At 39.6% G+C, this 144,179-nt stretch overlaps 5 protein-coding genes across 6 annotated transcripts in view; 3 read left to right on the top strand and 2 right to left on the bottom strand.

Annotated features, from left to right (window-relative positions):
• Positions 1–32,773, top strand: part of SLC35F1 (solute carrier family 35 member F1) — a 137,217-nt gene extending 104,444 nt beyond the window's left edge. The window contains exons 3-8 of the mRNA XM_053458934.1: positions 6,700–6,827; positions 13,977–14,136; positions 14,239–14,407; positions 21,682–21,734; positions 25,598–25,752; positions 32,306–32,773. Coding sequence (XP_053314909.1) covers positions 6,700–6,827; positions 13,977–14,136; positions 14,239–14,407; positions 21,682–21,734; positions 25,598–25,752; positions 32,306–32,530 — 890 coding nt within the window. The 3' untranslated portion in view covers positions 32,531–32,773. The remainder of the gene's footprint in view (positions 1–6,699; positions 6,828–13,976; positions 14,137–14,238; positions 14,408–21,681; positions 21,735–25,597; positions 25,753–32,305) is intronic.
• An 8,634-nt stretch (positions 32,774–41,407) lies between these two features.
• On the top strand, positions 41,408–47,534 carry LOC128483967 (uncharacterized). Its single transcript, XM_053460287.1, has 8 exons — positions 41,408–41,687; positions 42,370–42,643; positions 44,016–44,153; positions 45,053–45,310; positions 46,057–46,148; positions 46,419–46,600; positions 46,827–46,996; positions 47,359–47,534. Exons 1-8 carry the CDS (start codon positions 41,409–41,411, stop codon positions 47,532–47,534), a joined length of 1,569 nt encoding a protein of 522 aa, XP_053316262.1. The 5' UTR covers position 41,408.
• A 12,408-nt stretch (positions 47,535–59,942) lies between these two features.
• Positions 59,943–108,227, bottom strand: CEP85L (centrosomal protein 85 like). Its single transcript, XM_053458933.1, has 11 exons — positions 107,776–108,227; positions 82,197–82,318; positions 72,304–72,421; positions 71,404–71,589; positions 69,851–70,003; positions 69,519–69,673; positions 69,050–69,167; positions 68,710–68,760; positions 67,888–67,995; positions 61,260–61,473; positions 59,943–60,628 (listed from the first exon to the last, which is right to left on the bottom strand). Exons 1-11 carry the CDS (start codon positions 108,193–108,195, stop codon positions 60,465–60,467), a joined length of 1,809 nt encoding a protein of 602 aa, XP_053314908.1. The 5' UTR covers positions 108,196–108,227; the 3' UTR covers positions 59,943–60,464.
• On the top strand, positions 95,844–103,684 carry PLN (phospholamban). Of its 2 annotated transcripts, none has more exons than XR_008351029.1 (2): positions 95,844–95,992; positions 103,094–103,684. XR_008351029.1 is itself a non-coding variant. In XM_053458938.1 (2 exons), exon 2 carries the CDS (start codon positions 99,383–99,385, stop codon positions 99,539–99,541), a length of 159 nt encoding a protein of 52 aa, XP_053314913.1. In that variant the 5' UTR covers positions 95,844–95,992; positions 99,257–99,382; the 3' UTR covers positions 99,542–100,023. The 2 variants fall into 2 exon arrangements, 1 of the variants encoding a protein (XP_053314913.1); XM_053458938.1 differs by lacking the exon at positions 103,094–103,684 and adding an exon at positions 99,257–100,023.
• Positions 108,228–108,244: 17 nt separating the features above from the next.
• Positions 108,245–133,677, bottom strand: LOC128483966 (centrosomal protein of 85 kDa-like). The gene is made up of 4 exons (XM_053460286.1): positions 133,359–133,677; positions 122,641–122,802; positions 108,305–108,515; positions 108,245–108,263 (listed from the first exon to the last, which is right to left on the bottom strand). The coding sequence occupies exons 1-4, from the start codon at positions 133,558–133,560 to the stop codon at positions 108,245–108,247; spliced, it is 594 nt and encodes a 197-aa protein (XP_053316261.1). The 5' UTR covers positions 133,561–133,677.
• Positions 133,678–144,179: the final 10,502 nt, after the last annotated feature.

Here is a 144,179-nt window from a genome sequence, read left to right as displayed (position 1 = left end):
AAAAGTGGTCAGTGGAGAATGTAAGAAGACATTGAGAGAGCGTGTGAGTATGAAAGCATTAGAGGGTGAATTTGTCAATCATGACATAATGGATGTGGGTGTGGTTTTGGCCAGCGTGGTTGTGGTGGGGGGCTGCATTTCATATTTGGAACCAGGCAGCACAATGTCTTGAGCCGGCCCTGGCAGAGAGCCATGCAGTTTCCACTGACTGGGACATTTTTACTGACTTCCGCGAGGTGAACTGTCCCAAAAACATTAAAAAAAAGAATGTATTACAAGGTATAAAAGGCGGACAGTCATTTTTAACATAAGTGTGTTAGTAAGAAAAACAAACATAACACATTTGGACGACATAAATCTACTCTGTCCAACACTGTTTAAAAACATGTATAGGAGTTGAATACATAAAAATGCCATAAAAAGAGCACAGAAACGGTCCAGCCAAATTTCCCTAAAGTTCTTGTTACTCTAGATCCCCTGGTGGGACAAAAATAAAAACTAAAGACATTAGAGAGACCTAGGGGGCAGTAACTCTGCCCTTTGCCAGTGATCCCCTGATCTGTAGGTAAGTTTGGATATATTTTAAAACAAAACAAAAGTATAAACTATGGGTACTAAAATAATGATGTGATGTGCCGTGTAGGCGTCAGTTAACAGTACTAAAAAGTCCAATGTTGAATATTTTTAATGCAAGCATTAAATGGTGTGTAACGTGCAGAGGTGTAGCATGGCACCAACGAAATATGTGATTTGCTTCTTACTGCTACATTAACCCCTTGACTACTTACGATCAGGAGATATTTTTTTTCCCAGTGGGAAACCAAGATCATTTTTACAGTTTACATTAGATTTGGTTGACAGCCTCAGAAACAGCTTACTTTTTAAATAGGAAAAAAACAATATATATTTACCAGGACAACCCACCGTTTTCAAAATTCATTTAAGGCAAACCTTTCACATCACACATATGATGGTAGAAATTAACATAATGTGTTCCCCATTCTATCCTTATATATGCCAGACTGAATAGTAAACGTTCTAAAAAAAATGTTTCTTAAAATTCCCCAGCTCCTTTTTTATGGGAGGATGGAAGGGTTTAGAGTTGGGGGCTATGTGACATCATAGTTACTGAACACTGCAGACTCAGAGTAGCACTAAAGATGGTGGTCGGCAACATGTAAAAATTAGATGCCTCCTGGGGACAATGGCTGATAAGGCAAATATAGAAGGGTGTATGTGTACCTTTCTTTGGTGCTTTACATTTCTTTTGATATGTCTTGGATTCAAGACAAGGTTTTTTTTATGGTCTCAAATGTATTCATTTTAATTGCCCTAATAGCATGTGTACACCATTGTATTGCTTGTCAGACATTGTTTTCCTTTGATTACAGTGTAGCTTATTCATTTCTGTGTAGTTTCAGAAACATTCATTGAATTGACCCCTCAATACCTTTGTAAGTGGAAGGCTTTAACATACCTCAAAACTCCAATGGCCAGCTCAAAAGAGGAACACGTTTGTTTAGAAACTTGGCTATGTGGCAAGGTTTTACCAATACTTTTTTGACTTGTTGACAGCAATTTATGTACTGAGTATGGTATTTAGAAGAAAAAAACATCGTAATGAATTAATGTGATTCTATACACTTTGAGGGTTGTAGAACATTGTCATACACTTATCACCAATAAACATCCTGGTCTCCTAGAAAAAAGGCATCAGGGAAGGTAGGAGAGCCATATGGATTTGGGGCTGTACCTCTTAAAAAAGGAAGCTTGGAAGGAGTGATTGTATTTTTATTATATAGGTGTTACCAATAATACAAATAAAAATGTAATGGGAGCTTCACTTTAATTAGTAAAATAATTATCTCTCTTCCTATTTGTCCCCAGGGCTGGTCTTAGTGCCAGGCAATTCAGGCAGTTGTCTGGGGTGCCTGCACTAGGAGTGGTGCTGACAGTCACCCCAGAAATAGCTCCTAATGTGGAGAAGTCGGTCTTGTTCCTGACAAGGGTTAAATGGAAGTCATTAAAATTGGCCTCCATAGCTTAATAGAAGCCTCCACCCCACATGGGACAGGCACAAGTGATCTATACCTACTTTGGCATTTAAAAAATATTTTTTTAAAATAACTAAAACATGTACTGGTGTACTTGTGACAGTTTGGTCTAGGGATGACTTTGTTCGCCCGTGTCTCAAACATACACTTAGTCTGAGGGGAAAGTGAGAAACATCAGCTTTTTTCCACTTGCAAGTGTACACCTGGGAAAATCTTAATCTTAAAAAAATGTTAATGGTTTGGGACAACAATATTCAGAGTGTGTGTATTTTATCTCAAAGTTACATAGTAAGAATGAAAGCTAAGTGTTTGCATGTAGAAACGTTTACTTTGCCATGTGGTATAACTGCAGCAGATGATGCTGTCATCTGAATGAGGTTCTGAGCACAGTGCTGTGTGACAATCACTGACATGGAAGAAAGTACAGTGTGTGGCGGGGTATGCCTGAGGACTTGCGCCACTTGTATACCATTGTGGCATTAAAGCACAACAGAAGGCGCCAGCTTCAATAGCTTAAGGCTGACTGAAGATTCACGAGAATGGATGGACTTTACTGTGTAAAAACCAAGCAGAATGACCAGACAAGAAAGTCCCACTGAACTGCTCAGTAACCCAGTAAATGAAATTCTGCAAGCTTTGTAGGCAGCAACAGTTACAATAAATTTCCCTTTGTGAAAAAATGAACGGGCAAAGCACTGCTTTATGTTCTGTGTTTTCTTATGTAAGGTTATAAAGAGTACTTTAAGAAGCCGATGATGTTTCCAAAGTCATCAAAAGAAGTGAGCTAAGTGGCCTATAATGTAATTATGATTAGCTTATTACCTTCTTGGTTACTTCACACCAGCAAAAAAACATTATTTCCTAAAATCACGTAACATACTTAAATATATAACATAGAAACATAGAATTTGGCTGCCAATAAGAACTATTCAGCACATCTAGAATGCTCATTTTTCCTGTTGTAGAGACTCAGAGGTTAATCAGACCTTGCTCTTATCTTAGGACCTCACTTTTTGCTCCTTCGTTTAGGCTAAAACTCTGAAGATGCTACTTTTTTATTTTAGTGTTTTTTTTCTACAAGTCAACCTTATATAGGAATGTACAATAGTTCCTTGGATACAAACCATAATATTGAATTACTATTAAAAGTCTTAAACACAGTTTAAAAACTAAGAACAAAGAGTGCTTTTACATAAAAAGGTTTTTATATCCTAATATAATTTGTAGTTTATTGGCTATTAGGCTGGGGAGGGCTGGCGCTTTCTGGCCGGGGGCACATAAAGCCAAGTGGCCCAACATACACCCTGACACACACATGTGCACACATTTACACAAACTTAGACACTCACACTAACACATGCTTACACATACATTTACTCATACTCGCTAACACACTCATAACTCCCTCTCACACCACTTACATTTATGTGCACACACTTACACATATATGCTAACAAACACTTATACATACATGTCCATGCTAATACACAATTGCTTAATATATACATCTGTGTTAACACACAAATACTTACACACACACACACACATCTATGCTAACAAACACTTATACACATTCATGCTCTCACACACCAACACTTACATGTACACATCCACATCCATGCTAACACACAAAACCTTACACGTTTATGCTTACACACACACAAACATATGTTCATGCTTATAAGCGCTTACGCTTGCACATACACATTTATGTTAAAACACACTTATACATACATTCTCATTCTAAAATACATACAAATATACATTCACACAGACCCTGACAAGCTTGTATTTTTCCTTTCAGTTAATATAATTGACTAATGATTTTGAAATATTAAGCTTAAACATATCAGACTATACCACCTCAAAGAAGCTAAGATTAGTATAATAGGTAAGAACACTAGCGTGTCTGCTAAATTTCCTGTCCTGAGGTTATCTCACTTGTAGTGTAACAGTAGTGTATCTCCCAAATAGTCCTTTTTAGGGTGTGCAGTATTTCTTTGGCACACCAGTCCCCCTTTCCAACTTTGCTCTTAGAATACTTGTTTAGTATTTATAGGTTAAATAGTAAAAATGCCTTATTGAAATGCAATTATAGTGTTTTTATTTTGTAAAACACTACCGTAAGATAGCTATTTGTATTACATGTAAGTTAGATTCCCAATAAATGTATTTTGCTAATCTAAATCCTCACTGAAGTGAAATCATTTCAACATCTTACATGTGTTTCTATTCTACCCATGGTTTGAGAAAGTTTTCAGAAGTGATCATATTTTGGGGATTGTCCTCTTTTCTCTGGGTAGGCAATTAACATTTATCATTTTTTACTGTACTTTCAGTAATTTTAGCCAGTATGGGCTATATGCAGAGGCCTGACCCAGGGTAGGACACCCTGCCCTAGATCTGTCATTTTCCTGTTATCTCCATTTGTTAAAGGCCTGATATATGATCTCATAGCCCGATGTTCCACATTATGTGGAGCTGAAGAGCTCTGTAGTATTGAAAAAAGTAAAAAAACATAATATATTTTATTGTATATTATACGTGTTTTACATGTTATACTTATCTTTGAGATTAAGCAAAACAACCTTGATGTAATGTGTAGATAACATGAAGTACTAAGCTAACAGTTTTAGATTTTTTCCATCTTCTGTTTTTGCCTCTCTTTGTAAATCAGCTAGAAGTTGCCAAGAGGCCCACATGTCGTAGCGTGTAATGTATGCATAAAGAAATTAGATTGCTCCTGTCAAATGGAAACACATCACTTTGCTGTCATCTTTTTTGCACTTTTTAATTTTTCCCGTATGCATTCAAACATGTTATATTTTGAGACAGTTTTGTTGACAGTTTGCATGAACGGTGAAAATGGAGTGGCACATGCAAAATGAAAAGGGTTTTGCATATTATTAAAGGAAAGAAATATATTCTTCTCCCAAATGTCTTAGTCATCTGAAGAAGAGACTTCCTAAAAGCTTGCATCACGCTAAATGTCTTGGTTCTTGGCCCCCAAAAAGGATCAACCTTGACTCAAAGTCACATAAATTGTCTTTATAAAGCCTCACCCCACCTCTAACCCAAAAAAGTATTCATCTTTCGTCATTTCAAATACTGGAAGATGATCTCTGATTATGATTAATCGGTTGATGACGGACATACCTGGTAACTTGCATGTTCTCTTCTGGAATCTCTGGATGATACTCAGGATTGGCTCAATTTCTTCAGTCATACATAGTAACATAGTTAATTAGGCTGAAAAAAGGACTTATAGTCCATCAAGTTCTACCATTACACAAACCCATATTAGTTGATCCAGAAGAAGACAAAATTAATGAATTAATGTCATGTCAAAGGGAAAGAAAATCCTTCTTGACTCAAAGGCAGACTCACAAAACACACAAGGCAACAAAGGAGTGGCTCAAGAAGAAGCACATTAAGGTCCTGGAGTGGCCTAGCCAGTCTCCAGACCTTAATGCCACAGAAGATTTGTGTAGGGAGCTGAAGGTTTGAGTTGCCAAACATCAGCCTCAAAACATCAATGACTTGGAGAGGATCTGCAAAGAGGAGTGGGACAAAATCTCTCCTGAGATGTGTGCAAAGCTGGTGTCCAACTACAAGAAATGTCTGACCTCTGTGATTTCCAACAAGGGTTTTGCCACCAAGTACTACGTCAGGTTTTGTAAAGGGGTCAAATACTTATTTCACAGCGTAAAATGCAAATCAATTTATAAAACTTATTGGAAATGCGTTATCCTGGATTTTGTTGTTGTTATCCTGTCTCTCACAGTTTAAATAAACCATTAGAATTATAGACTAATCATGTCTTTGTCAGTGGGCAAACATACTAAATCAGCAGGGGATCAAATATTTTTTCTTCCTTCACTGTAGCTATTTCCATTATTTTTTTTGTCCAAAACCGCACAGCATATTCTAGATGCGGTCTTACCAAAGATTTATAAAGAGGCACAATTATGTTCTAATCCACAGCCTCACATTCTATTGTCAATAAGAACCCCCCAAATCCTTTTCCCATAGAGGATTTACAAAAAAAAAAAAACAAAAAAAAAAACAATTTATAGTATAATTAGCATTTTTGTTTTACTTACCCAAGTACATAATTTTTGTATTTATCTACATTATTCAAGTGTAAAGGTAGGGGAGAGGCATTTGGTCACACTGATCCACCCACTTCCTGCCTACTTTCCACCCACTAAAGCCCAACTAGGGCTTCCCCTGTTCCTATGTACAGTAAGCCCCTCTCATACTATCTTACAACGATTTGAAATTATTATTGTCATGTTTGACCAACACATGAATACATTTTATCCGCGAGTATTTACTTTCCATTAGTTGTACTGTTTAAAAAAATCTACATTGGACCACACACTTCCCAGATAAAACAGAAATAATAATTATTGACATCATTGTGCTGGTTATAGCATTAATGTAATATTTTACATACCACATAGAATATAATGCCCATGTAGAATATAATTGTCCTGAGATGGAAGCCTTCACCTTTTTACACACAGATTATTTACAGATATACTTATCAAGAATTATTTTTTGCTTTATCTGGCCCTAAAGGTTAATGAAGATCTGTACATCCGTACAGACTTTACATATTAAATTTCTATTTTTTTTTCAGGGGAGGAAAATTTGTTGGCGATTTTGAAAAGGAGATGGTGGAAGTACATGTTCCTAGGGATCATAGACATAGAAGCAGCATACTTAGTGGTCAAGTCACATCAGTATACCACCTTTATTAGCATACAGGTAAGTGTTCTGCTTTTTTTTCATTGTTTTAGAGACAGAGAGAAAAAGATTAAACTCTCTGTGATGTTAACATTTGGCCTGTCTGATCTATGGTACCTCAAGGAAAAAAGGAACCATTAAAGTAATAGCAATAGGAACAACCTCAGGGACACAATGCCAATTTTAGTAAACAAATGCAAGATAAAGAAGAGGGCAATGTTTAGCTTATGTAAAGCCAGTTATTTTCCACTGAAAGCAAGGCTTTACGAAGATTGGGTGATTTCATTAGGTTGTAAGGTCTAACAACCAGGGCCCTCCACACCTTCTGTATGTGTTTACATTTGTCATTTTATGTTCTGTATGACACGGTAGAATCTGTTGGCATCAAAAAGCTCAAGAAAAATAATGGAGATTCCTGGAATAAAGCAAGTGTATATTGCTGGTGTTGGTACACAACTTGAACATGGCTGTATGTGCAAATGTTATGGTGGTGAAAACCTTTACAACGTCACACGCTTAACCTGAAGTCTCCAGGTGAAGCTTTGCTACCCATGGTCTCCATGTCAGTCTCTTCTTTCCCCAAGCAGGAGTGTGGTGTTTGTCATGCCTATACCCTGCCAACATACTTCCCCTCCCACAGCCTGCCTATTTAATGCTTTCTGTAGCTACCACTACCTCCACGCCAGCTTTGTGCTACCTCCCTTTGCCAAGATAACAGCTCTGGGTCTTCATATCATGCCTGGCGAGGCTGAGGAATACATGGCACTGAATCTAAGACCATTCCTCCATACAGAATCCCTCCAGATCCTTCAAATGTCAATGTTGTCTCTGGTGGGGTGTCCTCTTCAGTTCACCCCACAGGTTTTCTATGGGGTTCAAGTCAGGTGACAGTGATGGCCCTGGTAGGACATTGATTTCTTGGTCAGTAAACCATTTTTGTGTTGATTTTGATGTATGTTTTGGATCATTTTCCTGCTGGAAGATCCAACCACGGCCCATTTTAAGCATTCTTCAGAGACAGTCAGGTGTTCATTTAATATCTGTTGTTATTTAATAGAGTCCATGAATCTATGTATCCTAACAAAGTGTTCAGGTCCTCTGGCAGAAAAACAGCCCCAAAACATTAAAGCGCCACCACCATATTTAACCATGGGCATGAGATATTTTTCCATATGGCTACCTTTCTGTGTGTGCCAAACCCGCATCTTGTGTTTATTGCCAAAAAGATCTCTTTTGGTATCATCTGACCATAGAACCCTATCCCATTCCAGTAGTTCCAATTGTGTCTGGCAAACTGAAGATGGTTGGGTTTGTTTTTTTCATGAAACCCTTTTAAACAACTTGTGGTGATGGCAGTTCTCCAGCTGTGATCCTTGGAGGTTTTTTGGCCACTTGAACCATCCCCTTTACAGTGTGTTGAGGCAACCGCTTCCAGGTTGATTCATACTTCTTTGCTCATATTTACTAAGGGTGCCAATATCTGTGGATGGCACTGTAGACACATGGTCAACAAATACCGTATTTCCCCAAGTATAAGATGCTCCCATGTATAAGACGCATCTTAATTTTTGGGCCCGAAATTTGAAAAAAAATATATTACATAAAGTCATTGAACTGGCTGCCTGGGCATGATATGAGTTTATGTTAGCTGCTAGCAATTGTTAGCAATCACACTGCTATCATGCTCAGACAGCCAGTACATGCACATCACTTTCAGACTCCTTGTGCCCCCTCCCTGTGCCCCCTGCACACAAATCCATGATATCACACACACATATATATATTCGTTCACTTAACTGAACTGCAGATCTTCTGGTGCGGCTCGCGGACTTCCGTGGGGTCCGCTGTTTCCCTCTGCGTTGCTTGAACAGGAACTGAGCGGAGTCATGTGATGTACATTCACGTTACTCCACTGGGTTCCTGTGTCGCCGCAACAGATCAAGAGACGCTGCTGAACAACACAGAGGTAAGCAGCAGGTCCCCTTTCCAGGGGGGGAAAAATCTACCACCACTGTATAAGACGCACCCAGTTTTTAGACCCCTAATTTTTCTAAAAATACGGTGCATATAAAGCACCTGGGGCATTGCACAATTGGCCCCACCCACTGACATAATCAGTTTACTCGAAGAGGGGGGGCTCTGGATAGCGCTAAGGGTGGAGGCTGTGGTGGGGCAGCTGAAGGGGGCTGCCTTAGGTCAAATCAAGGGCAGTAGCGAAGATACATGCTTCAAACGTAATACACCTTACCGATTTAAATGTTCCTAAAATGGTTAAAATTAAAAGAAGCCTAGTAGATGGACCTTTATATCCCTGTTTCAGGATAATGAAACTTGCAAATGCTGGTTTAGCTGACAAGCAATCCTCTGTGTGCCCATGAATTTGACCACCAGATATAACATAAAATGTATTTATAGATAGCAGCAGACAGGCTAATAAAGCTGGTGCTATGAGATCCTTCCTGGGTTAGCATGGACTCTGGTCACAAAATATATCATAATGGCCAATTATCTGTGGCATTCTATCCACTTTTATCACCCATCACTTGGGAAAGCTGGTGCTGCAGTTATTATGAAGCTTCTGATGTTGACTGGAAACATTTGTTTCAAGCTGCACAACAAAGATTTTGTTCGGTTTTAACTGAATTCATAAATTCAAAGGTAAATACTTGATGAAAAAAGGTATTTGTTATTCATTGTGTTTAAAACCACGGAGACATTGTCATATGAATTAATTATACTTCTAAGTTAACAAGTAAAAACCCTGACCCACTTAGACTCTGTATGGTGTAACTTTCCACCAAATAATTAATCACAAAAAACACTGTTGCAATTGGTCTTGTGATAGCAGAAAAGTTCCATAAAAGATATTAAATGTTTGCTTTGTTGATGATATAATCTTCTTTTAGGTATGCAACTGAATACTTAGAGATTGTATGCCCTCCAGGAATTAAACGAACAGCCATGTGTAACTGTTGTTAATGTACTTTTTATCTATTTAAATATTGAATATTGTTCCTATGAGAATCCCCAATCCCTCTGCTTTAGTCTCCTTAGCGTTTGCTGGTGCTGTTACCACAACAAGTCCAACAGACTTCTGTGCCAATTTACCTTGGGCACTGTTCTAGGCCTGACCCAGGGCATAAACTCCAGCCGCCCTTCCACGGCTGCCATTCTCACTGCAGAGTTTCGGGATATGATATTGTGTGCCAATGCAGATTTGGGGTGCAAGGACTCCTGGCTCCTTAGGCTTAAAGCTAGTCAGTCTAGGCCAGAATACGTTGCTGCCAAATGTGCTTACCAGACATACTGGGTCCAACTTAGCTGTAAGATAAAGTACACAGGGAGTGTGTATTAGCGCTTGTCAGCAGCCACAGCATTAGTTTCAAGATGCCGTGCCACCTATAACGCTCAGTTAACACTTTTGCAACTAAATGCAATCATGTGACGCAATAACAGTCGCTTTTTAAACTAAAAAATAAAAGCTCCGTGGAAGATACAGTATATTGTATCATACCCCAGTCTCCCCATACTCAGCAGAGTGTATCTGTGTGACATATGCTGCTGAGCTGCTTAGCTACATCAATAGTGACTTGAAAATGACATTCAGAATGTGTGTAATGGAACGAAAGCCAAGTTCTGGTTAGAACAGTATTAAATATACTTAAGTGAAAGGTTGCGATTCCTAAATTTAAGCTTTCATTCTGTCAGTGATTGATTTTCATGTTTGTACTTCCTTTTAGGAAATTATCCTAGCAGGTGTGTCCAAATCTGCTGAAAGTTGTACCGGGGTATTGATGTTGCCAGCTCTTTTGTGTGCTTCAGAGGCACTGCAGGAAGCATCTGGCTTGGAAGCTAATAAAAGAATATCCTTAGGCTTCTGATTTACTAGTCAATTAGCAGCTCACCTGCAGCCGAACTGCCATACTGGCTGCCTATATTGATCTAGTCACTTTATGTTCTCTTTTCCCAGGTCACTTGTGGTAGCCGCATGTTGTGCTTTAATTCTTTCTTTTGGATTTCCATACTTTGCTCTGCAGGCTGTGGTTTCCTTTGCATTTGTGTTTGCTCTCCTATCTGTGCTGATTCTGTCAGTCCTAGCCCTTTGCTTATAAATAGTCTGGGATTCTGCTATATTTTGTATGTCAGCCCTGTTTCATCTGTAATACTAGGTGTCTTTACTACAATTCTGTATATCACCCACCTGCCCTTACTTTGCTGGTGTCCATCTGCCTGCCAACTGTTCTGAACTTTGAAATTTTTGATTTTTGTATATTCTTGTTGCGTTTTATTAGCTTTCCATTTTGTCACTTTGTTACTTTGATCACCCCTTGTCAGAACACAAACATTTGCTGCTAGCCTGCTGCTGCCCTTAAAAAAAATATTCCACTCTTCTATGGTAACCACTGCAAAATATTTTCGATGTCTAGACTCCAAGGTCTTGTTTCAATAACCTGTGTTTGCTAAAAAAGAATGTGTGGAAAAATTAGACTTGCAGTAAGAAATTCAACTGCGGAGCGAAAAAAAAAATTGCCAGCTGCTCAATTACACATACATATTTATCAAGCATTTCTCATAATCACAGCCCAACATGCACTGTTCCCACATCTAAACCACTGCATATCTAATAGACCAAACCTAATCTAATTGATGTTAGAGCAGCAGAAGCTCATTCCAGCCAAAGTGGTCACACCAGCAGCGTGAGTACTTTAACATTCACTGATGTTTGTATCAATGTCTGTTTACCTGTTTCTTAAATGAATATACAGTCCATCGCTGTTTCTCAAAAAGTTAGTTTAAATGGGCCATTCACACTATGCACACTAAAATAGTCTAGCTACATCCCTCTAACACTATAGAGTGTGGGTGCGTGTATCTAGTGGGTAGCTGTACCCACATGATTAACCGGCCGCTGGCCTTCAAGTGCCTGGATATCCCCAATATGTTCTTATCTACACATGTGGGGTTCACTAACTATAAGGCCCATTCAATTTCATGCAGAATGTAATGTATGACTTAGTTTTAAACCCTGCAGCCCCATTACTAGTGGGGAGTGATCATCAGCCCCCTTTGGTAAATAGGATTTCATTAAACTATGTAGTTACTTATTGTATTGCAGGGGAGGGTGAAGAACATTTTCATGAATTTCAAGGGAGGCTATGCATGATTTCATTGAACTCTTATGCCCTTACCAGCAACTAATAATATTTAAAGTTGCATATGTTCATGCAGGTATGAACCTAGGGGTTCCTGGTTGCAGTATTTAATTGGCACCCACCCTATAACGAAAACACATGCACATACTAACATGCACATGTATCTCCCTCTTCTCCCTCACTACACCAATAATAGGCTTACACCTGACATCATATGTTGACACACAATCTCACTAACATCATACACACATTAATCCTAACACCCACCCTTGTATGCCATGCAAACAACTCACATATCAGTCACTATGCAACTTGTTTTGCAAGTGTTAGCATGAGAGTCTCACTTGAGTCTGTAAGTTATTATAATCATGTTAATATTATTTACCGGTAAGAGTGCTACCATCTAGAGTTTTATTAATAGAGTGCACATTTTATGTGTTAAGTAGTACCATGTGTGGCTGTCATTAAAATGTTGAACACTTTTCAATTTCTCCCTTTCATCTCTTCCCATCTCTCTTTTCTATTGTGCCCTCTCTTTCTTCTTTGTCTGTGACTTCTCTAACTCCCTTGCTCTTCTCCTCTCCTTTCTTTCTCCTCTCCTTTTTGCCCTCTATGTCTACTCTCCCATCTTCGTGTTCTCTCTTCCTTTCTTTTCTCTCTCTCCCGCCTTCCCTTTTCCTCTTTTTCTTTCATCTGCCTCTTTCTTTCTTCCCTCTTCTTTTTTCTGCCTTCCCCCTTCCTCAACACAAGTAAGTTTCCAGGAGCCCTTCGCTCCCATACAAAACACTCCAGAAGCCCCTGGCCCCTCTCTTTGTATATACAAAACAATTTAGCAGCCCCTCACCCCACAACACACATTAACCAACATCCCCTATATGGCTGTCCCCAACAGTATGCCAAAGCTCTGTCCTTCTGCCTACAGCATCTTAACCGCCACAGATCACTGTAAGTTCTGGCAGCCCTTTTCCTATCTTCACACAACTCTATTAACAAAAGAAACTACATTTCGGGTGAAAAAAACACTTCAGAAAAAGAGACATGAGCAGCGACGTATTCTGGCATAGGCCGACTTGGCCTAAGGAAGCAGAACCCCTGCCACAATTTGCCCTCTTGGGCAATCTGCCACTCCTGTGCTGCTCTTGTTACCAACCATTGTTATCCCTACAGATATTAGGAGACTCCTTATTATAATTTTTGCTGGACATAGGCACATATTTTTTTCAAACAGGGACAGAATCAGTAACTTTCAGATAAAAACCGGTGTAATCGTGAGTTAGAGCCATAGAGTTATAACAGAACTGAAGAAACTTTAGTCCTACTGTAAACAGACAGATGAGCAGCAGTGTATTCTGGCCTAGGCCAACTTGGCCTAAGGCGGTACGCTCAGGGGGGCTGCAATCCCCTGATGCAAAACCGTGGAAAAGATTTCCCTCCACTGTGCTGTTACTCAATGGGCCAGTTACAAGGGAGATCTCTAATCTCCCCAATTGGCCCATTTACACGACACATAACAGGCACAGCCTCCATGGAATGCATTACAGCGAGCTTAGCGCGTTTAGGACATGGAGCACCAGGCTGTGATGTCCTTTTCCGGTGCTCCACAGGGAAGATGGAGAGGGCGGGTCAGGCCCAGGGCTACACCCAAGGTAAATACATCCCTGGACATGAGACCATGGATAAACATACATAGTGCTGTCTTTCAATCTAAACTGGCTATTTATGGGAAATATATTTTAGGTGGTACATGGGCAATTCACACTTCATGTTGTGGTTTATAGCAACTAGAAGTTTATTTGTCATAGTTGTATGCAGTTTCCGTTTTGCATACTGAAACATTGTGTGCCAAATTTAAAAGCTATGTCCCCTTTAAGCTATTTGAGCATACGTGAAAGTGATCTTTATATTATCTTTCTGATGTAAGCTTTTAACTTTTCTTTTTTTAAAACCTAAATTTCTCACATGATCATCAAAAGCATTTAAACCATAAATAATTATTTTTTTCTTTTTATCATTACAGTTATTAAATTGCTTTGTGTTTCCTGTGGTCATATTACTGTCCTGGTTTTTCTTGCTGGTACGATATAAAGTACTTCACTTTATTGGAGCTGTGGCCTGTATCCTAGGCATCGGCTGCATGGCAGGGGCTGATGTGCTTATGGGGAGACAACAAAAAGAAAGTAAGTCTTCTTCAGAGTCACCAAATTGTTGAAGTAATCTAGCATTTGTACAAGTTGTATTTTGTTACATTGTCTTATGTCTTAATTGTTTTTTTTATCCAGGCTTCTACCCAGGAGACAGTAAGCTGATTGGGGACATCTTAGTCCTTGGAGGTGCCACTCTTTATGGTATTTCCAGTGTGTGCCAGGAGTACATTGTGAGAAATCTCAGCCGAATAGAGTTACTTGGGATGATTGGACTTTTTGGATCATTTTTTAGTGGGATTCAGCTGTAAGTACATGGGCATTATCCCATATGTTAAATATATTACCGTATTTGCTCGATTATAAGACGAGGTTTTTTTCAGAGCAAATGCTCTGAAAAATACCCCTCGTCTTATAATCGGGGTCGTCTTCTAATCAGACCTCAAATAGAGGTCTGATTAGGAGACTAAGATCCAGATCCCCCGCACCGCTGCAGGGGACCTGGATCCTCCTATCGTCGCCCCCCCCCCGCACGCACGCACGCACGCACTTACCGGTGCTTCCGGAGGTGAAGTTGGCAGCGGGGGTTTGTATGTGTCCGTCGCAAATACCTTCCCCGACTGTCAGAGATCATTGTTCCAGAGTTCCTGATCGCTGACAGCCGGGGAAGGTATTTGCGACGGACGCATACAAACCCCCGCTGCCAACTCCACCTCCTCCCGGCTGCCGCGGAATGAGACGTCAACCCGCTGCCCCGGCAATGCAGCAGGAAATTGGAAGCACCGGTAAGTAAGTGTGTGTGTGTGTGTGTGTGTGTGTGTGTGTGTGTAGGGCATTTCTGGAATGCCTTACACCCCTATATGCCACTCTGGCACTTAGGGGGTTAAAAGGCATATTATGGGGCAGAGTGGCATATAGGGAGGTATAAGGCATTTCAGGAGGCAGAGTGGCGTTAAGGGGGCATTTAATAGAGCACTCTGCCTCCTGAAATGCCTTATACCTCCCTATATGCCACTCTGCCCCATAATATGCCTTTTAACCCCCTAAATGCCAGAGTGGCATATAGGGGTATAAGGCATTTCTGGAGGCAGAGTGCTCTATATAATGCCTTTTAACTCCCTTAATGCCACTCTGCCTCCTGGAATGCCTTATACCTCCCTATATGCCACTCTGCCCCATAATATGCATTTTAACCCCCTAAATGCCAGAATGGGATATAGGGGTATAAGGCATTTCTGGAGGCAGAGTGGCACATAGGGGGTCAAAAGGCATACCATGGGGCACAGTGGCATATAGAGGGTTAAAAGGCATATCATGGGCCACAGTGCCATATTGGTGTGGCAAGCCTGGGGGCAGATGTGCGTAACTGGGGGCAGGTTGGAAAATACAAGGAAATAAAAACAAAAAAAATATTTTTCTCAATCATAGCTTTTATTAAAAAAAATAGTTTACATGAATTAACATTTACTGGTAAAACTTTTTTCCTTTAGGGTCGTCTTATATTCAGGCTTTTTCTTTTTTTCCTAAGTTAATATTCAGATTTTGGGGGGTCGTCTTATAATCAGGGTCGTCTTATAATCGAGCAAATACGGTATTCTTTTTTCCTGTAAATTATACCTTGTTTTTCATATCTGCTTTAATTAACTGAATGATCCTTAGATTTCCCAAAGGCTATGTAGTATTATCTTAATCTTCATTTATTTAGTTAAGAAATATAATTATGTATGCTATAGAATATGTACAAATGTAAAATTTCTAGAGGTCTAAGAGGCAGAATGGCATCTAAGAGACATATTTGGTGATCAGATGTTTTTAGCCCATTAAGTATAGCTTTTCTTAATCTATAAAACTGTTTTGCTCACAGTCACATTAAACATGATGTAGAACGTCTAGTGTATCTCTAAAGCATATACTTTGCTTCAAATCAGTGGTAACCTTTTGGTTCTTTTATTTTCATATGTTTAGAAGCAGAACACTAGACAAACAAACCTACCTAATGCAATAATCAATTACTTTTATACATAATTGTAGGGATTGGCATTTATAAAACCAATTACCTTATATATTATACATAAAAAATACAGCTTTGTTTAACACCTTAATGACCAATGACGTGCCAGGCGTGTCATGCAAAAACAGTCACTTAACGACCAATGACGTGCCTGACATGTCTTGGCATTAAACAAGCTTAGAAAGCGATCTACGATCTATGATCTTAAATGGGCTTGAACTGACCGGCTTCAAAGATGTCCCAAATAGGATATGATGGCAGAAGGACCGGATGTCAAAGTTCCAAGTTAAAAAATGCACACTTTTTAAAATGTTGCGTTTTACCTCCCAAACAACCCGAGAAACCCATGCATAGGGGTATCATTGTACTCGGGAGATGTATTGAACACGTAAGGGTTCTTGGCAGTGATACATACCAGGAGCTGTCAATTAAAATATGTGGTGGGGGCAGAAATGAAGACCCTGGGGTGTCTAGTTTTGAAACATATATGGTTTGATGGGGGTAAATTTAACCAACCGGCTTCAGAGATGTCCCAAAAAGGACATCGGGCAAGATGACCAGATTTGTAGAAAAAAAAAAAAGGTTTTCAACAGCAGTTTGGTGCTTGTGCTTACTGCCTTATAACTTAAAAGAAACAAAGATTCGGTATTTCTAAACTCAGGACAAATATTAGAATATGTTTAGTAGTTTTATTCATTAGCGTTTGTAGGGGAGTAAAAGATTTTTCAATATACTTACTAGGAGCTATAAATTCATACCTGAAGTACAATGTATGTGTGTTGGAGGGGAACACAAAAAACACTACAGCAAACTTTGCATTTAAAATACCCTTGTGTATAGGTTTAAAAAATGATTTGATGAGGTAAATTGAAGTGACCGGCTAAAATCAAAGATTATAATCAAAGATTTCCCAAATAACACATGGGGACAGGATGGCCGCATGTCAAAATTCCAATTTTAAAAATGTCCACCTCCCAAATGTGACCTTTTAGCCCCCAAACAACCCTAGAAACTCATGCATGTCTGGTATCACTGTATTCAGAAGATGTTGCTGAGCACATATTGGGGTTCTTGGCAGTGATACATACCAGGAGCTGTAAATTAAAATATGTGGGGGGGTACTAGCATTTGAAAGACCCTGGGGTGTATAGTTTTCAAGCATACATAGTTTGATGGGGTAAATTGCATTAGCCGGCAACAAAGGTGGCCCACTTAGGACATGAGGGCAGTAGGGCCAGGTGTTATAGTTCCAAGTTGAAAAATGTGCACTTCCCAAATGTGGCATTTTACCTCCCAAACAACCCAACAAACCCCAGCCATGGAGGGGTGTCACTGTACTCGGGAGATCGTTCTGAACACATATTGGGTTATTGTGTGACAGTGATGTATACCAGGAGCTGTTCATACCTGAAGTACATTTTGTGTGATAAAAAAAAAACCACAAAATAAATTACTACCACAAACTTTGACAAAGGGTGGTAGTAGAATTAGTGCATGGAATGTGTTAAAATACCAGGATTTGAAATACCTTGTGGTGTCTAGTTTTCAAAAATTTATGGTTTGATGGGGTAAATTGCATTGGCCGGCTTCAAATGTGTCCCAAATAGCACATGAGGACAGAATGACCAGATTTGAAAAAAAACTGGTTTTGAAATAGGAAAACGGTATTTCTAAACTCAGGACAAATAGAATCTTTTTAGCAGTTTGTTTCATTAGCTTTTGTAAATGATTAAAATATTTTTCAAATAAGAGTGAGAAAAAGTCATTTTTTTAAATGTTTCATTATATTTCTTTTTTTTAAATGAAATTAGATGATATGATCAATAAAATCTCAAGAAGCCCTTTATGTCCTAAAAAAACAATTAAAACGAGTGTGAGTACACTAAATATAATAGAAAATTACATCTAAACACTAGCACTGCAAAAGTATTCAAATACCCTTGGTCATGAATACCCTTGGTCATGAAGGGTACAAAAATAAAAAACAGCATGGTCCTTAACCCCTTAATGACAACGGGTTGTCCTTAAACCCATTCAGGACAATGCATTGAGAGCCCGTACATGTATAGGCTTTGTCGTGAAGACGTTAAGGGGTTAACCTTTTGATGTTTTCTTGAAAAAAAAGACAATATAGACACACGTCCTCTTCCTTGTCGATTTATAACAATTCCAGTTGACTGGAACTTCTTAATTATTGCCCTGATGGTGGAAATTGGCATTTCCCGTGAAACAGGAAGTCATGGTTGAACAATTTCCTGTTGCTAGTCACTATTACAAAAATGTAAAATATCAATGGGAATATACTTCAAATATACTTTTCTCATATGAATTCATAAGAGTGCTAATAATTGTGCCACACATATATTTAACTTTTTTGGGGGGATAAACTTGCAATTGTTTGACACCCATGATAGCAGAGTATTTTTTTAAAGAAAACTTGGCATGAAAAGTGTTAAATCACCCCTGCTGTACTGTGATTTAACCATATCCTCCTTGTGTAGCCTCCATAGCCTTCTTGTGTATATATATTGGGTGTGTGTTACATTGTATTTATGGTGCATACACTTTCTTTACATTTCTCTATAAAAAATTAGTTAAGCATAACTTAAACTGCTTTTCAGCCTCAGCATTAAAAATATTTAAGGCTGTATCTTCCAGGACTGCTATAACTGATAAAGTTTACAAATTACCTTAATTTGTATTTAATTGGATATGAAGATTGGTTCTATGGTTTTTGAAATACAGAGTTCCACATTTTATTGCTCTTCTAATGTAAAGCTAAGTAGCTTAACTTTGCACTATGACTGGAGTCATTAACTTGCACAGCATTTGAGAAATTATATAACGGGACAACTATAAATAGCAAAGTGTCAGTAGTCTGTGGTTATCCTTTTCTGAAAGACTATCTGCAAAGCTATTATTGATGTCACTTGACAGCTAACATGTACTCGGTAGTGGATAAAACTTCCTTGAAAAGAAAAAATGTTTTCAGGATCTAGTTATTTACTTTATAGTTGGGCCTGGATTTTATTAGCCCTCTTAAACTTTTTGCCACAATGAAACCAGTTTTCATGGTGCAAACATGTGGGATTTTGGTATAGAATTTTTGCAGTGCAAAAACCTGAGGTTTCCTCACAACGTTCATTGGCTGAGAAATTCAGCATATAATCCCTTGCAATAATCATACTTATATTGATAACCTATACTTTGTTAACAATAGGCATTGGTGTTTGGTTAGTAAGGCCATTGTTAGCTACAGTCGTGTGAAAAAGAAAGTACTCATTGAATAGTATAGTTTTACATATAAAGACACAAAAACAATCATCTGTTCCTTAGCAGGTGTAAAAATTAGGTAAATACAACATCGTATGAACAACAGCACATGGCACATTACACTATGTCATGACTTATTCAACAAAAATAAAGCCAAATAAGAGGCACGGTGTGTGAAAATCTAACTAGAGGCCAGGGATGCGGCATGGTGTGCGATTCACGACCACGTGGTACGCAGACGGAGGTGCGGACACCTGGCAGTGTCCCCGCCGGGTGAAGACACTCACGGACAGAGGGGAGATGAGGTAGGTCCCTGACAGGTTTGCTCAGATGCAACTTTGCAAACCTAAGCCATGCTGCCATGTCTTTTTTGGAGAGAAGAGGCTTTCTCCTGGCAACTCTTGCAAACCTTACTTGTTCAGTCTTTTTCTAATTCTACTGTAACATTGAACATGTTAACTGAGGCCTATAGAGTGTGAGAAGTAACTATTTTTGCAGTTTCCCTGAGCATTGCAAGGTCTGACCTTGGGGTGAATTTGCTTGGATGTCCACTCCTGGGAAGACTGGCAATTGTCTTGAATGTTTTCCACTTTTGAATAATATTTCTCACTGTAGAATGATGAACTTTGAAATGGCCTTCTAACCCTTCATCGCTGACGTCTCTCCTCATTAGCATTGTGTTAATACACACCTGAATGCTCCAGACCAGCAAATGGCTAAAACTTCGAGCTGGTCAAGGGCATTTGATTAGCAGCACCTGTCTGCTACTTAATACCAATGGAAGTAGTAAAGGTGTACTTAGATTTTTCACAGATGGCTTCTCCATTTTGGCTTTGTTTGTTGAATAAATCATGACACGGTGTATTACGTCATGTGTTGTTGTTCATATGGGGTCGTATTTACCTAATATTTAGACCTGCTAAGAAACAGATCATTGTAGGATTAGTGGTGAACCAGAGATCTAGACCTAAGATTCTAGCAGCACTTGTTGAAATCAAACATCACTATAGAATAAGTAGATGGATGTCTCAATGACTTGATTTTTCAGGCAAGCTTTTTAGCCCACAAAAGTTAAAATAACAAAATTCTATGATTCAAGCAAAAGATACGTTAAGTGTGTCAGCCATGATGTAATGTTTAAAATAAGGATAATTGTCAATCCATTAGCATCGTAAAAAAATCTGCCTAAATGCCAAATTAATTATTAAGAAAAAGCTGTCTTACTGTATGCAGAGGATCTGGAGGGAGCCAGATAACTAGTATTTACTGGAAAAATGTATAGCCTTTCTAGATAACTAACAGAAGCACTTTCAATTCTCAGCCACAGAAATAAACTAAGTATGTATTAATCACATGTGGCAGCAGCTGGCTTGATAAATGTTACAGAAATTGTTGTCTTTACGTGCCTGATGCTTCTTTTAAGTTACTTGTTTTTAATGGAGTGGATCTTCCTTGCACTGTTGTCATCTATTTAGGATCTTAGTGTTGCAGAAATATGCATCAAGGTTTACATAATACATTTTCATACATGTCTGACATCATGTTATATCTGTATGCTATGTATTTTCCAATAAAAATGTAGCTTTTGCTCTTCTCAAGATTAGGAAGTAAAATTAACATCCACAGTTAGTGACACACATTCTCTGTGGCACTCACAAATGTTGATTTGTTTCATAGGAAGTTAGGTAGGGGTCACTTGTATAATGGGGATAATTCATTGAAGTTCTCAAGTTCTTCAATGACAGTCACCAGGGCTGAGGAATTAGGTCACCCTGGTATGTTTCTTTGTTAAAAAAGGGCCGTGTTTTCTCTACATATAGCACAATAGCAAGACAAAAATATTTTATGTTGTTGCAGCATGTAAATTGGTTAATTCCCATAGAAAAAAATATCCTTCACATAAAATTCTAAGTATGACCACCAACATAATCTGAACATCTGGATTATTTCCTGTAATGGTTGTTGAGTGCTAGTATGTTTCAGAAGAAATCTGGCTAACTCTGTTAGTGTACAGTGTTACTTGAATATTTGACCATGACAATATCAAATATGCTTCTCCAGTGTATTTAATCAAAGTGATCTTTTTCTGTTCTAGTGAGGATCTGGTATATACTGTATGTATAACAATGATATATATAATTTGTCTGTCTTAAATTGGATATTCTGATATTACTATATGCAACCATAGATCCTTGTAGAATTGAGATCCTTGTAGAATTGAGACCATGACATTTTTTACTTGACTTGCTGTGGTGTGTTTTGTGGATTTTTTTAAAAGCCTATTTTTTTAATTTCAGGGCCATAATGGAACACAAGGAATTGTTAAAAGTGCCTTGGGACTGGCAAATAGGTAAGACATATATATTCTGTTACATGAATACTGGTTCACTAAACAAAGGACTGAGGGAATAAAGGGAAGCTTCAAAGTCTTTGCTATCTGTCAAAATCTGAGCCGTTTCATAATATTTCTTAAAATAGCTCCCCACCTACTGGTTTATTTAACATTTATAGCCCTGTTATCCCAGGCACAGAACAGCTCCATAAGGAGAGCAGTGTGGTTGTGAAATCAGGAAGGATAATGCAGTTCCTTTTAGTAGGACCAAAGGAGCACTAAGGCCATTAAGCAAGCTGACCATAAAGCCTAAGCACTAAGAGCAATTGCTACCAGCTTAATTGCCATTACTAAAAATCTCTAAGCAAATTATGCATAAAACACAGCAACAGGGCTAGATTCGCACGTAAAATGTTGGAATCCAGCCTGGACAAGGTGGATGTAAATATGAAATATTTTGTCCAAAGAATCCAATCTCTGCAGAATCTGAAATGTATTCAGTTTGCACTTTGCAGGTGCTATTCTGTCATGTGGTCTAACACAAGCCAAGTCCCTCTGAGCCCCAGTTATCATCTTATTTTTCTTATGATATCATGCACAAAAATATAGATTTTAAAGAAACAGCACATCCATTATTTTAAAGGAACAGTAATGGCTTTTCCCAGACATTAACAAAGTGTTTTTTTAATTATAAACGCCTCACATTATTATTATGTAAAAATATAAAATTTGACGGCAGATAAAAACCATTTGAACCATCTATCGGCATCAGGGCCATGTCTGTCCCCTCCCCTGGGCGTCAACGCCCGCCATACATTGTATGGCAGCGGATGCTCGTTTTAGAAGAGCTTAGGAGACAATCAACGATAAGCTTCAATGGTGTTGCTGAAATGCCTCGATAGCGAGGCATTTAGTGACACCGAACACCCACCCCAGGATGCACTGTGACCTCTCCGGAGAGCGGTCACAACCGCCACTGCAAGAGATTTCCAAGAGGATCTCTCCAGACCCTCCTTGGAACTCTGGCTCCCCTTGCAGGTTGAATACAGGTACTGAATTTGACTATGCAAGTAAATGGAGCTCAGCTTTCTAATCACAATGTGATTAGTAAAATAAATTAAAAAATAAATAAATAAAAATATTTTTTAAATGGTAACATGTAAAAATAATTACCATCAGGAGTTGGATCTGTTTTTTGTCTGCAGAGGCTGCAGCTGCTGCGAGGTGGGGGGAGGTCTCCCCCTTCTTTGCAGTGGCTGTGGCTACTTCCCTTCTTCACAGCGGCTGTGGTTTAGAGGCGGGGGTCTCCCCCTTCTTCGCAGAGGCTAAGGCTGCTGTGTAATAGAAGCAGGGGGTCTCCCCCTTCTTCGCAGCGGCTGCTGCTGTGGGTTAGAAGTGGGGGGGGTCTCCCACTTCTACATAGGTAAGTGACAATCTTGTGGTAAAATGTGTGCATGAAAAGAGTTAAACTACCAGCATTTGAAATACCCTGGGGTGTTTAGTTTACAAAAATATCTGGTTTTATTGGGCACATTGAATTGTCCAGCCTCAAAAATTTACCAAATAGGGCATGGGCATAGGATCACCAAATGTCAAATTTCAATACTGAAAAAAATGTGCATGCCCCAAATGTGGCCCTTTTGCCCCCAAACAGCCAGACAAACCCATGCATGGGTGGTATCACTATACTCGGGAGATGTTGCTGAACACATATTGGGGTGTTGTGTGACATTTACCAGGACCTGTAAATTCATACCTGAAGTAAAAAATGACAGTAAAAATGACAGTAGAATTAGTGCATGAAAAGAGTTAAAATACTAGCATTTGAAATACTGTAGGGTTTCTTTTGTCTTCACAAATATATGGTTTGATGGGGTACATTGCATTGTCCGGCTTCAAAGATGTTCAAAATATCACATTGGGGCAGAACTACCAGATTTTGAAAAAATGGTTTTGAAATAGCAAAACACTACTTGTAATTATTTCCTCATTATGTGCAGGAAAAAGCAAAAAACAAAATGTTGGGTATTTCTAAACTCAGGACAAATAGTAGAATATATTTAGAAGGTCTTTTCATTAGATTTTATAGATCAGTGTCACAAAGGGTACAAAATCAGCCATTGTCAAGAAGGGGTTAATGACTTAAGTTGGCTGACTTTGCCTTAACACATGACGATGTTTATTACTAACAAAAAGGCAAACATGATTGTGGGTGTCTGCTTAGTCTACCTGGTGGCTATATATGTAGTTTGTATCTCTATGCAGTCATCTTATGTACGAATACAAAAAAAACTAACTAGCATTATGTACATATGATTTTTAGGGGTTTGCTATTAAAAAAGTGACTTGAATGCTTGTGGGGATAATAAAGTGACAGGAAGTTAGAGAAACTTAATGAGAACTATTAAAATATGCAAATAATGCCTTTGTAGGAGATTCAACTCATGCCATCCTTCTCTAAGGTCAATAATAAGTGGCATGAGTGAGAAATCTCAAGGACGGATGCTCCCTGCTGCTGCATTGATCTGCTTACTTGCAGAGCCTGTAGCAGCCAATGTAGTGGTAAATGTTATAAAAATGTAATAATATTGGTATAATAATGGTAATTCAACACTGACAAACCAAAATAGAACATCGCACTACCATACAAGTTATAAGTCAAGTTGTGTATAGAACGTTATTCTGGTGATGTTATTACTGTAGTAACCAATGGAATGGTCTTGCTCTGTGGACCATTGGTTACACACAGTCCTCAAGGGTGCAGAGACACTTCACACACAGGAGATTTTATAAATCAAAAGACCTTTGCCTGTTTTATTGGTTTTCATGTGGCATCTTTACTATGCTAGGCACTCACTAAACAAGTGTTTTCTCCTGACTATGCTTAGGTGGCCTGCTGTTTGCCACAATACAAATCATCAAGATATTCACCACTCACAGGCTTTGATGGTTCTCTCTCTCCCTCAGTTCAGGCCAGGTATCTAAACATCTGCCTTCTAATTATGAGGAGTAGCTGAGTGAAGTCAGGGAGTTGGAATTCCTGGTCTGGAATCCTCATCTGTCCTCTCTGAGACATTATAAATATGTGAAGTGGAGCACTGGCCCACCCTACGGTCCAAATGCTCAACCCCAGGGACCCAAAATACATAGAATAAAATATACAATAAGTCACTGTGTACTACTCTGCATCTTCCTGGGCTACTTGGGATATATACCCTGCAATATTTGGGGCACTATATACACACTCCCTGTTCCAATTCCAGGGATTTTGTCACAATACATATTATATGTACATACACTATCATTTGGGGGAAAAGTGAGAAAAACCTTTTCCAACTCTACCTTTTTCAACTGTCCTGAGACTTTTTTATGTTTCCCCCCCCCCTTTTTTTTGTATTATTCTTTATTAAAGAACAGTGAAGCAGGACAAGAAATTCTTTTGAAGTGTTGTTTTGGACCCCAGGGATCACGCCTGTAACTTTTTGATAGCTGGGTCACATAAAGCAAAATTACATTAAACCGTCATAGGGGCTCTGTGAGTTGCTCCAAAGAGAGTGTATGTTCGTGTGTACTTAGTGTGTGTTAGTGTTGGCATATTTACATTAGTGCATGGTGTTAGCATGTGTGTTAGTGTATGTTAAAGTATATGGTATTAGAGTGTGTGTTAGGATATGGAGTGCGTGTGTATTAGTTATTTGATTTTTTTGTTAGTTTGTGTGTGTGTTAGATATGGGGGCTAGGGCAGAGGGAATGTGGTGGCAAAGAAATTTTACAGTACTTTCTGGTAAAATCATTCAGCCAGACTCAAAAAGCATTTACTTATAGTGTAAGAAACTTAGAACACTAGCTATAATTGTAACTGGAAAACAATATTTCTACAGGGCTCCTGTACGTGGGCTACACCGCCTGCATGTTTGGCCTCTACAGCTTCATGCCTGTCGTGATTAAGAAAACAAGTGCCACGGCAATCAACCTCTCGACACTTACAGCGGAGCTCTATACCTTTTTCTGTGGACTGTTCTTATTCCATTACAAGGTGAGTTAATTTATATATATATATATATATATATATATATATATATATATATATATATATATTACAAGCCAAGTAAAATAGCTTTATATACATTCCTTGTATTTTCTGGAAATTATGTATTTGCTTTCAACCATTATCTTCAGTATAAAGAGCAGTCAAATGTGACAGAAAAACACTTTTGTATGATTTTTTTGTGCATGTGCATATGGGTTGAAGCATCCTAAAGTAGAGAAAGTTGGAACTTATACCTTGGCTTTACAGAATTTAGCTTTACATGGCCTTTTATCCTCCAGTGAAGAAGGTCATACCACAAGCTTCTACACTACACTACATTTTCAAAAAAGAAGAAGGTAGACTAAAATGCTGCTGTGGATGCAATAAACAAACAAAACACTTCAAGAAAGACACATCAGATCATGGAAAGCATGCCACATGTAGTGCTGATTGTGTTAACATTAACACAACACAACACATGCTTAATTTTGCATAATAATAATATAGGAGAACTAAATAGCTCAGTCTTAATCACCCAGCCCGGCTAATTACTTTCTATGGAGGAACATACTTCATATACATTGTCATAAAGAATCATCCCAATGTGGCGCATAGAAAGTCACCCAAAATATCAAAACGCTGAGAGCCATGGCAGGTGTTCAGAGTAATGCTGTTTTTTTAAAAAAATAAAATAAAACTATGTTTTTGCCAGTGCTAACCTACATTATTGTATACAACACTGGATTTTATGCAGAAGAACTTCCCCTTAAACCATTCGTTAATAATTACAATAGACAAGTAGACAATCTTTTGCCAAGTAACCTATTTTTTTAAGATAAAGTATTGAAAACTTCCAAACTTCATAAAGAATATATGTCCTGTATAATTTTGCTAATGAGCTGGAGGAATTGTTTTTCCCTTTTACAATAAATGTTTGTTGGTATTTGTGCCTTTCATTGGTTAAACTGGCACGGCAGCAGAAAGTAACAGAGGTAGAAGAAGTCTGTTACTTGTATCTTAATCAATTTCACCTTAGGTTGCCCGTCCTCCATTGGATAAGAAGCAGGTTTTCATCTTTCATCAGTCCTAAGGGAGAGGCATGATTTTTCCAACGTGCAACAATTGTTTTGCTTTTATGACACGGTTCTTTGTACTAGGCTGTTGATGCCATTAGGTGTTATATTTCAAAAAAGTACAGTGCAGCCTCACAACAAATATACCTTATACATAAAAGGCACTGGACTCTAATGCACATGTTTATAAAAAACAAGCCTAACACTGATATTACTCAGCTCTTTCCTAAAATAAAGGAATACATAGCATTAAATGTGAGCTACACTATATGGACAAAAGTATTGGGAAACCGGACCATTACACCAACAGGGACTTTTATGACATTGCATTCTAAATACATAGACGTTAATATGTAGTTAATTGTAATGTGAACCTTACGTTTAATTAAGCTAGACTAGCTTTATCCCCTGATCCCCTTGAGCATTGGTCATATATATTAAGTGCATTTACTGTCTTGTTTTCCAGGGCAAGATTTAAGTGTTAAATCCCCAGGCACAGGTTGTTAAAAACGTGTATGCAACGCAAGTAGATCAATTTGAAAGACTATGCTATTGCTTCAAAAAATATTATGGCTTATTTTCAATTTATTACACACCATCTTGAACATATTACTCGGGGCAGTATTACACTGCTGGTCTGCACTCTGCATTCATTGATATATATTTAATTTCAAATCTCAGAGTAAGGTCAAACGTATTTATAAACCTCTTGTCATGCACCAGCAGATCTTATCCTTCATCGGCTGCAGCCCATGTATCCCATTCTTTAATTATACCTGCAAGAATGATAGTGTACATTACAAGTGCATTAGCCTCTTGTTTGTGTATATGAAACCTGTTGTTCTAGAGTATTCATTATTTGTTAGAGGATAACAGCTCGCTCCCGACTCAGTAATTACACCAGTAAACCGATAATTCACAGGGCTCCAAGACTGCAAGCACCACCGGCAAGTCTCTTTTAAGCAGATTCTGGACAATCAGCAACTGTGCTTGGTGTATTGGCACCGCTGTTCATAGGTCATAGGTGTATGTCTGGTAGAAAAAGTTTACTAAGTATATTTACACTACTGTCAAATTTCTAAATTAATTATGACGGGATATCTAATTATATATGTATTTTTTTTATATAAAATGATATATCCATGTGGTTTGAGTGCTACCCTTACTCTTTTTACACTTTTGCTATCTATGGTGCTTGGAGGGCCCTATACAATACAATAGTCATCATGGTATGGACGCATGCTAAAATGATAACTATATTAAAGACATGCACTATGTCTCTCCTTATTTAATGTATGATGACTTTGATTTCCATGCTAATCTGCATTTTGGGAAGCTACCACATGACTTTGGATCTCCAGTATTCAATGGAGGCTTTAATTAAGCAGAAGTGTGGCATACCTTGTCTTACATACAATTCTTATTGTATATTAATATATAGTATAATATTATACATTTTTCCGTTTGCTTAATGGCTTGATGGGCCATCATTGTTATCTCTGACATGACATTCAGTAACAATAAGGGTCAGCAGCCTATGTGGTATGAAAATGTACAGTCTGTGAAAATGTAAAGAACCTACCAATAACAGGTAGGAACTTTGCTTTCTTAGTATAATATTGAGCATTTTCACAGTTTTTTTAAACCTTCGCACTTTTTCTGTATCACAATGCATAGCACATCTGCTAATGCTGGTTAACCCATTAATATCAGCAGCTATCCAGTTTAAGGAGCATATATGCATCAATATGCATGATCATCAAAGCTAGTGACAAAACCATCAAGCCCTTTCCGTTCAAAACAGTTTGACGTATACTCCTCTATGTCACTACAAGGGTTAAAAGAAAGAACACACTGTCGAAAATGTCTTAGAAATGAATATACAGTCACAATGGCTCTGCTGTAAATTATGCTTGGTCATATACAAAGAATAATAACTCTCCAGGCGGAAAAGACATTAATCTGCCAGTAGCCGAAGAGGAAACAAAAGCATAAAAAAAAACACACAATCATGGTATGTTTTGTAATCACGTAGCCTGCTGACAAGTGGAAAAAAATGGCGCAAAACCTCTCATGGAAAAATCCGATGGCTAAAAGCTCTCATTCTTTGTATGTCATTTTAAGAATAAAGGACGGGGTGGAAATGCTCAGTAGGAGTCACAACTGTGGTTAGTAAAATAGTTTAAGAGGCTCTTCATTAGCAAAGATCTTTTGTGACAAAATAATTCTCATGCAGTGCGAGGTATGCTGTAATTGGTTATAGGAATGTGTTAGCGGTCAGGCCTCCAAGAGCTAATGTATTTGTACCCACATGAAAAAAAGGAAACTTCTGCGCTATTGTATCAATTATCTCGGCTTATCAAAATAAGGCCCACATAAGCCAGACACTGTGTAAATACATGGTAATGGGCCCTGACAAGAGTAACAAATTCTGTTCAATTGGACAATGGGGCAGAGCAGTACTGGGAATAAAAGCCAGCCCTGGAAATAATTGAATGCCAGTCCTGGAAATAATTAACTAACAGCCTCATATTTTGTGGACCGCACCATATGTGCGGTGCCTGCCATATTATTTTTTGTTCAGAATAGAGACAAACAATGCATTTTAAAGTATAATTGAAATGCACATTAGTCATTAATAGACTTGTGCATTCAGATTCGTATGAATTTTCGTCTATTCTGCAATTCGTCCAAAGCCCCAAAAGTATGTGCACCCCGGAAGAGTGCTCCACCATAGAAGCCCGGCGGATGAGCTGGCAGCAGAGGTTGTCTACGTGCATCGCGCAGATGTCCTATGGGCCCTCTGCCAGAGAGAAGGATCCAGGTACCCTGCAGCGCTGCGGGAGATCCGGATTCTAACCCTGCTGCTTGCCCACAGCAGGGCTAAATGAAAAAGAAAAACACCTGCCCGGCACCCGGAACTGCATGTCTCAGGCATCGGGCGAAACGAATTGCACATCCCTGCGCTAAACCCTGAATATAGGCCGCACCCCCACTTTAAAGACTTAAAGTGGGGGGAGGAAAGTGGGCCTATATCCAGGCAAATACGGTATATTTTGTTTCTATAGCATAATTATGAAATGTAACCTGTTCTTATGTATGTCTACCCCGTCATATATTATGCAGTTTCATCTACATAGGCTTTATGCATGATCTAACATGTATGCAACACCATATATATATATATATGTAATAAAACAAAGTGTCACCAATGACGTGAACCAGGTGAAAAGAAAAAAGTGAAAAGGAAATAATATATTTCTCCTACACGGTCTGCAGCTCCCAAACAGTAAACACTCCTCACAAATGTTCAAGACAAGAAACACTTCACAAAATTGGGGCGCAAGTACATGTAGAAAAAACAAAAACAACAATAATAGTGCAGTAAGAAATGTACACTCAATAGGGTATATGTACAGTGCACTCACAAGTGTAGCAGTATAGGAAGCTCATCAAAAGAGACCAAAAGGCTTGAGTTCTTCTTCCAATCTGGAAATGTACAGACAGAGACTCAAATGGTGCTGTATCTTTTATCCAAAATTTTAATAATATAGATTAAAAGCACTTACAAAACTGGTGACATAACTCAAATGATGTTATGCAAAATCAGCCATATAGTGTAAAATCCAGAGAATGGAACGGCAAATCAGACGTCCACAGGTAGGTCAGGATCCAGAAATATATTAAATAACAATAGCATAAAATAAATAAATGAATTCTCAACGCGTTTCACCGTATTAACCCCTTAATGACCTTTGCCGGTTCAGGACCGTCATGACATAACGGTCACTAAATGACCTTTGACGGTCCTGAACCGTCAAAAAATTAAATAAGCTTAGAAAGTGATCAACATTTAAAAATAATTATGCAGTGATGTCACTAGATGAACCATCCAGTACCAGCAAAATGTGTAAAAAAAAATATAAAAAAAAGTATTAAAATTTTTTTGAGCAAGTGCTAAAATTTCTCAAAAATCTCAACAAAGAGTTAAAATAAAAGCACTTCAAATACCCAAGGGGTGTCTAATATAAAAAAAAATGGCTGATGGGGTAAATTGGGGTGGCCGAGCTCAAAGATAGGGCATAGGTACAGACTTTCCAAAATGGAGAAAAAAAGCGCACTTCCCAAATGTGGGATTTTAAATCTCAAACAACAGGACAAACCCATGCATGTCGGGTATCACTGCACTCATGAGATGTTCCTGAACACACAATGGGGTGTTGTTTGACAGTGACATATACCAGAACCTGTATATCTATAACTTAAGTACAATTTCTGTGAAAAAAAAATAAAAAACATTACTATTACAAAGTTTGACAAAGTGTAGTTGTATAATTGGTGCATGGAAAGGGTTAAAATAACAGCATTTGGAATACCCTGGGGTGTCTAGTTTTCAAAAATATATGGTTTGAATGGGTTAAATTGAGCTAACCGGCTTCAAAGATGTTCCAAAGAGGAGATGGAGGCAGACTGACCAGATTTGTTAAAAAAAGATTTGGAAATCATAAAACGCTGCTTGTACTTATTGCCCTATAGCTTACAAAAAACAGCAAAAAAACATAAAAGCATGTTTGTTATAGTGAATAAGATGATACGATCAAAATAATGGTATCTGAAGAAAGCCCATCTTGTCCTGAAAAAAACAATATATAACTTATGTGGGTACACTAAATGGGTAAGGAGAAAATTACAGCTGAACACAAGCACCACAAAAGTGTCAAAACAGCCTCGGTCCCACAGGGTACAAAACGAAAAATGAGCCCGGTCCTTAAGGGGTTAATCAACGGCTTCCTCAGGAGAAAAAGTCAAGCACTCTCATTCTCCACTTAACAACGTCCGTGTTAGGAGAAGTACCTCCTCCAACACACGCAATATGAACAACAGGAAAACTTTATTTACACCTTTATTTACACCTTTAACTTTGACAACACAAGTTCCGGACATGAGGAAGGAAAGGAGATATAGATGCGGCTGCCCAATGGGATGACGCAACGACGCAGCGACGTAATGACGTAACGTCACCACGCAATCAGGAAGTGCATTTAAACACGGACTTTCCCCCCGGACTCTCTACTTGACTTTTTCTCCTGAGGAAGCCGTTGATTAATACAGCAAAACGCGTTGAGAATTCATTTATTTATTTTATGCTATTGTTATTTAATATATTTTCTATATTGCAGAGTATGCGGTGATACCTTTTTTATTGGACTAACAAAATATTTAAAAGACAATCTTTCGAGAGTTTTCCTCTCTTTATCAGGTCTGAAGCAATACTGATCAACATTGATTACAATACTGATTAACCTCCATCATGTTGATCAGTATTGATTCAGACCTGAAAGATATGTCACTCAGAAGGTTGAGGAAAAGAAGGGTTTGTTAACACACTTCCCATTTCTCTGGCTTATTTTCTTAACGTCCTCTCTTGTTGTTAATACACAACTAGAGTTTGCTGTTTAGTAATCTCTGTTTTGATGTTTGTTTAGTTTTCAGGACTTTACCTTCTGTCCTTCTTTACCATCCTAATTGGACTGGTCCTATACTTCTCCACTACCACCTATGTTGCACAGGACCCTCGAGTGTACAAGCAGTTCCGTAACCCATCTGGACCCATAGTAGAACTGCCTGCAAGTGGACAGCTGGAGCCCTCAGTGACCTACACCAGCTTAGGCCAGGAAACAGAAGAGGAGCCACATGTTAGAGTTGCATAAAGTCAACCAACTGTCACCCACTGAGGATTCAGTGGCATCTGTTCGTCCATTATCTCTGTATTGTGCATAGAGAAAAAGGTATATACCAGGTACAGTTACACGAAGCAACAACATGGAAAGGTTTGAATAGGAGAGAAGACATATCAACCACCAAACAGGCTCTGCAACACCTGGAGTCACAGATCTGACAGCACTGATTATTCATGAGAAACGTGAGGGTAATAACTGAGAGCTTAGAGAAAAGATGTATAATAAAGGCGATATTACCTCAGAAGATACTTTTCACATCATTGTGTGATATTTTGCCACAATGTTTTGTTCTGATACAATTTAGATCATTTTCTTGTTCAAAAAGGTTCTGCAGAACACTAGCACACGGTTGCTTACACAATAATTACAGTTGTATGTAAGTGCACTGCCAGCTGCCTGAGCTCTGAACCACTGTGATCCACATCACTCGTACCAGTACCACTAACTACATTCCATGATAAGTTTTTTTCTAAGAGAACATTTTTTGTATTTAATTTTGAAAACAGCTTTATATCTTTATTAACGTTTAAGAGTATTGACCACTAGACTCCATTTCAAAACAACAGAGCAAATGGTGATGAATTAAGATATTGGTGTACGTGCTGGACAAATATGAAAATGATTCATGCGAAAGATTATTCACAAAATATGTCCAGTGTCTGTTTGCGTTCTTCAAACCTTTTTTTTTTCTTTTTTTCTATAAATATTAGAGTCGGTGATGCATCGCTTTGTGATCTTACAGGTCACCTCAATATAACTGTACATTGATAGAAATATGCGGTAATTGTTATGTCCGTTTACAACGCACTGCCTGGTTCCAAACAGTTTCTTCTCCTCTGTCGTGGTAATAATTGTATTTAGCTGTTACCATTGCATTTTTTTAAATGAAAACAAAATATTATTATTGTTAAGCGGCCCACATTTACACTTATCAAAATGCGAAAAATGACTGTTCGGTTTTTTTTATCCCATGACCTGAATAAACAAAATAAATGATTATATAACATACAGCATCATGAACACTGCTCATCAACACTTCAAGAATGGAACATTTTTGTGTGAAGTCTAGTTTTCCATAGCTTAGAACCGAAGTTAAACCAGTATCCAGAGTGACATATGAAAATAGTTCTCCAGCTACACATCTCGTGATGATGCAAAAGCAACAACTGACTCCATAAGAAGTAATTAAAAACAATGGGAAATTCAGCAACCCCCATTTCAGTAACCCTAACATTTCTTGACCTAACACTGTATACTGCTTTATACTGTTCAAATCAATAGCTCAAACAAGCCCGGCCTGTGAAGAAAAGGAGGCATGTGTTCATGAAATAGACTGTCTGGGCAGCCTCTCAACACGTGTTGGAAATATTTGTCCCATAAGTATTAACAACCATAAGCTGTATTAAAAATCTGGTGTGTCCACTGCTTATATCCATGTTAATGAAAAAACAATTTGCAGAATAGAAAGTTACCCCGCATAGTTTGATGTACGGCTGGAGTTCATGCTTGAGAAGTTGCTGTGGTTTAGAACACAATCAGACAGGCAACACCCTAGCAGTGGTGCAAGGCTATGCCGTGTTTGCTAGGTAACCGTGATATAGGTTGAAAAGAGACACGAGTACATCAAGTTCAACCCTGTTATTCATATAGAAAAAAGGTCAAGGCCCCATATTTATTGGCATCAAATACCAATCAAATTCTCAGAATTCTAGTGCTTTGCTGCCGCAAAGCCGTGCTGACCCATCTATCTATGTGACCAAAAGGAGCCATCACTTATTAACACTAAGCGCTACTCAGACAAAAAAATGTTGTTGGAAATTTTTATCCATGGTACAATTCTGATCCTAGTACATACCTAGTAAAAGCTTCTACTCTAAAACTGCTGCTTTACTAAGAACACTACAACACTAGCACAGAACTTTACAAATGAACCACCTGGCCTGTCTTGTCTGTCCATTATTCTAAACTGTTGTAAAACCACCATTTCATTGGGTCTTTTCCCTTGGGGCCTTATAAGTCCCTCACTTCTGGAAAGCTATTTCATGCATCTCTCACTCTCTCAGTGATGTAACACTTGTGACTACTCAAATCACTTGTCACATTGTAAATGTACTTTTTATACTCCATGTTTACATAACTTTCCAATTTTAGACCTTTAGTATTTATTTTTAAAATACCAAAATGGATAATAGTTTGTATGAACATGTTTATGGTTTAAGGTGCAGTCACACTGAGATTACCACACTCCAGGTTTTTCAGATCTGCCCACGTCTTTTTTATTTTTAAGGAAAACATTTGTTGCATTACAGGCAATATACAATATTTTTATATATTTACAGTCTTTAAGCAGTCTGTTTAATAGTTTTGGAGAAATTACATGAAGCATGTGCCTTCATGGTCTTAAGTTTCAGTTTTGCAATGTTACATTTGTATTTTATTATTAGTAGGTAAAGCCTGCTTTATTGCTGATGTGTCAGTGTAAAACTACTACTCGCCTTACACTGCCATCCCTTACATTATTATAACAGTTAGCCTTACACGTGACACAAAAAGATCTTTATACATAGAAGAATTCAGCTTATGGATTGGCCACCTCTAATGTTGACACAAACGGAATTCGAAGTACAAAACCTATACTAGACTGAATCCCCCAAATCACTGCATACACTTAGAAGTGAAGTTGGCAGGAGAGTTGGTAGAAGAATTTTGGCTTTAACTCTCTAACTTCACTATTCATTATGCAGGGCCAGCATTAGCAGGTTTCTCCGGCAAGAATGCCCTGCCTAACATCTGGTTCAATGGGTGAGCAGACGGAAGAATTATCACTGATTTAAGCTCTACCTGAAGAAATCTACTAGGGTTGGTCTATATTGTATAGTGAAGTCATGGTGCCAACTGTCCTCAAGTTCTTTAATGAATAAGTCCCTATTAGTCGTGGGATATTGCCAATTCTATACTACGTGTAATCTGTATTGGAAAACCTATGGAGATACTGTAATTCAGGCAGTTCATATCCTAAAAAAACTGCATTCATTGTTAAAAGGATAAATCACTTTTGACACCTTTCATTTTGTTTAAGGTGATGTATAACTGCAGGTATCAATAACAGTTGCTTAGTTCTTTGTGCAATAATGTCACTTGTTGGGTGGCCAGTGTGGTACTAATAATTTGTAAACAAGAGCCACAGTTTCTGATGAAGTTAGACAGCACTGAGATGTGTTAAGGACAGTGCTTTATAAATATGGATTATACTTGGCTTTTAGAAGTAACACAGTATAGGAAAACGACAGAAGTCATACAGCCAGTTTCAATCACGGTAATGCCAAACTGACACCTTGGTTCCTTTTAGGAACAACTTGGTATGGGAACATAACTTCTGTGAAACTTGTAGATAAAGTGCGCTCAGTATGTATCAAACCACATAAAGCATGAGTGATCACTCACACTTGTCTGACCTGGTATGTTTTCTTTTAGAAGATCACCCCTGAGCAGATCCAGTAGTCTGGCCAGTTACTCTGCAGTCCATAGCCATGTCATGACATCTGATTGCTTTTGGCTTTCACCAGCACTTTGTCTGTTTTGGTCAAATAAAGGTGCTTCACTGTCCATAGATAAAATAATCTTTTTTATACAACAGTTTATCTCTGGTTATCAGTATGTGCAGGCTGATTGTTGGATAAGGTCTTGTATGTCAAACCCCCTAAATAGTTGATAGGTAGAAACATATATTTCTATATAAATTGAAGTTAGCTGCAGGTTTAATCAAGACAACTGCCAGACAGTTGTATGCAGTTGCAAAAAGCTACAAAAACTATTACTTTGGGGGTGTTTTGAGTGACAGGTGATGTAAATGGTGCTTTGCATTCCAAACATTGCTTACTCTTGTAGTTTGATAGATATGTTGTCAGATATGATATGTAGCCTGAAGAAGCACAGTTTTATAGCTGTCCATTTGCCGGGCAATATGCCATCTTATCAGTTGGTGTTTGCCAACAGTCCACAGTCCATCATAAAACTCTGGCCAGATAGATAGTCATAAATAGGATCATTCAGTGGTCCCATATTAAGCTAGAAATCATTATTTTAGAGATGTGAGGCTTAGTTCTAGGATGTGTATAGCAACTACAAGACCAGGAGAACGCAAGTCCACTCCACTGTTTCAGAGATGGAGAACATTTGGAAATGATACAATGTTTAGTTCTGCTGTGCTTTTTAGAAGCAGTGCTGTTTTCTTTCTTTAAGATCCTTAAACTCGTAAATACAGTTAAAAACCTGGTGGGGGCACAAACTTTTTATTCCATTTTAAATCCACATGTATGGAGGCTCTGCATCAAAATGACATGTCCTTCTCTGATTTTGATATTTGCATGTTCCTAAGTGGACTGGCTGTGGCAATGTAATGCCTGTAAACTGTTTCAAATAATAAAAAGACTTTATGAAAGTACATCATTTTTACTTTTCTTTTTCTTACTTGTTTGTCCAATACAGTGTTATCTCTTTCCATAAATTTGTTTCCCAATAAAAAAAAACCTACTTTCAAAGGAATCTAAAATTGTTGTGAGCATATACAGAACTTCACATCTTGAAATCCTGTCTTCATTAAGTTAGCTTTATCGAAGAGGATAAATCTGCACAGGTTAACTCATTTCTCTTTTCCTCCATGGTTACTTCTGTTAATTATTAGTAACCATCTAAAAACACATATATGCTGGTATTCCTGGGAAGGTGTGAATTTATTATACTAGGGGTGATACTGAATAAACTACTGAAGTTACACCTACAAGTTAGAATAATCCAAACTATTTTATTGAAAGAGGTTACAGATTCAGCTAAATCTTACAGTAGGGATAGCTTTATTTCAGCTTTCCTCTGATCTATTTTTGTATCATAAAACTGAAACAGCACAATATCTTAAACTAGATTCCAACTATAACAGGACATGAAAATCCAGTGTTACATGTGCCACTTTAGGCAATATTTTCACTCTGGGCCAGTTTTCTAACTTGTTGAAGGCTGTTGAGACATGGCTTCATGAAAAGTGATTACTGTGGGGATTACTGCGCCTTCCTCTCGTTTTTTCCCACCAGAGATGCTCTGAACACCAATGACGGGACCCCTCATCTTAAAACAGATTGGTTGTAAATAAAAATAGTACAGGCGCCTCGTTAACTATATATTCTCTGCATATACATATAATGTCTGTCTATTTAAAGAAGTGCATGCACTATTTTTATTTTAATCATTACTGTGGGGTAAGCTAATTGCAGGAAGGAGGACCCTGGCTGGGGAAAGTAAGTTTGGAAAGACGATGGGTAAAAGTGGTATTTATCTCATAAACCTGCGTCAATAAGATTAAGAAAATGAAAGGCGAGAAAGATTAAGAAAGATGAGATAAGGCAGAGAGATATGAATGCATTCATTAGATTTTTAATTTAATCAACAGTATAATTATGATGCAGAAGAGACAGAACAACATTACTTTGTAAGAATATACGGCAGCATCTTCGATGGGCTGATTTCTCTGATCCTCAAAAAGTTAATTATACCCAACTATACTTATAAAGTTTGCAAATTGGATATTTTTTTCTGTAAAGGGCTCTCTAGAATAATAATTTGTCATAATTAACATTTTATAGAATGGGCCGATCAAATGTTACAGCGTGTGGAAGATCACTCTGCCAGCTATTATGTATATTGATTTCCACTAACAGGCCATCTACAACAAATATGTTATGTAACATTTTATGCAGTGAGCCATTGTGCAGATCACCCAACAAAACAGTGTTATAATACTGTATTTAAATCCTAAATTGCACATTGATTTTTGTAGTTGATTCAGTAATTCACAATTTCATTTAGCAAATTTTTGAATCTTGGAGAAAATGAGAGCAGGCTTTTATATACCCTAGTAACATTCCAACTGCATCTCATGTACTTTGCTTTAATATATATCACTAGAATTCCTGTAGTTTTTGAATTATAAGTAAGTAACCCAATGACAGTATATTCCATGCACCTATACGTAATGCTACCCCCAAAGCCCAGCTAAAAAATAGATTATGAAATTTATTCCCAAATCTTGTGGAGAGCCTGCATGGGGGGGCAACTACATATTAATGTCTATGCATTTAGAATGCAATGTCATAAAAGAATGGTCAGGTGTCTCAACACTTTTGTCCATATAGTGAATATATTATGCAAGGTCAGCTCAGTTATTCTTGCTGGAGAAAGCGACCAGTGTTGGCCCTTCATAATAAATAGTGAAGTGAGGGAGTCAAAACCACAGTTCTATTTCAAATGACTTCTGATAACTCATCTTTGGTAAGTAAACCCCAGAGTGTGTGCTTATTCCTAGATTTTTGAAGCATTGTTACATGGTGGGCCTACATTTATCGTAACCCAACAAAAGCACTATGTAATAACTATGATGACTCTGATATCACAAGAAAAGCATTGCACCAAAAAGTAGCCTTATATACTTTCTCCTCCAAAAGAGTCAAAGTTTAGTAAGAAAACACATAAGGCTACACTCCGCCTGTGAGGGACAGAAAACACATATGAATCAGCATTAACTTAAGTAAAGTTGTACATTGACCTCATATACCGTATTGGCTCGAATATAGGCCACACCCTTAAAGTTTGGTGCTACTTTAAACAAAAAAATATTTTTAAAGAAAAAATACACATTAGTGGACTAGTAAAACTGTATTTTATCTAATGAAGAGGAATACATGTATTTTATCATATTTGGTATCTATTATACAGTTTGTCAGCATTTGCTATATACAAACAGAAAACCAATAGCCATTTTAAGGTCCCCCCTTAATTCATAATGCTTATTACTTACTTATACATAAGCCCCTCTGCACCGATATGCCACTCTGTCCCCAGATATGCTTTATAACCCCTGATGTGCCACTCTGCCCCAGATATGCCACTCTGCCCCTAATATGCTTTATAACCCCTGATATGCTTTATGCCACCTAGATATGCCCACCTGCCCCCCAGAAGTGCCACTCTGCGTCCCTAAAATGCCACGCCCCCCCCGACTTACCAATGCACCCTGAGATGTGCCGGCAGCAGAGGTTGTCTGCGCGCATCGCCACAGCCGGTGAACGCGTACACAACCTGCCGACACTTCCGTCGTGCTTCTATGGTGGAGCACCGGAAGGTTATGTCACGCCAGTGCTCCACCATAGAAGCCCCAGCGGAAGTGCCGTCAGCGGAGGATGTCTAAGCGCAACGCGCAGACGTCCACGGCTGCCGGAGAGGAGGATCCAGGTCCCTTGCAGCGCTTCAGGGGATCTGGATCCTAACACCCGCCTGGTGCCCCAGAACTGCATGTCCCAACATTGGGCGACATGTGCAGTCTATATTGGGGCCAATACGGTAGTTATCATACCTTGTATTATGTCTCTGCACAGAATTATTTTATATATTATGAGTAACCCACTATTTAAAAAAAAACTTTACATCAAAGAGTCTATTACTGTCCAAAGCATAACTTCAAAAATGTCTTGCTGCTATAGTTATATAAATCTATCTCTGCCTCTAGCTGAAGCTTTGCCTCTATCATTTTCTTGGAACACGAAAATTGGAAACTGTACCCTCATGCTCCTCAAGATATGTAGCTCATATTGACTGGCGAAACAGAAGCAACGCTGTTCTAACTCGTCTTCTAAATTATGTTTTTTTGTTCAAAAATCCCAGCAAATAAGACAAAATATGTGTTTAAAATACAAACACAATACAACTAGGAATGGGAGTACTGAAGGAGGTAAAGGCTGTAGGTGACTTTAAATAGGTAAAGAGTAAATTAGATATGTTAATACAACTTTCTGCTAAATGCAGCCTATAGATAACAATGAATTGTCACTCATTTGTGTTTTTTTAATTACCATAATCAATTTCAGCTCCACACTCTACCAATGCATTTTAACATGTCTTAAGAAGTTATGCCCTTGCATTGATTAAGTGGTATATAACTACAAAAATTAGAACAGCCCCACCTTTTTCCATGCATACTTGCACATGGGGCTAGCCACCAACGGAGTATGGGATCAATTTAAAGTATGACAAAATGATGACAAAATACTGAAATGTATAGAGCCCTCAAAAGCCCAGAATTGCATCTGTCATTGAAAAACAGCAAGCTGTCCCTGTTGGGTGACAGAACAGGGTACCTGAGAACTACAGTTCCGGATTTTTAAATCTCCTCCTGATGTGTCATTGCGCACACTCTTCTTCCATAACAATGCAGCGCAGCAAATAAGTCCATACCTGGTCAAACTTACTACAGGGCAGCACTTTATCTGCTGGTCAGTAATACGTGAATATTATATGCGTCCTGGAAAACCTGGCCGATGTCAGCACCCTGTATTAGGCATAGTCAATACTAGCGAGCTTAAGATTCAGTGTACCCAATATTTATTACCCCACAGGTACAGCATGCTGCCCCCTACCCCGTGGCCCAGCAGATATGGTTACTTCTCCTACCTTAGGTCTGGTGCAGGTTAACCCTGTGAGGAAACATACAAAGAAACTGCATTATTCGTTAGAATAAAAGTATATAAGGCCGCCTTCCGGAATACAAATAACTGTGATAACGAATAGGTGCCTTTATTAATGCTGCTATAAAATAGCGGTGTACATTACCATTCTAAAGCCACAAGGGCCCCGATATGTTACAGGTCCAGTTTGTGACATGCACAAGATGATAAATAATCCCTATAATTTCATATAAACGTTCAATCCCCCCCCCCCGGCGAGGTTAATAGTGGTACAACCCATCACTTTATTAGCGACAGGTGAATGCTGGGTCATTAGATTAGCTGCAGCATTTGGCAGGATGGAGGGGGACGGTAGCGCGGAGCGATACGATATGTGGTTATCCGGTTTTATGGATCCGCGGACTACTGAGCGCTGGGAGCCGCCGGAATGCGAGAAGACGTTAGATGGTAAAGAGATGACGAGCGCCCCCTCCCGGTGTATTTTGGAAATGAGCGATGAGGTCCTGCTGCTGTTAATGGAATTCCTGGACCCGTTTTCATTGCTGAGAGCAGGTGCGGCCTGCAGCACACTCTACAGGATCTGCAGCACGGACAGTCTGTGGGCCGCGCACTGCCGGGTGGGTAACTGGGGTTACTGCACTGCGTGGGGCCAATTAAGTAGGATGTGCACTGAAACTCGAGCAATGCCATAACTGCATTCTAAGTATTTGAGTGTGTGTGTGTGTGTATGTGTATGTGTGTGTGTGTGTTAAATCGTGACATTGTCGAGTTGGCATGTGTGTACCGTATAGATCCTTCAAAAGGCTTGGTCACATGGTATGTATGTAAGTTATCACTAGGTCGTTACTAAGGGAGCTTCTGGTGGTGTGAGTCTGCCATGTGACATTTTTAATTGATATTCCCATACAGACTAATATTCATGCATACATTGGAAGATTTGAATGTTTAATACTGCTTTGTTTTTGTTAACTCTGTACACTCTTGCTCCACACACAGGTGATGGTGATCCTGGGGATGGTGGTGTTTAGGTTGCTGTCTTGGTTTCATGGTCTTCCTATACAATGTGAAGAGTCCTCTATGAAACAGGAACCTGGGGTGGTCTGTAGTAGTATTGAGGGTCCTCCTGATAGAATTTGATGGCTGCTAAAACCCATTGAGCCATTCTAATCTGCCCATTTGTGACCATAAGCCCTTGATCTTGTCTTGTGTCTAGAGTAGCTTTAAACCACTTGCTTGTACTCAAATAGCTTTGGCATGGTTATTTCTATTTCAACTCTTCCCTACTTTTTATTTGCACAGAGTTCCTTTGGCTCGGACTTCAGGACCACAGATGCGGCCTACACCCAAAAGGAAGCTTTTAAGCTCTTGTATATATGGGGGAAGCTGTATAAAACCCTGCCTTACAACAGACCCCTGCAGGATTTGTTGTTTTCAGGGATACCGCCTAAACGATATTGGATGCAGTGGCTCATTTTAGAAGACATGGTTCCTCTTCCGCCAATCCAGCTTGCAGATTACGACATAGAAGACATCTGGGGATTAAGAAAAGATCTCCTTGATGAAAAACACAAAGGTTATATGAATAAACAGATGTTATCCATGTTAAATTCCTTCTATTCTTATGCAGGCACCTAATGCAACAGTTCACCTCCCCCTTAAAAAGAAAGGCCTGTCAGAAAGTATCCCTTTTTACTTACAAAAATGAATGTTGATGAAACTTAAGTCTCCTGCCCTTTTAGTATAAGGAGCTTCTTGGGGACTGTTGCTGATCTTTTGCGGTCATCACGGAAACATGGCTTCAAGGGACGTGGAACTGTCGCGCGTTCCCAATGTTTCACTACTAAATCATTTTTTCATTTGTCGCTGATTTGGTTTACACATAAGCAAAGTCAAGTATTCTCATTAAGGCCTAGGAGATGCAGGAGCTACGTTAGAAAAATGACAACCATGTTAATAATGCAGAGTGTTCTAAATAGTGGACAAACCCAAGCCAGAATCCCTGTGATCATTAATCATACAGCAATGCCCTTTGTATTGTAGAGAAACCAGTAGTATGTTTAAGGGGCAATTAACTGCTCCTGTCACCTTGGTCTAAAAAAATTGTACAATTTAAAAGCTGTACATGCTATATCCAGCAAACCATACTAAAACACTTGCCTTGTGTCTGAGCTTAAGTACAGTACATCGCTATGGAATTTGATGGTGCTATATAAAACAATAAATAATATTTTGTCTGGCTTTTGGGCAGAACACCAATGTTTGCTCTCTGGAGACTGCACTTGATGGCATTCTGGTTGCAGCTCTATTTGATTCCTAGAACCTTCTTGATCAGTAGGTCCTCTGGCCAGTTTTCCCAGTGACTGTTTAGCATTTATCCAGAGACTGGATTCGGTGTCCCTACAGGCAGTGCATAAACCTCAATAGCTTTGCTTTCCAGCTTATGCTTTACAAGCTGCCTTAATTGAATTTGGAAAGGTATGTTGAATTGGGGTACAACTACCTTCACTACAGAAGTCAATTCTCATCTGACCTTTTCAGATTTAATGTGATTTTTCTCCTGCACATTTAATGCTTGCAGTCAGCATCTAAGTACAGGATGACTTGGGACTAGCAAAGCTCTTAGGTTAGCATGATGCCTTTAAACAAGTTTCAAAATAAATTCTTCTTAAAGTTGCATATTCAGTGTCTGTGCTGTGAAGGGCTCATATGGCATGGTTAATATTCTGTCTCATGGGTTTGTAGCAATAGTTAATTCCACGCAGGCTTACACTGCTGGATACGGCTTCTATGTGGTTTTAACCTGAATGTCAGATGCTTAGTTTGGGAACTGTAGAACCAAGTCATACTTTCTGCAATCCTTAATCTCTGCTAGAATGTCTGTCTACCTGAGTTGTAGAGCTTTGCTCATTTGCAATGAACTCTGCCTGTAATGTCTTCATATTCAGTGACGGATGAATCCTTGGAAGAGACAAAACACTCTGTTTTCAAATATGACTGGAAGGAACTGCACAACCTAGCACTTCAGCATCATGGCACTTACGCAAAGGTCCAGTTGCACGTACTTCAAAAAATGAGCTCAGAGTGTAAGTTCTTTGTTAGTAAATATGTGTGTGTGTGGGAGGGTTCTTCTGGGAAATATCGTTCCTGTGCTTCACTATAAATCATTTACTAGACATGCTCAATGTGCAAGAATTTTACTAGTAGCACATGTCTGTTGGGTCACTGTTTGAACGTTGGTCTCAACACATGATGGTCTCAACACATGATGCAGGACTAGCCGGTACATGCCAAATGACAATTATATTCCATAAATAAGGGTACTTCAATACATTTTGTTCTATAACTCTAGCGTACGGATATGGTAATATAAGGGTTCACAAGGGCTTTTGTGTAAAGCTTGTCATTGCTGGGAAGATGCTGTAGAAGTGGGTTGAGCGTGGTCTACGGCTGCAATTACCTGGCTGAAATATTTAAAGTCAATTTCAAATAACTGTGCTTACTTTTTGCTGTGGCTGAATGATCCATAGAATATCCTGTCATATTGAAATATTAATATGAAGTTGCACTTTAGAATTAGCAGTGAGTATTCTGCCTTTTTTCTTTTAAAGCACTTGAAGTGTTTCTTGAAGGGCTCTTGTGTAATAACTGCCAAATCAAACTGCATTCCACTTGAGTCACTTGAAGGATATTGTAAATTGCTTTCCCAGTTACTGAGATGGTGAGGTGTTCTAGTATAAAATTAGACTTGTTGGCATTCGACCACCAGTGATATTTTTCTGACGTGTTCGGAATCATCAGTGCCCACTCTGACTTCTGTATACCATAGTCCTTATCTATCGAAACTTGAACATTAGTCTGAGATTGATTTACTTGGACGCAAATGGCTTCCCTTGGTATCTTTTAATTCTCTACCACGTACATTATTGAACATTCTGCATTCAATAGGAGTATAACTTTTTTGCACTGCCCCTTTAAATTTCAGGCCATGAGGAACTGGAGTGGCTCTTTGTCCAGTATAATCGCTTTCGGTTCCAGTGGTTATTTTCCTATTGGCTGTTTGGTCTTTCCAAATCCTGTGCCAGGCAGCTGCAGAGAATCTACCTCTGGTGGAAAAGGTTTGATAAGAGGAAGGTGTCTTCCTGGGGTTCCACACAATGCGACGTACAGTATCTTGCTTCTCTTCATTGCATCACTGAAGACTTCTGGAATGGCAATTTGGCAAATGGTGAAGAGAACATAGGTAACATGAAACGTGTCTGTCTTGTAACTGATACACGTGGAAAACAAATCTTGAAAGTGGTTATATGAAATGGAAGTGACTGGGTTTTTTTTGTTTTTTTTTTTTGCACCAGTCATGTGCAGCTTTTGTAATATGGATTTTAAATGCATACTCTTGTAATAACCTTGTAAACTGTGTTTCTGTTTATTTATCAGCCCAAAGCAGGTTTTACATTGCATTCAATGTCAAGTTTAATCGCATATTCAATAATGGAGGGGGAATTACCCCCTGACTCCTATGATCATTCTGTATATGGCAGACTCCTACTATGTGATAACCAGCTTTCATAGATGATCCAGGGAATCATGTTTATCCGCTTGATGTGGCATTGATTTAGATTCACAGGTTGAGTAGAATTCACACAAGGTGTCATTTCTTAGGTTTCACTGACCTGTTTCTGTAAATGGCATATACTATGAGTCTGATCTAAATTGTACTTGTTTCGAATCTTCTACCTGATTAAATAGCTTTGTGTGCAGATGGCTTAAAACTGGCTTTCCAGACAGTAGTTCTGTAGACATATGCATTAACTTGTAACAGTTGCACTTCTACATTTTTGTACTTTCAAAGAGCAAAATCTCCCTTGGGAGCTAGACTGCATCAGACCCCAGCCTTAGAATCAATTTTCCTTTTTCATCTAAGGCTTGATACATTAAGGTCTATTGAGTTACTTTATCACTTTTGTTAATACTTTAACTTCTCTCTAGGTATCCAGACTATTGAAAACTACTTCTCTATGTGCAAATCCCTACTGGCCTGGATTTTGGGGCGCAAGTGGGGAAGATTTAAACAAAAGAAGGTATCTGGACAATTTCTCTGCTAACAAAGCCAATGTAAATATAGTAGTTATGTGAACTTCAAGCCATGACTGACCAACGCTAACCTTCGCCTTAAATGTTTTATATGAGTCAATACTGAAGTATACACATAGAATCGCAAGCTCGATAGGCATCTTACAGGAAAGATTAACTTGATCTAGAAACCGTAGTCTCGACCTCTCCAGTGAGCACATCCTAGCGTCTTTCCTCTTCCCTTGTTTGGGCTGATGGTCTAATCCCTTCCCCTACAGATCTACAAAGACACTCTGGAAGGTGTATATAGAGTCTTAAAACCTGAAATGCAGGTTGCTCTGATTAGTCATGACCAATTCTGGGCAGCAGCTAAAGTTCAGATGTTGAGAATATGTAGCCTTGAAGAGACAGCCGGCAACTACGTTAACTGGAAGCTTATAGATGCATTGCCATGCTACAGGTAGGCTTTTGTTTGTAATTGTTATTCCCCCTCAATCCCCCTTTAGGGATATATTTATATTGCTGGTCCACTTTGGTTGTGTGGTCTGCTTTCTCGGAAGTGAGTGCATGTGTTTTGTTTTGTTTTGGTTTTTTTCTTCAGCGAAAAGGAATCATTATTGGGTTCAAATTTGGGTGTATTTCCAAAAGCAATTGATTTTGCCCTAATGTGTTACCTTCCCCTTCAGACTATACATGGCATCAGGGGATCCTTTCTATTTGGAGCAAATCAAAGGATTTTTGTTCAGGAAACAGTTAATAAGTAACTGGCTCCTTCAGGAAGAGAACATGTGGGTAAGGAACCTCCTGCCAGACAGCCTTTCCCAGCTACTGGAGTATGAGACAAAGCTCATAGAAGGTAATTAATTTAGCATGTTGGTAATTTGTAGCCAATTTGGCATAAAGTGCCATTTGTCAAATTGTATCTAGCTACCTGGCTGTTATGTTTGCCATACCTTTTAAACATACATTCCAGACATCATATGCCCATTAATAGGATAGCTGAGTGTCCCCTCTAAATCTGGTGTTCAATGGCCATAAGAAGCCAGTGCAACGTTCTTTGTTAAGTACTTTAATATGCATTCTTTGACATGAGTCCCTTTACATGTATTGCCATGTGTGCCACCAAACTAAAATTCCAGTTGTGTTGTCCTTGGTCTGCCTGAAACCACTGTCAAATTAACTGCAAAATCTTAACTTTGAAACCTATTCTTCTTTCAGAGAGATTGCATGGAGATACTATGGTTGCCTACTTGAGCCGATTAATCTGGTTGTATCTGCATTCTGGCCAGCAGCTGTACATGGATGCCTTGAAGGGTTTTGTTTATGAATGTGCATATGCAAGCTTTTCCTCTCAGATCTTTGAGAGTTGTAGTATAGTATCCACAGGCTTTTAACTAGAATTGCTCTTATAATAATTTTATTTTTTTTTAATCAAATTTTAAGGTATGGGTTTACTTGTATAGATTAGTAAATTGTTCAGAGCCAGATCTTATAGGACTGCTTGCTCTTTTACACAACTGTAAATGAATGCCTTTTGAGGCTGTGTAATACGTATCCTAATATTTAGGGCTTTTAAAATCTGTAAACGGTGGCTTAAACTATGCACAAGGATTTGGTTTTTTTAATTTTTTTTTTGAATATTTTAGCATTAAATTGGTATTTTACACTGTTAAAGCTATATTAATGTACTATAGATTACAAAGTAATATGTTGCCCATCTTTGGAATTCAAAGGGTTAAGCAAATTTAAGATTTTAGAAATGCTAGGCATAATGACTGTACATTTATTCATGGCAATAAATGCCTATTTCTACATCTGATTCCATAGTCTGTTTATTGTGGGATTCTTAGTAAGAGTAATATGATTTTTGTCTGGATGTAAAGGCTGCAATATCCCTTTACTTAGATGGTATACTTGGTCATCTATGTATCAAAGTTAATGCCCCCTCCTCTGCAACTGTATTGTGAAATTCATCAGTTTCCTTCTTCTTATGCATTTGCCCTTTCCTCTGCTCTGTAACTTGCAGGATAGGCTAGGTTTCGTCAGCAGAGATATGTTGTATACTCTCCACCAGCCAAGCGTTCCAGGGGCTCTAATGGGTACACCCCCAATCGATGCATTCACAGTTCAGGGTGCACTGTAGTAGTTCTCCACTGGCATCAATATCTTGGAAAGATATTGGTGAATACCCATTGGGGTGTCTAGTTTTCAAAAATGTGTGATATGATGGGGTAAATCAAATTGGCTAGGTTCCAAAATGTCCCAAATAGGACATATCACAAACTGATTAGATGTCAAAACCATGAGGGGAAAAAGTGCCACTCTAAAGAGTGAGAGGTCTGTCACATCAGACCTCTGCTTCTGGGCATCCACTATGTTACATGGTATTTTTGCCCACCTAGGCCTCCTTTGCTCTCCCTTATATGCATGCATGCACGCATGTTTTCTGTTGACTGGGGCCCAGTGCATTGCTTTGTCCAGGATCTACAATGCTGTTAAGATTGCTCTGCTTGTGTGGGTACAGTACATGAGAGGAAAATCACAGCTAAACATGAGTGCTGCAGGAACTGTAAAAGCAACCGTTGTTACAAAGAGTATTAAAAAATAAAAACTGTGCTGTCCTTGGGTTAAACCTCTTAACTGTGACCGTTATCATTCTGTAGCCGTATGCATAAAAATCTTCCTGCGGTCAAGACACCTCTCGAGCAGCCAAACGCCACAAACATAAAGCATACTTGCTCTAAGAGTATGGACTGAAAGGGTTTAGGTGAACAGCTTGTCTATGATGACCATGGTTGGATAATAGTCTGTGGTACCCACATAGACTTGTCCATCCCTGGTCCTAATTTTACATCTTAGATGTAAACGGTTTATGTATTGATTGTTAATTCTCTTTGATATTTATGTTGTATTGTGACATGAGCAGAGCCTGGTTTAGAGATCTAAATGCCTATATATTTTAATCCAGATCATTTTATTGCTGTAACGCTGTTTTATTATAGTAAGGGATTATGTTTCAACTTTGTATTCTCTCTCATTGAAAAGACCATGAATCTTACCTGCCCTGCTGGCCTTTATCTCCATGCTGACTTCTACTTTCCATTTTTCGCCGGATCCGTTTCAAACCAACACAACTTTGCAATCTATTTTACAGTCTTACTTTTAAGATTTTTGTTTGATTGCCAAGACACTATGGATATAAAAAAAAATGCATAAATAAAATTTTGCTTTAGATTGGGTGGAGTCCAGCTCGGACACCAAGAATATTACCGATGATATTGTTCAATTTAGAATGCAAATGCACAAAGGATATGAAACCGGCTGTGTGTGTTATGATCAGGGTTTATTTTATCTCCCCACTAAATTTCCCCTCTACTGAATTTAATTGTTGAAGACCCAATGTTCACTTTTTATTGGTTTGATTCACATCAAGGTCAAACAATGAATATGATTCCTTTTGTACTGCGTCTCATCAGGTGCCACTTAAGTGTACATAGGCAGCAAACAAGATATGATTACAAGAAGACGAGGCATAATTTATCTTGTTTTTGTCTTTTGGCAGCTGAAATCAATAATTTGAACTTTTAGCCCCATTTAGGTAGCCATGCAACACCAAATGTGATTTATTAGGCGCTTGTCTCTGTGATCAAAGACTGGGACAATTAGGGAAAACAATGCCTCATGCTAACCCAACATGGTGCTGGAACTGTGTGTCCGTGGGGACTTTCAGACCTGCAACGATGCCATCTAGTGAACACAAACATGAATTTAATCACAGTGTCGGTTTTAATTATGCAGTGCACAAAGTACTCATTCTAATATTAAATTAATACATTCGTTTATTTGAATGGGAGACTGCAGTGAAAACCAGACCACACTGTACTGCAGATATAGAACAATAAGGTAATTGGTTTTTTTTTTTGGTTTTTTTTTTTTCTTACCCCATGCGTTTTTAAATTCTCACTAAATCATTAAAATTGTGTTCTTCATTGTTGGGTCTGCATAGGTTCATCAGAGTGCTGCATAAAATTATCTAGGAAAAAGATTCCAAATTTTACTTGTAAGTGTTCCACAATTTAGAAGTTCTTGGTTACCTGTTGACAGGCCAAGCACATTAGTTTGGTCCATTCATCTCTAAATTTCTCCTCTTCGAATAAGCCTGCGATAAAGTCAGTTTGGCTCACACATCTTAAAGTGATCCCGTAGAATGCTTTTTAAACTTGTGAGGACGCATTCACTTACCTTTTGTAAATTTAGCATGATCTATAATTGTTTATAATGTAGGTATCTATCTGGGCTTCTTGTCGCTAAAAGAAACATTACAGATGCAGCACTTCCTAATTGTTCTCTTGACATTAGCAAAAGCTAGCTTTCAGATTTCATGACTCCAACCTTGTATGGGTCATGCTTTCGGTGACTGTTTGGTTGTTTTTCATCAATGAGTATGTTGATCATTGTGGTTTTCTGCAAAGATTCTACAGAGAATTGGGGTGAACAAGCTGTGCTTTATGCTGCAGATTGTGAGCCAGCTCACTGCATCTTACCTTCAGCTGGGAATTGCCTGCAGAGTGTGCTGTCATGAGGAAACATGGCAAGATGTGATCACTGCTTACGGCTTCAGTAGATGGGTTTTTTTCTATGTGTCTTTTGAAACTGGGCTGATAAGTTTAAACTTGTTTTTGTTTATAAAATAAAAAATTGCATTGAATTTTCAAAAGGCATAACAGAGACACTGTATTATTATTGAGAAAGTGTAACCATCAGCCAAAGCACACCTTATTTACACATAACTTATTTTTGGAATACGCATATGTTGGTTCTAAAAAAAGTACTAGAAGAGCTACATCAATGTATGATGTAGGACTGGGTCTGACTTAATAGTAGCCGTAACAATTGCAAGCTACCCCTCTTACTATGTTGCCAATTTAATGGGGGAGGTTTGTGGCGGTTCAGGTACGATGCTGTTGCTTTCTCACAAATGCGCCTGGAACATAAATCCAACCCTGTATTGAAGACTTATATCGCTAGGAGGAGTTCTGCCATTGCCATATACAATTCAACGTGAAACCCTGAAGCTGCTGTGTATAAATTACTCAGAGACCACCGCAGGACTTCCACAAGTTAAGTGAGGGGTAGATAGTGAGAGGGGGTAGAGAGACTTGATTATGGGTGTCACTCTCTCTCCTCTGCGAGCCCTCTAGCTCGGTCTCGGTGCCGGCTTGTAATGTTGAGCGCCAGAATATGACGTCATTTCCGAAGGGTAGATAATGACCCCCGGGGTGGGTGTTATTTTAACCCCTTAAGGACAATGGGCGGTCCCTAAACCCATTGAAAACAATACATTTTGAGCCCGGGCTTTGTCATTAAGGGGTTAAACTTCGCCCCAGGCGGCATTATATCTTGTGCTGGCCCTGCATGGAATGTTATAAAGGATTTAAGGGGTTAATATATTACATAGGTTTTCATAATTCTTTTTAGAAAGCTTCTATAAGTCACTACTTTGGTTGCAGAGATTTTTGGTAATAAATATATATAAATATGCATATGTGTAGCCAGGATAGTTTTTTTTAGAGGAAGCCTGATAGCAGATATATGTGAGGATTTTTTCCTCTCAAATACAGTGGGGTCTGTTCACTAAAAGAGAGTTGTATTTCAGCTCCATAGCTTCAGTATATATTATAAAGGTCTAACCCAAGTGAGCTTCTGCTGCAGGGAGAGAGGCTGACCGACTCTGCCGATTAGGAGACTGTAAGAGCCAGTGCGGTCTTCCCGCCTTCTGACCCTAATGTGACTCCACTTGAGATGTCCTCACGCCACACATCCAGGGCGGGGGAGGAGCACAATACTATGCAGATCGCATAGCTAATGAATGGTGCAGGTCTGGCAAGTGACATTAAACGGATGTCGTGATCAGGGCCAGCTTTAGATGTTTGGGTGTCCTGTTCGAGTCCCTTTGTCCCCTCCTTTACTGTGTCATACCTCTCTTTTCCTCCCTCATATAGGTTCAGGTATAGAGCAAATAAACAACACATGGAAACATAACATTGCAGACATAGATCACAGGTCACACAGGCTAGATTTGGTACCCAGATTGTATCCACAGGACCTGTCCAGCACCCAGATTGAATGCCCACAAAGAGCTCCCTGTGCCATATTTGCCCCAGCTTGCAATTGCACACTTATAAATACATAAATACATACTCACTCATATTCCATCCTGAACCCCTTACCTCACCTGCAGATTTCTCTGTAGCGCTTGCACACTACATGATCAAATTCTCTTTTACCACCCAGAGGAAGCCGGAATGCAGCAGGGTCACTTAATGGGGTGTAATGTGACCCTGCTGTGTTCCTGCTTCCCATGGGCAGTACAAGAGAGGTTGAGGTGCCAGCAACACAGGGGTAAGCAGTGGGCCCATGCGGGCCCAGTCTCAGTTGTTACCCCTGCGATTGTGATTGTTGCAGGCTCAAGGAGCAATCTGTGATGCGCCCCATGAATAACAGTGCCTGGGGCAAATGCCTCTTTTGCCCCACATTAGAAAATGGCCCTGTATAAATGTATATTCAAATCAGTCTCCTCTCCCACTTACTTAACTATATAAAATGCAGGGAAAGCTCAGCCCTTGTTTCTAGAGAAACTGCCCTTAGTGAATAGTCGAGCCAGTGAGTTAAAAAGTGCAACTCTCTTACCAACTCTCCATTCAGTGAATCTACCCCAGAGAATTAAACAAGCACCTATCATTTTTTTCTGTGATAGCATAACATTAAACAACCAATTAACATTACAATCTAACATAAATTTGCATTGGTCAATGAAATTAATTGTATAACATGAAATTCACTGTGACATTTGTATATGTAAACGTGTGCCCCTTGTAACACCTTTAGTATGGAGTGCAGTACGTTCACTTTAAGCAGTCCTATGGGTCTCATTTCATAAATAGACATTAATTTGACTTTTTTCTGATTCCAGCACTGCAAAACATGATAAGACACTCTGCTGATTAACAGCAATTAAGACCAACTGCTGATCAAGAAGATGAAGGCTTGTGAATTTCAATTACACAAGCTTGCTGGTTAAAACAACCTTAAATCTTCTATACATCCAGCTTTTATGGAAATTCTAGTTTAGCAGAAAGCATTGCTGATAAGTACAGTGTTATATATATGTGTGTGTGTGTGTATGTATGTATATGTATATGTATATGTATATATATATATATATATATATGTATATGTATATATATATATATATATATATATGTATATGTATGTATATATGTATATGTATATGTATATGTATATGTATATGTATATGTATATGTATATGTATATGTATATGTATATATATATATATATATATATATATATATATATATATATATATATATATATATATAAATAAAGGGGCACACAGTGTCTGTTTTAGCAGAATAGAACAGAACATTTCTTTTTATGGTCCATAAAGGGGCAGTCAACTCCCACGAGACGTCTTCAGATTACATATGTATGGACTCCTTTTGTAATAGAAATTTAGAATCTGCTTGCGCGCTATAAATACATTTTTATGTAGTTTATATACAAAGAAGTCTAGTCACACACGATTAGGACCATTGGTCTATCACCAGAAGTGGAGTCATCCACCTAAAGAGTGCTCCTACTCATTTTTCACCTATATGAAAAGTTTGTGAGATATTAAATGGGCTACTATTTTGTTTATGTCATCTCGTACTGATGTCATAGGGATACAAATTACAAACATGGTCTCTGAGTGGTCACAGACCTCTGCACCGTGTAACTATGTGATGAAACAGGAGGCAGTCTGGGTAAGCGCGTATGCAAGCAAGGAATACCAACAGCCATAACGGACAGTAACTGGAACCACTTTTACATACAGTAGAGATCCAAGGCCAGTTTGGGAGATCACTATGTGGTTCTTTGAGTATAGTGGGCACATAAGCCTGGTGGTCCTGCCATGACCACATCCATCTTGGATCTGTCTTGAACCTCTCTCTATCTCTAGCCATGCCCCCCAACAGGTGTCCTAATCTGGACACCTAAAATGCTGGTGGGTATAGGTACGTTTATATATATACATATATAAGGTGTCATAATTACTTTAAGTGGCCCCTGTAAATACATATTTGTGGATGACAGGTCCACTGTATCAATGGATTACATAAAGGCAACTGCAGTGATTCTCTCCAGCAAGAAGTGATGATCCCACCATGTATTATGCATATGTAAATCAAATGTTGTCATAGTCCTTCATAATGCTAAGTGAACTTGGTTAGCTACAAAGAGAAGCTCTGGACTTCTTAAATCTGCCTTCAGCGTTAGCATCTCCACTTTATTAAGAAACATTGAGAATCATCATGACAAACAGCACCACCTGGAGGCGCATTCATGCATTTGCACTTGGGGTGCACACTTTTGTGGTGTCAAAGTGTTATTTCTCTTGGCAGGCTTTAAGATTGAATCCTGCCAATAGCGCATTATTCCACTGAACAGGTTAATGCGACACAATCCTGAAAGAACAACTGCCGAGGGAGACTAGGAGATCCCATATGGCTTTTTTAATGTAGCGCTGCATAATATGATGGCAGTATATGTATCAATAAATAATAAGAATAACGATACAAACATATACATAATTGCCCCAAGAGACTTAACACAAACTAGTAGTATGTCTAATAGCTGCTCTAGCAATGCAGTGCTAACCTTCGCATAAATAGCAGTCTTTATTTTCAGATAAACAGAATGATAAAGATTGTAAACATAAAGTCGGTATATCATTCTATAATGATTTCAGATCAGCATTACTTAATTTAATATCATTTCCTATTTCCGTTTGCTCTACACTCAAATAGTTTTAAATTTGTGTTTTGTTGCAGGACATCAAATTGCTCTAATTAGCGCCCTTTACAGTGTAATGCAGTGAAATGAAAAGCTGCTGATTATTGGCCATTTTCCACAATCTGAAATATATTTTCTAGATTGGATTGTAGACTAGGTAATGAGAAAGGCTTTGATTACATTGTGCACGAGACAGATCACAATGATGCAACAGGAGGATTATGGGGAGAACACAAAGACTGCTACTAGTAACATTGTGTATGTTCACAGGGCATATTGCTTTATCATTTAGAGTAAAAAAATAAATAAAATTAAAATTGGCTATGGCTTTATTTCTGACTCTGTTGTATGCATTACAAAGGTAATAGAATCACCTAGTGGGAGGTATTAGTTGAATAAGAAGTCTAGTTCACAGAATCAGTGGTTAGCAACATTTGAAAGAAGTTATGGGTAGGGACCTTCTAGCCTGGGGGGGGCAGGGTAGGTAAGAAAAGCCCCCACTCTCCTCCATACCTTGGCTGGAGTCTATCTTCATAGGTAATTTGTTACATGACCCCCTAAACTCTGCCTCTTTTTATAGGATTAGGTCCAGCTCGAGGGGCAATTGTCCCCTTTTTTCAGGTCAACCTGCCACACGGAGATGTGATGTAAATTCTAATAGTTTAAGTGGACCCCAACTAGTAAGAAACAACTTGATATCTCCCCCCCCCAGCATTGAATATTTTATCTAAACTATCCAGATGTATCATGTTTTATGGTTTTCACTGGAAGCTGATGGTAATTATAACATTTTCTAATTTTTAAATTATTCCTAGATCAAGATATTAGCCCTATTCAAGTGTCTGGGCATATGAAGATTAGGGGGGCCATTGTCTCAGGGAATTTCCAAGGCAGGGAAAAAGCCCCCTTGTGGTTATGGGGGCACCCATTTTATCCTAGGGGAATCTGTGATATAAACTGGGCTGTGTCAATGTTGTATAAATAAGCGGTGAATAGGCCGGCCTTTCTGTTGCGGATGCATAGATCACGGAATAAAAGAAGCAGCTTTTGTGCTTCCTCAAACACAATGGCACAATAGCTGGATAAACATCAGGATCAATCACGTATCTTGTGTTTATATTATGTATTGTATCAAAGCATTATTTCATATTACAATTGACATATCATGAACGTGTACCATTATTACAGTTCGATTGGGGTCAGTGAACCTGTAGGTGGACATATCACATCGCTCGGTAGGAGACAGTAAATGTAGAGCCTGCCTTGGTGAAATGCAGAATTTCTTTTGTTGTAATTATCAGCAGCAGTTATTTAAAAAAGTGATTTGACCTGAGGTTTTAGCACTCCCCATCATACATACCTGCACAACAGACAGCTTCTACGGTTTTGCAGCAAGTTGACTGTACAAACTATACAAAGTGATCACATTTACAAAGTAGGTCCCTGAATGATTATGCTGACATACGGACACACAAAACCGCTGAGGTTCCTGAAGACTATACCTCCAATACCTAGGCGCATCATATCATATTTCTTATTTTTGCGTATTGATCTTAAAGGTTCACAAAAAAACAAAGACGCTGTGTTTTGTAACAAAATGCATTTTACTCTGTAATAACATATCCAAAAGCATAAACAAAATCCAGTGAAAAAAGAGCTATTTGCTAAAATGTAAGATTCTTTTCTCATAAATAGAACTTTGGCATTCAAAATTCTAGCTGTAAATCTAAATTACAAAAAAAAAATATATAATAATAACAATACCGCCTTTGAAAAGTGAAAGGCATAAACGGGTCGCCAACCAGTGGCTCCTTCTAGTTAATAACATCACAACTGTATATACATGAGGTATCATAAGGAGTCTGCCAACAGAACCTAGCGCAATTAAGCATTGAAAATACCCCGTGTGCTTTAAAACAATATTCCGAACCAACAGCACTTTCTGCGTACAGCCAAGTGTTGGTAACACATAAATAGCCATTTTCTAACACCCAAATGCAAAGTTATCTATACATTTAAAGAAATATATATATATATATATACAATAATAAACAGAATGCAAAATCGTGCCATCTCCTTCCACAATTTCTGCAAATAAAAATCAAATAAAATTAGAAATGAGGCGCAAACATTAGCTTTGTTAAACAAAAAAGGGGCAAAGTCAATACAGATTTCAAAAAGGCACAAAGATAAATTGAGATTAATATTGCAGACGGTCTGCTCGCTCGTTCGGGTTAAGAGAATATTTTATTGTACACCTCGTATAAGTAAACTGTAGAGGTTTCTAAACATGCACTATACTGTATATGCTATAGCAGGTCTTTAAAGAAATCGCACTGTATAGCAAACCTCTATACTATATAGCTGATTGCGTAATATGTATGCAGTATATTGTGTATTACATGGCCAGCTATAAGGATGGTAATTCAACACAATAGACATCCAGTTGTATACTTTAAGTGCAAAGAAGCAGTATTCGGTATGTCAAGGCTGTCTCACCCTATTTGATCAAGGACTGTAATACTATCAACTATTAGTATTATGTTAATCTGGGAAATGCCATTGGACACGTTTCCTTCAATTTCCACGCTTCCCACACATAAACTTGAACTTGTTTAAGATCTGCAATACGTTTAACCTGCAACATGTTTAATTCTAAATGTTGGACTTGAAGTATGGGACAGTGCCTGATATTCTAAGGTCAATATACATTAGCTTGATAATGAGGCTTCAAAGTATGTAATAGAGCTGTTCCTTTAGTGGTTATTAAATTCCAAAAAGTGTATCTGATGAAGAAGAGTTATCTCTGTACCTGTTTTTTGTGAATGTGTTTAATTTTACTTCTAGAACCATATATTATGTAAGTGATCACGTGCTATGTCTCCAAACATCAAACTGTATTTGACTGCTACGTTGTGTATTTCTCTTCTCTTTTTGTCATAAATAAAAATAAAAAAAAAATGAAAAAAAAAAAAACTGTATTTGACTGCGAAATACTCAAAGGGGACAAAAATGAAAAATTGCTCTAGAGAAAGGGTGAAATGGGGGGGGGGGTTGTCCAACATGAAAATGGTTAACTTATTATGTACGCTATTTTGTGGACTGCATTGTGTATTGTTTCCATCTAAAATGTATCTGCAGCTTATACGTGTTCTGTACATTGGGACAAATGATACACTCTGAATTGGACTTGTAATAAAAAAGTCAGTAACTGTATTCACATTCATACATATATTACCATTTGGTTTTTCTGAACATACCGACGATGCCTAAAATCCCTGGATTACTCCATTAAATTGGAGATCAAAGCAAACACCAAATAGATCCAGGGCATTTCACACAGCCTATGATAAAAACTACAAGTCCCGATATCGGGGGATGCAGTCAAACAGATGTTTGGGTTTATATAAGGGGTATGAAGGGATGACCTATCCGAAATCTAAACGATAAGCAATTTGTGACCATTTTCCTAAACCCTCCATACTGACTAGAAGGGACTAGCTATAGAAAAGTGGACATCAAGTTGAGGAGGATTGTCTTCGCAAGCAAAATTAAATATTTCATTTAAATTTTTCAACTGTACACTGGTGATACAAGGATTCTACTTACTTTACTAAACAGCAAGTGACAAGTGAGTATTAAAATAATCAAGGATGACTTAATTTATGTATTGTCAGCAAGGGCTTTAAAAACATGGGCTTTGCCTACTAAGGTACTTCTAGAATACCCGCCACCAAATACAAATTACAATAATATCATTGCATGTCACAGTATTCCAATGCCTCACTGTGTATTTGTCACTTTATATAATACTGTAATATTGTTATATGGAAGACATTTCAGTGCAAGCAAAATCACTCCAAGTTCAAGACAGTGATTGGAGGATTGTGGGACTTGTTGTTAAACAGTAAGGGAGCCACCAAGAGACTACCAATGATCTGAAAGGATTCGGCTTGATTTGTTAACAAGTAAATCTGTTCAAACCAATCTGCAAGAGACGATTGCTATATTCTGCAAGTGCAATCCAGTCAAGGACAGCTAACTACTTATCATACAAAGGCATCCCATGGAAATCACACATCTCCCCCCCCCCCCATAATTTGCTGCTATTTTTCCCATCTTATCTTCATCATCTTGTGAATGATGATCTCCTTAAGTGTGTAATGGTCAAGAAGAAAAGTCGTTAATATGCCTTGAATGGAGGTTTTCCTAAGAAAGCACGTTCTGCTCTACCAACTGGAATTGCCTTGGGTAGAACTGCCGAGGAACTCATATCTTATTTTTCAGTTTCTTTTTCACTGAATGCTTGCAGTGACATAATGTGATGGCAGGATGAAAAATGTAACCGATTAATAGTGTGTTTCACAGATGAATGATGTATTTTTAAAAATAATAGGGCAATTGCATTTTTGCTGGTTTAAATCAATAACAGCACAATAATATTTACAGCCCTATCTTTTAGCATCATGTTTCTTTGTAATACATTACGAGAAGGAAGGGGTTACGCACTGAGATGACATCTGGAAGTTCAATTGTTTGGAAGCCTCAAATGAAGGTGAACAAACTTCAAGTTAGTTCTAAGCCCAGTGGGAAAAGGGCCAACTTGACATTTTCTTTCAGCAGAAAGTTACCAGGGTTCACTCTTCATAATGAGTAGTGAAACACAACTCGCCTCAATTCACCTACAACTCACCCTTGAATAAAACCAAGGCGACTCATCAGAAAATGAAAAGTGATCTGTGGATTATGTATTTGTACTATACGATTTGATATTTTAGCATATAGCGGTCAGTACACAAACTGGCTGGTTACTATATATGGTCATATATATAGAACACATACTTATTCATCCTATACATACTCTGAGGTCAATTCACTAAGGGCTGATGGGCCAGTCTTGAACCTTCAAGGACGTTCACCAAGGGTTGAGTCCTTACTGTAGTCAAGAAGATTCAACTGGGGGACGGGGCAGGTTGAATTGCCAGTTTCAAGTTATATACTGGTCGAAATTCAGCAATTAGTGAATAATCCCATCATAAAAGGTTAATTGTGCCAATTATTTGTCTTGCAATCTTCAAAATGCAGCTGAGTTGGCATTTGATACACCCTGTGTTGAAGGGCTAGTGTAGGTCGGAACTTTAGTTCCTTACATTTGGCTGGTAAGGGCATTATATCTTCGTGTGGTTCTCCTTTGTGTGGAACACCATAGATTATTTCATGGAGAAACATCAACATTCACAGCAGAAGCAAACATTCAGTAGTTTTGTTTGTATGAAATGTGACGTCAGGACTATTCCTTGTTCTTTTCATACTGGAGAGATGTGTCCAGATTAGCAGGTGTCTTAGAATGTACCATCTCTGCTTCTCCAGATGTGCATAGAAAACGGGTTCAGATATGGCTCCCAAGTAGAAATGCAAGGAACACGAACAAAGCAGCATTTATTAGGAAGGTCTGATGTCCACGCACATTACTGGGTAATGCAGTTGTCTCCCATATCCTGAGCATAGCAGTCTGACAATGTAGTCCTCAGATCATCAATATCTTTCCGTAACTGGCGGGCTTCTAGAAGTTTCTGAGTAATGCTCTCTGTGCTATGGCAGGTTTCATTTTCTTCGGAGAAGCAGTTAGCAGCTGTGGAAAACAGGCAGGGTTAATTAATCACATACCTCCCAGGTGTCATTGTTTAAATGTGACTTTAAGGCACTGCCCTGCAGTCCTGATTTTGTGGGCAGTGGGCATTATGGGCCAGTTAACGAGACTGACCCAGGGAGCTGTATAATCCAAGGCTCACAGATCTTTCCTGCAGCCCCAATATATGTGAGCAACACAAGGTGGGCGGGTGGTCCCATCCCAACCACATCCCCTCCTGGGGCCAACACAGGGTCCCGATTTGGACTTTTTTTTTTTTAACTGTTGGAGATATCTAATAAGGTGGCCAGAAAAACACTGAACAGCAATCTGACCTTTGGAAAAGACTAAAACAAGGATCTCCACAGCCAGGGACCTGGTTACATTAACATTGCCAACATTAATGTGTCCCCCAGAACTCCTATTGGATGAGTATAATCACTTAAACCACGAGGAGGCCATTAACTAATTAATGATTAGCCACCACGATCAATACTTTTCTGAAGCCTGTAAGATGTGATCAATACGGTTAGAGTTTTTCTTCCTTGTATATGGCAGTATAAGCCGGGTAGGTAAAACTTTATTAACTGTAACAGAAAACTTTTACTAATAACATATTATTAAAGCCACTTACATGCAATGCCGAGGAGCAGAGAGAGGTTGGGTTCCTTGCCCTGAACTCTTTGATTTAGTATACTGCAGAGGGCCTTCAAGTCAAATAGACAGTGAGACATCTCCTCAAACAGCTGCTCGGCTACTGGAATCTTCTCAGACAGTGGCTGTCGGGACAGATGTAACTCTTCCATCTGCATTCTCATAGCCAAATTCTCCTCCTTCAGCTTCTGGTTCTGTGAGGGATAATTAGGGAAATGTAACAGATGTACCCATTAAAGTGCACAATGCAATACATGCAAAACAATATTCCCCGCAAATATGTGAAATGTATTCATAATTTTTATGTAAATCAACCAACGCTCTATTCTCCAGATTGTAATAACAACAACCTTTTCTGAAAAGACCAAAAAAGCAGTTTATTAAAAGGATAAGCAATTTACAGTCCGGGCGGCAATTAAATAGTTGCTCTGGCAGCTCACAAAATAAATATGTCAAGATGATACTTTGAATGTTTATCATTGTGCAACATTGGCAGGAAAATAAAAATAAGCTCCAGGCTTTGTGACCCAAGATTGCTTAATATAGTAGAGGTCCTACCTTGAAACCCCTAGCTGTCACATTCAATTAGGTGAGTTAAGAAACAGCGGTGCTACCTTACTGCTCAAAGGGATGTGATCATCAGCATTATAAATAATCGTATTTATGCTCTAACACAGCCTCAGGTAGTATAGTGTCATTTTCTGTTTCATAGAAGAAGTAATTTACATCATGCATGCGGTATTTTTTTTCCCAAGCTTCTTTGAGGGTCAGAGTACATTTTCTTTATCTTTCCAGCTCTTTTTGTGCATTGCAGTTGAGCCAGAGATTATCGTAACAAAAGAAAGTGTCCCTTAGAAGAAAAGAGAAACTACATTGCCTACCACAAGTAGTGATGGGTTGAGAAGGCTAACACGTATTATAATTTTAGTCTAGAATGCGGGTTTGTTAATTTGATGGGGTGCTGATGACATAGTTCACATAGTGTTTATGACAGAAATATTGGACCAAATAGTGATAAGGGGTGCTTTAACACGATTATTACTATGTTTCTTAACTTAAAAGCATAGTTTTTGTCTATTTGATCCACATGTTCATCAAGACCAACACCAAAAATAGCAGCTGCCTGGAAAAAAAAGGTAAGACAACAGATATTGCCTCATCTATTCTCATGATGCTTAGACAATATATAGGCTATGGCTTGCTAGGCATCATGGAATCAGAGCTTCTGGTAAGGCCCCAACTCCAGCCCCCTCCCTGCCACTGACCCCACATCTCTGCCACTGGCCACACCACCAGCAAGGGTGTCCTGAAATGTTGGGGGGGCTGCAAAATATATAAGGCGGGTGGTAAAACACAGTAAGAACATGGCTAGTTCTCAGCTATTTTTTGGGGTGTTTTAGGTACACGAGGGACTCCAAGTATAAAGCAAACATCTAATTTATATTTATAATATTAATACATTAATTTAATATTGGTAGCTGCAGACCATGCTCATTTTTCTAGCATACAAACAGAAGGATAACTGTTGACTTGCAACTGTGGGGAAGATCACTTGTTCTGGTATATTCATGAAGGTGGGCCTACTGTTGAACACTTCATAGTAACATAGTAACATAGTTCATAAGGTTGAAAAAAGACCAAAGTCCATCAAGTTCAACCTATATACATATTGTGTCCCTACCGTGTTGATCCAGAGGAAGGCAAAAAACCCTTATGAAGCAGATGCCAATTGCCCCATACCAGGGGGAAAATTCCTTCCCGACTCCAAATATGGCAATCAGAATAAATCCCTGGATCAACGTTCTGTCCCTATTAATCTACTATCCATAACTTGTAATATTATTGCTTTCAAGAAACACGTCCAGGCTCCTTTTAAACTCTTTTATTGAGTTTACCATTACCACTTCCTCTGGCAGAGAGTTCCATAGTCTCACCGCTCTTACTGTAAAGAACCCCCGTCTGTGCTGGTGTAGAAACCTTCTTTCCTCCAGCCGTAGAGGATGTCCCCTTGTTATAGATACAGTCCTGGGTATAAATAGGTCCTGGGAGTGATCTCTGTACTGCCCCCTTATATATTTATACATAGTTATTAAGTCCCCCCTAAGCCGTCTTTTCTCCAAACTAAATAACCCTAATTCTGATAATCTTTCTAGGTACTGCAGTCCTTCCATTCCCCTTATTACTCTGGTTGCCCGTCTTTGAACCCTCTCCAGTTCCACTATATCTTTCTTGTACACTGGTGCCCAGTACTGTACACAGTATTCCATGTGTGGTCTGACTAGTGACTTGTACAATGGTAGAATTATTTCCTTGTCATGGGCATCCATGCCCCTTTTGATGCACCCCATGATTTTATTTGCCTTAGCAGCAGCTGCCCGACACTGGTCGCTACAGGTAAATTTACTGTTAACCAAGACTCCTAAGTCCTTTTCCATGTCAGTCGTCCCCAGTGTTTTCCCATTTAATACATATTCCCAGCCTGGATTTTTCTTCCCCATGTGCATAACCTTACATTTATCCGTGTTGAACCTCATCTGCCACATCCCAGCCCAAGCCTCCAACCTATGCAGATCCATTTGTAATCGTGCACTGTCCTCTATTGTGTTAACCACGCTACAGAGCTTAGTATCGTCTGCAAAGATTGATACTTTACTATACAATCCCTCTACAAGGTCATTAATAAATATATTAAAAAGAATAGGACCCAAAACTGACCCCTGTGGTACCCCACTAGTAACAGTCACCCACTCAGAGTATGTACCATTAATAACCACCCTCTGTTTCCTATCACTGAGCCAGTTACTTACCCACATACACACATTCTCCCCCAGCCCAAGCATTCTCATTTTATGTACCAGCCTTTTATGTGGCACCGTATCAAATGCTTTGGAAAAATCAAGATATACGACATCCAGCGATTCTCCCCGATCCAGTCTTGAGCTCACCTCCTCATAAAAGCTGATCAGGTTAGTTTGACAGGACCGATCCCTTGTAAACCCATACTGATATGGAGTCATACATTTATTTTCATTGAGATACTCCAAAATAGCATCTCTTAGGAAACCCTCAAACAGTTTACATACAACAGAAGTTAAACTAACAGGCCTATAATTCCCCGGGTCACTTTTTGTCCCCTTTTTGAATATTGGCACAACATTTGCAATGCGCCAGTCCTGGGGAACAGACCCGGTCACTATAGAGTCCTTGAATATTAGAAATAGGGGTCTGTCTATTACATTACTTAACTCCCTTAGAACGCGGGGGTGAATGCCATCTGGACCTGGTGATTTGTCTATTTTGATTTTTTTTTAGGCGGCACTGCACTTCTTCCTGGGTTAGACAGGCGACATGTACTGGGGCATTTATCTCATCCTGCTGTATATTACCTGGCATTTCATTTTCCTCTGTGAATACAGCAGAGAAGAATATATTTAATAGATTTGCTTTTTCCTGATCCCCGTCTATAACTTCTCCCTCATTACTTTTTAAGGGGCCGACGCTTTCATTTTTAACCTTTTTACTATTTATATAGTTAAAGAACATTTTGGGGTTTGTTTTACTCTCTTTGGCAATGAGTCTTTCTGTCGCCACTTTTGCTGCTTTTATCTGATTTTTACATATTTTATTTTTTTCCCGATAGCTTCTTAGTGCTTCCTCACTGCCTTCCTGTTTTAGTAGCTTAAATGCCTTTTTTTTGCCATTTATTGCCACCTTTACATTTTTATTTATCCACATTGGTTTTCTCTTGCTCCTGACACTTTTATTCCCATACGGTATGTACTTTTCACAGTGAGAATTTAAGATATTTTGAAAAATCTCCCATTTAGTATCTGTGCTTTTGTTTTTGAGGACATTTTCCCAATTTACAGTGTTAAGGGCTTCTCTTAGTTGATCAAACTTTGCCTTCCTAAAGTTCATAGTTCGTGTGGCTCCTCTAAGAGTTCCCTTATTGAACGACAAGTTATAATGTATTATATTGTGATCACTATTTCCTAGGTGCCCTCTGACCTGCACATTAGTTACTCTGTCAGGTCTGTTGGTTAATATTAAGTCCAGTAGAGCGCCCCCTCTGGTTGGGTCCTGTACCATTTGGGACAGATAATTATCTTTACTACTCTTTGACTTCTGTGAATTATAAAAGGCCAGTATCAATGGGGTTATTCATAATAAAGACCACGCTGGCCCTGCAAGATGTGTAGTTATACCAATAAGGTGACTTTCAAAAAATTGGGGTAAGTGCAAAGGTTGGACCTTCAGAATGTATTGTGAGTTGTTCATACCTTAGTGGCTTAGTGAATACAACTCTGACATACACAGAGTCAGCTGGAAAGAAGTATAAAATACATGTGGCAGTATCTCAGATTATCATAGCCCTGTCATTTTATCATCAAAACTAAAGAAATATCTACTGTCTTTCCTCCAGCTTCTTAAGATCCAATATAGTGAGCATTTTGCAATCCATCATCTAACAAACATGAGACTGGCAAAAAGTAATTTGAAGTTATTAACTTGCAGTCATTAACAAACAGATGAGTAGTACTCAAGATTGTAAGCTTGCGAGCAGTGCTCTCTCCACCTAATGTATCGGTTTGTCTCAGTCTGTCAATTCTCGTCTTGTCATACCCCTTGAATATATGTATTGTATTAAGCGCTGCGTAAATTGTTGGTGCTATATAAATAAAAGATAATAATAATAGTAAGAAGGCCAACAATCAGCGGAGTATATTTTGTTTGCTATTGTCTGGCCATTTAAATCTAACTGCCTGCCTGTAGTAGTGAAATGCACTTCACGCAGCCATTCACTGGGCTAATTAGGAGCTCACGTAAAAAGAATAATAATTTAAAGAAATCATGTAACTGAAAGGCATTTCTGAGTGGGAGGCCAGTACATTGGCAGCAACTAGAATTAAATCTTTATTGCTGCAAACCAATTCTACTGATGCTGTCAAAGGAGACTACAGAGAGAGAAGCCTGGGACAGACTAGCATTTCAAAAGGACAGTCTAGTGTGCCACACAGGTCAATCGATGAAAAATACATAGTAATACATATTAAAATATTAAAGTATTATAATATGCCTATATAGAAAAGGTAAAAGAGGTTGCGGGGCTCCTCCACTTTATGGTCCTGTTCTTGCACCACCTCTGGTTGCTTGATGCAGCCCATCAGTGGCACGAAAGTACACATGGGGTCACATGGAATTCTTGCCCAAGCCAGGGCTGGAGCTGGTGGTGGGTATTCTACGCGTACAGTTTGGCAGGCAGTAGATACTGTCGGCTAGTTATTCTGCAGAATCATGAGGACACCTTCCATGCATTTGCAAAAGGGACACTATGCATTAAAGTGCATATGGCTGGAGTTTTCCTTTAACCATGTGTTATGGGGAATAAAGCCTGTGACTATAATTGGAAGGGGGGCTGTGTTTTCATTTGGAAGTTATCATACTACTTTTTTTTTTTCACTGCCACTGAGTTTTGGTTATAAAACACTAAATTCATCAACTTGAAAATAGTATTTATGGTGTGTAAAAACTTAAAATGTGATGATTATACTGCAAAGGTGAAAGGGATACATGAAACATGAAATAGGCTATGCCTGTTCTGTAAACTGAACAACCCTACATCAAATAGATCTCCCCACACATAATGCAAGTAGAGCTGTTAAGCACAAAAATGACATCTAACTGATGAGCCACTCCTCAAGGACAAGCAATGGTCCTGGATTCAGATATTACCCAGTTGTATTACAAGGATACACATTTGTATCTCCCAACAGTCCCATTTTCATCATTCATGAGGCTCAGACCTCCAGCGTAGCTCTAACGCGGCCACCTTGTGATACTCTGAAGCAGAGCTTCTGGAAAGGCCTCACACAAGCCCCCTCATCTCTGCCACTGGCCATACCACCAGCAAGGGTGTCTTGAAATGTTGGGGGGAATGCAGTAAGAACATGGCTTGTTCTCAGCTATATTTTGGGGTGTTTTAGGTACATTAGGGACTCTAATGATTAAGCAGACAAACATGACCATCTAATTTATATTTATAATATAATATTTTTTTAAAAACATTCTGGAAATTACGGTTTCGGTAAAGAACAACAAACTAATGCACAGCTATTGGTTTGCTCATCTTAGATCCTGAGAAAACTAGCTGGTGGCTATCGATTCAGATATAAGCACAGCATCCATGAAACGGATTAGTGCATATTGTTGACAGTTTAGTACTTAGTCACATCTGTCTCTATTATGCTCTATTTAGGCTTCATAAAGAAGCTTCCAAGAATAATACGTGAACCAAAGAGGTTGTTTTCTTTGTGTGTGTGTGTGTTTTTTTTGTTTTTTTTACAGACAAATTAGTGCATGTGGGCTATATGTCCTCTTCTAGATGCACTTCCAGTCAGTGAGCTGGCCTATGTATATTTCAGAGGGCATTTACAAAAAAAATAAAAAAGGGGGCAAAACATAAAGAAACTGTGAAATTTTGACCATCTGTCAAGGGGCTCAGAGGCTTGCCAGTTGTCCTGTAGAAACCTTAAACAACCTGTATTTCTTATGCAGTGGCCAGAGGGTACCAGTTCAATTAGATTTCTGCTATTGCTAGATTTACTCACTTCAAGACAGAGCTTATCAAGTTGTTGACCGCATTCCACTCCCTCTGCCGCAGCCCTCTCAAGCTCTAGGGCTGCCGATCGTTCTCGCGTCAGCTTCTCTTTTAAGGACTAGTGCAAGGAAAACGATTACAGAATTAATCACAGATTAATTGCGCAGAATTTTGACTGCTCTTGAAGAGGCTTTACAAATTCTTTGCATACATAAGAGAAAGTTCAAAGTCTCCTTAAGTCTGTGCTTTGAAAAGATATGTAAAGTAAACAGATTTAATAATGAAAGTTTACTCCTTTTTTAAAGAGTGTGTGTGTGTGTGTGTATTTTATATATATAAAAAACACTTTCTTGTTTTATTAATCAGACCATGGTGGCTAGTATGCGTTTTTTAAGATCCAAGTAAATTCCGTTATTAACACTGGATTAGACATGCACAGCAATAAAGAGTAATACATCTCACATCAAATATTTAAAGAGCCTTAGCCCTTTTACATGCAAAATGCATAGTTACAAAGAATAACAAATGTTCCTAAGTATTATTTATGAAAAAAATTCAGCGGATGCCCAATTTAACCCAGATTTCGTCAAGGTGGGAAATAAGAAGTGTCATATCTGTTAAGCGATGCTGAACACGCTGGTACTTAAAAGATATTAAAGGTATAAATCAGAATAATCACAGACCAAGAAAAAAAGACAGAAACGAAAGAATAAAAGATGAAGCATTGGGCAGACTAAAGGTCCAACAGAAATCATTCATACGTAGGAAGCCGCCTCTAATGACAGAATCCTGCATTCACTGAGATGCTAACTTTCAAGAGACATCACAGTACCTGGATTTCAGCCGTCATACTGTCAATCTGATTTTGTTGATTGTCTATGACCTACAGGGGTAAACAAGTTACAGTACTCAGTTATTTGTCCACGTACACTGCATGTGAAATGTTGTATAGGATGTGAAATATAAAAATCCATTCTGTTTAATGCTGAGTTTAAAGGCAAGTAATAATTGTTTATCTACACTATAATCCTTAATACAATGCAAATAGAAATCAATGACTGATAACACGCCAAGTATAAAAAGCAATAACCGCATAATAAACAGATTATTACAGATACATATTACAGATTAGAGGAGAATCATAAGATGTTTTGACTACAGGTTTTGCTTACCTTATTAGCCCGCTCCGTCTGCTCTCTCAGGCGCTCATTCTCAATCTGTAGCTGCTTTGTGTCCAGCATCGGAAGTCGAACTCCATCCTCTAAGCACTTCTGCACTTTTTGCTGCAAGCTGGAAAGATATAGCCAATGTTTCCTTAAGTAACTTAAACAATATCCCTTTCTATAAAATGGGCCTGGCGAGACATCAGTAGTGAAGAAAATGATCAAAAGAGTCAAATCTTATGTTCCGTTAAGTCTTCTTCTACATCTTTCAGTCCTTTAACTAAAGTCTGGAACTGGAAAAATACCACATGGGACTGACATATTAGAGACTAATTTGCTAAAAAAAAAAATTGGATTGCCGCACAACTCATCAGTTGCCCAATAACCATCAGCTTTCCAATTCTCTGGAACTTAGTTAAAGCACAGGTACAGCCAGCCTTGAGTTGGTCCGAGACTGGCAGAAGGACCTGCTCCATACCTTTGCACCGTTAGGACAAGCTCCTTCTCCCTCTGTTTCTGACACTCCGTCTCTGCCTCTTTTTCACGGCACTGCGTCCTGGACTCGTTGAGTAATTTTTCCAGGCTCCTGGTTTTTTCCTTCAGCTGCTTGTTTTCCTCCTCAACAACCTGCAGCTTTATACACATAAATTTAAATAATTATTTAATCAGTGCACTAAATAAAAAGCAATAGCACATTTATTAGAAAAAGCCACGTTAAGCTACATTAAATACAAATAATAAAAAGTAAATTTGCAAAATAAAAGCAATGTTTGTTTTTTTGTGTGTGTGGCAATTCCTTTCAATACTTACCCTTTCGCTCTGCTTACGCACATCGTCAAGCGTAGGGAGGTCGGCCACATATTTCTCTAAGGTTTCCACCCGCCTCTGCTTTTCCCGGTTTTGTTCGCTCTCTTTTTGACATTTTTTTCTTAGGCTGCTGATATACTTGTCTCTAGTTTTGATCTAGACATAGAAGATTAAAAATATATTAACACGGGTAATTATGGTGACGTTCAATCAAAGTGGCAACATAACTGTTCCTTGAAGATTCACCAAAAGAATGCACACATACAATAATGTAATTGGCAATTATATTTAATTTTTCATTTTTTTATTATTATTTGTGATTTTTGCCTCTCTTGGAATAATCAGCCATATTCATCGGCATGTTCAGACCTCTACAGCAAGCGTTATTTTAATCAAGATCTCAATTCAGAGCTGGCAATTGTTTTCTTATGGCAGCAGCCCGGTACTGGGTTTGTTTTATTCTAGGTACACTTGCACACAGTTATTTTTAAGGAACTCGGCAGGTAGGCTGTTCCAAACATCACAGTTCTTCTGTGGATTTAGGCAGCCTCAGCTGCTTCTCTTTCTTCATGTAATCACAGACAGACTTGATGATATTGGGATTAGGGCTGTATGGGGGCCATATCATCACTTCCAGGACTCCTTGTTCTTCTTTATGCTAAAGGTAGTTCTTAAAGACTTTGGCTGTATGTTTGGGGTTGTTGTCATGCTACAACTGCACCCCAGTTCCTGTGTCTTTGTGAATATTTGATTCACTTGGCCATGTTTCTATGTCGGAGGTATGGCTTTTTGGCTGCAAGTTTTCCATGTGACTTTTCCAAAGTGAGAAGGGAAGTAAGCATGACATGTCTTTCGTTTGCTGCATTAAGTTTCATTGGCTGAATATGAATATGACCCTTAACATTGCTCGTGTCTGTGCTTCTTTGAAAGAGTTTGGACATCTGGAAACCACAGTCTGCCTTGAAATTGCATCCCGGGAGAGATCTTGCTGGTGCAGTATAACTACCTTGTGTCTTGATACTGTGCTCAGCCTTGCCATGTATGACTTTTGACATTAAACTGTCTTCAGCAACCTTAGCTTGTTTGCTTGGCTGCTCATCACACAGCTTTGTTCCTCCTACACAGCTGTTTGTTTCACTTAATGTTTGTGTTTCAACCTACATATTGAATTGAAGACCATTAGCAACTGATTGCTTCAACTGTTTAATCATACACCTAACTATAAGCCTACAAAATCCCTGACTTTGTGCAAGTGTACCTAGAAGAATTGATGCTGTTTTGAAGGCAGGGTGGCCGCGCCAAATATTGATTTGATTTGGATTTTTCTGTTCACATACTTTGCATTTTGTTAAGTGATAAAAAAAACAATTAACATTTTTATAAGCATGCTTACCTTAAAACCCTTTTTCACACCTGTACTGCATATGAAAACCAAAATCCAAAGCAGACAAATTAAACTACCCTATGAAATGCTTTAAAAATGACACTGCTACCGAAAACCCTTAGTGGATCAGGAGACATCTTCCAAAACCCAAAAAGAGCTACGATTTGCATACCTTTTCCTCCAGCTTTTTTATGTCTTCATTGGATTTGCCTGTGCTCTGCTTCAGGACTTCATTGAACTGCGCAAGCTCTATTTCAGCAGATGCCAGCTTATGCTCAAGTTCTTCCCTGTTTCGAAGAAGAGTCTGCGTTCTGCCTTGAGATATTTTCTGCAGAGTTTTGGCTTCACATGGTGGACCCTTTAAAAAGTGGATTACAAATGTTTAAGGCTTTCACAGCATATGTTTAGGTAACGTTTCACACAGTGAACACCTACCCAACTTTCCTTCTAAACTAAGTGCTGCTTGATATTCAGGGGAATACGTGTACCTCTTAAAGTTGTGTATGAAGCAACTACTACGAATAAGACGTTAGCTTGTGGTTCCACAAATGAGCAGCACACAAATCCTTGATCCATACATTTTCTTGCAAATCTGCTTCGGTTTAAATGTAGAACAAACAGTACTCAGGATAAAAAAAAAAAAAGATCTTTACCACTCATACCATAAACAATGTGGTGGTGACAGACTGACACGGTCTATGTTTTGCGAAAAGTTGAGCAGCTGGGATCTCTCTTATACACCTAGTAGACTATTTATACAACAGCTACTTGTTCGTGGATTCCATCTGCAAGATTATGTGATGGCATATTAAACCGAGTGCATTAAAGTGACAGGAGGCAAAACGAAACTGTTGAATACGGGCATTATTGTTGCAGTGGAACCTTACAATATATATAAAAAGTGTTTTAAATTAATGAAATTATTTATCAACATGTTTTGCTAATTAAAATTAATATCAGACCCCCATCTTGCTCAAGCAGACCTGTCCTCCTACCTTACCAATATAGTACAGTATATTTGAATCACTTTTAAGAACGTAAGTGATACACGCAAACCTTCTGTGGTAGTTACCTTCAGACCATGTAAGCAGCCATCTTCCCCATTAGTCTCAGAGTTCCCAATTGTCTGCTGAGAGCGCAGCTCATTGCCTCTGACTGCATGCTGAAGGTGACAGATCTGCTGCTTCTGCCTGCAAGAAATGTGAGTGTAGTATATATTACTTAGGGGAGATCTTCACTTTATGGAGGAAAGGCAACACACATCTAACATTCTCAGTACCAGGTAACAGAGGAGCAATCGCTTGCAAAAAAGGCGCTCGCTCCTATGACCCTTCGAACACCATGAAATTAGTATGTTAACTTCTGATGCTATACAGAGAGTTTGCATTTTAATCCAGCTAAGCCTACAGCAATTCTCACTTAAACCGTGCCTCCATATTGGACCTGATCTCAACTTTCATCATTGTAGAAACAGACTATAAATCACATTCATTATCTGTTCTATTTAAAAAAACAAAATTGCATTGTTGCATTATGGATGTGTTTAAGGGCTCCATAAACCCCAGGTTGCCATAGGGACTAGAAAGTGTTTTCTGGCACCTAGGTAGGATTGCCACCCAGCTTCACATGAGGACACCTGAACAGGCCCTTACATATCAAGCTGGGGCAGTGCCGGCAGCGCATGTGCTGGGGATCACATAATGCAACATCACCGTTCATTATTCATGGATAAGGGACTGTGAACTACTGCCGATTCATAACTCTCATGACTTTATCTTTAAGATCTGTTACGATGTTTATGTTTAAGATCTGTAAATGTGTACATGTAAACAACCTATCCTAAAGAGTTAATGATCTGCAAGTTATGATTTAGTATTAAACTGAACAAGGTCGCTGGTGAAGTGGAAAACATCTTTATATTAAAGGAACATGCTGCCATCTTGTGTCTGGAAAGTATACAGGTCCATGTACAAACAAGGGTGTTGAACTCAAGGTGGCCAGAAGTATTGGATATCCTAGCTTGATCACAGGCAGGTCGACCAGAATGGTCGGAAGCCGATTAATCAACATGTGTAGAAGGATACAGAGTAGACAATTCATGTTTACTACAGAAATGTTGTGGCCCTGTTCAACACCAATGTTCATAGCAAATTGTTGAAGTGCCAACATGTACAAACAAAAATCATGGCCTGCTGAGTGTTTCAAACACTCTACACCAGGGGTCTCTAGCTGGTATCTTACAAGCCAAAGGTGGCTGAATCGCAGAATAGCTCACTGGCACTCTACCAGAAAGAACAGCATGCTGTCTGGAGGAGGGTATGCACATAATGCAACTAATCTTCAGGGAAAAATTCAGAAAGTATTCTATGGTAAAAGCTAAGCTGCTAGGACTCAAGACCCCTCTGCTTGCCCTAGTACCCAAGCATCTTTAACAGACATGAAGAACATCCGGATTCAGCTCTAAAATCAGATGCTGCTGACATATTACAATCGGGTGGTTTACAATACTTTTCAAACAAGGCAATGAATTAAGAAGACAATGTAATTTGATGAATTACATTGTAATTTGAGAATTAGACATATTATTCAGCCAAAACCACATAAACGTATTACAGTAGTACAACATGACCGAATAAGCCGATTCATGAGTTATTCAAGATTAATACCCTAGTTTGAAAAAAAAAAATGGATAACTAAGCACTAATGAACAAGGTCTGATTAGGTGTAAGGCATGGGAGGTTAGAAGAAACTTAGATGCAAAACCAGTCCAACACAGAACTTTCACCATAGCACTGGATAGTATGTGATTTACAATATAACTTTGGGGTTAGTGTAGGGTTACTTTAGCCCACAGTAATACCTGGATCAATTTGTGGAAGGGTAAAGAGAGGCAGAGAATCATGGGGTTTTGGTGAGACTCAAATGCAATGAAGGTAGCAGTGATCAGGAAATGACAAGCAATTTCACTATTAGGGGAATGCAGCGAAGGGGATATGGGGAAAAAGTGAACAATAAAAATGAAAAATTAGATTGGGATTACAGGATGGAAAACAAAATATAACAGGCCTAAAGATTTCTGATGGCGTTTGGTTTTATGGGCACTGGCTTTGATAACCCACATTTCCTTGTAAGTGACCTTTGTAAATTCCTGACAATGTGCACTTTGCGTGATTTGTATTGTAAATGGGACAGTCTAGGCCCCAACACTGTATTTTTATTTTTTTAATGTATGGCAGGGTCAATGTTGATTTCTACTGCAGGTATTATTTAGTCATTGTAGTTAGAAAATAAGACATACATCACTGATATGCACTACATGCTCAGTACCCGTTGTACAGTGCTACGGAATTTGATGGCGCTATATAAAACAATAAATAATAATAATAGTGCTCCCATTGAATCCAGTGGAAGTCCTGGCAATCAACTGCGTGTATGTTATTAAAAGTTCAGTTTTATTAAGGTGTTCTGATAGCATACATGTGATTGGCTGCTACTAGAGGGGTTTACTGAGCATGTGCAAGAAGTGTACTGACAAACGCTCCTTGCTTTCTGTAGAAGTAGCTGAATGAATCCCAATTTGCATGCAGTAGAGTCCAGGCAAACTGGATTAAAGTAGGACTGAAGAGATCTTAATACAGATGCTCTAAAACACTATCAAGAACGGAAAAAGATTTGGAAGACAGAAAATCCTCTGAAATAAAATGCTTGCAGAAACCCCAAAACTTGATGTACACCGAGTAATTCTATCCCTACCGGGGTTGATGGAGACAATGTGATCTAAAAAGAAAAGAACCTTAGAAGGCTCTACTGATCACAATGTCTAGGCTGTTTATCTTTCTAAAATGTAACTATAATACAATACAAAAGTTACACAAAGCCATTCAAGGTCATAAATATCAGTGACCTAGGAGTAAAAAAAAATTATATCCAACAAGCAATGTGTTCTGCTATTTCCTCTGATCCCGATAAACTGAAGCCCCCAACAAAGGAATGCTTTGTAACAAATGCATTTCTCTGCTAAAGTAAGCACACACAAATATAGTACAGCATTGTTCTGTGTTCTGCAGCTGCTGCGAGCTGTTAATCCATATCTTAACCAGCTCTGTCCGATAAAGAAAACATGACCGCACAAAAAAGGTTTTGGTGGTGACCAGCAGTAACTTGAGGCTGGACAAGATTAAGTTTTTTTGTATTGTTTACTGCTTATCATAGCCTAAATGCTTTATATAAATATGGTCTTCTTTCTACTTGATTGTTTGGACGCAGAGCAACACCCAGAGACCTCAAGGAAGGGTTTATTAAAGGTGATCCTGTTACCTTTAGATATTTAAGAATTACTAAATTCATTTATTAAACCACATATATCTTCTGATTCATTATAAGGCAATTTAAAGTCCATCATTCTACAGTGAGAAAAATTATTCAAAAGTGGAAAACATTCAAGACAATTGCTAATCCTTCCTGGAGTGGACATCCCGGCAAATTCACCCCAAGGTCAGACTGTGCAGTGCTCAGGGAAATTGAAAAAATGAACACTCTACAGGCCTCAGGTAGCATGAGTTGACCATGAACTTCTCCTTAAACCAAAGCATTCAAGAGTCAACCGTGAGCCCACCTGGCCAACAGCTAAAGCTTGGCCGAAATTAGAGTCAAGAAACAGGCCAATAATACCAAGCACACCGGCAAACGTACAGTATGGCTGAAGAAGAAAATAATGAAGGTGTTACAATGGCCCAGTCAAGGTCCATACCTCAACCTCAAAGTTTTTTGTGTTTTTTTTTGCCCCCCCAAAGATTTTTTTTTTTTGCAATTAAATTGTTCATGTTATAGGTCACATTAAAGGTGGAAAAAGTTCGGACCTTTGTCTCATTCTTTAACATGACAAGAACCTGATATTTTAACAGGGGTATGTAGACTTTTTATCCACTGTAGTAATAATGTACAGAAAAAAAATACATTTCGAAATTATGCCTATAAGAAGCTTTGTTTCATAATTATTAGAGCTGAAACAACGAATCGATAAAATCGATAATAATCGATAACGGAAATCATCGATAACGATTTCCGTTATCGATTAATCGAGTGATCAATTCGTTGTTGGAGCACTCGGCTCCTTTTACTTACCTCCGCGAGCGTTCCCCGCTTCTGCTACACGCTCTGCAGTCTCCGCCTTCTTTTAGCTACGTGACGGATGTGACGCGTTCCGGAGGTAAGTATTCTTCATGTCTATGTGCACGGATCGCACAGAGCCACTCGCACAGAGCGAATCGCTCTGTGCGAATGGAGCCACTCGCACAGAGCGGTTCGCTCTGTGCGAGTGGCTCCACTCGCACAGAGCGGTTCGCTCTGTGCGAGTGGCTCCACTCGCACAGAGCGGTTCGCTCTGTGCGAGTGGCTCCATTCGCACAGAGCGGTTCGCTCTGTGCGAGTGGCTCCATTCGCACAGAGCGGTTCGCTCTGTGCGAGTGGCTCCATTCGCACAGAGCGGTTCGCTCTGTGCGAGTGGCTCCATTCGCACAGAGCGGTTCGCTCTGTGCGAGTGGCTCCATTCGCACAGAGCGGTTCGCTCTGTGCGAGTGGCTCCATTCGCACAGAGCGATTCGCTCTGTGCGAGTGGCTCCATTCGCACAGAGCGGTTCGTGAGTGTGGGTGCAGGGCAGAGTGGGGGTGGGGGTGCAGGGCAGAGTGGGGGTGGGGGTGCAGGGCAGAGTGGGGGTGGGGGGTGCAGGGCAGGAGACTGGGTGCAGGGCAGAGTGGGGGTGGGGATGCAGGGTGTGAGTGTGGGTGCAGAGCAGAGTGGGAGACTGGGTGCAGGGCAGAGTGGGGGTGGGGATGCAGGGCAGGGTGTGAGTGTGGGTGCAGGGCAGAGTGGGTGCAGGGCAGAGTGTGAGTGTGGGGGCAGGGCAGAATGTGGGGGCAGGGCTGGGTGCAGGGCAGAGTTAGAGACTGGGTGCAGGGGCACAGTGCAAAGTGCTGGGTGCAAAGTGCCAGTGCTGGGTGCAAAGTGCCAGGGCTGGGTGCAAAGTGCCAGGGCTGGGTGCAAAGTGCTGGGTGCAAAGTGCCAGGGCTGGGTGCAAAGTGCAAAGTGCTGGTGCAAAGTGCTGAATGCTGGGTGCAAAGTGCTGGATGCAAAGTGCCAGGGCTGGGGCAAAGTGCTGGGTGCAAAGTGCTGGGTGCAAAGTGCCAGGGCTGGGTGCAAAGTGCTGGGTGCAAAGTGCTGGGTGCAAAGTGCTGGGTGCAAAGTGCTGGGGCAAAGTTTCTTGAACAGTAATAGTCCACCTCTTTTCAGAATGTTTGGGGTTATTTTGTTTCATAAATATTGTGTTTGGGTTCTTGTACTTTGAAAATATTGTTTTTTATTACATCATAACAAAATAAGAATGTTAATGTAAATTTTAAGTTGTTTTTTAACATCCAGTTCATTAAATTCTTTTAAATAAACGAAAAATTTGCATATTGTTTTTTTTTATCCGATTAATCGATTAATCGAAAAAATAATCGGCCAACTAATCGATTATTAAAATAATCGTTAGTTGCAGCCCTAATAATTATATATATATATATATATATATATATATATATAAATAAATATAAAAACAACATTAGAACACTAGTAGATGACCTTCAGAACCCCGCAATGTGATATAACAATAAGCAAAATTGAGTTTGAGAGTGACTGGGTGCCACAGAAACACCCTTGTGTTTGATGTAATATTTTACTTGAATGATGCAATATTCGGTGCAACACTCTGCAGTAAAGCCAAGTGTGCTACCGCTAATACCCAAGAAATGCTGCCTCCAGACTACATAGGTCATGTCTGATAAGAAGATATTTGAAATGCACATGCCCCAATGAAATACATATAAATGGTCTGTGACATTTTTGCACAGCGAACCTTAAAATATATGTTTGGGTGCTTTGGAACAACACTGACCATAGAAAATGTTGAGACCAATTAAACGTTTACTAGACTGGAATATATATATGGTTTTATATAATATATTCCAGCAATATAAGGATTATTATTCCACATATCCCACAGTGCTGTACAATGTGTAAACAGGATACAACAAGCAGAACATCTCAAAACAATTAGGACCTATGGAAACAAAAGGCAAGGAGGGTCCTGCTCAAAAGAGTTTACAATCTAGAAGGGTTATTGTGGTAGTAGTGTTTATTGTAGTTTTGTTATGAAAATACAAAGCACTTCAAAATGATCAGCACTGATAAGTAATAAGGGTTCACTGCTACAGAAAGCACAAACAAAATACATTTAAAGCTCCTATAAAGCTGCACCATTTTAAGCCACACTAAATAATTACACTGACATTAGACAGACTGAATTAGTTTATTATTTAAGAACTATTAATTGAAGGATTAAAGATGGCAACCTGTGTCTCACCATCATCTTCAGTTTGTTAATCAAAAACGCAGCGCACAGCAGCCAGTGGAGAATCACTGGTGTAGCTCGCTAGGGTAAAGCATTAATATGGAGACATTAATATGGAGATTTAGAGGAACCATTCTTCGGGAGCTTGTCCCTGTTAAATGCCAGGAGGTTGATGGCAAAGGTTTCTATTACACTAGACATGATGCCTTACTACACTCAAAGCACCCAGAGATCCCATTTCATGATGATTTATTTTTACTGGGGGGGTAGGGGGAGAGGTGTCTGCATAAAAGAAAGGGGGGGAGAGTAAGAAAACAAACAGCTGGAGTATGAGTGGGCTAAAAGGCTGATTGGAATAGGAAGAAGTTGCAAAGAGACTCAAGGAAGAAGAGGGCAAAGGGGCTGGGGAAAGGAAGAAAACAAGGCTGAAAGGAAGAAAAGGTGGAGGAGACGCAGAAGGAGAGAAAGGAAGGGGGTGAGACAGCACAAGAACAATGGAGTGACCAATACAAACAAGACAAAACACACCTGGAAGTAATAGAAAATATAGTAAGCAGCCATTATTGAGCCTCGATGGTGTGATGGACCCCAAAAACAAATATTAATGCAAACATTCCTTGTGGGTTACTGTGTATAACATTTTCTGGAAATGGCTAACTAAAGAACGCAATCGATAGATTGAGGACGATTATAAAACATGCAGAGAGGGGAAACGTATCACGTTGCATCTGCTTCCTGAAAGCTAACATTTCAGCTATTAAGAAAAATCCATTACTGTTATCGCTCCTTAAAAAGCAGTGAATACAGTCTGGCCTGGGAGGGATTCAGTGCCTAGATCTCTCCTGAGACAAGTGTTATTTACAAGGGGTTTAGATCACATGTCTAGATATTTGGCACAATTAGCAAGTGTGCAATGTTTCCACAAATATCCACTAGGCAACCTCCTGATCCATAGCACTTACCAATTGTTCTAGATTAGCTGGAAGAGAACATGTCTGATTTCTCAGTGTGTACATGTAGCAAACATGTGACAAAAATCTTTTAGGGTTACCGAACAGCTAACAATTATCTAATTCAGAAGCAGTTAGTCCATTAAGTACACTGTCAAGTCTGCTTCCTAAAGTCTAGCCAGCTGAAGTTTCACAGCTTGAGTGCAGGAAATGAAGGTACATACAGTCTACGTAGTTCCTGAGTCTGCTTTAAAAATCTATACAGTTCTATTAATTTAGTCTTTTTTTTAGATCTGAGTTGGATAACTAAACTCATTTGGGTTTTGGTACCAATTGTACACAGATGATCTCAAATATATCTCTCCTCACCACGCTAATTATCTCTTTCACTCATGGCTACTCAGCTAGCCACCTTCCGGTTGCCTCTTTTACGATGTTCCACCTTCAGTTTAACAGTCTATCAAAATCTACATTTCTTGTCTTTTGTGAATGTCTTGCTAAAACCTTTAACCCTTTTACAAATACCTAATACTTTTTTCACACTGCTAATCAGATATGGTTTCCCTTAGGTCTCAGATACCGTCAGTGGGGCCTACAAGACTATTACACGTGTTGTTTTAGAAATCAAGGTCACTGGTGGATTTGCTTAGTTCTGGTTACAGGTGATGTTACACTTACACATGACATTAGGTGCACTCTCCAATATGAGGAAAATAAACCTTAGAATATCTGTCTTTTTATTAGTTCTGTTCATTCATATAAAAACATTTTAAAAAGCTTTTTATGATTCCATCACATGTTCATTTACATAGTTACACAGTACATACGTTTGAAAAAAGACCTAAGTCCATCAAAGTTCAACCCTTCTACCTAACCTTCTTACTCTTGATCCAAAAGAAGGCAAACAAACCCTAATTAAGCTACCTTGAATTCTGCCATCAGGGGAAAAATTCCTTCTTGACTCCAAAAGGCAATCGGATTTCTCCTTGGATCAAGAAGCTCTAAAATATTAATCCTATTTATAGCCCTGAATGTCATGCCTATTTGACAATACAAACAACATTTCTAAATTCAGCAGACCTGGTGCGACACTTAGTTGTCTCTGAAAGGTAAAGCCAGGTGTGCTACTGTTAATACCCAAGAAATGCTGTGCATTGTTGCATGTAAACAATTCTTGTGGTACATAGCTACACAAATGTTCCCTGGCAACGCAATGAATTAACAGACTGTGAGGTCCTGTCATCACAAGGAGGTCAGAGCTTGAGGAAATAGGAAGAATGGCACTTCACTTGAGACTTGATAGAATGCGACTTAGGTTACCTTATCTGAGATATTTCACAAATCTTCCTTAGCACATTAATTATCACTGTCATCAGGAGTTACCTATATGCACCAAAAAAATCACAACGCCAACGTTGTGGATTTATAAATAAATGATTAAAGTAATAGTAGATATAAAATACCGATATGTGGAATAAAGCCTAAATATGTTCTCTTAAAAAAAAAAAATAGTTTTCCCTATTCATATGGATAATTTGAGGTTGATGCTGGTGGAGACTGCCAAAAATTCATAACAGGTCTGAAAAGTACTGTTGGGTTTTAGGACTAGTACATGCACAACTTCATTCAAAAAAGTTACCAAAAAAAAAGTTTGGACTTAATAGGAATCCCGACAGTCTGACACTGGTTCTTCTGTTTATTATTTATTTTAAAAACTTTACTTTTGCCTATGTAGTAGGAAAAGGTGAGCTATACCATAGGTGCCTTCAATGAGACATATACCCTTTTTAAAAGCAGCAGCAGATACTCTGACTCCCGTACCATTTTATTGGAAGTGGAAAATGCTGGACAAAGAGTCTAAGGCATGGTACCAGAGCATGCAGGATCACATATGCCTCAACCCTCCCCAAAATGGTCACATCAAGGAGAAGTTTTTTGGGTGTCAACATTCTTCTATTCCACCAGTCCCACATTTCCAAAGACAGTCATTCAACCTGTACTCCAGCTGAAGGACTTGGGAGTTCAACAATAGTCACAGAGCTACCTTATTGTAAGGCTTCACATCAGCAAATACTGATAAATACTGATCAGCATCTGCAGCGGTTGTAAAATAAATAGTATGAAAGATTCCCGCACAGTAATGACAATATGCTAATATAAAGCATGTACATGGTCAGATATTAATGCACTGTGGCTTTTATATTGTTTGATGTCAAGGGTGTGAGAGATGCCTTCAACATTTGCTTTTTAGGGCTAGAAGCCAGGGACATCAGCTCTTGGAAATTAATACCTGGTAAACCTGATTCCACTTTATCCATATTTGATGAACCCTTGCAAATTAAACATCATTTTGTTCAGAGACTTACTTTAAAATCATAGAAATACCTAAAACATAATTATTAGTGATAAATTAGCCTTTTTTGCAATCCTGCTTAACATACATTGAGCCGACTGGCAGTACACGTCATTGGCAAATAGGTGGGACAGGAAAAAGGGGCAAATGCATATGTTTTTGTAAAGGGGATGAATGTGAACACGAAGGCTGCAGTGTCTCTCTCAAATCCATCAAAACAAAGAAATAGAAATCAAGGCAAAATTACAGCTTCCTTCCTGCCAAAACCTACCTGTCGATTACAAACTCTTTTTGCCTCAGTAAGCCTTCTTTGAGTTTCATCAGAGATTCCCATTTGGCGACATCATGGCTTAAGGGCATCGCAGTATACACTGGACGAGAGGAGGAAGCAACCTGCAGAAGAAAGAAGGTTGAGTGGTTATATAAATGCGTATACAGCAATATATTAAATAGGTAGAAACATATGGCAGTGTTGTTACAGGGGCGATAATACATGTGCAGAAGGAAAGGCAATCTACATGAAGACTAGAATAAATGACTGTAATTATTATATATAACAGCTTACAAGTGAAAACTCACACAGTAGGATCTAACCTTAAAGCAACAATGCTTTTGTAGACAAATAGGTTAAAGCCACATATAGCCTGTTAAAATGCCATATCCCTTACACTTGGTGTGTGAAAATGGCATTAAGACCATTTTTAAACTTTGCACCAAGATAACTATATTATAAAACTTTAAATATGCTACCGTACTGTAGGTTTTCCAGGAATACCAACAAGTTTCATCCACAAACAGTAGTGGATGGACAGACATGGGCACAGGGGCAGTACTTGACCAAAGAGCACCCAAAGAAAGACGTCACTTTGCCGCACGCACCATCTTTTTTTCACATTTGGAATACCAATATAGGCATAGATCTCCTCTTGTGCACTCCTCCATGCCTTTCAGAGGATTTTGCTTATTAGGCTGGCAGGCAATTGACAACCTTCAACGCAGCGGGGATATTTCTGGGGTAGTTTTTGCTTTTTTTTGGCCTTGCATAGACAAATGTAAAAGCTATACAATGATTTAGGTCTTCGAGTCTTGAGACTATTGGATCTACAAGTTACAACAACCTAGCTAGCATGTGCTCTTTTATTTATAGGCACACCATTCCAAACACTTAGTGGATGACAAGTTCTCAAATCCCATCATGCATGCGCCAATGGGTGATAACAGGATGATGGATCTACAGTGCGGCCTTAGCTCTGTACCTGTAAAACCCAGAGGCATTCCATTAAGTCTTAATTATCTACATCAAGGCTGTTGTTTTCATGAGTCAAACAAACCACTCATATTTTTCCGTTGTAGCAGTCCAAACATTTTTTTTTGTCACGCTAGAGGAAGAGTAGAGCAGTTTCAATATCTACAAATACCTTCCTAATCATGTCTAACCTATAGCAAGCTCTGAAGCATTAGGATGAATTCCTTCAACAGGCAGAGGACAAACAAAAGCAAACACAAAAAAACACTCAGAAACATTGAAATGGACAACAGATAAGACCCTTTCAGTCATTCAGTTTTACTGCATGCACATCAGTGCATGTATTCTTTAGTTATTGGAGTTAAATGGGAATTCTGTCTCGTATAACTCCTCCCCTGGCTGCTCCTTCTCAGTACAGGAAGCATTTGTAAGTACACTTCTTGCACATGCTCAGAAGCACTCCAATTCTAGTTGATGGGACTTTATCTCCCACTGTAAACAATTGCACTGCAGCAGCCAATCACAGTTATGCAAAAACACTGATGTTTTGCTAGCATACATACCATTGGCTGCTGCTTTAGTGTTACTGAGCATGTTCAGGAAGTGTACATAATAATGCACCTTGGTTTCAATAGATAAGAACAAATATCTGTCAGCAAAAGCCATTGTGTATTATGTTAGGAATACAGCTAGCTCTGGCTCCAGACTCTAGATACATATAAAGACTTGGAAAAGCAAGAATAAAAATAATAATTTAAAAAAAGGATGCACGCTGTACTGGTCTTTACCCTGAGATCATCCCTTTCTATATATGCCTTTCTGTGCCATTTTATATTATCTGCATGAGTGCATTTTCTGAATCCTACAAATAAAATATCAAACTGGCTCCTGATGTCCAGACCAGAGTTAAATGCAGACCCATCTATCAAGCTGAACCTAACTGTTGACATGGAATGGTACACTGATAGACTTCAGAAGCCCTTTCTATGTTACACCATGATTCAGTTGGAACAAGGCCAAGGGGTTAAAAATATCTGTTGTGGCAGCTTCCATATAAACAGTTCTTACAAGAACAAGCATTTCTGACTGATGCCATCATGTTTCCTACTGCTGGGAAAGAAATATGTATCTCCAGGGCAATTATAGTCCGAGACTAGGGCAACCGAAGGCTAAGCTACTTTCTATTATTCTCTATACCCTAAACAGAAAATGTGCGCCATGCCAAGGTGGGTAAGAGCCAAGGGAAAATTTATGGCTAAAGAAACAAACTTGTCTCTTATTATAGGAACACGTAAGGGGCAGTATCTGTGCTAAAATAAAAATAAATTAATTTCATTTAAAGCTACAATGTTTACAAAGTGGTCTTATCACCATAGTAACCAATGGAATGATCAGCAAAATTTCACTGGCTGCTATGTCGATAAAACCTACAATTTGTATAATAGATTTGATATAATTGTTGCTACTAATCCGGATTCCAGGTCTTGGTATACTGAGGCAGCTTGCCACTAAAAAAAAATAACATTTATATACCATGGAATGCATAGTATTGAAGACACTTCTGGTACTTAACAGGTTACATTTATTTATAGATGTTGTAGTGCTATTACAATAGGGGACAGTGAAAATTAACAACAACATCGAGATTACACAATTTGACAATACGAGTAATATGCTAACTCGTATTGTCGTTAGTACAGAAGGAGAAGACGGCCCTGGTCTTCCGAGCTTGCAGTCTTCAAGCTATGACATACCATGTTTATATAAGTGGATTTTATTTTGTTTGATATACATTTACATTCTCTCTCGCTCTCAATATATCTATATATATAAACATATACATATATGACTATTGACAGTTCGCCCTTGTATACCCATCGCTGCCCTTTTTGCTGAAGCAGGGAGGGCTGCCGGGTGAAGTCTTCTTGGGCTGTTGACACGGTTCCGATTAGCATATGCCAGCAGTGCTTAATCAGAAAGCAATCGAACCGCTTGGTGGGATTCTTCAAGAGTGCCAGCGTGATTCAGTATAAAAGGCGCAGTTCAGAGTTATCAGCAGATAAATAAAGACTCATTCCTATGTTTAGAAGCACTTCTGTGTATAAGTGGTCATATTATCTGCACATTACCGCAAACACTTTTTACGCAGCCTTCCACATAGGAACAGCTCTTAACTTTAAACTCTTCCATACTTTGGCATCGCAACTGATCTTTGTGAGAATAAAAACTTGGCAACCGATTCTAAAATCCCAGTATTATCAGGATGGGCCCCATTAGTTAACAGTATAACATGGATGCAGCCCACATAAGGGTATAACCACGACGATCATGAGAACCGAAGAGTAATATGGCTGCTCACATGATGTACACGTAAGATGAGTATCTAGCATAAATGTTGTTTGGTTAACCTGTAAACACCATTACATGGGTTAATATAATGTATACAACTGTTTGCAGGATTTACAAAAACTCATTGACCTGCTTTAAGGCTCAGTTGAGATAAGTGCGTTCTCTTTGGTACGAAAGCAGAAGACATGGAAAATATGTGCAAAAATACTCTTCTCCTTTTACACCTGATGACATAAGAACATTCTCCATCCATGACAGGACTATTGTATACAAGTATGATGAACATAAAAATACAGCATCTGGGTATCTTCATGGCGACCTAGTCCAATGTTAGTAGGTCACACTTCAAAGAAAAATGCAGACAAGAACCATAGATAAAGAGTAGTCAGCAAGTGATTTATATTATATTATACCCCCAATTAGAAACTTTGAGCATTATGAAGCAAGTGTCGGGCACATGTGAAGCTCTCAAGGTATCAGGAGGCTCGTTCCCATGTAGGCCTGTGGATGTTTTCCTACTGCTTTTGCTACTAATTACAATAATCTAAGCAAAACAAGCTCTTGCAAGGAACCATCCAACAGTGTAAATACCAACATTGGAGAGCAGTCTAAAAGCAAAACCAGAAGCACATGCAAGGTTCATGAGATATGCTGAAGACTTTATGGTCTGCTACCCGTTTGGGATGATTGCCAAATTGGGTCACCTGCTATGCAACAATGGAAACCAGGATTACACAACAGAGTTTAATGTTTACGGTAACATACATAAGTAATATTTCTTGTTACCGTCACAGTAAAACAAAAACTCGTTCCACTTGACGGGAAGAGGTTTTTTTTTTTTGTTTTTTTAGTTCAGCACCATTATAAGGGGTTCTGTTACACAAATCTTGACAGGTTTCTATAATCAAGGTGGTGTCACCACTCCCAAAAGACAGTATGCTATAACTAAAACCATAAGAATTGTCATTTTACATGAAGTAAGAACCAGTCGGACCATCTACTCTGCCCATCGTATTTAGTTCTTGGTCTTGCCTATCTAGGAAGGCTTTATTGTAGGGCTGCAACTAACGATTATTTTAATAATCGATTAGTTGGCCGATTATTTTGTCGATTAATCGGATAAAAAAATACATTATTTTAAATTGAAGAAAAATTGCAATAAAAAACGTACAATTTACACTTTCATCTCTTTATTGCAATGGCCTCTCTCTATTCACCTTCTTATTTTACTGACATAATAATAAAAGCTACAAGAACCCAAACACAGTGTTTCTCAAACTAGGTTTTAATACAAAGTTATTAGTAAATATTAATTCATATGTTAACTATTTTTCATATTTAATAAAAACTGAGAAAAAAGCCTTGTTTAAATTTTTTTACCAAACTGCCCCCAGTTATGCACATCTGACCCCCAGCTTGCCACTCTGCCCCCATATATGCCTTATACCTCTTATATGCCAGATTCCACTGTGCCCCCTGATATGCCACTGTGCCCCTGATATGCCTTATACTCCTTATATGCCAGTGATATGCAACTGAGCCCCCTGATATACCTTTTACCCCCAGATTTGTTTTATGCCCCCCTGATATGCCTAATATCGATGTCTTATACCCCCTATATGCCACTGAGCCCCCTGATATACCTTTTACCCCCAGATATGTTTATGCCCTCCTGATATGCCTAATATCCATATGCCTTATACCCCCTATATGCCCTAAAAATTCATAATACCCCCCATACACCACTATAACTCACCCATACACCACTCTGGCTCCTCCCCCTCCCATCCACCACTCTGGCTCCTCCCCTCCCATACACCACTCTGGCTCCTCCCCCTCCCAAACACCACTCTGGCTCCTCCCCCTCTCATACTCCACTCTGCCTCCTCCCCCTCCCATTCACCACTCTGCCTCCTCCCCTGCCCATACATCACTTTGGCTCCTCCTCTCCCATACATCACTTTGCCTCCTCCTCCCATATACCACTCTGCCTCCTCCCCTCCCATACATCACTTTGGCTCCTCCCCCTCCCATACTCCACTCTGCCTCCTCCCATGCACCATTCTGGCTCCTCCCCCTCCCATACTCCACTCTGGCTCCTCCCATACTCCACTCTGCCTCCTCCCATACATCACGTTGGCTCCTCCCCCTCCCATACATCACTTTGCCTCCTCCCCCCTCCCATACTCCACTCTGCCTCCTGTGAACCTCCGTTTCTGACAAGACACCATGGAGCAGGGTAGAGAGGTAGAGAGGCAGAGAGGAGTATGAGAGGGGGAGGAGCCAGAGTGGTGTATTGGAGGGTGGCTCCCATACACACCTCTGACTCCTCCCCCCTCCCATACACCGCTCTGCCTCTCTACCCGGCTCCGTTACTGACAGGCACTTTCCCTGCAGCTTCATAGAAGCCACAGTGTAAGTGAAGGGCAGTAACGGAGTCTGTCTGTGCGATGCAGACCCTCACCGGCTGTCAGAGAGGATGATTCTCTGTCAGCCGGTGGGGGTCTGCATCGCACAGACAGACTCCGTTACTGCCCTTCACTTACACTGAGGCTTCTATGAAGCTGCAGGGAAAGTGCCTGTCAGTAACGGTGCCGGGTAGAGAGGCAGAGTGATGTATGGGAGGGGGGAGGAGGCAGATGGGAGGGGGAGAGAGACGGAAGTGAGAGACCGGCCGACAGTGAGGGGAATCCAGGTCCCCTGCAGCGTTGCGGGGGATCTGGATTCCGGTGTTATAATCCGATCTCTGTTTGAGGTCGGATTATATAAGGAGAGGAGTTTTTCAGAGCATTTGCTCTGAAAAAAACCTCTTTTTATAATCGATAAAAATCGTTGACAACGATTTTCATTATCGATTATTATCGATTTTATCGATTAGTTGTTTCAGTCCTACTTTATTGATTCCATCACTGAATTAACCTATACCATGACTGCTGGTAGGCTGCTCCATTTATCTCTGGCACCCTCAGTAAAGTAAACATTGAAGTGGTTTGCTATGTCTGTTACAAGCCATTATTATTGTTATCGTTCACTTGCTACATCTTTTGGTTATTTGTATTTACTTCTTTATAATGAGCTATAAAACAAAAACATGGCTCTAGGTCCCAATATTACCCAAGCGTTACGGGAAAACACAAGTATCTTCATTTATAAACAAATGGATTGATTATAGAAAGTTAACAGCACTAAGGAAGTAAGCTCCCAATTCTGCTTTGGCAGCAAAAATAGCAGAAACATGTATTTGGTGTCCAAAAAGAGATAACCAGCACATCATTTTATTGGGACCTTGGCTGGGTCTTATCGCTCCGTAGTTTGTCTCTGATTTGCCCCGTCACTCACACAAAGTCACACAACACGGCTAATCTGACCACTTTCCTGGAAGAGTTCAGCACAGACCTGTTCGGTACAACACTGTCTGCTATAAACACAATACAGAAACTGGGTTATGAAAACTATAGACAGCCAGAAGCAGTTTATTTTACCTTATTTTTATAGAAATGATTATTCGTTACATACTTGGGACCCCTTTTAACATATCACTAAACTTAGCATCCATCTCATCCCTGTCCACCACAATTACCATATGTGGGAATTCTCCAGATTTTGCTCGGAGACTCCGGGTGAAGTCCCACTTTTCTGGGTCTCCAGCTCAACAGTGGGAAACTCTGGGTCTGGGAGCGGCACGCCCCACTCCCCACCCACTATAGCTTGTTTCCCGCCATGTCAGGGGGACCGCCCCTTGACTCAGCAGGACGGCCCATCGTCAGTTGGACCTGGGGGGCTCTGGGTAGCTGGAGCCAGAAAGTTCCATCAATATAGGGCTGAAACAACTAATCGATAAAATCGATAGTAATCGATTATGAAAATCGTTGGCAACGAATTTCATTATCGATTAATCAAATCGATTTTTATCGATTATAAAAAGAGGTTTTTTTCAGAGCAAATGCTCGGAAAAACTCCTCTCCTTATAATAATCCGATCTCAAACAGAGATCGGATTATAACACCGGAATCCAGATCCCCGGCAACGCTGCAGGGGACCTGGATTCCCCTCACTGTCTCTCTCCCCCCTCCCATACACCCCTCTGACTCCTCCCCCTCCCATACATCACTCTGCCTCTCTCCCGGCTCCGTTACTGACAAGGACTTTCACCGCAGCTTCATAGAAGCCACAGTGTAAGTGAAGGGCAGTAACGGAGGCTGTCTGTGCGATGCAGACACTCACAGGCTGACAGAGAATCATCCTCTCTGTCAGCTGGTGGGGGTCTGCATCGCACAGACAGCCTCCGTTACTGTCAGTAACGGAGCCGGGTAGAGAGGCAGAGCGGTGTATGGGAGGGGGGAGGAGTCAGAGCGGTGTATGGGAGCCACCCTCCCTTACACCACTGTGGCTCCTCCCCCTCCCATACGCCACTCTGCCTCTCTACCCGGCTCCCTGGTGTCTAGTGAAGATCCGTTGCTGACAGGAGGCAGAGTGGAGTATGGGAGGGGGGAGGAGGCAGAGTGGAGTATGGGAGGGGGAGGAGGCAGAGTGGAGTATAGGAGGGGGAGGAGCCAGAGTGGTGTATGGGAGGGGGAGGAGGCAGAGTGGAGTATGGGAGGGGGAGGAGGCAGAGTGGAGTATGGGAGGGGGAGGAGCCAGAGTGGTGTATGGGAGGGGGAGGAGCCAGAGTGGTGTATGGGAGAGTTATAGTGGTGTATGGGGGGTATTATGAATTTCAGGGCATATAGGGGGTATAAGGCATATCGATATTAGGCATATCATAAAACATCTGGGGGTAAAAGGTATATCAGCGGGCTCAGTTGCATATCACTGGCATATAAGGAGTATAAGGCATATCAGGGGCACAGTGGCATATCAGGGGGCACAGTGGAATCTGGCATATAAGAGGTATAAGGCATATATGGGGGCAGAGTGGCAAGCTGAGGGTCAGATGTGCATAACTGGGGGCAGTTTGGTAAATAAAAAAATTTAAACAAGGCTTTTTTATATGAAAAATAGTTAACATATGAATTAATATTTACTAATAACTTTGTATTAAAACCTAGTTTGAGAAACACCGTGTTTGGGTTCTTGTAGCTTTTATTATTATGTCAGTAAAATAAGAAGGTGAATAGAGAGAGGCCATTGCAATAAAGAGATGAAAGTGTAAATTGTACGTTTTTTATTACATTATTTTAAATTTTAAAAAAAATTGCATTTTTTTATCCGATTAATTGAAAAAATAATCGGCCAACTAATCGATTATTAAAATAATCGTTAGTTGCAGCCCTACATCAATAAATAAGAATGTTTTTTTATGGCCGTTGGAAAGTTTGCTGAAATTACTACAGCCAAGGGATCCATGTCTAAAGTGGATATAGAGGCAAAAGGTGATAATTGTTGACCTTATTCGCATGTGCCTACCCAGAATCCTTTGTGGTTGTGGCAGTACCATGAGATTTCTGAGGGAAAAACAGCCTTCTGGCTTGTCTGGTGTCTGTAGATAAGTGTTTAGTAATGCTTCTACACACACACACACATATATATATATATATATATATATATATATATATATATATATATATATATATATATATATATATATATATAGTACTGTAACAGGAAACTGGTTCTGTCCAGCAATAATATTAAACACAATTTCAAACCCTGAGAAGTGGGTGCTTTCTATATGGATTTTCTGTTACAGAACATTACTTATGCTGTACTTACAGGTGATTTTCCACGTACACGTTCAATTTTGTTACTACATCATTAGAGGGACCAGCTGAATGGCAGACACTTCTAAGAAATAATTCATGTAAAATGCTGCCTCATTCATAATCATTTTTTAGACAGGTATACTAAATTTTGACAGAAAGGCATAACTTAATTGGTTGCGGCAATTGAGGCTGAAACTTAAATGTTTAATGTGATTAACCCTTCTGAAAAATGAATACAAATCACAGCTTATGACTGTTCTAATGTAGACATAGGAAAGGTGTGCGTGTGGTCTTTGCAGAATCCCCCAATGTATTTGCCACTCACCCCACCCACAGCTAAATGCCCTGTAGGAGATGTTGGGCTGAACACATTTCCCTGCGTGTGATGCACTCATCTCTAGCGAGCTCCAGCATTGGCTTGGGTGAGGGCTGCATGCGTGGAAGGCCACCAGGTTGTTTATTGTTTAATATAGCGCCACCATATCTCGCACATTGATTTAAATACTGCCCTCTTCCTTCATGATCAGCTTCAAGCCCTTTATCAGTAGCAAGAAATGCCAGATCACGGAGGAAGAGGGCAGCTTTTGCAGCAGGACTGCAGCTTCTGTGTCAGGTAAAGTGCTCAAAGTACTTTAATATGCATTTCTCTAAAGTGGGGGTAACAGGGACATTATACTGTCCACACTCTGCAGTGTTTTTTGTTTGTGCTTCTTTAAAAAGCCCCCCCATTGGTGATACTAGACACCAGTCTCTTACGTTTGCTAACATTCAGAATGGCCCCTGCTTTCACCACCCAAAGTGCTGACAGATGACATTTGGCAGTCATCGATTCAGTAAGTAGCAGTGGATATTCACTCTAAAGCTCCTCGGATTTCACCGAAAAAATAAATCCCACAAAAACAATGGTCATGCCACTTTAATTGTATGTTGAACTCTATGAGTGTCAAACCTAATGAAAGTGAAGAAAAATAAGAGAAAACATATCCACCCTAAGAGTTTGAATTCCTTCCATTTGGGCCAATATTTTGTTTTTTATCTCCAAAGGGACGATCTAAAATAAGCTTCACAACATTCTTAAGATAAAGCTGAAATGATGTAAAACTCAGCAGAGGATTTCTTGGCTGGTATTCTCAACTTGGGTTTACACAATGTTTCTTAAAGCTGCATTGCCTTGTTAATGTGTCATAATTAAACCGATAACGAGGCAGATTTCTCATATGCTCCAAAAATGTGTCTTTAGGAAGCCTATGAGATTTGCAGAGAATGACTGGTGGCTCAATGAAAAGAAACAAAGTTTGGGCATAATCTCTGAACATTTTGGGTAGAAGCCAAATAAACTCTTTTAAAGGACATGGGGAAAAAAAATAGCTGCAACCCATTTCAATACCCCAAACTACGCTATCCACCTTTGATTCAGTGCACTTTGCACCTAGTAGACCTAGTAGACCAAGTAAGATAACAATACGTTCATGACGCAGGCTCATAGAAAGGCAAGATGGCTGGAAATAATATGAGTTGTGGACGGTTTGCTAACTTAACTGCCTTCATTTTTAGCTGGCTTTGTGAAAACCGAGACAGCTGGGACTTAAAATATGACATTGTATGTCTTGTTATCGCCTATAATCCATAAGTCACCTTGGCAAAGCTTCTCACAATGCATATGCAAGACCTATATAACTTTACGGATGACTGTGCCTTTTTAACTATGCCTACAGCTGCCGTCCAGAAGTTGCAGTCATTCACCTGAAGTGGTAGTACCTTGTAGCTTCAATTACTGGCTTCCAAAAGATATGCTCTTCAACCCTAAACCAGCACATTTCCTAATTATTTCCCATCATATTACACAGGACAGCCATAAGGCATAAAGTAAATCAAATAACATTGACAGGCTGCTTTCTCATACAATGATGTTAAACATGCGCACATTCTTCTCAAACTCCCAAAGAGTTGCTCCTTAAGGATGTGAGACTAAAACAAGCAATGAGTCTATACACACAGGAAGTCATCGCCACGGTCCTAAAGAGGATCGCAATAAAGTTGTTGGGTTTAGGATTAGGCTCCCACCATGGAGTCATAAGTTATTTCTCCCAGCTATATGGATACAAATTGTTAATTTTGCAACATCTTTTGGGGTTTCGAGTAGTTGTATTTTTCTTTGCAAATGCTTGGCTAAGCCCAGGAGAGTATGTGACCAATATAGGCATTTCTACAAATCCATCATCTCGTTCTTTAAACTTGTAAAGAAGTAGTCCCTCGTCAAACCAAATTCTATGTCCTTCAAACAACAGATGCAATGCGTAGACAGACAAATGTCAAAATATCTACAGTGACATGCCAATTCTCCAAGGACCATGCGAATGAAACCCAACAAGCCTAAGAGAGAACATTAGATGTAATATACAACAGCTATGTGTAGGTCATCGATGTGGACACCGGATGTAGTGAAAAGATAAGCTCCATCCTCATCTCTTGGTGTTCTTTACAATACATAAACATACAGACAGGTTACTTAGTAATGAGCATTTCTGATGCTATGGCAATATTAAAGGCTCTTTGTTTCTACAAGAGACATTGTACTGCCCAACACATATGGCCATGCTTCTAAGTTCTCAAGAACTATGTAGCGTTTAACACTTATTGCAGTGAAATACCAGCATATTTTCTTCCTAATGCTGCTGTTGAAATACTGTACAAGTATTTAAAAAAGAAACTTTACGCTGATGTATAAAGTGACTTTTACTGTCTAGGGGTTTTACAACAGAAAACTCATACAGAATTTTTTTGATCTGTGATGTGAAGTTCTGAAGGCTGAAAACTCAAGTCACTAAACACCACTGCAACATGTCTGAAACACGTGTCTACGCCACTGAACAGGACTAATGGCTACAAACCCGCTAGATTGAACAGCCTCATTTTTTTGTTTAATGTACTGGCATTAATGAATTTGCCTTTTTAGGGAAGGTATGAAACGTCAACCCTTCGGCTGACATTATATTAGGCCTATGACATAACTGTCAAACCTACATAAAACTATCGTGCTTCCCGTGGAGACTTTCCAAAGTAAACCTGGGTGCACTAGGCGATTCTAAAGCTTGTCTGACTGTTGGCTATACATGTCACAATACAATAAAGCTGCAGAGTGCTCAGTGAAGGTATGACAGATGATTACATCCTTCCGTCGGAACACGAGACGCTATGTTTTTTGTGAAGGAAGCTAGCGAGAAGTTCATAGAGCTTTTTTTGGGGGACTTTTTGAAACACAAGGCGCACGGATCTTCTAGTCTCTCTAGCTGTTATTTAAGCAGTAGGCTACAACATGTTCTCCAGCTGTCGATACACTACAATCCCCATGAACCTTCTTACTGAGACTTGTGTGGTTGTCAATCAACAGCTGGAGAGCATCAGGTCACTGGTTCCTATTCATGAAGCTTTTACACAAGAAAAATATCACAGCACCAGATGTCTCAGGGAGCATTCATGTTCAAGGCCAGACAAGCGTTCGTAAATATCGGGTATGGACCAACAGTTGTCCGTGTCACAGCTTCTCTCTTACTGTAATTGCTAGAAGGGGTTAAAATAAACCTGAAACGGAAGTATTTTGGGATGGGGATGCAAAGTTCTCAAGCCAATAAAAAAGAAAGATACACAGAGTATGGGAAAGGAACTGCTGAAGCATATTTTATTTATGATATGCATAAAATTGACAAAGCCACGAACAGAGCTTCTAATGTCAACATGATGTCACATTGCACATTTTAAATACAGCAGCTACAATACCAGATAACGGCACTTACTTACGCATACATATATATATTTTTTTAAGAAAATGTACACTAAATGCATCGTATTTGCCTATAGAAATTGTGCAAAGCAAATGGTGTTACTCGTTCTTGCAATCCTTATTGTACTTCTTCTGCATCCATGTTTCGTTTCTCTTACGACATGGCCTTTAGGATACAAAGTTTGCATACATGTGGTGTAGAAATGTTATAGTCACATATCAAATCAGGCCTGTATCAATTGGTCCGTTATTAAATGGCCCCCCCTTTTTCATTCCATCTCACAGGCAAAGTATAGTAAATAGATAAATTGGCAGAGATCATAGTGCTGGTAATCTATCGCTGTTCTCAATGCTAAGAGTATACACATATATATAACAATAGTTACATATAATTAAAAATGAGCAGTATTTTCTAGTTAAAATGCATGCAGATAGGCGCATGCTGTGGTGGTGGGGTTGAGATAGATTAAAAAAACTCAAGTTCTGGGCTAGAATTCAAATGACTGAATTGACTGCATTCATAACTTTATTTGAACACTTGTTAAATTGTTCCTTAGCAGCACCTTCCTATTTATGTTCTGTACAGCACAAACTAATCACACCCATTGCTCTAGAGGAAGGAGGCAAACGCTTAATAAAAACAATAGACAGAAATTGCAGTCGTATCCGCTCTGAACGGGGTTAACTACCCTCGCATGTGGATTGTAAGGATGTGGAGCTTGTGTTGCTTTGCTCTTCTAAGCGGGTGCTCTGTAGTGAGTCCAAACTGCTGAATTCCAGTGTGATGTCACAACGCTCAGCCTTCCCTAAATTCATGTTCCCTGCAACCACCCTCTTCCCTTCTTTCCACACCTCCTCAATTGTTCCCATAAACCGAGTGACAAAGTCCCAAGTGCTACCACAGAACTCCAGACAGGGTGTGATGAGGACTGTCCTGTAGCCTAGAGGCACATTTACCTGAACCTCACCCAACGCTAGAAGCCTACAAGGTAAGAAGGTGTTTGCACTGAAGACTTAATCAATTGTTACTGGCCGAGAATCTAAATTCTGGCAGCTGCTTTTTTTTTTTTTAAAAAAAAAAAAAAACACTATTACTCCAAGTATTTTTTATTTCCCTTGAAACCCCACTTCACTTTACTTGGGCAAACAATACATCCAAAAGTTAGTGTTTTTCTGTGCTGCACTCGTCCATAAGTCTAAAATTTACTAACACTCTCATATCCAGATATCTTAAATACAAATGACAGCTGTTACGTGGAGAAGGGTGAAGCTTTTCTTTTATTATGCGATTTTTATACATGCACATACATTTTAATACATGTTAATTATCAAGTATCCTGGAAATGCCACGTTTCTTCATAAGATGCTTCAGGAGATGGCTAATAATGTATCACTAGGGTTACAGGAACTTCAGCCAACACAGAAGGCATCTATATAGCACAATACTCTTAGCTTTAAGGATTAATTTAATGGTCTTACGTTTCTCAAGGATTTGTCTCAAAAGGTGTCGTTCACAGAGAGCAACGGTTACTGTAACTATTTTTCTTCACATTGTTGTATGGCTAAAATATCAACTGTTCTGGAGGCATGTTTGTCTTCAGCTTTAACGTAACAGAACACAAATGGCAAGGAAGGAAAAATCTAAATTAGACTGTAGAAATGATTTTTTGCATGATAGGATGGATCTATTGTTACAAAGAAATTAGCCACAACACAGTCATCACGTGGCCATGTCACAATATTGAAGCCTACACCTGTATGTGAGCTTAGCATTCTGTATTAAAAACTATAAGTTACTTATAGACAAATTCAGACAAATATAGACATTAGGCAGAGTCAGACAAATTTGTGTAGAGGTTAGGAAGCAGAAAAACAAATATGGGAAGCCAGCTTCATATTTTATTAGGAGCCCGAATAAGGTGCACCCTTAGAGATCAAGGTAAAATCTAAAAATCTAGAAACCACGTATTTGGGATTAGTAGAGCTACATTAAATCTCTATATTTATACATTATACAACATAGCAAGAGTACAAAAATTTGAGGATGTAAAATGAAATCTCTCTCTAGTATGTCTTCGTCAGGGTAAGGTTCTGGGAGGTAGTTAAACGTGTGAGGAAAATTATTGGAGCCAGCTTGATCCATCATTACTTTAGGAGTACGTGTAAAAATGCCAACACCTTCCCAAGTGAGCGTGGCATTCTTGGCTGCTTCTGTAATTAAGGGCTAATCTAACTAATCCCATTGTTTACCAGCCGTAATATCAAAAATCAGCCCAAGGCTTAACATGAACAAGTCATGCAGCGCAACAAAGGCACAAACAGTATTATTTTTAAACTTGGCACACGTGTTTTTCCATGGGTGACCTTTTCCAAAAATCCCCAACTATCTCTTATGTACGCGTGAGGTTTTAGAGAAGGCTATGCGAATGCGGACAAGGTAAATCCAGGCTATGCTATGTCATCTTTGGAAAGAATTTGAAAATGAAAAATGGCGGGATTAGGATAAGTGTGCGTGTGTGTGTGTGTGTGTGTGTGTGTGTGCAGGGGGTTCTGACAGGCTTGAGCTGGCATTACATAGAGCAGCCACGATGTCTGCATGGTATCTGCAGCATGGAATTCCTTCATACTAAAAGTCACAATGAAGGCTTAATCTGCCAGTTAACACATAGCAGGTGGAATAAAATACATTATTGTTAAGCATTTCTTAGTTCTCTTTATAGACATTTCCTATCAATGTTCATATGAAATTATCAACAACCTATAGGAACCAAAAGTTTCCTTGGGTAGAACATTTATGCAAAATACAGGGACTTGGATATTACAGTTTTCTCTCTTTTTTTGGAACGAGGATGCCACGGCTCCTAATATTTTACTGCTGATATCTGGCATTAAGTTCTTATATTGACCTGGATGGAAGCACCCCATCCTGGCTCATAAAAATTGCACATCCATGGCTATAGCTAGGCTCAAAATGCTGCAACCACACAAAAAAGCTATGAGTGTTTACATGTCAAAGGCAATAGAGAAATATTCCATTTGGTTGCTATGGTGATTGCACCACCACTGTTGCTGGGACAAACAATTAAGTCTTATTTCTGTTGGAAAAAATATTGCTGCAGTAATAACTATATCGCCACAGTGCGATGATAGGACTGCGCCGTCTGAAAAGACTGTGCTCGCATGTTCCCCTATACTTCACAAAGCTCTGGTTTATGTCTCTTCCAGAGAATCCAGCTGAGAGCAGTAACAGGAACGCTGCAGTGCCCAGACTAATAGTGTGTCTTGTTTTAACCTAATATGGGCTACAAGATGAGGTATATTACAACACTGCTTTTAGGGCAATGTGGAGAACTTGGGCAAAATATTATGCACATGTCCAGAAAGGACATCAGCTCTTAGTTCTAGTAAAGCAGAGTACATGGACACGAAGCAAGAAGAGCAGGAGGTCTATTTTACGAGATTAAATAAAATCAGGCTATTACAGAATAAAATGAACAAAAAAAAACTAATACTTAAATTATTTTTAAAAAAACTACACTGTTCCCATAATCTACACAAATATTTGAAAATTGTGACAGCACAAGGCTGCGTCGAGACTGGTGTGCCAGGTAATTGCATTCAAATGTGACTTCACACGGCCAGGGCACAAGCATGCGTTCCAGATTCCAGTGCCAGAAACGACATGGCTTGGTGACAGGTTCATTTTGGTATAAAATAAACCTAACCAAAAAAAAAGTAGATGTTTAAGAGCCCTCAACATTTTTTCGCATATTTAAAGGGACATTGTTTCTGCGCCCCGGTGAATTCACAAACAGGTCTTCTATATTTGACTGGCAAACCAGTTGAGTTCAAGCCCTTGTTCTGTGTTCTTCACTGAAGATGTCACCTTAGTAAACATTTTTTCTTCTGTTTCATTCAATGTGTTGCCAATCCAAACTCATCCTGATTAACAGCTAGCTAGGGGTTTTGAGATGCTGATGAAAGCTCAAAATTGTTTTTATTTTTAAATATTACCCCCCCCCTCCATATATGCCTTGAAATGGAACAGGGCTGCTTTAGGAGACATGTTGATGTTGGAGTATGCTGAGTGTATCTTTAAGTCATATTGTTAAAATGTGAGATATCCCTTTTACCTAACGAGATTTTTATTTCTTTGACTGGGCACATCTCTATTAAACAAACACCTAGTTTGCATGACTCACTTGCACTATGTTTTTTTCTCTTTCTAACTCTCCACTCTCCTGCTCACCCAGCTCCACTCCAAGGATCTCTAAAGTCAGGCAGAAGACTCTGTCATTTCCTTTCACTCCGCACGGACACCACTGTCTTCTCTTTCTGCACTTCTTCTATAACCTGCACCTTTCTGTTCTTCTGTAACCATGGAGAAGGTCCAGCACATAACACGCTCGGCCATGAGGAGGGCCTCAAACATTGAGGTCAACCCACAGACCCGTCAAAATCTTCAGGAGCTCTTTGTCAATTTCTCATTAATTCTCATATGCCTGCTTCTTATTTGTATCATTGTGATGCTCCTCTGATGGAATCCATGGAACATCACAGCACAAAAAGACAGACTTTACAAAGCCCGTAGGAGAAGGTCTCCATGCTATTCATACCGCTGTAAAGATGTGACATTCTGTTTATCAGCTTGCACAATGGGTAGTCTATCAGCTTTGTATATCCTGCATGACCGCTAAGGGGCTTCATTTATACATGTGAAATGCATTTATGCAATTGCCCAAGGGAGACAAAAAAGATGTTGCTTTTCCAGCCAGTTAACCCTGAGTTGGGGCAGTTGAGGACAGCCAGATTTTATTCATGAATGCAGGTATAATACAAAGTAGCATCTGTTATGCACAGCTCTGTGATATTAGTTATTGCTTATGTATGAGGTGATCATATTCATGGTATGAGGAAAAAAATAAAAGCATTTTCACTCACAGGCACATTGGCAATTATCACTGGTATTCAGCAGAATTCAGTTCTTTACGATTTCAGAATAAACCCTTCTTTCAACGCGTCTTGGATTGCAACAGAATGTGATACAAACCTGGAAGGCTAAACCTAATAATAAGCCTGTCAATAGGAACTGACCACACTCCCCTTTACATCCCCCAACAGGCTGTAGGTATGACAATTGAGTGGGACAAAGGGTTAGGGTTGCCACCTTGTCCATACTTCAACTGGATATTCCCAGAAAAAAAAAAAAAAAAAAAAGGATGATACGTCCCAGGTGGTAGATTTACCTCTTTCCTGGGTGTGGCCAGGTAGACTTTGGACAAGTGACAATTTGCCACACTTAGCAGTACCCTAGAAAGCAACTAAGTGCATGTGGAGAAAGACAACCTCCAGCATGGGTGAGAGAGAGGAGATGTGTGGGACAGTTAAGCATCGGTATCAAGATGTAGAGATCAGCTATGGTCTGGTCATTGCCAGTTTTCCTCTTTCCATTACCTCCCCCCCCTTTCTCTTCTCAGTTTTTTTGTTTTGTTTTCTTTTGCTACTCGCTCCCTTTATCTCCTCTTCCTCTTCTTTGGCCTCTAGCGTCTTTTCTTTTTTCCATCTTGCTGCTTCTCTCTCTTCTCCTGACTATCCCTCTTGTCTCTCCGTTTATATTTTCTCTCCTCTCTCTCTCTCCCTAACCAAACATTTTAGCTGTCACTGATAATGCCAAACACAAACCCAATCTAAAAAAGTTATATAGAAATAAGTGGTGCTGCAGTGTAAAAATAAATAAAAGGTTTAGGTTTTTGTGTGCAATTTGAAGCCAAAACTAAACGATTAGCGCTTGCAATACAAATAGAGGAAGAGATCAGGTGCATGCTTGCTGGGTTATTGAGAGATGGGCCATACTAAGCACCTTAGCATTAGTAAAAATATAACATTTTTAGGTGAAACGTTACACTTTTATATGTACTTTTATATAGTTTGGGATGTTAATATGTTCTGTGCCAGGCCAATTTAGGATACAAGTAATTTCAACAAAGCAAAAAGGTTCAACATTAATGTCAACATCAAGTCACGTTATCAAAGTTAAGATCTGAAAAGAAGCAATGCCCTGAAGGATTCAAAGCCAATAAAGTTATACTAGAGAGGGCTTTTTTGCCATTAGTGGGTGAACCATCAAGCAGAGCTATACCCATAAGTAAATTATTATTTGTGGAACATATTTTAGTAACATTTGGAACTACAGATTTAGAACTTTCCATGGGATATCAATCACGATATAAGGTAGGACCTTATAGAATCTATCATAGACCTAGGATCTATCATAACCTAAAAAGATCAAAGTAAAGTGTTTGCCTAAACAGGATTATGGGAAAAATACAATCTACAAAAACTCCTACAAATCAAAATCACCCAAAAATGCACATTTAAGTCACATGATAGACATACCGTATTGGCCCGAATATAGGCCGCACTTTTTTCCCCCACTTTAAGTCTTTAAAGTCGGGGTGCGGCCTATATTCGGGGTCTAGCGCCCGACGCCCGGGACATGCAGTCCCGGGCGCCGGGCAGGCAGCGGGGTTAGGATACAGATCCCCCGCAGCGGTGCAGGGGACCTGTATCCTACTGTCTGATACGCTCAGACAGCCTCCCGTGCCAGCACTTCCCACGGGGGGGGGGGGAGTACCGGCACGGGAGGTTGTCTAGGCGCATCACACGGACGTTCATCGGCAGCGGCGATGCGCCGTTGCCGGTGAACGTGCGCACGATGCATTCTAACCCCCCCGACTTACCAGGGCAGACTCCCGGGTGTCTTGCAGGGCCGGCGGAAGACATCTACGCAATACGCGTATACAACTTCCGGTGCCGGCACTTCCGCTGAGTGCCGGTACCGGGAGTTGTATACACGATGTGCATAGATGTCCCCCTCCGGCACCAAACTTTTAGGGTGCGGCCTATATACGGGGGCGGCCTATATCCGAGCCAATACGGTATATGGCAAAGTTACCTAATGGTGGTGACAGGCAGGACATATTCAACACTCTATGCTCATCTACAAAGTATATGAAACAGAACAATGATGCCCTTTTCCCCCCAATATTGTGGATACACTATTCTGGAAGAACCTTGTCACTTTAGCTTTAGATAGGACCTAGAAAATAAATATCACATAGTACACTTAAGCCGACCATGACAGTTGGTACTTAATTGCCACGCAATCAAAAAATTTAAATTGTGCTTCACCAAGCATGTCAAACAAAGCTCCAAGTGTTAATTTGAAGGGGGGGGGGGAAGCCTAACATCTCTTGGTTTAGCCAATTTTACACATTTATCAAAAGCTAGTCTTCTTGTTTATACATAGCTGGACACTTCAAGCTATTACAGACTTATTATGATTAGTCGGGATTATTCTTCTGGTATAGAGTTCCCAGTTTAAAAGTTCACTATTTCATAATATTGTCATGTTACCATAACAACTCACTTAAGAAGCCATCCAAAGAACAGTAAGAGCTATAAAAGCCATCTTTCTACATTTCTTCAGTATATTCTTGCAGTCATTCCAAGTATTGGTGGTCTAATAATTTATGGGCAAACGAACCAAGGAAGGCTTCTAAGTTGGTCCGCTTTGAAAAGAAATCGTGAGGGTTCGCAGAATAAGAGAGAGTTCCAAGCTGATAAGCATTTTCTAAAATAGATCTACTTATGCTTTATAATTTTACAAAACACCAACAGTTTTCTCTACAGCTCTATGAAACGGGTTTATAAAAAGTGTTTCTATGCTGAAGGTGGTGACCTTCCAACCCTGATCTCTACAGATTTTAGAGCACATGTGAACCAGAAGACATCTTAAGTTTAACACATTTTGCAGGTTGTTACACCAGGTGTGTACACAAACGCCCCTTGATGAGGTACATATTTTCCAGATGGAGACAGACCTACACCACGAAACCCAAAGATCTGTTTATCTCATACAATAAACTAATTAGATTATACATGAATTAAAAAAAAAAAAAGGTATAAATGCTCTCTAACAAACACACAAACGGTACTAATAGCAGAACAAAGAAAACTGTAGAAAACTGTTAAGGAAAATGTTTTGCTGTACAATGAAAATCGAACTGTATGTATATATTTTATTATAGATACAAAGGAGGGGACAAAAGGATCACAAAAATATCCACCCCAGTCTTGGATTAAACGAGGAAGAACGTTGGAAACAATGGATCTTGCTAACAACAGAGGACTGAACCTAATGCTTAACTTTATGCTCATCGTGATGGTTCTCCTACTTATGTTCATTCTCGTGAAGCTTCTGTGAGATCATAAGAACGTTCTCAACTTCCTTGTTAAGGGTTCTAAATCATCATGACGTCAAATCAAAACCACCAAGATTCCCGCAATCCCTTTGTGACTTAAGGGAAACGTTGACATTATCCACGGATCGCTGGTTTCTACTCAGACAGACGTAACAATGGAAGCAACTGCTACTAACCAATACGAGGAACCTTCAGAAACACCGCGCAGTTAGGAGACCCGAGACATTTCTCATGTCTAGTTTCTTTAAATATCTTAGACGTTCGTAGTACCTTCTAATGAATTATTCCACTTGTAACTTGTTCATAAGCAAAACGTAGAGCAAAATCATGCACTATTAATGATATCAATACTACTGTCTAGCATTTGGAGCTGCACACAGAGACGGAAAATGTACTTATCTGGAATACAACACAGCTATCCTGCAGAAAGAATGGCAACGGACTTTCAAGCAACCTTTTCCTTACTGAATGGATGAAAAGCTGAAATACGTCACCACAAGATCTAGGCTGCTTTGTTCTATACATGTTAAACCAGCGGTAACACTGCAGAGACCAGCCAGCCTGATAACAAAGCTAACAGCATTAGCGGACCATTAAAATACACAAGTCCGAAGCACGTATACCCACTCTGCACTGCACAAACTCTATACTTTAGAGGCAATTTTTCTTAGTAAATTAGCTCCTTTTTTCGGTTTGCTTTATTGAATACTGAACACACATATGCCTTAATACTAATATATTAACATAGTTACTGAAACAGAAGTACTTAAAGGGGCAGTGAGTGCAAAATACACTTGTAAGCAGAAAGTATAAAACACTTTTTTTTTTACATATATATTTTTACACGTATTTTGCAGTCCATTTTTTTTAGTTCCCCCTATAATCACCTAACATAAGAGCTATTTGCTAATATTCCTAGCTCAACTGTATATGTGAAAAAAATACCCCCAAAAGTTTGGAGAAACTGTAACATACATAAAGATCTGACTACATACTTTTTTTGTTGGTAATTTCCATTTTTGTGCTTGCTGACATGACAAATATGAAAATGATAGATATTAACATCACCATTCTAAGCAAATACAGCGGTAATGGGTGAGCATAGGTTGCGGTGTATCCATTAAGAATAAAGAAGTAAAATGTTTTACAACCGCTGTACCTGTATGAGGTAAAATGTATTTATTAACCGTTCTGATGAATTATTAAACATCTTGTCTGTACATCCCCACTAAACACAAGTGTAAATTTATTGGCTCCGGGCTATTTTTGGCACTTTACTATTCAAAAGCCTCACATATAAATATATACACATATATATATACACACACACACACACACACACACACACATACATACATACATATATATATACACACACATATAAGACACTGCATTGATACAGGAATAGCCAATATAAAATATGACATCATAAAGCATCATAAATTTGGAGATATTGAGGATATACCGGCCTCACCAATACCCCAAAAATCTTAGGATCCTTCAAACGCCTCGCAAACTAAAGGGGGTAACGTCGGGACGGGAAAACATTGCTGGGAGAATTTAGTACCCTGTATGACGAGCATAAAGTAAAAATCCTGTACCTACCCGCTTATAGACCCAGTTTATGCATAAAAAGCGTTTGCAGTGCAAAGCTTTAGTGGTCGCCATAGCAACACTGAGCCTCTTGTCTGGACAATTACACTGGTTGCTATGGTAACAGCACTTCGCAAGAATAGCTTGGAAAGACTTACTAAAGCACTGATTTCATGTAACCCCAAATAAAAATAAGAAAACATGGTATGCCGTAAACAGCATAAACATACACACTGAAATTATTTGGGCCATAAATGGGGTCTATTCAGAAGGTAATCCTATTACACTAATCCTAATAAATAGGCTGAAATGCAACTAAGCAGGATAATACAGGAAGGGAAACTATTTTGTCTGCAGGAGACCAACAACAGGCACATTAAGGGCACAGACGATGGCGCCCCCTATAGGTGAAATGGGATCATCACAGCTTTTACACATGAAAAAGAGAAATTATAATCCTTAATCAATACCTTCATTTATACCGACTATGTATTAACATACATCTCATTGTATAAGGAATAGATCTGTATGTAATCACACTTACACTCGTACAATTAATCTTAAATAAGGGTCCATGTGTATGGACGCCACTCATCTCTATGCCTAGAACTCCCTCCTTAATCTCGTTTCTGTAAATCCAAATATAATACTGGAGTTATACGTACTATATGCTCATTGTACAGCGTGGCAGAATATGATGGAGCTATATCAATAAATAATAATATTCAGGCATTAATCCCTTCCCCCGTTGCATCATTGCTGGCATCCAGAACATGGATTTCTACAGAATAAAGGCTCACAGATATGGCCGTTATCCTAAAAAATTAACCTTGAAGTGGGGTTTAACTTTTTTAACCATTTGAGAGGAGGGAAGAGAATGTTGGTTTTTCATATCCAAGTCAGCTTTTTGTATAAATAAATAAATAAAAAATGTCAGTATGTCGACAAAAGGTATAATATACATTTATTGGTCATTTACACAAATGAATTTCTATGTCAGCTGAGGCTGAAACTCCCTGAAGAGCATAAAACTGGCTCATATTTATGAAGAGCCAAAACATACCATAGCGTAAAACGTCTTCACATCTCCGCATTATTCAAAGGGTTAATCTCTCTAAAGAAAGAGCAGCTGTATTTGTAAATTGGCATAACACAATCTCCGGCTCTCTCGTGGGTTGGCAGGTCACTCATATCGACTAATTTATTCAGCATTTGACCCAACTCCTGGATCAGGGCACTGAGTAAGAATGAAAAGAATTCCATCTGCGTAGTTAGAACATTAAGGGTGGCCACCGGCGGCCATGACATGAAATCTCTAGCGAGCAGCTCATCTGAACAAAACAGACCCATCTGGAGAAGAAAAATGCATCTCGTATCAGTTCTAACCATGCCAAGAATAGATTACGTGTTGGAGACTGGGAGTAAAATAATAACTAAACTTCACGCTCCATTATTATTCTGTACTTCTCATTTCTTTATGCGGATTGGCCAGTGTTGAGAAGGAACGCCAAAAAAACAAAGAAGAAAGGACTTGCCTTATATACGTACCTAGGAACTTCCTAAATGAGCTGACCCTTAGACATTAACCTTACCTTGTTATTATTTACACTTATTTGAGTCATCTGCATTCAAGCAGGGATAACAACCATACCATACCATACTGGTAGAAAAAGCATCAGCTGGGAGTTTATAGTAGTGTGGAATAGGAAGAAGTCAGTTCCAGATAGAGAATCTGCCCCATCACCCTGAGATTAGGGCAAAAACTCTGAGGCACTGTCAAAGCCTGAGACTTCCCAGATATGCTTATATATGCAAACAAAACAAACTGTTTTTGGGAAGAAGGACCTATATAATAAAACTGGCATTGATATTATTATTACTACTACTACCACCCCCAAACATACGGTCAGCTACACAATGTAACGCCTTTCCTGTGATGTCACTGTGTGAAGGGCAGCAGGATCTTCATCATCGCTAGAGACTACTCTGTGACGTCATACGTGCTGCAGCATTGTATTCTAGAATAATAAACTCCAGGTGGTAGCAAGACACTTAGTATATGGCCAATACATATCATGGTAAACTGAAGATCATATGAGGCAGAGCACAAATTTGAAGCATCCAACTAAATATATAAATGGTTTCTCTGAAATGTACCCCAAAATTGCTTTATTTATCCCACATCACGCAACCAATAGAAGGCAACCAAAACATCTAAATATAAAATAAGAGCTGTAACTCAATCCATTAAAAAAATATATATTTTCCAATAATTCATTAGTGAGTACTCAAGATGCACCGTGCCAGATAATTTGCATCCTGTGGCACTCACGAATACTATCATTGGGGGAATCTTGCCATTGTCACAGTGTAACATTGGATCTTAAACAGTAATATCATTCAGAACTTCAAATAAAAGCAAATTGTAGAAGCCATCATAAGCACTTTAATGAACCGTGTGCACAGGCATGTAAAGAGCTGCCATTGATGTCAATGGGGACACTTTCCTGTCGCTGACTGCGTCAAGCACTCAGTGGCAAGGATTGTCAGATAGATAGTCAGTATCATGGAGGAGGGTAGCTGCAGCAGCAGCAGAACTGCCTCTTCGGTGTCAGGTAAATGCTTTATCTTTTTTTTCCTTTTGGGAGAATGCATATTAAAGTATTCAAGCATGCATCAAGTATTTTAATATGTAGTCTTGTTTAGAGAGGGTGTCATGGACAATAGACTGTCCCCCTAAAATGACAAGCATGAGTAATTGAAGTTAACACTTTTTTTAATTTTGAAAACACCAAACTGGCATCTGTACATGTAATGCAGACACCAATGGCTACACACTGTTTCTGAGAAAAGATCTTGCACTTCTACAATCACACCACAAGATGGCAGCATACATCAACTTATCACTGGCCTACCTGATCTGTATCCTGGCGGAGATGATCCATTGGCTGCCAAGCTGAAAAACCACACATTTCCTCGGCTGCCCTGCGCTCTGGGGAATTAGCGTGGAGTTGATCTGTAAGCCACATCTGAGTCCTCACAGAAGACTGAAGCGGCACTACACCCTGATATCCAAAGTGGTTAAATTTCTGTCCATAAACATCGCTAACCAGAGGTGGTTTACTTTCAGGTAAGGCACTATAGGTCATGTCCAAAGTATGTCTCCTGCTGGATGCAGCAGAGCTAGGGAAGTCACGACTGCTGCAGCTATCAAACTTATATTTACAATCAATGCCTGAGAGTGGTTTCTTGTCCATATCTTTATCGTCCAGCTTGAGAGCCTCAAAGCTATGATGAAGACAGGCTGGCCTGTGGCCACGGGGCTGCTGTGACATAGCACTGTCTCTGCCCACACGTTCAAGGCTATGTCTGGAACCAGAACTCTCAATTTGGCCATCGTGGCCTAAAGCATCTGAACAGCTAAGCTTGGACAGAGACGACCACTTCTTCATGGGCCTAGAGTCTTTCATGTCAAGTGGGGCATCAGAAAGGCCATAGCATCTGTTCCCACCAGGCAATGAGTAGTTGCTATCCCACTGTGACGTGTCCAACATCTCTTCTGTGTGTCTGGATAACGAAGACCGGGCTGTAGAGGGAAGACACACCATGGAGTTCACAGGTTTGAACGTAGACGTAGCACTGGATGTTGAATGATCTAGAACAGTAAATAAAAAAATATATATTAATTGTATTGGTCTACATAAAAGCTTCTTATTCGGAGCAAACTTAATGTGGGTCACTGCTGTATATTACATAAACAAATGTCTTAAGGTACTTAAAATATCAAAGCCTCAACAAACAACGTTCCCGAGCAAGAGCAGCTTTTACCATTCCATAGACCGGAAAACCGATGGGTCCCAGTTTATTTCAGATGTTTTTTTCCTCCAATGATGAGTAATGGAATGAAATCAAGTTCTATTTTAATGTTTATGGAACTTCAGACTAGTATATTCGCAGCATGTTAACCTCTGTCAACAGAAAGGGGCATGTAAGACGATCTGAGGGTCACAAGCCTTGTGAGGACACTTCAGTTCTAAGAAGAGCTTTTCTCAGCATTGCCCACCAGGATTATACAAATCTAAGCGGCTAAGCCGTTTTCTAAATGCAGCCATCTCATCAAGCTAGAAACAAACAAGTCAATGCCATATCTGACTGGGTTATATCCCTCGGGCAAATTTAGCATGTTGTTGTAAATATATTATGTATACGTATAAACACATACAACTATGATGTATGAGGGTGACTTATATGCTAGACACAAAGCAACTGAACATTGCTGTATAGTCACCGACAAGAAACATAATATTGTGCCTGTTCAATATACTGGAGGTCATTCGGGTAATTCTTGTGCAAAGTGTTAAAACTGGTACAATCACCATAGCAACCAGTGCAATGCTCCATGTACAAATGGCCAATATATCATGGCAAAACATACATGGCCATAACTCAAGGAGTATGTTGGTTCCACTACTAGTGAAGAGGTAGTAAGAGGCCAGAATGAATGCACTTGGGCCCTAATGTCACAGTGTCGTGGAGGTCATGGATACTTGAGGCGCCATCTGGTGCAAAGAGCTCAAGATTAAAGACATTCATGTCCCGAAAAGAATGCAGAGAGTTCCGAAATATATTAAATGACAGAAAGTCGCTTAATTTAGCAAAACATTTTTATGCATTGCTTGTAGTCTACAAGTGCATCATGTTCTTTGTTTGCACAGCGAGGGTTAAGTGTAAAAAAGTACATGTGCTGCAAAGTGGCGTAATCACCATGGAGACCAAGGGAATGCTCCAATTAGTAGAAGCATCCCATTGGTTGCCAAGGTGATTATATATAAATATAAATAATATTGTGTATCCTTTGACCAAAACATTAATTTGTGCTAGGGTTTCAAAACTGCAGGCAAGCAGGAATACGTAGCAACTCTTGACAAACAGGTCTGTTTAGAGATAAGGGGTTTCCATATTTATTTGTACTTTCCGTGCCACTCCCTCGGGCACCCTGGGAAGCTTATATTCCACACAGGGTGAATAAGCCAGTATACTGCTTTATTTGGCACTGTATGTTAATGCACGCTGTTTTACGAGCATGAACGTTATGATCGGCACTTTGTTTTCTTTCGGTCCATTTGTTTCTGCTGATAAAGTTTAGTTAGTCAAGAAGCACAAGTCCAGTTGGGTCCAGAAGGGGGATTGTTGGCATCTCTTGCCACCAACGTTTCTGTAGTTTCCTGAGTTTAGATCCCTGCTGCTGTCAAACATTACTTCCATTAAGGTTTTTTTTCTATGTAATCCTATAGAATGTAGCTGGAGGGCACATGACTGAATACGTATTTACTTATTTTTACAATAGTGAGAGATGGCATTTCCGAGACGTGGAAATTGGTTATCAATCAAGGTCTGCACTGAACTCTTATATACAAACAACATAGCAATCGTTATGAATACTAAATCAATAGTGGCCATATAATAACGATTGGCAAGTTAAAGATCGCCAAAACACTAATCCCAGGGTAGCACTTGTTCCTTCACTTCTCCTTCTGCGTTTTGAGCCTGCTTCCAACAAACAAACAAAAAATCAGAAGACGTTTCAACAGAGAAAATCTGGCAACGTCAAGTGGGACTGCAGCTAAATGCAGACATGACCAGATGGCGGAACACTAAGTGGGCAGGATTATCCCGTCTCTTCATTTATCACTACAGTAAATTGCTTCCAACACTGCTGAATACCACAAGTACAGATTTTTTTCACCCTCATTAGAGAAAACAAAGAGTGAGGAAAGCAGAGGGTTAACAGTGACGGAAGACCTCTACGTCAGCCTTTCATGGGGTGGATGGCTATGAGTGGAAACGCAGGGACTGCTTGTATCAGTACTACTATTATTAGAAGCAGAAGAGAGAGCTTTTTATTGTCTACGGCAACAACCTATCAGGTTTTAGGCACTCAGTCATAAGAGGAATGATGTTTCTATCCCATACTATAGAGAGGTCAAACAAACATTCCCTTTCTCTAGTACTATACAAGCATTTAATATTTATGATTATATGTTACTACAGTGAATAAAACTGTATACGAGTAAAGCCAACATTAATGCATATGCTTTTATGCACATCATCATCCCAGTGTTCTATAAAAGTGCTTGAAAGTCCTTCTTCTATCCCAGATAATCCTTTTGTATAGCGCTGCATAGTGTGTCAGGTTTTTTTAAAAAATAGGCTAGAAATAATAATGTTGTGTAAATAAGTCTAAAATAAAGGGGCATTTCCCTTTATGACATTAATTCCAAATATAAGCTATAAAGCAAAAACAGGAGGGTTAAGATTATGCCAGACATCTCGGAACAATGAAGATACAGCAAGGAGGTGTCGGGCTGACAAATGGGGGCATCAGGCCCTGCTGTACAACAGCTGTTGGATTTTGGGGTCTGGCAAACATCGCCTAATCCCAGAGTTACAGGCTTTACAACAGCTAACATCACACACATTCTTCACAAGAGTACTGGAGAGACAGCAGCAAATCAATAGAGACGGTACGGTATCAGTTATACCCAAAAACTATATAATGTATTCATAAATTGCCACTATACCACATGTAAAGGCAACAGCCACAAAACATCAATAACAAATTTCATATACCGTATTGGCTCGGATATAGGCCGCCCCCGTATATAGGCCGGAGGGGGACATCTATGCACATCGTGTATACAACTCCCGGTGCCGGCACTCAGCGGAAGTGCTGGCGCCGGAAGTTGTATACGCGTATTGCGTAGATGTCTTCCGCCGGCCCTGCAAGACACCCGGGAGCCTGCCCTGGTAAGTCAGGGGGGTTAAAATGCATCGTGCGGACGTTCACCGGCAACGGCGCATCGCCGCTGCCAGTGAACGTCCGTGCGATGCGTTTAGACAACCTCCCGTGCCGGTACTCCCCCCGTGGAAAGTGCCGGCAGGGGAGGCTGTCTGAGCGTATCAGACAGTAGGATGCAGGTCCCCTGCACCGCTGCGGGGGATCTGTATCCTAACCCTGCTGCCTGCCCGGCGCCCGGGACTTCATGTCCCGGGCGTCGGGCGCTAGACCCCAAATATAGGCCGCACCCCACTTTAAAGACTTAAAGTGGGGGAAAAAAGTGCGGCCTATATTCGGGCCAATACGGTATGTAGTCTGTTATGGACTACATATACCATTATGCATCACTTTAGAGAAACCCTAATGGCATGAACAATACCATTAAACAAAAGGCCTTATTTGCTAAAAAGAGCTTTATTATCATCATTATCTTTTATTCATATAGCACCAACAATTTACACAGTGCTTCTTACAATACATATGTTGAAGGAGACTAAGACAAACCAATACATTAGGTGGAGAGAGCCCTGCTCGCAAGCTTACAATCTTGAGGGAATGGGGTGACAAACATAAGACACAGAGAAAGGGTGAGAGGTATTGTGGGGTTGTATCAGTGACAAGAAACGCCTAGCAGTTAAGATGGTATGCTTCTCTGAAGAAGTGGGTTTTGAGGTTTTTCTTGAATGTTGGGAGGGTGAAAGCTGAAGGTTCGGTGGAAGTAGATTCCAGAGATATGGGGCAGCACGAGTAAAGCCTAGCAGCAGCATTTAGGATGGACTGGAGAGGAGAGAGGAGAGACAGTGGAATACCAACCAAAGAGTGTTGCAGTAGTCAAGATGGGACATAAGGTGCTAAATCTGGGTTTTTGTGGATTATTGGGTGAGGAATAGGTGGATACAAGAAATTTAGCAACCATAGCAGGTCAAACTGGAGCCAAAACATAGCTACAAATAGCGTGTGGTATATCTGAGAAATATAAGTAACACCTTTGATTAATCTAAAATTATAAATAAGGCTTTATTGTTTATAACGTACATGTTGTTAACAGTATTATTCCTGTATCAAGTGAAAAATATTCAGCAACACGTTTGTGGCAAAACTCCAGTTTGCGTGCATTTATAGAAACAAAAATGAGAACACTGTATTTAATTAATTTAGGCTAAAGAACGGAAAAGGGAATTTCATTTATACACTGAATGTTAATAGCGCACACACACAATGCAGATAAAATGTCACACCATTCATACAAAGCTTTACGGCCATTTGCACTGAGGTGACCCATCAGGAAGAGAAAAGGCTGCTATTGTTTCTATCAATTTACATGGCTCATGATGTCAAACATGGGCTGTACACGAAGTTTCAAAGGCTCCCTGTAGTCAAATGTACAACCAATCAACCCATAATGTACTCAATAATGCGGAGGCAGATCCTTAATCAACAGACAAAACAAGAACTACTTGTATGGGGACCTCATGGCTAATAATAATTTTTAAAAATGGTGGTGTTAGTCTATTGTTACTTTTGAAATTGAGTTTTTTTTCTTTTTTTTACAGTCCCAGCTTTTACATAATATGTTTGCAGAACACTTAATATTTGCCATTTGTATGTGTTCAAGCTCCAAACTGGAGCATGGGACTTCATTTGCATTGCCATAAAGAATCAGCTTAATGTGGTGTTTGGAAAGGGAAAGCCATCCAAAATAAAACATGACCAACAACGGCAGCTTTCGAGTCGCAGATAAAGGAAGTGTATGGGACAAAATTAGCTTTTCTATCAATGTCGATGTAAGGGTACACAGCGTGGCAACCTCTCCTAAAACCACTTTTTGCAGAGTTGGTATTATTAATATTAACTTTTATTCATACATCACCAGCAATTCACGCAGCGCTTCTTACAATTCATACTTTCAAGGAGTATAACAAAGCTAGAACTGACAGTCACATCGATACATTAGGTAAAGGGCGAAATCATGAAGTTCTGTAACATGGGGACACAAACTATAGAACCAGAAGTAACCGGAAATTTGTGTGGCGGCTGAGATCACACAAAGGAAATAACCGAAACCCTTCAACTAATATCCATCTTATTTTGATAAACAGCATATTCCAGTCAGTATACGAGTGACTCACAAACACAAAGAACACAGAACTGAAGCTGCATTTTTCAGATTTCTAGAGGATGAGAAGTATTTCATGAATTCAGCACTTCAAGGTTTTCTCCATAAAATAGGTTGAATGATGTATGATAAACCCTTAATGTAGCATAGGAGTTGCGTAAGTTTGATACAACAGATAAATGAGAACATGAGTGAAGAAACAAAACATACTACGGATTTGCATGGCATGTATTTTTTAACATAAGTTACGTTTATCGCATTCTTCCTGCAGCTACTGATCAGGCTCTCTCGGTGCATTCCATGAATTGTTGCCCACTCCTCCATGCAGAACTACTTTAACTCAGTTAGGTCCCGCCAAACCACCTCAACGGGGTTTAGACTGACACAAGCAAGGCCTGACATTCTCGTGACATTCTTTGCTACAAAGCACAATTCATGGTTCCTTCAGTGATGGCCAGCTGTCCAACCCATGACACTGCCACCACCCAGGTTGGCCACTGCCATAACGTTCCTAACGCGGAAAACATTATTTGCTTTTTCTTGGACATAACTGTGGCATAAAAGTCCCGCATCTTACTCATCTGTCCATAAAGTGTTCCAGAACTCCAGGCAAGCGTTCCCTCTGATGGTCATGAACGATAACCTAAGAGGCGAGAAAGACCTGTAGCTTCCAGGGTTTTGTTCTGATCTTTTTCTCTAGAGATCCCCCTCTAGAAATTCCTACAACTCGCAAAACAATCCGAACAAACTCATGAAAAATATGCAAAAAAACCTGAAACAGGGGTCAAATACTTGACTCTCTACACATATTCACAAGAGTATGTTATGATAACTAAAATGACTTCGATTAATCATCCTTAAGATATCAGTGTTTTGAGACTTTCCTGGCATTGAAAAGGTTAAATCTGATTTACGGCTGACGAAGACATGGACGCATATCCTGTGTGTCACAGATTCACCCTATGGCACATGGAATGTTCCTGTGTGAATAAAAGGATATCAGTACATGTGAATACGTGTCTTTCTTCACACATAACTTCTTCTCACACACGCCAAAAAGAAACGGTGCAAGGGAAGTGCCACAGCTCATGCTCACAGACCGCTCTCCTCTCCAGATCCCGGTCTATAGCCCATCTAGTATGCCCATTTGTCCTGACGTATGGACTCAGACCTTAATCAGTACTTGGTCTCGTCTTAGATTCAAGATAGCTTTATACCTATCCCCCATGTTTACATTCCCTCGCTGTGTTAGCCTATACCACTTCTGCTGGGAGGCTGTTCCATTTATCTACCATCCTCTCAGGTTCTTGGCAAACATAGTAGCTGCTAGAGGGGAACTGCTAGTCCTAAGATGCTGTAATAAAATAGGAAAACACTCACCTTCTACCAACAAATGTCATGCTGCCATTAATTAGACAATAGAACAACGTGAACTCATGAATAATAAAATATGACTTAGAAAACTGTAATGCCATATATATTATTCATAATCATTTACTCTCCAGATGGGGGATATTTGCTTTTTGCTTTTAATCCAGGCCTAAGCTTTGAAAACATCACTACGTGTATTTACAATGGGACACATCGCACACGCAACCAGGTTTCATCCAAAGTGCACATAAAAACATCAACAACAGAGCAACCGGGCAAAAAACAAGGACATCTGCAACACCCGAGACGCTTGGTATAAGGGGAGTATAGATCTAGAACGTCAATACACGGGCCCTGGGGTGAGATGAATTACAACAAAGAGCCCAATATCATTGTGACATCAGGAGGTGACATCAGGATTACATAGTCACTGGCTTTATTTCATTACTCACATAAAATACCACACATCCCGCTAACACCACTAAAGCCACCGCATGGTCGAACACACCGTGTGTGGCAATTCGTAAAAGGAGGATGAAAATTAAAATGCATGGTTATAATGCCTGTGGATAATAAAAATGAAGAAATAGCTTGTAATTGCATGATAGAATAATTAAAAGCATCTGATTGCATTATCTGCTTGAAAGCAGTTTTGACTCCCACTGATGCTCAATAATAGGCATCCAGCTCAGTATGGAGATTACCAAATCCCCAGAGCCGATCTGCAAGGAGGATCCTATTCATGTGAAACCGTGAAGAATTCAATCGCCCTGATGGCGCTGTCTACACCTGATCTCAGGAGACAGGGGGCAGAAGCGTCGGGCAGACAAAGGCATCCGCGCGATGGCAGGCAGCTGGAAAAATCCAATCTAATTAAGATACTATTGCTATTGGCAACATTAGGCTTGCCGTTTATGGCCATAGTTTTATAAGAGAGGTCTAGGTAAATATGCTATCTGCTTGGCTTATTGCATAGACTATTATGGTACATTTTTCCCCACTTACAGAACAAACTATTCTAGCAAAAGTTGGAAAGTTTTGGCCCAGTTGAAAACAGAACACGTCATTAAAGCTAAAGTGAAATATCGAAGCGATAACAATGTAATTGGAAAAAGCATCAAAGCAAAGCAAGCTATAGTCAACTTTTACAATCGCTTCTCATTCCAAATGTTGTGCTCTTAACCACAGGTGCTCTATAGCCTATGTAAGTAAATCGTTTTAGTTAAATGTGTGAGATGGCACTTCAAGAATTAAGTAAACATGATGCAGGGCCCAGTTTAGCCCTTCGCGCAGGAATAAGCTCAGTGGCGGTCATAAACCAGGGGGATGAATCTCCTCTCACTGCATCTCACGGTTTAGTGAATGCAGCCCCAATTCTCCCGGCTAGGATTGCTAGGAAATGATCATCTCCAGGGAACGCCTCTACTTCTACTTTTTATTCTCAGACATGATGTAATATGGCTTAGAAATACCTCATAATAGAGATGTATACATAAAAAAAATGTAAAAAATGATCGCAGCTAAAAAGCAATAAAATGAGCCTAAAGTAACAGACAGATATTTCGAGCACAGCAGGACGATATCATGAACAAAATGTATACTAATGAGAAAGCGACAGCACATTACCTTATACAAGCTCCAGCTGGGCTGTAATTATCACACGCGAGTTAATGCCCCCCCTACTCCATTCACATGCCAGCTGTCCCACGGCAGTAAATATTAAAGGGCAGATGCAGAGACATTATGGCTCTCTTGTCACCGATACAGACACTGAACCCACAGACTCACGGGGGGATTAGTAAACACAACTAAGGGGGTTTTCCTGCAAAGGGTACCTGATCCCAAGGATGGTAACACTTTGGAAGTGCATTCTTCAAACAGAACATAATAATAGTAATACTAATGCACTGACCTAGAAGTTGCAGCTGCCCTTATCCTCTGTGGTCTGACAATTCTTAAAGCAGCCGTATTGATCAATCCATTAAATATTTGGGAACTATACATTAATGATAATCAATTTACTAAAGAACACATCAATTAGTTAAACAATAATCTGTTAGATAAGCTAATACATATACACATTGACTCTAACACTACAGTATACACGCGCACACACACATACACTACACCTGCCCTAACCTTGTGTGTAAACCTGTCTCAACCAGAGCTTGCACTCTTTTTGAATTGTCACAACGAGGGTACCTCAGTAATCGTCCACTTGGGTGCCGTGCCATGATGGCAGCCCAGGCACATGTTCACCATGTTCTGCAAGACTCTAAGGGCCAAGAATTGATTTCTCATCACCATGGCAACCTGGAGTTTGCCAAGCCCTGCATTAAAGTGCATATGCCAGATCCCTTTAAAGCAGATATGTTACTGTTCCTAAAAGCAATGCAGATTAAAATAAGCACTATGTATTTGAAAACCCTCTTAACGTGTATACCATGGGGAAACGTATCTTAACCTTTTCTCAGGATCTGTATTTTTTTTTACTTTAATATGCATTCATCACTGGTGAGACATGAAACTGTCCTATTAAGGTCAGGAAATCAGTTTATAATGCTTGCTGTACCACATTCTTTACAGCGACTGAAAACCAATAAGGTATACACACCATAGGTATGTCTATTAAATGGATGTAGTTAAGCACAGGTTGATGTTACCAGTGGAGTTTGGCAAATTCAGTTTCCCAACATTGCGCATGTACATCCAACGCCTCAGTCAAAGCACCACAACTAGAGTCGGGCTTAGCTACAATTAGCGATAGTAAATGTGGAAGAAGATTAAATAGATTTCAAATTATAGCAACAAGCAGTGTGAAAGGAGATCCCGTTCAGCCAGCGTCTGCCTCGCAGCTGGTCAAGTCCAGCAGTTTTAGACATTAGGTCACAGGCTACAAATTTATTAAAATAAGCTTATGTGAAAAACAAAAACAAAGAAAGTCGTCATTTAAAAATAAAACTCACAAGAGCCGGCAATGACCAAGACCAAACGGCAAGCAATTTTTAAGATTATATAGGTGAAAGTGGAACTGCTCTATATAGTCTAACTGTACCACTGGAGGTGACTGTATCGGACTTGTGCACATGCACTAAACACAGACATTAATACGTAGTTGGTTCCCCTCTTTGCAGCTATAACAGCTTCCGCTCTTCTGGTAAGCAAGGTCCATAACACATGGTTGGGTGAGCTTGGTGTGGAATAACTTTACTGGTCCGTACAGAGCCCTGACCTTAACCTCATCAAAAATCTTTGGGATGAACTGGAATGGATGTCCAGTTCACCAACATCAGTGACCTCACAAATGTTCTACTGGATGAACGGGCAAATATTTCCAAAGAAACACTCCAAAATCTTGTGGAAAGACTTCCCAGAAGAGCGGGAGATGTTATAGCTGTGACCAACTAATAATATTTATGTATTTAGAATGTGATGTCATAAAAGTCCCTGTAATCGTCAGGTGTCCTAACACTTTTGTCTGTATAGAGCATCACCACTCTGCGTCAAACGCTGATGTCACAGTCTAACAGACATAGCCCTGTGGAGGGAGATGCTTTCACCACTGAGAGAGCATTAGGCACAGAACCACTCCACACAGATTTGAGATAGATATGAAACAGGGTGGGATACCTGCTGTCAATTTCCTGACGGGCACATCAGCTAGTGTGCAGTATATATATATATATATATACACACACATACATACGTTTGCTTCTTGACACACAGAGAGAAGCAGTGGGAACATATGTTTACACATTCTTGCTGCTTTCCAAATTGCTGACCCAAGCGGCCCCCTGCCATGCCATCCTTCCAGAAGCAGCTAGGTGCTTGCAGCAATTGTGAGGAGAGGACAGGCAGTCCTTTGCAGCGTTTGATACAGAACCACAATACAGCGAACCAGGAGTGCGGGGGGGACATTCAACCGCTGCTTGCTTTAAAGGCCACAATTAACAACACTGACCTGGAAGAATTTGGAAAAGAAAGCTATAAAAAAATCATTTATTGTAGATACTAACAGAATGGTTAATTTCAATGGTATACATATACAATTAAACAATTCTGTAAATAAGTCAAAAAAAAAAAAAAAAAAACAATTCTGGTGCCATGGTAGAAGTAACAAAAAGATCATTACACTCATATGGAGGTTGCTGCTTCACTTTTATCGCATTGCTATGGCTATTTTTAAAATGTCATACTCATGACCTATTGTGTCAATTCCTTGTATACCTTTATTTTCTAGACAGAAGAGTCCAGCATGACTTACAAAAGAACTCCTTTGTAAAAAGTCATCTGAAATGTCCTTCTCATAAGAACATCTCCCAGGACTCACAAGACCATCTCATGTTCCTAAATGCCCAAAATCTAGCTCATTGTAACATCATCCCGCAGGTGACCTTGTCAGATGAGGCTGTGATTAAACCTCAGGCTTTGAGAGAGAAACCACTGCTATTGAGCTTACAATCAGACTATTCAAAACACAGTCAAATCTATTAGACTAGGAGAACCAATATTTCTACCGTACACTTAATTTAGTGGGTGGAAAAAATGCTACTCAAAGTTTTCACATTTATATTTCCCCACTGTGAGCAAAGTTCAACTCATGGCTGAGGGGGGGGGGTATTATTTGATTTCATACAAGAACCATTTAACATCATCTTTACGTATAACCTGAAACTCATGAGGCCAACTATGACTACACAAGCGAGACAATCCTCCCTGGTATTTGAAGGCATTCGACCAAGCTATCCTTTTGGACGTATGGTGTAAATACGCTCCAGAACTTTACTGCACTGCGTGCGGAGGGCAATATGTTGCTGATTCAGTAACGTGCATCTGTGAAAGGAGCATCATTTTTTGAATTCCAGAAAAAGAGGAACGTCACAGCGAAGCTCTGGACGGAATGCGGCTCATTCTGGCCAGGACGATCCCAGGCAGGTGAACATTTTCTTCCTGAACGTCTAAAACAGTTGGAGTCGTTTGGTAGAATCATACAGCTCTGGTATTTAAAGATGCTGTTCCACTCGGATAAGCCAGCACACCTTAAACAATCTGTAATTTTATTTCCTTCACTTAAATCACATAGACTAAAATACCGTATTTTCTCAATTATAAGACAAGTTTTTTTTTCCAGAGCAAATGTGGGTGGAAATACACACTCACCCATGTTTTATACATATTCATATATTAATAATAAAAGCATATTGTATATTAGAAGCCCACCCTCTGTATATACAACAGAAGCAAGCACCTGCTCAACATCTACACAATTCTTCCCCATCAAGTCATCTCCTCCGGCACTTCAATGTAAACTTATTAATGTACGGAGCATTGGCAAGCATGAGCTAAGGACAGAGGTAAATACTTCATACCACAAAACTAATTAGTGAACTAGTTGGGCCACCTTTGCCCCCGAGCTCTGTTCCCCTGAGGTAAAACAGTCACTGCGAGCAGGGCTCTCTCCACCTAATGTATCGGTTTGTCTTAGTCTGCCAATTCTTGTCTTGTCATACCCATTGAATATATGTATTGTATGAAGCACTGCGTAAATTGTTGGCGCTATATAAATAAAAGATAATAACTTCCATTTCTGCATTTATACAGATCAAACACTCTGATTTACAAACAAAATCAACATCTAGAAGTAGTATATTATAAATAGTTACAATAGTAGTTATATTACGCTAAAAAACAATTACCCAGGGCCAAAACAGCTTTCCGATTCAACGCGCACTTTTAGGAGTTAAAGTTCACTTTGTAACGGCAGTTAAATTATTTTTGTTACTGTGCCTTACTGACCCATGTAGAATTATCTGGCAAAAACAGGTTTATCAAGATATTCACACAGGAAGCAGCAAATCATAACATACTATAGAACTTCCTGTAGAAACAGGAAGCTTAGCTTCAAATACAAAAAACAAAACTCTTTAAACTGCCCGCGTACTCTTAACGTATACACAAACACTACCGCACAATGCCTGCATACTAATGCCAGGAAGATTAATGTTTTCAAAGTAAAATAAACAATCCTACTGACTTGCAAACAAGTTGGGGATTTTTTTTTTCTAATTATTGGAACGTTACAACTGGAGTTTCTCTCCATAATAAGCACTTCAGTAATAAATATCACAACACCTCCTGTTCTACTGAACGTTATGCGTCTGGGTGGCACAGTGAAATACATTAAAACATTAAAAATGACCTTGCTTAAGGCGAACACACATCAACCTCTTAAGATTTATTTTAATCATGATCAAAGTAACTCAATGACGCAAAAAGGAATTCACAAAAATTACCAATGCTGTTGAGATCCCCGTTTATACGCAAACATGGCAATGACACAGATATTTACCTTACAAGGGGGCACTTCAACTGCTAGAGTGTAACATTTTAATGTACCTTTTTCTTTTCCCATTCAAAATGGGACTCATGACAACTGGGTCTTTTCCCAGTCACCCCAGGTCTGTCCCTTACAGGAGATGCTGTCAGCCAAAGATTTTTCTAGCTCAACATACTTTGCGCAATATTTTTAGGGGCTCTTAGACCTGCTATACACATGCATGTTTGCCCCCCTTATTGGTTTTAATGCAAGCTTTGTGCTGGCAGTGATTGGCTTCAAGCACCCATAAACTGGCAGGCATTGCCAGTACTTCATAATGCACTCGTGAGACAGTGGACTATTGATGCACAGTTTGAAAAGCTAAAACTAGAGTAGTTACCATAGGAACCAGTGTGTTTTTGCTACTTATGGAATTAGGCTCCTGCTTTGCCTTAATCGAAAGGGTGTATATATTATATATATGTAGTGAAGTATTTGACCAAAACCTCACTCCTCAGAGATGCTACAAGTTTGACAGAAGAATAAGAAAAGTGAAGGGGAGTATCAACAGTCTATAGAAGAAGGATAACGATATAGTGTGGAGTAACTGGGATGGAGGATGACCTAAATGATATGAAGTGATAAGTGATCAAAAGAAAAAAGATTGTGGAATGGGAATGAAAGAACTCTGGCATAAGTCTAGGGTACGCAATGATAATTTATATAAAGGTGATTATTTAATAAAACAAGAATGAAAAACACATAGTCAAGGAATGCGAAGGCTAACTATACTAGGTTGAGTAAATAAGGATTATGCACCTAGTTGGTAAGAGTAAAACTGAGAATAGCAACAACAGTCTTAAGTTTGTGAGACAACAAGAACGGGAATAGGGTTCACTGCGTCAGATGAACAGAACAAAGTTAATGATGTGTGTGTGTGTGTGTGCATGGTAGAACACAAAAGCATGGTGCAAATGAGGTCCTACAGAGTATTTTACTTCACAAGTCTCAGCCTACAAACATCATTTCACAGAAAAAAGCAATTCATATTGACCAACAAATTATAGACCTGATATAGGCCTTTATAGGCCTAAAAAAAAAAAAAAAACTCAACATTTAGAAAGCACATTCTAACTTACCTTCCAGGCTGTCAGAGCAGGAGGTCCCAATTCCAGTATCTCCACTGTCAGATGTAATACTCAGTCTTCGTACGTGGCTGCTTCTGCCGGTGGATGTACCTGCTGCAGTATGCCACAGCGTATCAGAACCAGGAAGCCACCCTGAGGGTGGGAAATCAGAGCCTGGGGACAACACAAAGAGAATGGTCACATCAAACATGATCACTGTAACATGGCAGGACAGGATCAAACCTGCATGTGGCACACACATAATATACATGTATATTTTCAGCAGTAAGAACTGTCCACAATTCTAGATTTCACAGAAGACTATGTACCAAATGCATTTGTTCTCTCAGGCCACATGATCCTGCCTCTTCTGAAGACATAAATGAGGCTTTTCCCCAACATTTAATCTGGCTACATTTCCAAAATAAATCTAGCGGTAAACAGCATGCAGAAAGGATTTCTTTTAACACATACACGGCAGCATAAAGATATTTTAATCAAAGATTTGCATATTTCCGGTCTTTTCAGTGCAGTATACAATACATCCAAGCAAGCAACTGACCTCCCCCTTCCTAATTGGTTATTAATTTAACAGCTTTTTAAATCTATATAAAATGGGTTTATAACGGGCGCAGAAAACAGGAAACAGAAGGCGGTCTATACAGACACCCACAAAGGAAACTGAATTTCACAAGATGCACTCAGAAATCTTTTTCAATAAAAAAAAAAGCTGATGGTGTGTAGATAATGGTCACGTACATCCATCTTTCATGTTTAACTGATGCATGCTGGTTTTGTTGACAGTCACTTTATCGCTGTACTTCATGAAATCATCCTGCCTATATAAGTGACATGAAATATATGTGCCAGAGAATAAGGCCATGCAACAATGAGTTTTGAGAATACCAATGCATCGATAACCAGATATTTAAATTGTATAAAGTTATAATGACTGGCTTTTGGTGGAAGGTGTTATTCTAGCTTCCAGTTAGACTGACAGATTGATGGATGGATAGCAAGGACTAAACAAAGTCTTAGGAGGATAAAAGTAGACACAAGCTTTGAGATGGGTAAATCTGCTTTCCCAATGGTGAATTTGGTAGTCCAAAGGCAAAAGATGTCCAGCCACCTAGGTCTCCCATTGTGGTCCATAAAGTCAAATTAACATTGCTAAGACATTTTCGTTATATGGAAAGTATTATCCTGGTCCAGCAGCTTATCCAAAGGAAGAAAAGCCAGCAAGGTGCAACCAATAAGCTAAAACATATGCCCAGAACACAGTAAACCCTTAACCTACCCTTTATCAACACACCGCTTAATATGCTGGGCATTTATTACTTTTAATTGACACATCACTCCCTAGTGTTCTGTTATAAAGAACTTATCTGATGCCAATGAAGAGCACATTTAACTTACACTTACCTAAAATGTGCTTGTGCAGTAACTGGCTCATCCTTTTTAGGGTTTATAGTAGGGCTGCAACAACTAATCGATAAAATCGATAATAATCGATAATGAAATTCGTTGGCAACGAATTTCATTATCGATTAGTTGAATCGATTATTATCGATTATAAAATGAGGGTTTTTTCAGAGCAAACGCTCTGAAAAATCCGGCTCATTATATAATCCGTTTAGTCTGACTCACCGTCTCACAGCAGCAGCTCCTACTTACTCCCCCTCCCTGTAATCACTGTGACAACTGGCCCCGCCCCTTACTTCTCCAGGCCAGAACCACATGGCTGTGACACTCATCTAACTGTAAGTATATATATATATATATATATATATATATATATATATATATATATATATATATCTATATATATATATATATATATGATATATATATATAATGTGTATGTGTGTGTGTGTGTGTATATATATATATATATATATATATATATATATATATATATATATATATGTATATATGTATGTAATATATATATATATATATATTTGGGCTACTGAAAGTTAGGGGAGGTGGAGGTTAATTTAGGGGCAGTTATGGTTAATTGGGTGTTTAGGGTTAATTTAGGGGCAGTTATGTTAATAGGGTGTTTAGGGTTAATTTAGGAGCAGCTATGGTTAATGGGGTGTTTGGGGTTAATTTGAGGCAGTTGTGGTTAATGGTGTGTTTAGGGTTAATTTAGGGGATGCTGTGGTTGATGGGGTCTTTAGGGTTAATTTAGGGGATGCTGTGGTTAAGGGGGTGTTAAGGGTTAATTTAGGGGCAGTTATGGTTAATGGGGAGTTTAGGGTTAATTTAGGGGAATCTAAATCCTGGGGGCAGTGAAGTGACATATCTGGGGGTATAAGGCATATACAGTATATAAGGCATATGTGGGGAGGACGGAGTGGTGTATCAGGGTGTATAAGGCATATCTGGGGGTAGAGTGGCATATCTGGGGGTACAGAAGTGGCATGTCTGGGAGGCAGGGTGGCATGTCTGGGGAGGATGGAGTGGGGTATCAGGGGATATAAGGCGTATCAGGCACAGTGGCAGATGTGGGAGGCAGCGTGGCATATGTGGGAGGCATTGTGGGAGGCAGCATGGCGTGGCATATGTGGGGAGGGCAGGGTGGCATGTCTGGGGAGGATGGAGTGGTGTTTCAGGGGGTATAAGGCGTATCAGGCACAGTGGCATGTGGGGGGTAGAGTGGAGTGGCAGATGTGGGAGGCAGCGTGGCGTGGCAGATGTGGGAGGCAGTGTGAAGTGGCATATGTGGGAGGCAGCGTGGAGTGGCAGATGTGGGAGGCAGCGTGGAGTGGCAGATGTGGGGGGTAGAGTGGAGTGGCAGATGTGGGAGGCAGCGTGGTGTGGTATGTGTGGGAGGCAGCGTGGAGTGGCATATGTGGGAGGCAGCGTGGAGTGGCATATGTGGGAGGCAGCGTGGTGTGGCAGATGTGGGAGGCAGCGTGGTGTGGCAGATGTGGGAGGCAGCGTGGAGTGGTATATGTGGGAGGCAGCGTGGAGTGGCAGATGTGGGAGGCAGCGTGGAGTGGCAGATGTGGGAGGCAGCGTGGAGTGGCAGATGTGGGAGGCAGCGTGGAGTGGCAGATGTGGGAGGCAGCGTGGAGTGGCAGATGTGGGAGGCAGCGTGGAGTGCTGTGGTAGGTAGCGTGGCATATGTGGGGGGGCAGCATGGCATGTCTGGGAGGCAGCGTAGCAAGCCTGGGCTCAAATGTGCATATATTGGGGGGCTGGTTGGGAAATAAAAAGACAAGAAATGTATTATCAAAGTTTTTTTATTCTGCTGTTTGTATTTAACATCATTTGTTTAGTAAATAATTTTAAATAAATGAAAAATTTACATTCATTTTTTTTATCCGATTAATCGAAAAAATAATCGGCCAACTAATCGATTATTAAAATAATCGTTAGTTGCAGCCCTAGTTTATAGTCTCCTAGGTGAATTAAGTCCCGTCTATGAACTTGTTTTCTCAGATCGAAGTAAACATAAGAGTGTCCCCTACGTTCCCAGGGCCCTTTGCAACCACCAAATTTACTACGTTCCATCATGTATATACTAGTTCAAGCTTCCTAGCATTGCAACCTGCAGTTGCTTGATGCCAAGACTTATCGTTTCGTATGCTTAAATATTTAATAAGAAAATAATCCATCTCTATGTTGGAAATCATAGTCTCCTAAAACATCATGTCTGGCTCCTTAGTTTTACGACCTGTATCCCACCTCTGGAATATAATATCATAATAACCATTGTTACAATGTATTTCTGCCATCACTCTGGGAAATGTATTTTGCATCCACAAGACCTTACTTAGGCTGCAATCAAAATCTTATAAACAGCAGTGAGATCTACCGTTTCTATTTCCGCTCCCTCGAACGGAAATATAAATCTCTTTGTACTGCATAAGTGCATGGTTAAAGCCAAATGCCCAGATGGTTCTCATTATGGTTTTAGATCAGAGCGGCATTACATCATGCCTCTCCCCCTATTTGTCCTCTCTGTGCATGTTTCACTGAATGAGTGCACCAGCAGACCACAATAGGTTAAGCCATTAACTACTAGATAATAAAAATTGCAGTACCGGGACTCGGCGGACGGGATGATAATTCTTACATATCAAAAATTTCTTTGTACACAACATCAGGGGTACAAACTGCTTTACTGGGGGTACCTAATCGACATGGTATCCGTGCCACCACAAGTTCTGTATCATTTCGATTTCCTGACATTGGCAACAATGCACGATATGTACTTACAACCAAACTTTTATTTATTATTTTTTTTTTAAGCCTAAAGAGCTAATTGCTGTATAATGCAAGTAAAATTGCCTCAAGGACATAAGGGCAAAATGCCAGTAAGATTGCCTCTAGGGCATCACACCAGTTGTCAACTAATTATATTTAACTATGTATTTTACTTTGAAGGTAAGTTGGTGTTTTGCCATTCATTTAGATTTAATAAAGCCATTATTAAAACAATACCATGGCATACAGCACTACTCAGTTACCCAAGTCTGTGTTATAGATATGTCTCTAACTGTTCAGCTGAACACAAAGTCACATAGTAGAGGCGAGGCATTATGATTTCCTCTAGACAAAAGGTATTTAGACAATCCACTTATTGGATTTTATGTAGCGGTAATGCTTTCCTGTCAGCGATTACCATAGATGCAGCATTTTTACAAGGTAAGTATTCTTTCTTCTCTGCAAAACTTTACTAAGTATTAATATGCATTTCTGTTTGGCAAGGCCGTATGGGGCAGTAAACCGTTAGATTAATTAAACTGTGGGTTAAGTAAGAGTATCTCCAACACGGATGAATGTTTTGTAACACATGTCATGTGCGAGTGGCTACACCTTTAATTATTGATTTCAAATTGTTATTAAACATGAATAATATATAAATGAAATAGAGCGGAAACTGCCATTATTCAAAGAGGTGCCAGCTTGAATATATCAGTAGTTTCTGAATACTGGTTTTTTCAATAGTCATCAAAATCAACATTATAAAAAAAATGGTGAAAAATTCTTAATTAAAAATGAAAAACCAGCGACTCCTCTCTGTGCTATAAACAATTTATCATCTTTTATCCCTTGTAATTTTCTATAAGGAGCATTATTTTAATCGGGCCAGTAAGAGCTATAAAAAGTAACATTGTATAAAATAAATATCGGAAAAATTATAAATCATGACTATTTACTAAAAGGGCACATATTTACAAACTTTTGTAACCCAATGTAGCATTAAAAAGTACTGCTGTATTGTTCCTAACAGAGCAATCTAAGGAAGAATCCATAATCTGGGAGTACTTTAACATGCGTTATTCCTTAATGGGAACCGAATAAAATCCCTTTTTATGTAACCCTCCCTCATATCAGCCATCGAATCATGCCATATACAAATCTTGGTTCCAAAGGCCAACCTTTTTAGGCATAATTGCAAACACTTATGCAATTTTATAGTAATATGAAATCTTGTGTGTCACACTCATACATGTTGCTTAGCAACAGATGATGCAAGTGAATGATTCAAAACCAATCCCAAACAGAAAGTGTCACAAAAATTAATAAATAAGAACAAGGCAGCTGTCTAATTAGGAGATTGCATTGCCCATTGTACAACGCTGCAGAATATGACGACGCTATATAAATCATTAAATAATTTTGCATCCGGAAGAAAGATTATGTGCACAATTGCAGATTCATTCGTCTACTCTAGCAAATGCAGGAAGTGATGGCTTCAAACCAAATACAAGCTCCCCTTAGACAAGGTGAAACAAAAAAAGGTAAGCTCAGCTCCTTTCCGCACACAAGGAGAGAGAACAAACAGCGTGCACGAGGGATTTAATTAGAAGTAGTCTGATTTCAACACCGTTGTACTTTTCCACACATGCTAATCTATTTTGGGAAGTGAGACAACAGTAAATGATATCTTGGCCCCTGACAGTGGTTTGCCATAGGGAGACACCTGATCGGTCAGTGACTATATCACAAACAAAACATCCATTTCCTTGAATAGGAGATTTCCCTATATAGAAAGCTCAGGATTAAGGCATCACTGTGAAGTAACTACTAGAATTAAAATGATAATCTGTTATTTCTGTACGGAACAAAAGGGGAGCTTTAAGCAGATCATGATTTAAACATGCATGGGGAAATTCATAATAGACAAGAAAACCACCTAATGATAACATAATAGACAAGAAAACAGTAGTCAATTCCAAGTCAACACCACCAAACTCACCACTTTTAATTCACAAACTGTTAAACCAACTCATAAACATAGTTGGTTCGTATCTGCAGGTCCTGACTATGACATCATTTTGCATTTACTTCCTTCTGACCTTTTTTTGTGGTTCTTATAAAGCGTTTCATGCCTTAGTCTCCCAGTCTAGGCCTTTACATCTGCTCTAGCTATAAATAACAATCAAGAATAGTGATTAATAAGAAAAGGATAAGGGTTTTTTGTTTCATAAAAGGAACCAAGTGACACTTAAACATAAAAAGAACAACTGAGGCAGGGAAAAAAATATTACCAATAGATATGCTATTAGTCACTTAACCACAGACTTGAAATTGACTTCAGCTTTTAGTTTAGGACATACAAGGTGAATAAAAAGGTTTTAGAGCTGCAGCTTCTTTCACATTTTATAACAAGCAGTGTAATTTATAAAAGAGAACTTTCACCATCACAGCTTTTAAAATCTTTTTTAGTAAATACATATTTAAGATATTTCAAAAGTTCAGGGACAATGAGGTAAGCAGCAGCCAGTGCAAAGCCAACACGATCTAGTACTTCCTAAATGTTTCCCTCCAACTCCTCACTATCATATGTCTTTACATTTCCGCTTGGCCCTCTTGTAAATGCATGAATTCCTCCCCATCATCTGCCTCTTTCCTCGCTCTCCTGCTCCTAACCTTGCAGGAGATATGTCTGGCCAAACAAATCTCCTGCTTGTCAAAGAACATGAATGCTATACTCGCTACCAGCCGGCTCCATCGCTGGCTCAAGCCAAAGTTCTGAGGGAGACTAACGAGATCCACGTGAGGATGCACACAAAATGTTCTCATCGATTTAAGCAGCAAGGGAGTTCTTTCCTGACACTAATTGCTTCAGACAGGCAACAGTGTTGAGAAAACGGGATCCGAGAATGGAGCAGTGCAATTTATTTATTACAGACTAAAAAATTATGCTGAAGTACTCTTTAGTCCTCAGAATTGCTCATTCTGTAATTTATGTAGAACAAGTGTAACTAAGTCATATTTTTATATGATCATCACCGAACCTTTGGTTATCTACCCATTGGCTGCCTCGACCCCAGTGAGGTTTTAAACATAAGTGTACAAGAACAGGCCTCTGAAATGAGGAAATAAAAGTTTTTTTCACCGTTTGCCTCTAGATGAATTAACAGTGTTGGTCTTCAAGCCAAATCATAAGGAACATTCACAGACAGCTGTTTAAAAAATGCCTGCCTTTTCTTCTCCACGCAACAAAATCACCGTTACTTAATAAAAACAAGACCTCGTGCAACACTCTTGTGACGATTTGTGCTCTACAAAAAGCTTGTGTTCACCACTTACACTGAAACCTAGAGTAGAACTTTTGCAAAAGATTTCTAGCCCTAAGAAATGCAAAACAAGGCCTTAAATTGTTTAACTCTACCAGAGGAATAAAAAATACATCAACCGTCTGTAAATAATGTGGGTTATGAGCAAAGGCACAAAGGCCTTCTGTATTCCAGGAGAATTTTTTTCCCCGATCAATCCATTTTGATCCCATGGTATACAGTGATGAGGCAGGTAAAGCCTGGTTATATAGAATACCAATTTCCTTGGCATAAGCAAGAATCTAACTTTACTACTCTTTCTTTTATTCCTGTCTTCAGTTGACAGTTTCAGACTAGAACAGAAACCCTGTCCCAAGTTGCAAGCACTACATATCTGAAGCTACAGGAGGCCTTCAAGCAGCCATCTGAAATAGACTTCTGTTAACTGGTGTCTCACTTTCAAAAATAATTACAGTGTCCCTATTTTTATTTTCTGGTAACATACTACTAACAGGGTACTTTCCACCAACAGAAAGACCAGACACATTAGCCCAAGGAAAGTCTTTTGTGGAAGCTGATGTCCTTCATTGGGCTAACACCGAACAAGAAGTAACATTACATAAGTTAACGGGAACTCATAGGTCAGGAGAGACCATTCTGATCTTCTCCTATGAAACAAATCCCTGACACATGAGTTCTGAGGGGTATATGTAAGTTCAATATGGTACATACATATTAGTAAGAGTCCAAGACAGAAGATGATATCACTTCATAGTCAGGTGTTACGTACCGGACAGAAAAAAATAAAAAAAGCAACCTCTTTCATAAGGCTAGCATGGTGATTTGCCAAGTTTCTCATGATCTTAGTCCACACGCATGAAATGTACCTAGTTAAGCAACAATGTTTTGCAAAGAGGCAGATGATGAGTTTCGAAATAAATGTTTGGCCCATCTTCCTCTTGAAAAAAAAATCCTTCCCTAGAGGCAAAACTATCTAGAGAGAAGGCCCTTCCAACAAGGGCAATATTCAGGGCCAGCACCTTATAATTTATGTCCACAGAAAAGACATGACCTATCTAAAACAAAAACATGAAATATTACTTTTGTCAAAGTATAACAAATAGGAAGTGAACACAGAATCGTAGCCATTCTGAAAGTATTTATGTATTACAAACGCGTTTAATTGCTTTTGTGAAACAAATACACTGTGACCTCCTGTCAAAAATGGGATACCATAAAAGATAACATTATAGTAAAGCCAATGTTTGCTCTGGACAAACAAATTCGCATTAGCAGGCTGAAGGGGAGAAAATTCGCATTTTTTGTAGAGATCACAAGACAAACTAGCAGAAGTAATTGGAACCCTACACAGCTATACAAGTATACTGATATGTAACGGATGACTCCATATGCTTTTAAACATGACTGTGTCAGGCCTGGCTCAAGAAGTGTTCTTTATAGATGGGTTCTTTTTTGTTTGTTTGTTTTTATAAGCAGCAATCATAAAGGGTGTCCATTGCTTCCCACTACCAACTAGCTGCAGCGTTTCCATTTAGCGAGAATGCAAAGCTTAAAATAGCGAGCGTCAGTTAAGAACGAATGCGTTCCTGACGAACAAGGATTCCTTGTCAATGGCCAGACACGAGTTTCAGTTTTCACACAGTGCACAGTCTGTGTAGGGCTGGCTTTGTTTATTGCCACATACGGGTGAGAATAGATTCCTTTAATGAGGAGGGTGCTTTCGATGAGTCCAAAGCAACATGATGCAGTCATGAAAGTGTTAAATGCATTATAGCAGAACACAAGAATGCTTTAATACATAAAAAAGCTCCCTTAAGCCTAAAAATGTGCTCATATCGTCTATAAGGACAGCCTAAAACGGATACATTCCCATTAGGCCACGTCGGTACCTAGCATTAGAGTACGGTCAGTTCAGAGCTCACGGGACCAGAGTCTGCCAAAAGCATTAAAACAGCCCGACAGCCTCCGCATTATTTCAGCACAACAAGCACCGCCGGGCTGAAGAGAAGACATGTGGGACGACAATGTCCACGACACAGCCTGGAATCCCTCCCATTTCCTTCAACCTTCCTGGGAAGAGAAGGAGCCATCTCACGGTCACCATATCAACGTAAACAGAACATAAATCTTTTGGGTGGTAAACAACAAGGGGTACTATGCTGCTCTCTGGCCCGACAATACGAGTGCAATACTGTGCCAATATACAGAAGCAAGCAGTGATGCCATGGAGAATGCGTAATCAGGGATGATGCCAACAGTAGCACAGTTTAAGTTGCCATGGCGCTTCACAAATGAGCATAAGACGCACACAGTCTCCACAAACAGACTGACCGTTACCTACACCAAGTTCAATGGAAACAACCATGAACTCTACTACTGAAAGTGCCTACAGGAAGCACAGATTGTCCCAGTCAGAGCCCTAGGACATGGAATTCCTGCTGACGTCAATTGTGTGTTAATAGCAGCACGGTGTGATTTATCATAGATCACACAACACGGCCAGGAAAAATGAAACCGTAGCAGACGTGTGCGTGTGTGTGCCACTCACACACATGTTCAACACACAAAACAGGGCTGTAAAGTCCATTCCCTGAAACGACTCACAGATGAGAGCCCGCCGGTGTTTAATTTAGGCCTTCAACCACCATCCTGGTCAGGATGTGTATATTTCAGACATCAAGCACTGCAGGGGACCGCAGGGTGCCAGGCGCAGGGCTGCACAGCTTGACACACACTCCTTTCAAAGGGGGGATCCCTGCAACTTCTTTTGTGTCACACAAAAGACTGATTACTGACTCATGTTTCATTAACAGATCACTTGGAAAAGAAAAAAGAAAGGAAGAGGAAATAGTTTCCCCTACATATTAGTGAACGGTATTGTTATAACACAGCATGTGTGTATGTATGGATTTACTGCCCCATACTGCAATAGAAATAGTTATATATAACTAACAGTACTATTAGGGGCGATTCCTTTAGGGCTTATTGTGTACACAGATAAGTATTGTCTTATCCATTTCACACACAAACACACACTATCCCCAAGCTGCCTGTGCAGCACAGCAGTCCACCTGGTGGCATCTATTGTCTGCTCACACCGGGGCTTTATCCTCCCGGCAGGACAGAGGGGGTCTCTTGCCAGTCCCAGGGCAGTGATTGGTGTGAAGCTCATTGTTTGAAGTCACTTACCTGAGGGGTAACTGTTGAATCCGGGTCCGTAATTCGAGATCATCCTCCCCCACATACCTGCGGGGGTCACACCGGTATTAGTGAACAGACAGGCAGGGCACCCAGGGGCAAAGCAATGACTACTCCGTACAGATCCAAGGGCTGGGGCCGGCCTGGGTAACTGGCAAGCTGGGGGCAGATCACTCGTCCAAATCCTGACCATGAGCACATCCCTGTAGTCCCTCCAGTAACCCCCAAGAAGAAGACATGCCCGCCAACCGCTCCTTATCTGTGTGTGACCCGGTGCCGGGCTCCAGCGCTGCAGGGCCCGGGATGCTGCCTTTCACTCAGCCTGGACTGAATGCACACTCCGAGGCTGGGGTGGGAGGGCTGAGGAGTAGGAGGAGCAAGGACTGAAACCAAAGCACGTTCACTGTGACACAGGCCAGCAGGGGGCGCCCGCACACACTTGTGTCCTCCATAGGCAGCGCGCTGGTGGTCTCCAGTAGGTTTAGTCTTAGTGTTACTTGTACAGGAATAGCAGTCTAAAGCAGTCGAGTAGTACATACGGATGTTGTGGTTATGTAACGCTTTTAAATAGCTATGTCGGTTGCTCTGCAGAGAGACCGAGTAACTGTCACCTTGCATAGGTTTCTAGGAAAGGCTGGGATCGCTTACAATCTTCCAATATTAACCCTTTAATAGAGTGCGTAACAAAGGTTTTAAGGTAGCGAAATGTTAATGGGGTAACAATTGTTGCTTTGAGAACCGACCTTAGGGGAACCATTACTTGTCACGTGTAAAAAAAAATCTGAGTAGTACTTGGGCTGTAAAACAGGGCCGAATGGGGTAGAAATGGAGAAGGTTAGAAAACTGTGGTTGCGCCAGCGCTGCTAGCTTACATGGGAATCTCAACATTTTATTCAACAACCGAACATACATTACGTATAAGTTAGACTGCTACGCAGAGCAGAAACACGAACATCAGCAGTTTAACCCCCCCAATATGTCTTGTAGCCAAACCAGGACACCTTTGTTGGGGAGTGTGGCCGAGAGAGGGACAAGACTGTCTGCCAACCTGACCTGAAGTAGTGCCACCATGTTGCCACATATTTCAAAGGACAGTTTTATGTCCCTGACACTCACATTAAAGTAAAAAGTGTATTAAAGTACTATGTGAGTTTAATAAACATTATTAAAAACAAAAGTAAAATAAAAGACCTGACCAATCAGCGGCAGGAAAGTATTTCCATTGAAATTAATGGGAGCACCTGTCACGCGCACCCATGGTGGAGCTGACAGCCACACAAAATAGATTGATGGGGGGGGTGTATATGGGGGGATTCTGCAGTATCCCCTCATGGATTTGCAAAAGGGGTAGCAGAAGCATTATTAAACAGAAATCTACTTACATTAACCAGAAATCCTAAACTTGTAGTGCTGCCATCACTGCAAGGGATTCTGGCTAGACACATGCAAATAAGGCTAACAATGATCACCTTTTTTGATTCTATGTACATTTAAGGGACTATGCCGCTATCACATGCATTAAAGTGCATATGATGGCTGTATAGTGTTATGCTAAAATATAATATAGTGGTAAGTGACATCTCCCTTGCAAAGAGTGCAAGGGAGATTGTGGTAAACAATGGCATTGCGGGCCAAGTCCTACCTGCCCCTAACATATTTTTAGAGAGAAAGCCATAACCCTTTTCATGTGTTTTCCATTTATTTAGAAACTACAGTAAATTAAACGATATAATTCAAGTTTTAAAAACAGAATGGAAGACAACATATTCGCCATCCATGCTGTAAAAGGCAGGATTACTTTAAAATTAATTTGAAGAAAGAGCAAAACAATGTCCCACTAATAAATAACTTTGAAGTATATAATAATAAAAATAGAGGATAATAGATTACAATATATATGGATAATCTTGTGATGGATCTCAAAAACCTTAGAGTCATGTTCTAAATCCTGTTTCCACACTTCCACAGTAACTCATTCTTCCTGGCATCAAAGCAGAGGAAAACTAGGAATGTTCTTCCAAAGCTACATTAAATTTAAATATTATATACATTAGTTACGCCTTCAAACAATGTGTGCAATGTCTTCTCCACCATTTATTGTGAGCTCACAAAGCCATTGTAATATCTTTTACGATGACATAGTAGTTATCCATCAGCCAGGACACTTCCCAGTACGTGGGATGGAGTGGTCCCTTTTGACTTTTGCCAATCTTCAGGTAACAGTTATGGTATTAAGACCTATAATGGTTGTGTATTTCATTAAAGCTATTTACAAATTATTATAGACCCAGCATGTAAATTATAAATCTAAGAAATATATAGTTTGAGGGTAATAGAAAAGCTACTGGGATAGGATTGTCAAACCCTAGTAAATTTACAGGACAGAATGTATTCCATAGGTGGGGGTCATATTGGTTCGTGAAGCCAAGTAATTTGGAAAATACAATTTGTACATTACCTCTACTTTTACAAACAATAACATCCACACCTATCCTTTTTGTTCTCCTTAAATAAATTAGATACATAGATACATTACATTGGCTGTCAGTATTTTTTTACATAGTGTGAGTTAAATACAGGTTTGCTACAGAGTAGTAAGCATTGCTTTTAAATTTTTGGTCCAGGGATACTAGGTGTACCCAAAAAAATGACAGTTACTCCCTGCTTAGGTCTCTACTACTCCCCGCCTACTTCCAGTCTTCCTACTCAAGTCTAACTTGTGCTACCCTCCTACATGCGGCTAGCTGCACCCCCACTGAATTAAGCCACATCTCAAGAAGAGGAGAAGCGCCAGGTAGTCTACCATAAAAAGATCTCATGTAAGATTATGCCATGTCAACAATAGAATCTCACAGGGGCTGGCCATTTCTAATGTATAGTTAATATTGTGAGATTAAATATTTGTTCTCATGCATTCTGGCATAGGCTGACTAGGCCTAGAGTGGTAGTTCCAGGAGGGCAGCAGCCCCTCCATCATTAAACAGGGACAGATGGTACGCCATTACTCTATGGGCCGGTTAGTAAGATCAGAAACTTTCTGTGGAACAAGCCCATATACACTGATACTTACTTATTACTTATTCTAGCAGCAACCAAGGAATCTGAATGCGTATGCCTTTTAGGTTGTGCTCTACCGTTTCTGTATTTATTTTTTTGGTGTTGTGCATGCTTGGAGGTTCTAACCAAACCTTGGTGTTGAGCAGCCCCACCTGCCACACAGGTGCCTCATTAATGGTGTCCAGAGAATGCTTTAATTTGCTTGAGAGTCTCATTTTGGTTAAAATGCAATGCAATCCCATTGATTCGGCTCCTTGGTAAGCAATATGGCTATGAAAAATTAGATAGGACTTGCCAAAGTTAGGGTACGTAGTGGTGGGCTAAGCAATATAGTGTGACAGAATCCCCAATATTTATGCATTATGTGTTTTATGAACAGTGTTTGCTAGCCATACACTGAATTGGTCATTATTATTCTAGCAGCAGCCAGGGAATCTGAATTTATCTTGTACACTCCCATTTCTGTGTATTTTGTGACTCAGGGCTGTGCCTTCTTAAATGCAGAGAGACAGGATTTGTTGTCAGCATAAAGGGTGGCAGCAGCAGAGTTAGGTGGTGGGGGGCTGCTGCTCCGGGTCAGGCCTAGGACAGTGCCTTGCCAAAATATGCCATTGCTCACACCACAACTCAAAAGGTTGTACAATCCTGCCACAGTTGTTGCTTGCACTAGGTACACCGAAATAAGAAAGCATACATCCAACATATCAGGTGTCCAAATCAAGACACCTACGCCAGTGGAAGAAATGGGTGGATTAGACAATAAAAGTCAGTGTGGCCAGAGGAATGGTCACCCACCTTTCCTGAAGAGCTACCTCATGTTGCCAAGCTTTAGAGTGTTGCAAGAAGACCACATGGGAGCTGTAATGGAGATCTTGTAAAAGTTAAACATTTCCCTCAATCGTTCTGCCCTCAAGGCTAGTCAGGAGAGATCAAAGGTCCTCCCCAGCTGACCTCTGATCCCCATTGCCCGCAAAAGTGAGGCATCGGGATACTTACATTTTATTTATAATAAAATAAAAAATATTGCACTTTAAGAATTAAAGTTTTTATGAAATCTATGTTTGTACTTGTAGTTCTCTAAACTGCTACGGAAAGGTGTGTTGCTGCCAAACATGCAGGAACAGGTGGTGGGGCACAATGTGACAATTCCCTTGGAAGGTGTTCTGGAAGTGCTAGCAAAGCCATTTGCAAGGGATCACCCAGAAAACATTGCATTATTCTTCTAAGATCAAGCCATTCTTTTTAAAAGTAGAGTATTCAAAAACCCAGTAGTTTAAACTACATTCTATTATTACCATTATTATATTCTAAAAGCTTTTTGAATTCCCAAACCTCTTGTAGAAGCTTACATTTTCTGAAATGTTGTACTGCAACAGGTTGTGCATTCTTTTTTGCACTGTGCAGAAATGCATATACATCTGTTTTGAGTACAATTATCACAGTCAGAAATACTCAACTCAGTATGATCTCATTTTGAATTTTGTTTCTAAAGAGCCAAGTTGTGTAACTTAAGACAGAGACTCTGACGAATCTGACGCGCAGTAAAATGATCTCTGTGCGCTGTACATTGCATGCCCGGTTACCCGGTGTCTTCTGATATCCAGCTGTTTCCTTCCTTCAATCTGAATTCTTGCTCAATGTTTGGCAATGAGTTTGTAGTACTGTTTATTTGCAGCAAACATCTCTCTTCCTGACATTTATAACCACAAAAGCTCTTCTGTCAGCATCTTTAGCCTGCAGAACATTAAGGAATTTTGTCCCGCACTTCACTGCTCCACTCGCATTACCTGTAGCACAGTAAAACTGAGCTTGCCAAACCTGAAAAATGTAAGGGTTTTCACTATGCGCCACAAAACATATAGTTGAAATCTTGTGGGGCTAAAGTCTCAAGGTCATGTAAACAGGAGTTTCCACTTACACAGAAACATAGATTTTGGCAGCCGTTAAGTACAATTTAGTCTCCAGTCCCAGTCATCTAGTCTCTGCCCTGACACCATGCTTCACATATAACGATAAAGAGGTATCTTTAAAGACTTGCCTCTTTATGCCCATTTTTTTAGTTTTAAGGAGGTGGGTTGAGCGAGGTCACTTAATGTTGAATTGCGTGACCCTGACGAAGAAGCGCAGCAGCGTGCTGCATGGAAGGCAAGCCAAAGGCAGGGTAAGTGAGTTCCGTGTGTGTCTGGTTATGTTAGTGTCAGGAACCGCGGGACATTAACTAGCAACCCTCAGCATGGCAGATCAGATATCTACCGCTCTCACCACCAGGAGGATCTGTGGTTGCTGGGATTCCTGTCTTCCCTACATCCCTGCCCAGTTTGTCTCTGGTTCCTGACACACCTGTGGGGCCTTTATGTACCAGGGGCGCTCCCAGGATCCCTTACTAGAGCATTGTACTTCCTAGCCCTGCAGTACTAAGTGTGTCTGTGTATTCTGGTTTTGACTCTTGGCCTCGGACCAGTGACCACTCAAATCAGTTATTTTAATCCATAAAGTTCCAGGAAGAAGGAAGAAATGCATTCCTTATGCCACAAACTATTGGATTTATTTAAAGTACAATACTGGGAGTAAACTTAACTCTTTAAGAGGGTGGGGTCTTTAATATTGCCTTCATTGAACTGTTTTTGGTATAATAACATTTACCTTGGACTAGGTACTTATTATTTTTGTCTTATTATCCATTATCACACTTCGACTAGCACAGGACACTTTTTTCTGATTTGCTTCACATACATTTTTTCTGATCTGTGTTTTGGGTGCAGTTCAGGTCCATTGCTACTGGCACACAAGCTCACCTGAATTTTTTTTTTAGCATTCTAGTTTCCTCAGACTGGTTGCAGCAAAACCCCAGTTTGTTGTCAGTCCTGTTCCTGTAAATGGTGCATAGGAAGAAAGCTGCTGCAGCAGACAGACGTCTGCATCCAGGTGCACCTACACCAGCCTGCCACATGCAGGGTTCTGATCCCAAACCTGCCCCTTGACAGAGACCGTCTGGGTGTGAGTCCGCCTGCATTTATGCATGTAGATGTGTGTCTGGGAATGTTAAACATTGTATGCGTGGATCTGAGTATGTTAGTGTGAGTGTCTGGGTATGTTAGTGTATGTGTTACTGTGTGTCTAGTTATGTTAGTGTCTGAGTGTGTGTGTTAATGTTAAATGTCTAGATGTGTTCATGTGAGTATCTGTAAGTTTGTGTGCCCCTCCCGAAGCCAGGCTCTGGATCCACCCATGAAATGAGCATGCTGAATTATTATTAGCTTTTCTTTATATTATATAGGTTACCGTACATGTGACAAAAATGTTTTCTGTTATTATATTGTAATTATATTGTGCCAACAATTACTCAGCGCTATATAAAAATACATAGAATGAAGGAGTATGACATAACTAGAATGTATGGACTAAGGTAAACAGATACATGCTTACAAGCTTTATCAGGGGATGTTCTTTAGTACATTTAGTACATATACCAAAACTTTGTAATTTAATTGACTGATCACCATTTATGAGAAGGAACATCGGGTAACACAAATATTTTTGTTTTTTCAAACTGCAAATTAATGGAAAGAGTTAAATGCATGCTGTGTGTGGGCAGAGCAGCTGCTGTGAGATAGAGGGAAATTGACAAGTTTTGTAATGGCAGTTGAACAGTGAGCAGATTGTATATGCCGAAGCAAATGATCTCACAAGGCAGCATCATTGTTGAGCTTTTTTGGGGTAGTCCAGTGGTTGGCATGTACTCTTAAAGATAAAATGGATTTCCTATGTGCCTTTTACATTTTTAAATGTATGATTATATGAAATTTATGTGATAAAGAAGCTGTAAGAGCCAATATATATGTTTATATAATATTTAAACATGTAGACCTAGTTTCACTTATGATCCATTTATATGCCTCTTTTTCTATGGGTTGCTCAATGTACCTATATGTCATTTTCAGAGGGCTAATCTCAATAATAAGACAGACTTGGGTAACTAGGTGAGTGACGCAGTATTTCATCGCATTGTTTTCAAACAGAAGAGTTCAGTAACTTTTATTGTTAAAAGTTAAAGCTAAACTTGTTAAAAGTTAAAGCTAAAGCTATAAAGCTAAATTAACAGCAGAACACCCACATACTTTTAAAGTTAAATACACTGATAAATATACTTAATAACCAGTGTCACGCACCTAAAAGTAGTCAGTATGTGGTGGTATAAAAACAATCTTCATATTGTAAATAATAGCTGAATACATTTGTTAGTAAGTTGTATAGATGAAAGATCTTTAATTCTGTGTGCCCTGATATAAATCTGGCATGTTGCTGTGGAAGAACAGTTTATGGTATCATTCATGCAAACCTTTCTCGTGATGATATGATTCCTAGTAGTTGGAAACAACATAAACACATAAGAAATAAATCATAAGTCCTGTTCTAGGTCAGTACAGTGATGTGTTTGGCTTCAGATACACGAAACACACGTTATATCTAGCATGCAAACGTTTGTTGAATTATGTGATTGGTCTGTTGTGATCTCATCTGTCTGCCCAGCGCACTGTACTTGGAAGCATGCAAGAACCGTTATGTATTTCTTAGAAAAAGCCAAGAAAAACAAAAAATTCATAATGTTTAAAATAATATTGATGCAAAAAAGACTGTTACTGAAACCTAATCATCGAAGAACAATGCATCTTCGCATACAAGATAGTTGTGAGACCTTCATCAAACACAGTGCATTTCAGTAGCAAAGTCTCACCATGTGAATTTGTGTTCTAAATTTTTGAGAATATTTATGATCATCCATATACCTCTCGTAAAGGATACTGGACCCTCGTTTTAGGAAAATTGAGACTGCAATTTTATATTAATTTTTGTTTTCACCATCCATGTGTATTAAAAATGGATTGAATTGTTGCATGTGTGAGGAGATGAGTCTGGGGCCAATGTTGTCTGGATAATCCTTTGCTAGTATGTCAACTCCCTTGCCCCTGTTAAAGTGGTTATTTAAGCTATGGTTATGGTTATTTTCACTATTATTATTTTGTACATCAGAACTAGTCGCCTGCCTTCTGCTGTAGACTTACTCTGCTACACATTACCTCAATTACACACAACCATAAAGCAAATTCCTGTACAACAACAATAATATACCACAGACTAGGTTGAAGACATATTAATGACCTTTGTGTCAAAAAAGTCAAGCAAATGTAACGCATGATTTTCTTTCAGGAGTCTAAGCCATAACTGAAATAAAGAGATGTATCATTCTTGCATCCCCACTTTGGGAAGGCTATGCTAAGCTGGAAGGCTAAAACATCACCATAAAAGAAGAGACCACGTGGAAAGAATAAAATGGGTCACTTTTTGTTCTAGTATCATGAAGGAATCCAAAAGTCTTTAAGAAGAACATTGCTTGAGGCACCTAGCTATTCGGATAGCTGCATCCTAATGTTAACATCAATTCATTTCATTGTAGCTCATGAGATGGTCAAGACTACGTAGAAATTATAAATAAATGCTTATTTTTGTATGTGTTACTAAGCCAACATGTGTGTGTATACTAGTACAGAAGCTATCTTATCTCCATATTATTCCCCACTTAGTAATCTTTTCTCTGATGTTAAGTCGTTGCTTGTTGTTGCTTGTTGTTGCTTCAGACTTCAGGACAGGAAATTGATAATAGATGCTATTTTGTCCACGCTAAGGCATGGCTCTGAGCTTCCTTGAGTTACAAACTAAATATCTCAGTTTCACATAACACAGATAATATATTGACCTTACTGAGTTGGCATACATTTGAAAGAGCAATTCAGTGTTTTTTTTTCTATATAATGATTGACCTATATTTTGTTCCCAAAAGGCCATTATGTTTTCATCGCTGTGACACTGCACAGCCCCAGGGAGAGGTTTTGTTTGTTATTTGTGTGCACAGATGTGCAAATTTTGTGTATGGGTCCCTGGGATGGAGGATTTGGAGGGCAGGGTGGGCCAATGGTCCCACTCTAAATTTGCAACAGACTGAATGCCCAAGCCAAGTTTGCAGGGCCCAGCCAGGAAGTTCCTCTGTGCTCCCAGGGCAAGGATAGGCCCTGAAAATCCTGAAGGTTATCTGCTTGGGCTTGTGTTTTTGGTCTGGGGGAGCTTAGCTGGGTCTGGATCTGGCAGGGAGATGTAGTTAGTGGGTGTTAAGGCTGGTCAGCCTTGGTTAGTAATTATAGCGAGAGAAGTCTCAAATTCGGCTTTATTTTCAGGATTTTGTTTTGGGATTTTTGTTTTGTGCACCTGTATATAAAAAACACAGTTTGCTGAAATTAAGTGTTCCTGAGCCTTACCCTTCACTGTACAAATCAAGGGCTTATTCAGTTAAACAAGAGTGGACCAGAAATGTATGGGATTACCAAGAAAAGTTATTGCCACATTTCATTTCAAACCTTGTCCATTAGCATTGCACTTAACTTTACCCTCCAGTGCACTACCACTCTACTTCTATTGCAATATAGACATACATTGTGTTTGTATTGCAGCCGGGTATACATGTCGTAATATTCTTTGTGCAGACTACAAGCCACACAAATATCTGTCTAGGCTTAAAGCATATTGCATTCAAAATGTTTTAAGAATTCTGATTCATTTGTACTGAGTTATGGGGGTGTGTTCAAAAAACACATAGCTGACCTGAAAATAATTGTTCTTTGTTGATAAGTTAGGTGACAGACATGCCCACCACAGCTCTGCTTGGAGAAGAAGCTCACTGGGTGTAGCCATTCATAATGTATAGTGATAGTGGTGTGTTGAAACTATAACTCTCCTACCAACTCCTGCCTAAGTGAATAAATTCCCATCAGCAGCATATTCTAGCCCAGGGCCCCTCTATCGTGCAACCAGGTGCACCGTAGCTCAATGGGCTAGTTATAAGGGAGGTCTCTGACGTCTCCAACTAGCCTGTTTGCACTATGGAGGACTGTGCCCAGCTGACAAAGCCTCAATAGCTAGCTGTACCTGGTACCACGTGTCCTTCTGAACAGAGCCCCAGGATAAATGATCATGTCCCAGAACTCAGCAGTGAGTACTGCAGCTGCAAAAAGGGGAGGTCGGACCCCTGCAGTGCCCAACATAAATGCATTACTAAGTCCCATTTGGTTAAGTGGGAACAGTTCTGAAGTGCCATGGATTCTGCCAAAGTCAATGCTGGCACTTCAGCAAGTTTCTCTAAGTGGAGTTTCTTTCATGACATACGTTAACTGTGATGGCCCGGGGGTTAATAAGTGCCATCCATAATAACTGTTATGACCATCCAGGTTAATAAGTGCCATTTCTATCACTGAATGTTTGAGCTGTGTAGCTACTTTCTGTACATTTGGTGTTTGTCTGTGCTTTATTCTCCCTCCCATCCTACCCTATCCATGTGCCACATGCTCTGCCCACGGATGTCGGCCCCTCATAGCCCGGACACCCTCGAGCCTTCTACAGATCCACGATCGCTGGGACTGTTAGGGTAGCGGAGATCAGCCGACGCAGTTATCGTACGCGCGCCGGCTATCCCGCGGTCCGTCTCCTGGAAACTTTGAACTGTTGCCGCTCGGGGTCCCTTCGACCGATCAAACTATCCATCGGCACCCCGAGATCGCCGCCGCTTCCTCCGGATCATCCCGAGAACAGCGGCTTAAGTTCTACGGACATTGTGGTGCTCGGTGGCCTAAGCGAGGCACTGGACTGTCTGGGCAGGGCAGGAAGATGTGTACATGATTTATGGTCTTTTTGTCACCTAACCTGTAT

The sequence above is a fragment of the Spea bombifrons genome, chromosome 3 (genome assembly GCF_027358695.1).
Source record: "Spea bombifrons isolate aSpeBom1 chromosome 3, aSpeBom1.2.pri, whole genome shotgun sequence".
NCBI classification, from domain to species: Eukaryota; Metazoa; Chordata; class Amphibia; order Anura; family Pelobatidae; genus Spea; species Spea bombifrons.
Note: the sequence above shows the minus strand (reverse complement) of the source record. Positions and strands in the feature narration are given on the sequence as shown.

Bases quoted from the DNA above. Each gene is read 5' to 3' on its own strand.
- LOC128483967 (XM_053460287.1), top strand. From the start codon at position 41,409: ATGGAGGGGGACGGTAGCGCGGAGCGATACGATATGTGGTTATCCGGT. The intron at 41,688-42,369 runs GTGGGTAACTGG...TTATTTGCACAG, and splicing joins TGTGGGCCGCGCACTGCCGG to AGTTCCTTTGGCTCGGACTT. The intron at 44,154-45,052 runs GTAAGTTCTTTG...TTTAAATTTCAG, and splicing joins TCAAAAAATGAGCTCAGAGT to GCCATGAGGAACTGGAGTGG.
- CEP85L (XM_053458933.1), bottom strand. From the start codon at position 108,195: ATGTCACAGCAGCCCCGTGGCCACAGGCCAGCCTGTCTTCATCATAGC. The intron at 82,319-107,775 runs GTAGGCCAGTGA...TTTCTTCTGCAG, and splicing joins TCCGCCAGGATACAGATCAG to GTTGCTTCCTCCTCTCGTCC. The intron at 68,761-69,049 runs GTAAGCAAAACC...TTACCCCTGTAG, and splicing joins AGACGGAGCGGGCTAATAAG to GTCATAGACAATCAACAAAA.
- LOC128483966 (XM_053460286.1), bottom strand. From the start codon at position 133,560: ATGGTCAGGATTTGGACGAGTGATCTGCCCCCAGCTTGCCAGTTACCC. The intron at 122,803-133,358 runs GTAAGTGACTTC...TGTTGTCCCCAG, and splicing joins ATTCAACAGTTACCCCTCAG to GCTCTGATTTCCCACCCTCA. The intron at 108,516-122,640 runs GTAAGTTAGAAT...TTACTGTTCTAG, and splicing joins CTGCTCTGACAGCCTGGAAG to ATCATTCAACATCCAGTGCT.
- PLN (XM_053458938.1), top strand. From the start codon at position 99,383: ATGGAGAAGGTCCAGCACATAACACGCTCGGCCATGAGGAGGGCCTCA.